The sequence below is a fragment of the Phocoena sinus genome, chromosome X (genome assembly GCF_008692025.1).
Source record: "Phocoena sinus isolate mPhoSin1 chromosome X, mPhoSin1.pri, whole genome shotgun sequence".
NCBI lineage: Eukaryota > Metazoa > Chordata > Mammalia > Artiodactyla > Phocoenidae > Phocoena > Phocoena sinus.
The window spans coordinates 42,116,618-42,256,709 of NC_045784.1; the positions used below are offsets into that span (position 1 = coordinate 42,116,618).

At 48.2% G+C, this 140,092-nt stretch overlaps 5 protein-coding genes across 22 annotated transcripts; 4 read left to right on the plus strand and 1 right to left on the minus strand.

Moving 5' to 3' along the window:
• Positions 1–6,177: 6,177 nt before the first annotated feature.
• NDUFB11 (NADH:ubiquinone oxidoreductase subunit B11) lies at positions 6,178–8,710 on the minus strand. Its single transcript, XM_032619570.1, has 3 exons — positions 8,183–8,710; positions 6,560–6,690; positions 6,178–6,405 (listed from the first exon to the last, which is right to left on the minus strand). The coding sequence occupies exons 1-3, from the start codon at positions 8,387–8,389 to the stop codon at positions 6,279–6,281; spliced, it is 465 nt and encodes a 154-aa protein (XP_032475461.1). The 5' UTR covers positions 8,390–8,710; the 3' UTR covers positions 6,178–6,278.
• A 142-nt stretch (positions 8,711–8,852) lies between these two features.
• On the plus strand, positions 8,853–39,293 carry RBM10 (RNA binding motif protein 10). Of its 8 annotated transcripts, none has more exons than XM_032619537.1 (24): positions 8,853–9,435; positions 11,321–11,462; positions 24,180–24,363; positions 25,828–26,058; positions 27,911–27,980; positions 29,848–29,921; positions 31,349–31,435; positions 33,502–33,562; positions 33,706–33,882; positions 34,266–34,423; positions 34,602–34,699; positions 34,786–34,873; positions 35,477–35,663; positions 35,767–35,909; positions 35,996–36,113; positions 36,198–36,289; positions 36,377–36,541; positions 37,524–37,673; positions 37,768–37,833; positions 37,909–38,097; positions 38,177–38,251; positions 38,541–38,647; positions 38,723–38,852; positions 38,947–39,293. In XM_032619537.1, exons 2-24 carry the CDS (start codon positions 11,446–11,448, stop codon positions 39,070–39,072), a joined length of 2,793 nt encoding a protein of 930 aa, XP_032475428.1. In that variant the 5' UTR covers positions 8,853–9,435; positions 11,321–11,445; the 3' UTR covers positions 39,073–39,293. The 8 variants fall into 8 exon arrangements, with proteins under 8 accessions (XP_032475428.1, XP_032475421.1, XP_032475423.1 ...); XM_032619530.1 differs by having other exon boundaries at positions 8,886–9,466; positions 34,266–34,426; XM_032619532.1 differs by having other exon boundaries at positions 8,886–9,466; positions 34,266–34,426; positions 35,549–35,663.
• Positions 39,294–44,852: 5,559 nt separating this feature from the next.
• Positions 44,853–67,623, plus strand: UBA1 (ubiquitin like modifier activating enzyme 1). 8 transcript variants are annotated; one of them, XM_032619523.1, is made up of 26 exons: positions 44,853–45,013; positions 53,254–53,370; positions 53,500–53,558; positions 53,659–53,827; positions 53,915–54,049; positions 55,007–55,113; positions 55,373–55,463; positions 55,576–55,708; positions 56,202–56,299; positions 56,394–56,540; positions 56,670–56,846; positions 56,972–57,076; positions 57,164–57,244; positions 57,611–57,766; positions 59,426–59,591; positions 59,733–59,929; positions 61,937–62,001; positions 62,243–62,438; positions 63,160–63,234; positions 63,354–63,543; positions 64,885–64,973; positions 65,261–65,353; positions 65,481–65,672; positions 66,849–66,950; positions 67,055–67,155; positions 67,292–67,623. In XM_032619523.1, the coding sequence occupies exons 2-26, from the start codon at positions 53,254–53,256 to the stop codon at positions 67,425–67,427; spliced, it is 3,177 nt and encodes a 1,058-aa protein (XP_032475414.1). In that variant the 5' UTR covers positions 44,853–45,013; the 3' UTR covers positions 67,428–67,623. The 8 variants fall into 8 exon arrangements, 7 of the variants coding, with proteins under 7 accessions (XP_032475414.1, XP_032475420.1, XP_032475418.1 ...); XM_032619527.1 differs by having other exon boundaries at positions 44,911–45,028; XM_032619526.1 differs by lacking the exon at positions 44,853–45,013 and adding an exon at positions 45,927–46,033.
• Positions 67,624–70,986: 3,363 nt separating this feature from the next.
• On the plus strand, positions 70,987–82,964 carry CDK16 (cyclin dependent kinase 16). Of its 4 annotated transcripts, none has more exons than XM_032619557.1 (16): positions 70,987–71,401; positions 76,274–76,481; positions 77,088–77,221; positions 77,323–77,448; positions 77,537–77,593; positions 77,693–77,807; positions 78,505–78,599; positions 78,698–78,760; positions 79,027–79,150; positions 79,353–79,473; positions 79,583–79,680; positions 79,766–79,871; positions 79,953–79,995; positions 80,147–80,237; positions 81,513–81,590; positions 81,682–82,964. In XM_032619557.1, the coding sequence occupies exons 2-16, from the start codon at positions 76,280–76,282 to the stop codon at positions 81,717–81,719; spliced, it is 1,491 nt and encodes a 496-aa protein (XP_032475448.1). In that variant the 5' UTR covers positions 70,987–71,401; positions 76,274–76,279; the 3' UTR covers positions 81,720–82,964. The 4 variants fall into 4 exon arrangements, with proteins under 4 accessions (XP_032475448.1, XP_032475446.1, XP_032475447.1 ...); XM_032619555.1 differs by having other exon boundaries at positions 81,992–82,146; XM_032619556.1 differs by lacking the exon at positions 70,987–71,401 and adding an exon at positions 71,423–71,845.
• A 2,606-nt stretch (positions 82,965–85,570) lies between these two features.
• Positions 85,571–101,934, plus strand: USP11 (ubiquitin specific peptidase 11). The gene is given in 22 exon segments (XM_032619539.1): positions 85,571–86,007; positions 86,009–86,169; positions 93,841–93,950; positions 94,124–94,254; positions 94,602–94,719; positions 94,858–95,003; positions 95,127–95,188; positions 95,313–95,412; positions 95,772–95,945; positions 96,028–96,186; positions 96,566–96,790; positions 96,933–97,016; positions 97,135–97,229; positions 97,967–98,173; positions 98,851–98,903; positions 99,091–99,333; positions 99,424–99,494; positions 99,648–99,760; positions 100,721–100,870; positions 100,959–101,074; positions 101,247–101,335; positions 101,409–101,934. Coding segments are annotated over 22 exon segments (3,006 nt in total). The 5' UTR covers positions 85,571–85,746; the 3' UTR covers positions 101,547–101,934.
• The last annotated feature ends 38,158 nt before the right edge of the window (positions 101,935–140,092 follow it).

The window sequence follows — 140,092 nt, forward strand, 5'->3', positions numbered from 1 at the left end:
CCATGGCCCCTACATTAATGTTAATGAGGATTCATTCATTCAACCAATATTTACAAACACCTAATCTGTGGCAGGCAGTGTTATAAGTACTCTCAGATTAATCCTCTCAAGATCCTTAGGAGGTAGTTAATGTCATTAGCCCGAGTTGATAGAGGAGGAAAATGGGAATATAAGGTCACACATTGGATGTGGAGAGGGCTGTGATTTGAACCCAGTCTGGCTCTAGAATCCATGCCCTTAACCCCTGTGACTGTCTTGCAATCATGGGTCTTGTTTCAAAGTTCTCTCTTCAGTTAGGCACTTCCCTTACGTCTTTCTTAAATGTCAGCTCAGTGAGGCCTTTTCCATGGCCATTCTAGCTAAAATTTACACACACACACACACACACACACACACACAAACACTCACTATACCCTTTCCTGCATCATTTTTCTCCTTAACATTTATCACTATATTATACATTTTATTTATTTATCTAGCAATTATTACCCCAAATTGTTATTTGTTCTTTACATTTAATATGTGTCCTGCACTAGAACTCAGCTGCAAAAGGGCAAGGATTTTCGCCTGTTTTATTTGCTGCTGTATCCCTTGTCACACAGTAGGCACTTGGTAAATATTTGTGGAATGAATGAATGAACCCTTCCTTTGTGGAATGAAAGAATGAATAAGTGAGTGAATGAACCCTGCCAATGATGGCTGATTCCAGGCTGCCTTGCTTGGATCCTGGTTGGCTCTGGATTCACCCCTCTGACTCCCATGCTTCTGACTGCAAGTGTATTGGCTCTGTTTACAAATGTTAACGTTTAAAATCAGAATTATACCAATTCAGATTAATTTCTATTGAGGAAGTTTGCCCTGGAGTTAATTCTGAGTCAATGTAAATTCTTGTTCAATGCCGTACAGTGGCGAAGTTAACCCAAAGCCAATTTTGTCCATTTTCACTTTTCTGAAATTGTTTTCAGTGGGATGAATCATTTTCGGGTTAATATTTACAGTGATAATTAGATCCACACATCAGTATTCTTATCTGTGTCATATTTCAGCAATAATAGCTTTGCCCCTGATATCTCCTTGCCCTCAGGCTGCTCTTTGAACAGCTCAGGCACATTCTTGCTTTGGGGACTGTACTGGTTGTTCCCTCTGCCAGAAATGCTCTTGCATCTGTAGTTCATCTCTTTCTTTCTTCACATGTTTTTCCTCAAAAAAAAAAATTGTCTTTCAATAAGTCCTAAGCAGACTACCCTATTCAAATACAATTTTCTCCCATCCTGCACTCCTGATCCCCCTTACTGCTGTTATTTATTTTTTATTGAGATATAATTGATTTACAGTGTTTCAGGTATACAGCAAAGTGATTCAGTTATATATATATATATACATATGTATACATATATATGTACGTATATATTTCAGATTCTTTTCCATTATAGGTTATTACAAGATATTGAATATAGTTCCCTGTGCTATACAGTAGGTCCTTGTTGTTTATCTATTTTATATATCGTAGTGCATATCTAATCCCAAACTCCTAATTTATCCCTCCCCCGCCTTTATTATTTTTTCTTTTTTGCGGTACGCGGGCCTCTCACTGTTGTGGCCTCTCACTTTGCGGAGCACAGGCTATGTCTGAATTGCAAAAAGCGGTAGCTCTCTTGATATCTTTTGAACGGAATGTTGCTGACAACAGGCAAAAGTGGAATTCAAGAGGGAATCTTATGCTAGAGAAAGAAACATTGTTGCAATAATTCAATTCTGTCTTCTTTTTTTCTTTTTTTTTTTTTTTTGCGGTATGCGGGCCTCTCACTGTTGTGGCCTCTCCCGTAGCGGAGCACAGGCTCCGGACGCGCAGGCTCAGCGGCCATGGCTCATGGGCCCAGCTGCTCCGCGGCATGTAGGATCTTCCCGGACCGGGGCATGAACCCGTGTCCCCTGCTTCGGCAGGTGGACTCTCAACCACTGCGCCACCAGGGAAGCCCCCCGCCTTTATTTTTAATTTAATGCATACTTATCACCTCCCAATACACAAATATAATGTAATTTATTGTCTTGTTTATTGTCTGTCTCCCTCTGCTAGAATAAAACTCCACAAGGGCAGGAAGTTTTGAATCTTTTGTTCCTGGCTGTATCCCCACTACCTATAATAGTGCCTGGCACCCAGTAGGCACTCAATAAATATTTGCTGAATGAATAGCTCCTGTTCTTCTGAGCTTTATTTGTGGCAAGTTTTCACCAAGTCTAATATTTCAAGATTGCAATTTGCAGGTTCATGTTTGGTTGAGAGCATTGGTTCTGTTTTCCCTTAACACATTTTAAAGTTCACGGTTTTAGCTGTTGTCAGTTTGTTCTGCAGTGATTATGTCTATCAGTAATAGTCATTGTGAATCCGGTAAGGTATTTTGTTTTTATTTCCTGGGTAATCCAGGAGAAAAACTGTACGCAATCCCCTTAGACAGTCCAGAATTGTTTGGGATGGGCTTTGCTAAGCTGGGTTTTCAGTCAGCTTCTGGTCAACTTTGTGTAGTGTGTAAAATCTAAACTCCTTCCAACAAGGACCTGCTGTCTAGCACAGGAAACTGTATTCAGTATCTTGTCGTAACGTATGATGGAAAAGAATCTGAAAATATATATAACTGAATCACTTTGCTGTACACCTGAAACTAACACAACATTGTAAATCAACTATACTTCAATTTTTTAAAAAAATCTAAACTCCTTCTAACCATGGCCCATGGGGCCCTACAGATCTGGCCCATGACCATCTCTATAACCTCGTTTCTAACCACTCTTTTGCTGGATGATTCCAGTGATTCTAGTAAGCACAGTATTCCAGCCACACTCGCTTTCTGGCAGAATTTATCTCATCTGTTGGTTTCCATGCTTGTTTATCCTCTGTCTCACCCACAGCCTTGAGGTAAAGTCCATGAGGACAGAGACTGTCTTAGTTTGGGTCCTTCCAGAAGCTGACCCTGAGACAAAGATTGAAGTCAAGTAGTTTATCTAGGATGTTTTTCCAGGAAGCACCTGTCAGGCAGTGGGGAAGTGAGGAAGTGAGACAAAGAAGGGAGGGCAGCCGATGAAGAGTGTTATTAAACAACTTAGTGCTGTGGGCAACGGAACTTGTTCCCACTGTGGAGTTCTGGAGGCCAGTGGAGAACACACAGCTTGGGGATGTCACATCTGAGGGGCAAGAGGGCAGGGGTACTTATCTACCAGCTCTTGTCGGTCATTGGCTGAGGGCTACTGCCAGGAGGTGTTCATTTCCTGGTCCCTATAGCCTGCCAGGCCCAGAGGCAGAATGGCCTTATGCAGCTTGAGAGAAGTCCTCCAGCCAAGAGATGCAGACCCTGGCAGTTGGCTGTTGGCCAGTGCACACCGGAGCAGTGAGGGAGCTGACAGTGTCTGCCACAGGGACTATGGATAGGGAACTGACAGTGTCTGCCACAGGGACTGTGACTGTCTTGTTCACTGGGCCTTGCACATAGTACGTGCTCTATTAGACTGAAAGGTGAAGCTGGTTCGTACCTGTTATTTTGCCAGAGCAAAGCTGGGTCCCATACATCAAGGTTCAAATATCCTTGGGGCCAAACAGTATGGTGAAAACATTGAGTGTAAAGTCTCTGACCACTCACACTGGCCTCCACTCCCACCCTGGGAAATTCCTGAGGACAGGGATCCTGGTATCTGTTGTGCCTGGCACTGTCAGGGTTTGACACATAGTAGGCACTCAACTTCCACCCCTTCATCCCAATGTGGTCCTTAAAATGTCAGTCAGTCACCAGAATGGCTACAATGAAAAAGATGGGGAGTGCTGAGTGATGCTGAGGATTCACCACTGGGGAAGTGTAGATTGGAGAATTGGCATGATTTACAAAGCTGATCGTATGTCTACTCCCATGATTTAGCAATTCCATTCTTAGGTATATGCCCAAGAGAAATGAGTGCATATATCCATCAAAAGATATATACAAGAATGTTCACAGAAGAATTATTCTTAATAGCCCCAAATAGAAAACTACCCAAATGCCCATCAACAGTGGAATAGATGAAGTGTGGTCTATTCATGGCAATGCAAGAGAATACAGCAGTGAGGATGGGCAAACTACTAGTTACATAACAACGTGGATCCATCTTGCAAACATCAATGAGATTGAACGTTGTTAGAAGTCCAGAGAGTGATTACCCTTGGGGGAGGGGGGTGGACTTGAAGGGAGCTTCTGGCGTTTGTTTCACATTCTCTTTCTTGACCTGGGTGCTGGTCATATGGGTGTGACTAGTTTGTAAAAAGTAAATGAGCTCTGTAAACTTATGGTGTGTACACTTTTCTGTATGTACATTTTAATTTAATGATTTAAGAAGAGGTGGCCAGTGTGGCTGGGGCCCATGAAGGAGAGGAAAGGTTGCTGTCAGAAAGGGGGCAAGGACATGAATTTTAGGATTTGGTCTAAGTGCAGCTTCTTGTTTGACCAGAATGGAGGTTTCTTGAGAGCTTGAGAGCTTGATGAGGAGGCGGGGTGGGGTGGGGGTCAGAGGGGGCGATCAGAAATGCTCTTCCTCAGGGGCTGTAAGCCTGAAGGGCATTGATGGTAGGGAATGGCACCTATACCAGAGGTAACAATACCAGTGTGTTGCAGCACATACTGTGCCAATCCCTGCTCTAAGTGAACAGATATACCCAAATACCTGCCCTCGTGGAGCTTACATCCTGGTGGGGGTTAGTGGGGGGACATATTCTCTGGGCCAAGGGTAGCTATGGCTGCAACAGGCTGAGGTTTATTATGGGGGTATTCCCCTCATATACTCAGGTACCTGGTGGCTGGGATAACACGCCCCTTTCACTTCCACAGTCCCCGTAACTGTCGGCTGGAGAGTGGAGAGTGCTCGCTTTACACATTAGTACTCTCTGCTTTGGAGCTGCCCTCGAGTTGGGAGACTGGCTCCACAAGGAAGCATTCAGGGAGTGACACTGCTCACTTCCAGGAAGGTTCACCTGGATATCACTCCCACCTTAGCCTCATACAAGTGAACTAGGACTCCTCCTGACTCAGAAGCTAGGGTTAGGGGCATCACCTGTAGTGGTGGGTCCATCAGGCCAGATGTTCTTCGGTAGCCAGTGACTGGGGGCTCCTGCCCTCTCCGACACCCCAGGCAGGGACATGCACAGAGATGGCAGCAATGAGCATGTGATATGGGAATCTCATAGTGTGAGCTGTGGAAGGGGGCCACAGAGATGCCAGGGGCACGAAGGGGAGCCCAGATGCCCAGACTTAATGGGGATCTAGGAGAGACTCCCTGGAAAGAAACAAAGAGCCAGAGCAAGTGTCCAACTCCATCTGCCAGATCCAGAGAGACGGAGACAGAGAGAGCCTGAGAATGAGCCCCTGACGCAAGGACATGGCCTATTCCCAGAGAAAAAGAATGGGGGATGGGGTGGAGAGAGTGGAGAGTGACTTCCTGCTTGAAAGAGAGACACAGAAAGACAGAGAGAGAGATAAGGGGGCAGGGAGAGAAACAGACACACATGCACACACACAGAGATGTGCATCTTGAGTTAGAGACCATCCAGATTGGGGCAGAGGGGAAGAGAGAGGCATCCACACTCACCAAGACACAAGACAGAGGCAGAAACCCCAGAGATGAGAGAAACAGAGAAGGCAGGGAGCGAGACAAACACTCATCCTCAGCAATAGAAAAGCCCTGCTCTGACCCACCACCCTCAATCCCTGGTCACCCTGGCCCTTCTTCCAACATAGGCGGTCCCAGTGCGGTAGCTTTTTTCTAAATACGGCTGCCGTCAATTTCTTCTCATATGCTACACCTTGATCCAGAGAAGGCCTGAGCCACCACATAAAAAGCCCAGGCTACTCTGCTGGAGAGAGAGGCCACATAGAAGACTCAAGTACCAAACATGGGAATACAGAAGTCATCTTGGATGTCCAGCCCCGTTGAGCCTCCAGGTGATTCCAGCCCAAGCCACCCAAGACCCCAAGAAGGACCATCTAGTTGAGCCTGGTCAACCACAGGACCATGAAAGGTAATAGTAAATTGTCATTTTAAGCCACTGAGTTTTAGGGTGTTTGTCACATGGCAACAGATAACCAGAATACCCAGAAAAGGCTTTTAAAGCCTGACATCCCACTCCCACATCCCCCTTACAACAAAAGCAACACCAGCCAGTCACAGTTTCAGTCCCTTTAATTAGGTGCTCTGAAGAGAGGGCAGAATGGCAGACAAGGGGTGGAGAAGGTGGTGCTTCTTAAGCCCCTTTCAGTAACCGGTCAGTCCTCATCCTCTGGCAGCTGGATCTTGCTGGGGTCGAAGCAGTTGGAGTCCATGATGGGGAGGCCATTGGCCTCTCGGTATTTTACAAGCCTCTCAGCTTCCCGGCGGGCCCACTCCTGCATCCTGGAGGCAGCAGCGTGAGGGTAGACGTGAGGGAGCTTCAATGGACACCAATCCCCATCTTAGCTCCCCAAGGACAGGATTTCTGGCAGTCTCCTTCAACCTCCACCCCTGCTTCTGCCCCGACCCGTCCTACTCCCTTTGACACCCCATGCACCTGTAGTCAGGCAGATAAGCCACAAAGGTGCTGCCAAGGACCAAGATGATGGAGAAGCCAAAGAAGAAGACGACCCGCATGTTCCAGAGGTCCACAGCAGGATCCCTGTCATAACCGTGGGAGTCTGGGTTCTATGGCAAAGAGAAGAAGAGGTCAATGAGGGCTTCCTGCTGCTCCACAAAGCCTTATGCTGGTGCTGCATAACCTGGTCTCCAATTTCACCTTGGATCAATCTCCCCTCCCTCCCTAAATTCCTCTCTATTCTTAGGACTTGTCAAGCTCCTTCCCACCACAGGGCCTTTGCACCTGCTGTTCCCTCTGCCTGGAAAGCCTTTCCCCCAGATCTAGTCATGGCTGGATCTGTCTCCTCATTCAAGGTTTTGGCTTCACCATCACTCCCCTTAGGAGGCACTCCCTAGTCACCTTATCTATTAAGTTGAACTATAGAAAACTGCCATTTTTACAGGTCAAAAATGGCTCAACCTATTAACTCCCTACCCCCAAGTCACTCTCCATCTCTTACCTTGCTTAACTTTCTAGCATTTACTAGTTTACCAAAGTAGCATATCCTCCAAATCCTCTGATCACATCATCTTATATTATTGATTACATACTCTTTATTACTGTTTTCTAACATTTTACATCTTTATTTTCAGTATTCTCCACTACCACGTAAGCTCTGTGAAAGCAGGGGCTTTATCTGATTTCCATACTGCTGAATCCCTAGCACCCTGAACTTAACCTGGCATTACAGCAGGCCCTCAATACATAGTTACAGAATGAATGAATAAATGAATAAGCATCCTATATATCACAGCCCCTCAACCAGAGATTAGTATTAATGAAGAACCTATTATATGCCAGGCCTTTTCACAAGCACAAACTGCACAATATCCCAGTGAAATGGAAAGTGGCAAGAATAATTAACACCTTATAATGGTGAGTACTTACTAAGTGCCACCTGCTGTTTTGAGCATTTTGATTCATTTAATTACACGAGGCAGGTGTACTGTAGTATTTTATTTTTTTAGAAGGTGTCCTAACACTTTCCCCATCTTACATAGAAATTGAGGCACCAAGGGGTTTAGCTACTTGCCCAAGGTCACTGCCTGTATTCCAACTTGGGCGTTCTGATTTCAGTCTCTGATATCGGTATAGCACAGCAGACCTGGCTCCACCACACATTCAGTTATGTGAGCTTGGACAAGTCACTTAACATCTTTATGCCTCAGCCTCCTCATCTGTAGAATGGGTACACTAATACTACCTACCTCGAAATAAGGTTGTTATGAGGATTGAGTTAATATACGTAAACTGTTTCAAACACCTGAGCAAGCACTATATCAGTGTTTAGTATTACTGTTGTTATATTGCTTCAAACGTGTTTTGAGCACTGTCCACTTCAGGGTTGGTATCTGTCTGCAAAATAAGGCCAATCTCGCCTCTGGCCCTGAACCCGAAGGTGATCGGGGACAAAGGAGGAAAACAAGCTAGGCAAAATTCCCAAATCTTCGAGGATTTCGCCAGCTGCGCAATCTTCAGCCGACTAAGAACGTCCTCTACGGCGCCCATCCGCCGGTCCCCGATTGACCCTTCCGGCGTCCCGTATCCCCTCCCTCTCACCTTCTCGTAGAGGTTTTCGTCCTCGGGATCCGGGTCCTCCTGCCAGCGTAAAGTCGGTTCCGGCGGCCGCTTTCCCGCCACAGCGGACGGGGCGATCACAGCTCTGGAGGAGCTGGATTCCCAGCGAACACGGGCAGCCGGGAGCCCTCGCCTCGCCGCCACCGCCAAAAGGCGGCGGCCGCACAAACCTAACATCCCGGCCACCATGGCAGACGTTCTGCAGTTTATCGGGGGCGGGGACGGAAATGTGACTGCGCAGCTGCAGCTGGTCCGAGCGCGAGAATTGTCGCTCCGCCCCTACCGCAATAGGTCCCGAGTCGAGATTTTGTTTTCAAAAGGGCGAGGCGTCCTCTTTCCCTCCCTCTGTCACGGCCCCACGGAAGCGACCATCTTCTTATCCTCTCAATCAGGCTATGGAACTTCTGACCGAAAGGCTGTGGAATTTCCTTGAAAATAAACCGGTAACACTCGTGTCAATTCCGTTCCCAACCAATCGCACGGAGAGCTCCCTTGCCCTCTGGCGAGGAGGGCGGAGCTTCCGTTGCTCTTTCATCTTAGAAGGAAGCCAACCTTTTTTTTTTTTTTTTGCAGTACGCGGCCCTCTCACTGTTGTGGCCTCTCCCGTTGCGGAGCACAGGCTCCGGACGCGCAGGCTCAGCGGCCACGGCTCACGGGCCCAGGCGCTCCGCGGCACGTAGCAGCTTCCCGGAGCGGGGCACGAACCCGCGTCCCCTGCATCGGCAGGCGGACTCCCAACCACTGCACCATCAGGGAAGCCCGGAAGCCAACCTTTCTTAAAAGCGCCTCGCCGGATTGGCCAATTGCTGCTCCTTTTCTCGACTTGTGGGAGTTTGCATGGGGAGCGGGGAAATGGCGTACACTTGCCAATCAGAGCAAGCCGGGGCTGGCCGACGGCGGACGGCGACCAATAGACTGGGCAGGCCAGAGCGCGCTCCCTTAGTAGGTGGATGGTGGTTGAAGCGCCGGCTCCCTTCTTGTCGTCGCCATTTTGTGCTGGTGATCGCGGCCGGCTGGGAGTAGGCGGCAGTGGGTTTCCAGGGGAGGGTAGCGCGCCTCGCGCTTCTCCCCTCCCTCCCATCTCCGCCCTTCCCCCCCTCCTCCGCCCTTCCGCCCCTAGCCTCGGACTTGGTAGCTGCGCGGACCGGCTCCGGCTGAGCTGCGAGAGTTGGAGGAGGTGGCGGCGGGCCGAGGTGATGTCCGAGAGCCCTCCCTTGACAGCCCGGGCCGAGAAGGTGAGCGTCGACGCTGGTCGTGGGGGCGGAGGTAAGGGGCCGGGGTGGGGGAGGGGGTGCGTAGAGGAGGCGGGAGGGCGGACTGCGGGCGGCGGGTCTGGGCTTCGCGAAGAACCGATCGATGCTTGCACGGTCTGAGCCGGGGAGGGGGTGTCTTTTTGTTTTTTGTTTTTCTCCTTTAGAGAGCAGAGGCGCGTGCGCGATTGGGACACTGGATGGGTGCACGCGGGTTGGGGGAAGGGAGGGACGAATGGGAGTGGGCTACTGTGGCTCACTGTGTCTGCGACGCCGAACTTTATCCGTGGGAGGCGGATGTCTGCGACTTTGCTTTTTATTCATAGAAGTGTGCTCTCTGCAATCCTGTGTGACTTTGGTACTTACCTACCCATGGGGAAGTGTTTTGTGGCTCTGGTCCTTATTCTTGGGTGGGGGAGGAGGGAGAACGTCGGTATGACTCGGGTCTCTATCCTCGGAGTGTGTGTCTGTAACCCTGGTCCTTATCCATGGGGAGGGGTCCTTATCCATAGAAAGTCTTCTTACGATTGGCCCTAATCCACTTACTGGGTGGGGGCGGGGAGTGCAAGGAACGTGTGTAAGACTTATTTCCCCGTCTTTTTTTTGGGGAGGGAGCTTCGTATCTATTACTCTGACGCTCATCCTGTGAAAGGGGGCCTCAGTGTGTGATTATGGCCCGTGTTGTTTGTGATTTCCTGTCTGTGATTTTGGCCCGTAGTTATTTGGGGCTCGAGTCTGTGACTTTGGTCCCTATCTGTTTTGGATACCAGTGTATGTATGACTCTGGCCCCTTTGCCAGATCTACTGAGGGTTTTGTCTCTGGCTCTCATCCACTGGGGCCCCTGGTTGTGATTCTCTTACCCATCTGGGAGCAGGTAACTCTGGTTCCCTGTGGCTTGAAGAGGAAGAGAAAATTGGTGTGAGTGTATACAAGGAGGAAAGGTGTGGTGGCAACCTAGTGTTGGGCAGGTGCTGTTAACGCCTGACTTTGCCTGATTCTTGTTTAGAGGGTGGGGCCTGAAGATTCTGGGATACTTCGTGGTGACCCCTGGCCCGGTCACATGGCTTTCAGGCCTTCCTTCGTTCTCACCGCAGCCCTGAGGGTTGCGGGAAGGGGCTGCCCTTCCATCCCAGCAGAGTAACAGTGGTTCAAAACAGGCTCCAAAAGGGCTCCTTTTTACCTCTGAATAACTTGGGCCCAGAGCCCTGGGGAGGGAGCCGCCTTGGGGGACCTGGCTGTGCATAAGAGACAGGGCTCAGGGCTGAGCCAGTTGCCCTGTGAGGGCCAAAACTGTGTTAGCCGGGAGCCTAGGGAGGCGGCAACTGTCTCATTGCCAAGTTACCCTTCACCCCCTGAGCCTTTCGTGGTCTCCTGCTGTCTCATAGTGGGCAGCCAGCATCTTCTTGGGAGGATGAAATGGCACCTGAGGGCTCATGGAAGAAGCCTGGTGGGTGCCTGGGACTCCCGTTGTGAAGTCTCGCCTCCATGCCTAATGTGCCTGATCTCAGACAAGTCATCCAGCACTTAGAGCCCCCTGGGCAGGTAGCTCCGGGCTTGACTTGTCTACCAGTCTCAGGTGGCAAAGCCCTGATCACAGAATTGGTGGCACCACCGGGTCTCTGCAAGATGCTGTCTGCTGAAGGCCATGCTGTTTCTAGGGCGGCCGGCTCTAGCCTCACGTTTGTAGGGAAACGAAGCAGCAGGCCAAATAGGGACTGCCTTCCTGCTCTGGTCCACAGGAGCTCTAGGAGTTGGGAAACAGCGTCGCTGGGCTCAGGGACAGCAGAAAGCCTTCGCAATAAGCGTTTCTCAAGGAGGCCCTCTCTGCCCCAACTGCCGTGACCCCTTTCTTCCTTCTGCTCTCTCCAGAGTCCCTGCAGGAGGCATCACCCAGGCTGGCAGATCATGGTGGCAGCAGTGGGGGTGGCTGGGAAGTGAAACGGAGCCAGCGGCTGAGGAGGGGCCCCAGCAGCCCCCGCAGGCCCTATCAGGACATGGAGTATGAAAGACGGTGAGTTACCTGCTCCCACCTTTGCCAAGAAATCTAGGCTTGTCCCTGTGTGAGAGTTGATCCAGGAAAGTGCTGGGAGGGGGCTTTTGTGCAGAAAAAAACAACAACAAAAAAAACAGCACAGCAGATAATTGGTTTCTTTTCAGCAGACATTTACCTTGGCACTTGTGAGCCAGGACCTGTGCTAGGCTCTGGGAGTGCATTGGTGAATTGAGACAAATAAGATTGTAGCCTTCTCCTTACTTAGGGTCTCACAAGGGAGACCACACAGTTTACAGATCATTACAAAACAGCTTGATAGGTGCCATGTTTGGTTGCAGAGTGGGAAGGGATCCAGAGAAAGGGAGGAATGGAGACTGATGCCTAGGTTTCCAGTTTGGATGACCCAGATAGGTATATGGTGCCATTCACCAAGGTGTGGACAGCCACTGCAGGAGGAGAGGCAGAGGTGCATGACAGATGGGCAGTGGGTGGGTTGTAAGTGCTGTGGATTCTCAGGAGAGAGGTGTAGGCTGTAGCTTTGGGTTTGAGGGATGAAGAGGAGTGGTGCCTTCAGAGTCAGGAATTTGCCCAGAAAATGTATGGGGCAAGCCAGGTCAGATAGTATTACTCAGCACTGCATTTTTAAGATTTAGGATTCAGGGACAGGGTGGGCTGAAGCTGCTGTGATACTTGTCTTGGAATGGGACACTCTTATACAGTTATTTTTAAACTCTGGTACGAACAAGAAACACTTGGGACACTTGGTGAAATACAGAGATCCTGGGCCATACCCTTACCGTACTGGTAAGGTAAGCAAGGTATCACCTTGCTTGATTCTAACGAAGGTGATTTATTCCTGACATTTAAAGATTGTATAGGAAAGTAGACCTAATTGTCCCAGAGAGCCTCTATTAAGAGTCAGTAGATTTATGAAAAGTCAGGGAGGAAATAATTTTTTTAATGTCTTACAAAGGGTTTCTGCTACCACCACCTTTTCAAAAATATAGAATTATAATATTTTGTTTTCTGAAAAGTGATGAGCCCAAACTTGAGGTGTGGTCATTCTCTAGTGTTATTCAGCCTTGACTTTATTTCAGAATGTCTTTTGAAAGGCATTCGATTTTGGATGGTATTCACTGGAAGAGATCTGTGGCAGTTTCTGAGTTTGAGTAGGTAAGATACTTGCCTGAGACTTTATTACCAAATAAAGCCACTAGCTTTCTTTTGGCTTTTAAAGGACCTCAAGTGCAGAGGTTTGAGTTAATCATACTTTTCCAGTTCAAGGTACATTTCTATCATAGGTTGGTACAAGACCTTCTCTTGCCATATTTATTTTTTCCTTTTTTATTTCCAATACCCATAGCTGTAGGCAGCTGCTCTGTTGTGTTTGAAACGTATCCTTCTAAAATATGTGGTGTTGTTTCGAGTGTGTGTGTTTTCAATTTACACAAATGGCAGAGTATTACAGTCTTCATTCTGTTTCCTGGACTTTGTATTACTCAGCCCTGCCTTCTTAAGATCTGTCTGTATTGCCATGTGTATGTTAGTGCTTTGCTTCTAGTTGGTCCCAGAGACACCATGGGGTGTGCCTACTGCCTTTTACTTAATGATTCCCTCAAGGATGGATACCTGTTTTTAATTTTGGTGTGCTGAAATTCATCACTTTTTGTCCTATAACCTTTCCTTTCAGAATCTTCTCTATTCCTATCTCTGGATCACAAAGATTGTTCTCACTCTATAGTTTTACCTTTTGCATTCACATCTTTAAATCCATCTAGAGGCCACTTTTGAATATGTTATAATGTAGGTTCTGGTTTTATTTTCCTCCATATAGTGGGCAGTTTTCCCAGTACAGCCCCCCAGATATTCCATTCTTGCTTTATTGATTTGCAGTACCTCATCTCATTTTAAGTTTCCTCATGTACATGGATCTGTCTTGAGTGATCTGATTTGTTTCATTGGTCTATTTGTTATTCTGGTGTAGAACCCTACTGTTTTTCTTACTGTGGCCTTATAGAATATCTTAATAGGTCCTACTTTGCTCTTATTTTTCAAAGTTGATTTAGTCATTTTGGAGCTTTATATAAAAAACTTATCAAGTCCTTCAAAAAGTTCAAGAATTTTGATTGAGATTGCACTGAATTTATATATTAATTTGGGGAGAATTGTCAGCTTTGTAAGTAGTCATCTCATCCTCTGAAACAGGTCACAAAGATCTATAAAATTCGTTTAAAGGACATAAAAATCTGAATAAACCAAAATACAGGTCTTTGGTATTCCTTTTTTTAAAATTGATGTATAGTTGGTGTATAATATTATGTAGGTTTCAGGTGTGCAGTATAGTGATACAGTTTTTAAAGATTATATATTCCATTCATAGTTATTATAAAATACTGGCTATATTCCCTACGTTGTACAATATATCCTTATAGCTTATTTATTTTATACATAGTAGTTTGTACCTCTTAATGCCCTACCCCTATCTTGTCCCTCCCCTCTTCCTTTTCCCCACTGGTAACCACTAGTTCTCTAATCTGTGAATTTGTTTCTGTTTTGTTATAGTCATTAGTTTGTTTTAAGTTTTAGATTCCACATATAAGTGATATACAGAATTTATCTTTCTCTGACTTACTTCATTTAGCATTAATACCCTCCAAGTCCATCCATGTTGCAAATGGCAAAATTTCATTCTTCTTTATGGCTGAGTGGTATTCCATTGTATATATGTACCACATGTTCTTTAGCCATTTATCTGTTGATGCACACTTAAGTTGCTTCCATATCTTGGCAGTTGTAAATAATGCTGCTGTGAACATTGGGGTACATGTATCTTTTTGAATTAGTGTTTGCATTTTTTTCAGATACAGACCCAGGAGTAGACTGTTTTTAGTTTTTTGAGATGCCTTCATACATACTGTTTTCCACAGTCGCTGCACCAGTTTACATTCCTACCAACAGTGTACGAGGGTCCCCTTTTCTCAACATCCTCACCAACATTTGTTGTCAGTGTTCTTTTTGATGATAGCCATTCTGACAGGTGTGAGGTGATACCTCATTGTGGTTTTAATTTGCATTTCTCTGATGATTAACGATGTTGAACATCTTTTCAGGTGCCTCTTGGCCATCTGTATGTCTTCTTTTGAAAAATGTCTATCAGGTCTTCTGTCCCTTTTTTTTTTTTTTTTTTTTCTTTTGTGGTACGCGGGCCTCTCACTGTTGTGGCCTCTCACGTTGCGGAGCACAGGCTATGTCTGAATTGCACAAAGCGGTAGCTCTCTTGATACCTTTTTAACGGAATGTTGCTGACAACAGGCAAAAGTGGAATTCAAGAGGGAATCTTATGCTGGAGAAAGAAACATTGTTGCAATAATTCAATTCTGTCTTCTTTTTTTTTTGCGGTACGCGGGCCTCTCACTGTTGTGGCCTCTCCCGTTGCGGGGCACGAACCCGTGTCCCCTGCATCGGCAGGTGGACTCTCAACCACTGCGCCACCAGGGAAGCCCCTTCTGTCCATTTTGAAGTTGGGTTTGTTTGTTTCTGTTTGTTTGTTTGATATTGAGTTGTATGAGCTGTTTATATATTTTGGATATTAACCCCTTATTGGTCATATCATTTGCAAATATTTTCTTCCATTCAGTCAGTAGTTTTGTTTTGTTGATAGTTTTCTTTGCTGTGCAAAAGCTTTTAAGTTTAATCTGGTCGTGTATTGTTTGTTAAAGTAATTCCTAGATGCTTCAGTAGTTTTTATTCGCATCTTGTCTTTTTATTTTCCAAGCTGGTATTTACTGGGGTAGAGGAAAGCTGTTGGTTTTTTTAAGTTATCTTATCTCTGCTGTGTTCCATTGTTATTTCTACTCATTCATTGTTGACTTTGATGGTCTTTCTAAGTAGTTAGCCATGTTGTATACAAACCAATCCTGGCTTTTCTTATTTCTTTTTCCTCACTTATAGCACTGACCATAACTTTTGATACCATGTTAAATAGTATCTGTGATGCTGATTAAGATTCATTTTAGTTAAGAGTCACAAGTATAGATTCATTTTGGTAGGTTGTAACTGAAAATCCAAAGAATAATGACTTAAACAATATAGTTTATTTTCTTTCCCATAAAGGACATCTGCAGACAGACAGTCAGTCCAGGCCTGATAGGCAGCCCCTTTTGCTTAGCCATCAAGTGTGATGTGTACTGCAGGCTTTTAGAATAGTCTTCAATAAATCAAGAAAATTCTCTAGTTTTAGTTTGCTAAGACTGAACAGAAATGAGTATTGAACTTCATAATTACATGCTTTTTTCCCTCCTTTTGTCCATCAACTTCATAAATTGCATTCAATTGCATCCTTGATATTATTGAGATATACCCTCTTTGATCATGGTATGTATGTGTATGTTTATAACTTCTCATTTTGAAAAAAACCTCAGATTTACAAAAAAAAATTGCAAGTACAACGAACTCCCTTAATCCTCTACCCAGAACACTAATTGTAAACATTTTGCCACATTCGCTATACCTACCTACAAGCCTACTCCTTCCTCCTTCCCCCTCTTTTTTCTCCCCTCTCCCTTTTCTCCCCTCCCCTCTCCCTTCCCCTCTTCCTTCTCCCTTCCCTCTACCCCTCCTCCACTTTCTATACATAACATTTTTTTCTGACTCATTTGAGTTAGTGGCAGACATGACCGGTAAGTACTACAGCATGTTCGTCCCGCTTTCTCTTTCATAATCACAGGATGCTTATCAATATCAAGAAATTTAACATTGATACAACACTTCTGTCTTAAAGTCTATATTGAGATGTCATCAGTTCTTCCAAAAATGTCTTTTATAGCTGTTTTTCCCTAATCCAGTATCCAATCCAAGATCACACATCACATTGAGCTACTTTGTTTTTTAGTCTCCTTTAATCTGGAATAGTTATTCAGTCTTTGTCTTTTATGAACTTGATGTTTAAAGAGTACATGTTGGTTGTTTTGTAGATGTTTCTCAATTTGTGTTTTTCTAATGTTTACTAATGAATTTTTGGAAGAAAAATTATTTAAATAATGTTGTGTATACTTTTAAAACACTGTTACATTTAATTAGATAATTGTTTTATTTAGGATATTTGCATCTGTGTCCATCAGTGATGGGGTCCTATAATTCCTTTTCTGGTATTTATCTGGCATTGAATCAAGGTGGCCTCATGACATGAATTGGGCATCTTTTGCTATTTCTCTGCTTATTGGAGGAACTCATATAAGACTTATCTCCCCCTTGAAAGTTTGGTAAAACTCACCTTTAAAGGGGCCTGGGTTTTTGATTATCATTTTGTCTACTTCTGCCAATTATGGCATTTTATGTTTTCCAGAAATATACTCATTTTGTGGAGATCCTCTTATATTACGATTCAGTCCAGCTTCCTAGAAATGTATTATGAATGGGGACTACCTTTGGAAGGTATTTAGTCAAAGTGCTCTGTGGCCAATGAAAAGTATCCCTTACTATCCAAATCTTTTCCTTTCCTGAGTTTAGACAGCAAGAGTTCAGTATCCAAATTTATTTGGTTTAGATGCTGGGTGTCAGTTAAGGATTTCATCTGAACATTTATTCAACTCTATTCAGTTTTTTTGGTTTTTATTTTGTTTTTTGTTCTTTTTTTTTTTTTGGCTGTGTTGGGTCTTTGTTGCTGTGCGGGGGCTTTCTCTAGTTGTGGCGAGCGGGGGCTACTCTTCGTTGCGGTGTGTGGGATTCTCATTGCAGTGGCTTCTCTCGTTGAGGAGCACCGGCTCTAGGTGCGCGGGCTTCAGTAGTTGTGGCACACGGGCTTAGTAGTTGTGGCGCATAGGCTTAGTTGCTCTGCGGCATGTGGGATCTTCCTGGACCAGGGCTCGAACCCGTGTCCCCTGCATTGACAGGCAGATTCTTTTTTTTTTTTTTTTTTAACATCTTTATTGGGGTATAATTGCTTTACAATGGTGTGTTAGTTTCTGATTTATAACAAAGTGAATCAGCTATACATATACATGTGCTCCCATGTGTCTTCCCTCTTGCGTCTCCCTCCCTCCCACTCTCCCCCTCCCACCCCTCCAGGCTGTCCCAAAGCCCCGAGCTTATATCCCTGTGCCTTGCGGCTGCTTCCCCCTAGCTATCTACCTTACTACGTTTGTTAGTGTGTATATGTCCATGACTCTCTCTCGCCCTGTCAAAACTCACCCTTCCCCCTCCCCATATCCTCAAGTCCGTTCTCCAGTAGGTCTGCGCCTCTATTCCTGACAGGCAGATTCTTAACCACTGCACCACCAGGGAAGTCCCCAAATCTGTTCAGTTCTTAGATTCTGATAACTAGAGTACAAATATTGAGGAATACCTACATTAAGCAACAATGAAAAACATTGTTCATATCAAAAACCTAAAAAATACTCATATCTCTCACACCAGCCACTTCTTGTCTAGGCATTTATCATTAAGGAAACAATTTGGGTTCTAAGCCAAGCTCACAAGGACAGAGACTTCATTTTGTTCACAGCAGTATCCTCAGCACCTAGAATAGCACCTGACACATAGCAAATGTTAAATTACTATTTGTTGAATGAATAAATGAATGAACAATTTTGAAAAATTGCAAACCAACTGAAATGTCTGGAAACATTTTATTTTTCCCATTTGTTAATTACCTTTTAGCTTTTGGGGGGGTTTCCAGTATTTTATTGTGAAATTTCAAGCATACAGCAAAGTTGAAAGAATTTTACAGTGAACACCTCTATATCCATCCACTGGATTCTACCATTAACATTTTATCATATTTGTTTTATCACATGTTTATTTGTTTATGGTATTTTTTATACTCTAGATATTTAAAATTTTTTATGAAGCCAGATTTATCTTTTTTTTAAATTTTATGACTTCTGGGTTTTGCCTTACTTATAAAGGTCTTCCCCATTTTTGAGGTAATCAGTTTTTTCTTACATTTTCTTTCTAATATTTTTAAGGTGTCTATTCTGGGACTTAAATTTTTGATCCATCTAGAATTTACTTGGTGTAAGAAATGAGGTAGATAAACAACTTTATTTTCTTAAAGGTCAACAAACTTTTTCTGTAAAGGACCTGATAGTAAATATTTTTTGGCATCGAAGACCATACAGTCTGTCACAACCGGTCTGCGGAAAGCAACCACAGACAATATGTAAATGAACGGGTATAGCTGTGTTCAAGAAAACTTTATTTAGGTGACTGATTTTGGCCCCCTGGCTGTGGTTTACCAATTCCTGAGCTAGACAGTTATCACAACTAATATTTATTGACTAATCCATTTTCTCCTTGTTCATTTGAATTGCAACCTTTGCCTGATTCTAAATTTCCATACGTGTGTTTGTGTACTATGAACTCTGATTTTACCGATCTGTCCATTTGTGTTTCAATTGCTCCACCTTTATAATATGTTTTAATATTTGGTGGGGTTCCTCTCTCCATCATTAGTCTTTTTTTAAACAGAATTTTCCTGACTCTTCTCTAAGTTGTTTCTTGTCCTTTGCTGTTATAAACAGTGTTGCATTGAGAATACTGTTTCTGTATATGTGCAAGTGTATCAGTACATTAAATTCCCAGAAGGAGAATTGGGGGTCAGAGAGTATATAGATTTTTAGTTTTGCCAGCTATTGACAAATTCTCCTCCATGAGGATCGTTCCATTTTCACTCCTACTACCAATATGAGAGTGCCTATTTCCCATACAGCCTTGCCAACAGTTTGTTGTCAAACATTTGGACTTCTGCAGATTTGTTGAGTTAAAAACATTCGATCACAGATCTTCCTTACAGAAGAATTCCAAATAATATATGTAGATACTCCCCACTCTAAGAAGTAGAGCTTAATTTTCCTCCTCTTGAGTGTGGGCTGATCTTAGTGACTCGCTTCTAAAGAATAGAGTGTAAGAGAAAAAGAAACTTTACAGCGGAGAAACCGGGCAGACCCCACCATAACCAGATGATCAAGTTCAGTGTCACCAGTGGTAAGTCACATTGATAGCATGCCCCTGAGATCTGATGTGATCAGAAGGGCACCTCTATTGTATTCTTCAAAAAACCATAACTGACCAGTATGCTTCAAAATTGTGTCAAGGTCATAAAAAAACAAGGCAAGACTGAGAAACTTTCACAGGCCAGAGGAGACTAAGGGGGCATGATGACTAAATGCAATGTGGTATCTTGGATTAGATCCTGGAACAGAAAGGGGATAGTAGTGGAAAAACTGGTGAAATGCTAATGAAGTCTACAGTTTAGTTAACTTTTTAGTTCTGGCAAATGTACCATGGTTCTCTTCACATTAGGAGAAACTGGGTGAAAAGTATATGAGAATTGTATTATCTTTGAACTTTTCTGTAAATCTAAAATTATCATTTCTTTTTTTTTTTTTTTGTGGTACGCGGGCCTCTCACTGTTGTGGCCTCTCCCATTGCGGAGCACAGGCTCCGGATGCGCAGGCTCAGCGGCCGTGGCTCACGGGCCCAGCCGCTCCGCGGCATGTGGGATCTTCCCAGACCGGGGCACGAACCCGTGTCCCCTGCATCGGCAGGCGGACTCTCAACCACTGTGCCACCAGGGAAGCCCAAAATTATCATTTCTTAAAAATAAGTTTGACTTTATCAAATTAGAAACTTTTATACATCAAAGAATGCTATTCAAAAGAATGAAAAAAAAAAAAGAAAAAAAAAAGAATGAAAAGACATCCCACAGAATGGGAGAATGTGTTTGCAAATCATATATCTGATAAGGGATTACACCCAGGATATATAAAGAACTCCTACAAGAGCAACAGAAAAACCTAATTCAAAAATGGGCAAAAGACTTGAATAGACATTTCTCCAAAGAAGATGTATAATTGGCCAATAAGCACATGAAAAATGCAAAATAACAAGTGTTAATGAGGATGTGGAGAAATTGGAAGCTTTGTGCATTGCTGGTAGGAATGTATAATGGTACAGCTGCTATGGAACACTGTTTGGCAGTTCCTCAAAAAATCAGTTACCATAGGATTCAGCAATTCCACTCCTGGGTGTGTACCCAAAAGAACTGAAAGCAGGGACTCAAACAGATACCTGTACACCAGTGTTCATAGCAGCATTATTCACAATATCCAAAACAACCAGTAGGTGGAAACAACCCAGGTGTCCATCAAGAGAGGTAGCATATACCATACATACATATATGGCCATAAAAAGAAATGAAATTCTGATGCATTCTACAACCTGAACCTTGAAAACATTCTGCTAAGTGAGATAAGCCAGACACAAAGGGACAAATGTTATATGAGTCCACTTATATGAGGTACCTAGAATAGGCAAACTCATAGAGACAGAAAGTAGAGTAGAGGGTGCCAGGTGGTGTGGGGAATTATTGTTTAATTAGAGTACAGAGTTTCTGTTTGGGGTGATGAAAAGGTTCTAGAAATAGATAGTGGTGATGACTGTACAACATTTTGAGTGTACTTTGTGCCACTGAGTTGTACACTTTAAAATGGTAAAGTCCTTGGGCCTCCCTGGTGGTGCAGTGGTTAAGAATCCGCCTGCCAATGCAAGGGACACGGGTTCGAGCTCTGGTCTGGGAAGATCCCACATGCCGCAGAGCAACTAAGCCTGTGCACCACAACTACTGAGCCTGCGCTCTAGAGCCCACGTGCCACATCTACTGAAGCCCACGCACTCTAGAGCCTGCGCTCCGCTACAAGAGAAGCCCGTGCACCGCAATGAAGAGTAGCTCCCACTCACCACAATAGAGAAAGCCCGCGTGCAGCAACGAAGACCCAACACAGCCAAAAATAGTAAATAAATAAAACAATTTATTTTAAAAAATGGTAAAGTTCTTGTTATATATATTTTATCACAGTAAAAATGATTTAGGAAAAATATACAAAAATAAATTTTAAGTGTTATAAAAATGACCTACCCAGTATAGTTTTAATTTTCATCTTTCATTATGAGTGAGATAGAGCATCTTTTCAAATATAAACCATCTGTACAGTTGACCCTTGAAAAACACAGGTTTGAACTGCATAGGTCCACTGATACACAGATTCTTTTCAATAGTAAATACTACAATGCTACAGGATCCATGGTTGGTTGAATCTGAGCATGTGGAGGAACCACAGATACAGAGGCCTGACTATATGTTATACTCGGATTTTCAACTGAGCAGAGGGTCAGTGCCCATAACCCCCGCATTGTTCAAAGGTCAGCTGTATTATTTTCTGTGAATTCAGTTCCCTTTTTCTTTATCCCTTATCTTTTCCCTGTTCATTGTTTGTCTTGACTTGGCTTGTGATGGTTTTTGTTTTTTCCAAGCAGAAATGTTTTATTTTTATGTAGTCAGATTTAATAGTCTTTTCTTCTGTGGCTTCTGGATTTGGGTCATAGTTTTCCCCATTTCAAGATTATCAAAAAACTATCTCGTGTTTTATTCTTCTTTTCCTCTATGGTTTCATTTCTTCCATTTAAATCTTTGACCCATTTCAAATGTATCCTGGCTTATATGTGTGAAGTATAGTCATAAGATCTTGCACATGTCTAGGTATTTAACCTTTTTGATGCAGTGATCCTTGGGATCTTCCTATTTCTAAACAGTGGCTCTCTGAATACAAGCACAATATTTATTTCTGTTTATTAATTTTGAACCCAGCATCTTTACTGATTTATCTTATTATTTATAATCATTTCTCAGTTGATTCTCTTAGGCTTAGGCAGATACATCCTCATATCATCTACAAGTAATGGTAATTTTACCTTTTCCTTTCCAGCTTTTAATCTTTTTTTTCCTTTGTTTAATTGTTTAATAGCGAGTATCTTAGAATAACGTTAATAATGGTGTGGATAATGGATATTCTAGTATCATTTCTGACCAGGATTGGGATCCTGCTAGTAGTAGTCTATGGTGATGTCCATTTTTGTCTTGTTTTAAGTAGATATGTATTGGTTGCTTTTAGAATACTTTTAGAGGGAGTTTCCTGGTGCTCCAGTGGTTCCTCAGTGCTCTTTAGAGTCATTATTTTATCAAAGAATAATTATTGGGCACCTGCTGAGTATTAGGCACTAAGCTAAGCTTTGGGGAATAGGGCAGTGAACCGAACAGGTGGTTCCCTCATCTCCCAAAACTCAGTCTAGTAATTTTTTTTTTTTTTTTTTGCGGTACGCGGGCCTATCACTGTTGTGGCCTCTCCCGTTGCGGAGCACAGGCTCTGGACGCGCAGGCTTAGCGGCCATGGCTCACGGGCCTAGCCGCTCCGCAGCACGCGGGATCTTCCCGGACCGGGGCATGAACTCGCATCCTCTGCATCAGCAGGCGGACTCTCAACCACTGCGCCACCAGGGAAGCCAGTCTAGTAATTTTTTAAATCATGGAAGAAATGCACATTAAATCAATGTTGAGATAATTATTTTACAGTTATTGCAGTAGGAGAAATTTTAACAAAACAGCTGCCAGGGGCTTCGCTGGTGGTGCAGTGGTTAAGAATCCGCCTGCCAATGCAGGGGACACGGGTTTGAGCCCTGGTCCAGGAAGATCCCACATGCTGCGGAGCAACTAAGCCCATGTGCCACAAATACTGAGCCTGTGCTCTAGAGCCCACGAGCCACGACTACCGAGCCCATATTGCTGAAGCCCGCATGCCTAGAGCCCGTGCTCCGCAACAAGAGAAGCCACCGCAATGAGAAGCCTGCGCACCACAACAGAGTAGCCCCTGCTCGCCGCAACCAGAGAAAAGCCCACGCGAAATAAATACATACATACATACATACATACAATGAGAAGCCCACGTACCGCAACGAAGAGTAGCCTCCGCTCGCCGCAACCAGAGAAAAGCTCACGCGAAATAAATACATACATACACACAATGAGAAGCCTACGTACCTCAACGAAGAGTAGCCTCCGCTCGCCGCAAGCAGAGAAAAGCCCACGCAAAATAAATAAATACATAACTACATACAATGAGAAGCCCGCGTACCACAACGAAGAGTAGCCTCTGCTCGCCGCAACCAGAGAAAAGCCCACGCGAAATAAATAAATACATACATACATACAATGAGAAGCCCGTGTACCACAACAAAGAGTAGCTTCCGCTTGCCGCAGCCAGAGAAAAGCCCACGCGAAATAAATAAATACATACATAGAATGAGAAGCCTGCATACCGCAACAAAGAGTAGCCTCCGCTCGCCGCAGCCAGAGAAAAGCCCGCACAAAATAAATACATACATATATACATACGTGCAAACAGACAGCTGCCAGGCTAGCAAGGTGACTGTGGAACAGGGGGGCAGGGTAGCGCAGTGCACGATGAGGTGGAAGGAAAGAGGTCAGCAGGGACCTCATCACGCAGGACCCTGCAGACTTTGTAGGACCTTGGTGAGCATTTTGGTGTTTTGTAAGGAGCAATATGGTTGGGCTTGATTGACTTTGCCTTGTGAAACCCTCACTCACATTTGGGGTATAGAGAGTAAACTAGGGGAGGCCTGGGTGGAGGTGAGGAGACCAGTCGGGGTTCCACATCTAAGAGCCCAGTGAGGGAATGGAGAGGTGGGGAAGGGAAGGAGAGAAGTGGGTTGAATTTGAGGGAGAGGTGGGAGTCAGTTGGCCCCACGGGGTCAGCATGTAGGGATCCCTGTCAGGGGGTGGGGCTGAGGGTCTAGGGGGAGGGGGTGGGTGGGGTCACTCTCACCTCTTGCACCTTTCAGAAAGGACTGCCCTCTCTTCCCTCCCCATCCTTCTTTCCCCAGAGGGGGTCGTGGAGACAGGACTGGCCGTTACGGAGCCGCCGATCGTTCACAGGATGATGGTGGGGAGAACCGCAGCCGGGATCACGACTACCGGGACATGGACTACCGCTCATATCCCCGCGAGTATGGCAGCCAGGAGGGCAAGCACGACTATGATGACTCGTCCGAAGAGCAGAGTGCAGAGGTGAGGGCAGGGGAGGGCCAGCTCCTGCAGGGCCTCTGTCTGGCTGTAGCACCGTGTGCAGGTAGCTCTCAGCTCCCATGCCTTCAGACTGTGCTCGGTGGCTTTGCCTCACCTGGAGGGTCTGTCCCCACTCCCCTCTCTGAGGGCTCCTCTCCCAAGTTGGGTCTCCCTAACTTCCACGTGCTTGGCTCTATACTTCTGAGGGCCCCTGGCCACCACCTGTCTCCCTTCTTCCCTGTTGTTCGGGGTTCACTGCAAGCCCTATACTGCCTGCTCCCAGCCAATTTGGGGACCCGGCATCTAGGGTTGGGAGGGCACTTGGATATCACCAAGCAAAGCAGCTCTGGGGGGCTGACCGTGGGCATTCCCAGTGGTGGCAGAGCCTCTAGACAGAAGGGGAAGTCCCCTCAGGCCTCTCCTTTGAGCTCAGAAGCTAGCCATTTCCATGTTGTATAGTTAGCCCTGGCCTGAGTGGGGAGGCATGATGTTCACCATCAGGGAGCCCCCATCTGACGGGAAGCAGCAGCCTTGCCTTATGGGAAGCCCAGGTTGAGGGGGCGTCAGGGCCCTGGTCCACACAAGCAGACAGCTCTCCTTTCCAGTGGGAAGCAGAGTGTGGGCTGCCGGCCACCCTCTGGGGGGTCCAATGGAAAGACCCCTGTGGTGGGCAACCAAGCTTCCTTGATGGCAGCTGTGAGCTGTGCCTGGATGTCTCCAGGGCACTGGCTGGGCCCTGGGTGGACCAGGAAGAGTGGAGTGCTGAGTTATCTGGCCTCCGTGAGGGCAGTAGGGTGTGGACCCAGGCCTGGCTTGCTTAGTCCTGAAAGGATGGTTTGGGCAACGCCCAGGAATCCAGTGACCACACCCTGTTAGGAGAGAGCCTGGTGGTGATGGAGGACTGGCCAGGCAGAGGATCAGGGACCGGAAGGCAGCGCTGTAGCCCTCACACCTTTGCCAGGCCCTGCTGGCTGGCTCTGGCTGAGGTCTTAAGCTATTCCTAAACCCACGACTTGGTGGCAGGGCCCAGGCTGGGAATCTTAAGCGAGGTGTGGCCTTCCATGGCACAGGGAAAAATTGTGCACATGCTAGCTGAGCTGGCGAGGGAGGAGGGGGGAGAAACAGAGCAGGGTTTAGTGTGCCAACCCCAAATGGTCTCTTCCCAAGGAGGTTTTAAATGGTGTCTGGTCACCTGTCTGTGGGAGTTCCTCTCCCACACCAATACCGCCACCGGCCTCTCCCCACTCCCCACCAAAGCAGCCCCCAAAAGCATCCTGGGGAGAATCTCCAACCCCAGAAGGGTTGCAGTCCAGGGCCTGCCCACATTGCCTGCCCCAAGCCTTTAGCCGGAGCCCGCCCACCCCTGGCTTTCAGAGCCTGCCTGCCTCGGAGAGCCAGCGGCCAGCTCCTAGGCCCACCCCAGACTGACTGCCCGTCTGGTGTCTCTCGTCTCATTCTGTTGGCCAGGATTCCTACGAGGCCTCCCCGGGCTCCGAGACTCAGCGTAGGCGGCGGCGGCGGCACAGGCACAGCCCCACCGGCCCACCAGGCTTCCCCCGAGACGGCGACTATCGGGACCAGGACTATCGGACCGAGCAAGGGGAGGAGGAGGAGGAGGAGGAGGAGGAGGAGGAGGAGGAGAAGGCCAGTAACATCGTCATGCTGAGGATGCTGCCACAGGCAGCCACTGAGGATGACGTACGTGCCCCCCGTGTCCCTGGGCAGGTGGCAGAGCAGGAGGCCAGGCTGGGTCTCCTCCAGGGCCCTCAGCTTCTCCCTTACCCACAACCTCAGCACTTTTCATGCCTTATCCCCACTAGCTTCTGTCCGCCAGCACTGATCCATCCCCCGGATAGGCCTTGTTGTCTCCTAGTCTGGAAGGGAGGAGCGTTGGATAGGCTGACTTGGCCCAGGGGCTGTGGTGGTGGGTGGGGGAGGGAACAGAGCATTCCTTCTGCACGTTCCACTGGCCATCCATCCATTCTGCAAATGTCCATCAAAGGCCAGATGCTCACCAGTCCCAGTGCCAGATATTTCTGGTGACAGAGATGTTGTGGAGACCCTGCGGCCTGGGGGGTGGGGTGGTTCCCCGTGGGATTTTCTGAGGTTTTATTCTCATTCCCCGCCCTCCACCCTCTTTTGCCAGCAGCATCAGATCTCCTCACTGGCACGACCACAGAGCCTTGGGTTCTCCTTTGACTTCATTGCTGCTGCAGCCTTCCCACCCTGTTTTCCTGTGTGACGTTCCCTCCGATCCTCCTCCCTTCTCGTGCAGACCTCTCCTAGAGAGCAGGAAAACCCCAAGTGGGCCACTAGAACAGCCTCCTCACTAGCCTCCCCAGTTCTCCGCCTCCTCCCCACTGCCCGTGAATTCTCTGCTCATCTCTCCTCTGAAACCTGCTGGCTGCCTATGTTGTCACAGAGAAAACCCCACCTGTGTGCTTGAGAGCTTTCAGGTCTGGCCCACCTCCACTGTTCAGGGTCAGACGGTAACTGAGTGCTGACATCTGTGGAGGATTTATCACAGGGTGGGCCACATGTCAGGTCTGATTTAATCTGCACAGCCACCCTGTAGGGAAGGTACTTTTGTATTTTCATTCTACGGATGAGGAAGCCAGGCCCCCAGCAGTGAAGCAGTTTGCCTCAGGTCCCACAGCCGGTGAGTGGCACAGCAGAGTTGGGGTCTGAACCTGGACAGCTGAACCCCAGAGCCCACATTCTAGCTGTTTCCTGAGCTCTCCCTGAGTGTTAGCAGTTCTGATCTGCTCCTCTGTGTCTTTCTTTTTCATCCTTGTATGTGTATGTTTAATTTCCCTCTGTTGTTGAACCTGATGAGGAAACAGGCCCAGAGGCATTAAGGCTGCTGCCCAAGAATGCCCAGCACAGGCTCCCAATCGCTTGCGAGAGGCACCACTGGCCTAGAGACTCTGCCTCGCCTGGTCCAAATCCCAAATTGCATCTGCAGCTTCCCTCTGGCTTAGGTCATCCAGGAAGCTTTCCAAATCCCACGGCCATGCCTTTTGGTTTCCACCCCAAGTTACTGCTCCATTTATGGTCTAGCACACATGTTTGGGGTTTGCTCAGACCCCAGTCCTTCCCAGTTTCGTACTTTTTGTCATGGGTCTCTCTTGATGCAAGCCGGAGGGCAGTGCCTTTGCAAAGGGCCAGAATTGCTTGCCAGCTTTCCTTGCTCTGTGGCTGCACCAAGCCTGTTGTCAGACCACCCCTGCCCACCATTCTTGAGCTGCTGGCTCGCTTGCTCTCTTGCTGTTCTCCATCCCTGAGGGTCATTATGCTGCCATGCTTCACCTTGCACCATGCCCCTTTTTTCATTTGACTCACTCTGCAAGTCTGGGGCTGAAAGCTGAGACTGGGTACTGGTGTGGGGCTGGGGCTGTGGTCACTTGGGGGAAAGCCCTGAGAGAGGGAGAGGAGACAGTGTGTGCACATCCCCTATGACCCTCTGGGGTCCTGGAGGCCTCCAGCCAGCCTCAGGTACCCAGTAGCCCCCTCGTGCTGAGCTTGCTCCAATCCGTATCTCCCCGTACAGATCCGTGGCCAGCTGCAGTCCCACGGCGTCCAAGCACGGGAGGTCCGGCTGATGCGGAACAAATCCTCAGGTGAGCTTTTGTTCTAGTACCTTCCTCTTCCACTGGCCAGCCTCAGCCTCCGAGTCTCCCTCCTGCCTCTGCCTTTTCCCTCACCCTCCCTACCCTGCCTTCCTGCCACAGCTGGGAATGGGCAGCTTGGGGGTACCCTCTTCTTCTCTCCCCCTCATCCCACTCTCCTCACAGCTCCGGCCAGTAGCCTCTTGTGCGAGGCTGTCAGGGAGGGGGTGCAGCTCTGAGATGAGCTGAGTGCTCCCCGGGGGCAGGGCCAGGGCCAGGCTCCGGGGAACCTCCTCTTTGGGACTCTGAGTATCTGAGATGGTAGCCCCGTCCCCCCAGTAGCCTCCCTTCCCTCCCCTTTCTTCTCCTTTCCCTGCCCCTTGTTCTCCCCCACATTTTTCTGGTAACAGCCTCTGACCAGAAAGAGGTCTGACACGGCCCCACCCATGTGTCCCAAGAGGGGAGGCAGGGGATGGCTCTTGTCCAAGGGTGTATCCCAAGGAGCAGCCAGGATCGCTGGCCTCGCTTGTTCTCTCCCTCCCTCTTTCAGGCTGCTTGGAGCTGGCCTGAGGTTAGTAGGGTGGTGGGGGGTTGTCTCTGCAGGACCTCTGGCCCAGGCTCCCCAGGGCAGGCACAGTGGGGCCTCGTTCTGCCTGGGCTTCTCTCTGCATCTCTCAGTCTCTCTCCTCCCCACGCCTCCATCTCTCCATCTCTCTCTCTCTCTCTCTCTCTCTCTCTCTCTCTCTCTCTCTCTCCATCTCTCTCTCTCTCTCTCTCTGTCTCTCTCTCTGTCTCTCTGTCTCTGTCTCTGTCTCTGTCTCTCTTTAATTATACCATTCCATCCTCCTGTGCATCCTAATAGTTATTCTTTCGGAGATCAAGCATGCCCCTCAAGTCCCGCCGTGTCTAAGCCCTCCCTGTGTGTGCACCTCCAAAGAAGGAGCTACTTTCCCCTGGTATCAAGCCCTGGATCCTTTTCCCAGCCCTGGCCAGGCCTGGAGTCTCTCTTCATAGCATGTAGGTCTTGCTCTGCTGTACCCCAGCCAAGCTGACAGGATTCTGGTCTCCCTGAGGCGCTGTCCCAGGTGCAGCCCTCTCTGTGGCCCTGGGCGCTTCTCCCAGGCACCTGCTGATTCTTTAAGATCTACCTGGACGATCCTGGCCCCCATTCTCCTGCTGTCTTGGAGGACTTGGACTGTAGGTGGCTGTAATCTTCCCAGCTTGGCCCTGAGGTGGCTCCCTGGTGAGGCCAACCTTCCCTGGACTGTGGTGAGGCTGAGGTGACCTTGTGTCCCTAACTCCCTCCGGTTCCTGTTGGGCCTAGAGCCTTCCCAGCCTCCCCGAGCAGCCTGGCCCAGCTTCTCTTTTGCTCCTTTGATTAAACACCTGTTACAGGACCCCTCCTGGGCTGCCCTGGCCTTGTGCTGGGCCCCACCATTTGGTTATTTATTCTGGCCCATGTGAAGCCAGCTGCCTACCCATCTGTCCTCCTTCCTTCTCTGGAGACGTCTCCTTGTACCCTTTCCCTCCCAGCTCCTTCTCTCCATCTCTGTCACCCCAGGCTGTCCGGGCAGGTGTGCCTGAGCCCCATCTCTGTGTCTTTCTTCCCAGCTGGCGTGTGTGTATCCCCTGCCCCCAACCCCTCTCCAGCTCTGTTTTCTTCCCTCCCGCTTCCCTCTTTCCTGCCCCTCCCGACCATCTACCTTGCCTCCCACACCCTGGTCTTTCTTTGCTTCTCTCTCTCCCTTTCTTCCTTTTTCCTCTCCCCACTTCCCTCTCTGCCCCCCAGTCCTCTCCCCTCGGGTCCCGCCCCCGGGAACGCCGTGTGTCCAAAGCTGTTGACTAACCCACTGCGTCTGTATCTGAATGCTGTCTCCAGGTCAGAGCCGGGGCTTCGCCTTCGTCGAGTTTAGTCACTTGCAGGACGCTACACGATGGATGGAAGCCAATCAGGTTGCTTTGCCGCACTTGAACCCCCCCCCCAAACAAATACTACTTTGTAATCGAGCGCTCCCCATCGCCTGATTCTTACGGACACAGTTCCCTGCCCTGTGGCCCTGTGTCCCATCCCCCCACCCCCCTCTCTCCCCCTTCCTGACCCTCACTATCTCCTCTTCCCATCTCTCGCTACCCACTGGGCTTCCCATCAGGAACCCACACTCACCACTGGCCCTTCCCACTGGCCAGGCACTAGCTCTGCCTCTCTTCCTCTCCTGGCTGAGCTTTCAGAGAAAGGGCTGCCTTGGGGGTGGGGTGGGGGTGGGGTTCTTCCACCTAAGTTCCCACTCCCCGGGGGACCGCCCTGCTCTGGGGTCAGGCAGAGCCAGGACTCTGTTCCACTCTTGGGCACCGCTGGAAGTCCAGCCATTGGGGAACTTAGCTGTTGGCACACTAACTAGCAAGTCCTGTTTTGCCAGCTCTGTCCCTGCATGTGAGTTTGGTCCTTTGATTTCCATGGGACAGGCCAGCACTGCTCTGTTGATCGAAAGTACCAGTCAGGAGTGATGGTTTCATTCACCAGGACTCACTTCGGTCACCCCACCCCTCCCACTGCACCTAGTCCCCACAGGAGTCACCACTTGCCCCACTCCGCTAGGGACAGGCCTGCCCTCTCAGCGAGGAGCCGTGCTGTCCGGAAGGGAGGGGAGCCTGCTCCCCCAGCCTGGCACGGGCTCCCAACCCAGCAGCTTTGGGACCTTCAGAGACCCAAAGCTTCTGCTCGCGCACCCAGAGCCCAGCTCACTGGTGTGGGGCACTGAAGGAAAGCCTCAGGGGAGGAAGGGGCGATGTGGTGGAAGGGAGGCTCAGCAGGGGCGGCCCTGGGGCCATCTCTGCCGGTCCACAGGCTAGTGCCATGGGCCCAGGACCCAGCCAGCCACGGGAAGACAGCCTCACAGCAGGACCGTCCATCTTTTAAATATGGCTCTTTCTTTTTCCCCTTCTCCAGCACTAGTGCGCGTGCGCTCTCTCTTTCTCTCTTTCTCTCCCCTCCTCTCCCTCCCCTCCCCTCCCCGTCCCCCCTCATCCCAAGTGTAGCCTGTGTAGTGCTGGCCCTGGGTGTGGCCTAGCAGTGTCAGGGCCGAGTGGGGGTTTCCCCCGCTGTCCGGCAAGCTTCGGGCAGCCGAGCACTGTGTGCCTGGTGGCGTGTGTTCACGTGTGCGTGCGCGTGCCCGGAAAGGCAGCAAACAGCTGCGCCCGAGGGCTGTGGCGCTTTCCCTCCCTCCTTCCCTTCCTTCTTCCCTCGTCAGTTCTCCGACCTCCCTCCGTTCCCTGTCCCTCATCCATCCAGCTGAAGGGCTCGCTCACTCTCTTCTCCTGTGCTGAGACGGTGCGTGGGGCACTGCTGCCTAGGCCTCACTGTGCTCTGCTTTTCCCCGCAGCACTCCCTCAACATCCTGGGCCAGAAGGTGTCCATGCACTACAGCGACCCCAAGCCCAAGATCAATGAGGACTGGCTGTGTAATAAGGTACAGGGGCGGTGGCAACGTCTCTGTCTCCCCGGGGCCTCTGAGTGGTGTGGGTGTGGAGGACTGGCTCAGCTCAAGCAGCGCTGCTCCTTGCCACCCACCCACCAGTTTGTACTGAGCTTTCACTTGGTGCCAGGCTCTGCCCTCATGCGGCACGATCTTGCCTGAAGCCCCAGTAGACTTGAAACAGATGTTTATGTAAGTGACTAGTGACAGTGGAGGCATAATGTGATCTATAAAATGTGGGCTTCAGAACCAGACTAGCTGAAGTTAGACTCTCCCAAATCTGCCTTGATTTTCGTCAGGGTATTTAACCTCTCTTTGCCTCACTCTCCCCATCTCTGTGATGCAAATACCAATGACCCCGCTCCCCAAAGGTGGTTGGGAGGATTGAAATGTGGTGATGAGAGGGTAACACTTGGAACGACACCTGGCCCGCCGTTAACAATGTTCAGTGTCAGCTCTTGTCCTGAAGGAACGTGTAGGGTGTTCTGAGAGCCTGTGTCAGGTGACCCAACCTCTGACCAAGCCATGTCCGCCTGAGACTTAGGGTACAAGCTGTAGCTCTTTGCAGTCATATTCTCTAAGAGGAGGCTGAGGCTCAGAGAGATGAAACCTTGAGTTGTGCCTTGCTCCTGATCGTGGGCCATGGATGCCACCGTGAGTTCAGATCTCCCCTGGGGCCAGCCTCACAAGCAGCCTTGGGACTCTGTAGCCTCACCTCCTGCAGCCGGCTGGCAGCCCTGAGACCTAAGGGGAGACCTGAGAGCTTGCGGAGGCCCTCTCCCCAAGAGGAACTCTGCCCAGTAAGGGGAGTGGTTCCTGCTTATTTCAAAACGAAAAAACTAATATCAGAAGGCGGGTGTCCAACCTCTCTGGAGAGGTAGGGACAGAGTGACGGGGGGACTCCATCCCTCCTGTATTTTCAGATACTCCTTGAAACTAGGGGATCTTTCTTTTCTCTCCTTTATCCACCACATGCTGTTGCTCTCCAGTCTTGTCACTTCCATCACAGAAATGCCATTCCCACTGCTCAGGCCAGTCCTCACCTCCTCCCCCACACAGTCGCCACAGGCCCCTCTCTGGTGTGCTGGCCTCTTGCCTCTTTCTCCCACTCCCTCACTGGTGACATTCCTCAAAACCACTTCTGACCACATCCCTCCTCCTCTGCTGAAAACCCCCACAACTCTGAGCTTGAGTGTGACTCCCCTCTGTGATCTAGTGTCACCTTCCCTGTCCAGCCTTTGCTTTTGCCTCTCTCCTCACCCTCCTACACAAAATCTCTTGCTGCCTCCGCCAGCAGTCGCTTCCCAGCAAAACCAAACCAAACTCTTGGACCTCCCAGATCAAACAGCCCTGCTGACTATACCCAGCTGAGTGATCTGGGCCTCTAGGCCCGCTCCCCTCCCAGAGCCCCTGGGGGGGACCATTTCCACAGACTCACCTGCTGCCCCTCTGTGCTACATCTGCTCCCCACTGTTAGGCCAGGAGGGCAGAGGCCGTATCCTGCACGGAGCCTGGCATGGGAGCAGTGCTTAGTACGTGACCATGGATCACAGATAGAAATGTGGTGAAAGCTGGGCATCTCCAGAGGCTGCAATATCCCAGGCAGATTTATTTCTCAAGAGCGGCAGGATCCAACCCAGTCCTCGAGATGAAGGAGGGGTGGGAGTCTGGCAAGAGAGGGGCTGATGGCTTTGAGGGATAGAAATAACGAAGGTTTCTGAATAGGGAAGTACATTTTGGGAGGAGGAACCTACCAAAGGGACTTTGGAGGTGGGGGCATTTCTGGGAGTTGGTACCTCGGAGCAGGTGGCACTTGGTAACAGAGGTAGGGGAGTTATGGATCCTGAGTTGCGGGGTTGGCACTGAGGACAAATTTGAGACCATGTAAAGGGAAGATTCACGGGACCGAGGAGGACAGCCAGAGCCCCAAAGCCCCCTGCCACCCCGACCCTGGGACCTTCCCGGGGCATGGCGGGTTCCCTGGGGGATCTCTGGATCCACGTTTGGAGGGTGCAGTGGAAAGCCCCACCCCCTCTGATAGCCTGGCCTGTGCCTCACAGTGTGGCGTCCAGAACTTCAAACGCCGTGAGAAGTGCTTCAAATGTGGTGTGCCCAAGTCAGGTATGGCCCTCCTACCTCCCTCTTTCCCGGGACGTTGCTGGGAAGAGGGAGAAGGGTGAGGGGCCAGTGCTCTGGGAGGAGGGAGACCAGCCTGGGAGCCCCTTCCCCTTTGTCATTGGCCTGTCTTCTGCCGCCCCTGACAGAGGCAGAGCAGAAGCTGCCCCTGGGCGCAAGGTTGGATCAGCAGACACTACCGCTGGGTGGTCGGGAGCTAAGCCAGGGCCTGCTGCCCCTGCCACAGCCCTACCAGGCCCAGGGAGTGCTGGCCTCCCAGGCCCTGTCACAGGGCTCGGAGCCGAGCTCAGAGAACGCCAACGACAGTGAGTCAGTTGTTCCTTCCTTCCTCCCTGCCCTAGGGTGTCTAGGCTGGGCTCTCCAAGGCCAGAGAGATGGTGGTGACCAGGACTTCATCCTCCCAGGGGCCTCTGCCTGGTGGGGGGTACACACATGTAATGTAGGGAGAGCAGAGGAAGAGCATTGCCAAACTCGACTTTAGGGGTGTGTTGAGAAGGTTCTCAGCAGGTGGGTGACTGAGCTGGGACTTGGACTGACAAGCAGAGTTTATCTGAGAGGAAGAGGTGAGGGGAAGCAGCGGGCGCAAGGACGCGGAGGCCAGGGGAGAGGGAGCAGAGGGGAGCCACCAGAGGGTAGGGCCAGAGCGGAATATCAGTGGTGCTTCCTAATGCTGGGCCCCTTCCTGCAGCCATCATTTTGCGCAACCTGAACCCACACAGCACCATGGACTCCATCCTGGGGGCCCTGGCACCCTACGCAGTGCTGTCCTCCTCCAACGTACGCGTCATCAAGGACAAGCAGACCCAACTGAACCGTGGCTTTGCCTTCATCCAGCTCTCCACCATCGTGGTGAGGGCGGCACAGGGGGGGGCCGGGCAGCCAGGATCCCGGCCCCCGGGGCAGGGAGGAGGGACCCTGACCCTAGCCCCCCACCGCGGCCCCAAGCCTGGAAATGGGGCAATGGAGCCGGGGACCTCCCCGGGCCTGACCCTTCTGCCCCTGCCCCCGCCACCTCCTCCCCCAGGAGGCAGCCCAGCTGCTGCAGATCCTGCAGGCCCTGCACCCGCCGCTCACCATCGACGGCAAGACCATCAACGTTGAGTTTGCCAAGGGTTCTAAGAGGTCAGGGCCCCACCTGTGTCCTTTCCCAGCTTGCTCCCCAGCTTGGGGCCTCCTGTCTCACTCCCAGTCTCTGACATCCTCCCCAGGGACATGGCCTCCAACGAAGGCAGTCGCATCAATGCTGCCTCTGTGGCCAGCACTGCCATTGCCGCGGCCCAGTGGGCCATCTCGCAGGTACTCAGAGACTCCCCTCCACCCCAGCATCCCTGTACCTGGGCCGCCTCCACCCTCCCGCTCCCTCTCTGCAAACAGGAGGGCTGGCTTGCTGTTTTGGCTTCCTGTGGCCCCGAAAACCTCTCACAGTGGTCGCCGGTGGGGGCTATGGGGTCCTCGCTGCAGCTCCCTTCCCAGGCACCTCCTCCCAGGCTTTCCTTTTCAGCGCCGTCGCGGCTGCTTTTCTGTTCTGTTTGGTAGTTGTATATCATCCTGAATTGTTACAACCTTTCTTGGTAAAAGGGAATTTATAAGTGGCTGCAAGAAAATTGGCAGATAACAATAAAGAAGGGGAGGATGGTATCTTCCTTGGTCTGACACCCAACACATATATCACGCGGCACATGTACCAGTGTCAGCCCTAGGAGCGTTTTGGCGCGTCTTTGTCCCAGTCTTGTTTTTGTCACCACCGTGCTCTGCTCTGGCCGGGTGGCCCTTGTTTGAGGGCTGCATGCTTTCTGTCAGCAGACACTTGCTTCACTTGTGGGCAGACGTCTCTTAGCTGGTCCCCCTCCCCTCTGTGCCCCCTCCTCTGCTAATGAACCCCTCCCACCTGCCCCTCAGGCCTCCCAGGGTGGGGAGGGTGCCTGGGCCACCCCCGAGGAGCCACCGGTCGACTACAGCTACTACCAACAGGAGGAGGGCTATGGCGGCAGCCAGGGCACAGAGTCCTCTCTCTATGCCCATGGCTACCTCAAGGGCACGAAGGGCCCCGGCATCACTGGAACCAAAGGGGACCCAGCCGGAGCAGGTTAGCCTCAGCATCTCTCCCTGAGCCCATGGTGGGGACTGGCAAGCATAGGGTCCTGGGCCCTGCCATTCACGTTCTCCTTTTTCCCTGTCCCCTTTTACAGGTCCCGAGGCCTCCCTGGAGCCTGGGGCAGACTCTGTGTCCCTGCAGGCTTTCTCCCGCACCCAGCCTGGTGCCACCCCTGGTGTCTACCAGCAGTCAGCAGCTGAAGCAAGCGGCAGCCAGGGCACTGCTGCCAACAGCCAGGTGAGGAAAATCAAGGGGAGGTCCTGGGGGCCATGGGGGCACTGGTAGACACTGAGCCCTGTTCCCCTGTCTTGCCCCGTGACTAGTCATACACCATCATGTCACCCGCTGTGCTCAAATCTGAGCTCCAGAGCCCCACCCATCCCAGCTCTTCCCTGCCACCAGCCACGAGTCCCTCTGCCCAGGAGTCCTACAGCCAGTACCGTGAGTAGCCATGGCCTACGGTGAGGGGTGGGGAATTCCTTAACAAAGCAGAGAGGAGTGCGACCCCCTCTTCTCACTCTCCAGCTGTTCCCGACGTCTCCACCTACCAGTACGACGAGACATCTGGCTACTACTATGACCCCCAGACTGGCCTCTACTACGACCCCAACTCTCAGGTGATAGGGCAGTCTGGGGAGTGGGCAGGGTCTGCAGTCCCCTCTTCGAGGTCTTCCCTCACACCCCTTCTCCCCCACCTCCCCCAGTACTACTACAATGCTCAGAGCCAGCAGTACCTGTACTGGGATGGGGAAAGGCGGACCTATGTTCCTGCCCTGGAGCAGTCAGCTGATGGGCATAAGGAAACGGGAGCGCCCTCAAAGGAGGGCAAAGAGAAGAAGGAAAAGCACAAGACCAAGACGGCCCAACAGGTGAACACTGGGAGTCCAGCAGTCACTGGCTGGCTGTCAGGTGTCTTCTGATGAATGCCATTCTGTCATCTGTTATCCTCCACTGCCAAGGGAGGGGATGGCGGTGGATGTGCACGTGGGCAGTAGTTGTGCCCAGGAGAGACCAGGCTCCCGGTCCAGCTCTGCTCTTTGCTGCGTGACCTTGAGCCAGGGCCGTCTCCCTACCAGGTACATGCCCACCTCCCTGAGGTGGCCAGTGCCATCCAAGTGTACCCTGTCTGCTTTCCCATCCCCTGGTGGGAACCTTTGTGCTGTTGGTGGCAATGTGGGCTGGTGTGGGCACGCCTGAAGCCAGGCTAGCCCTGCCTGTGGAAACAAATGCGCATGCATGCTCCTTTGGGCCCAGAACCCCACCTAAGGGTGTGTCCGTGTCTGTCTGTGTATATATATCCCAGAGAACTTCTCGCGGGCCCATCAGGGGGTGGGCAGGAAGACAACCATCGCAGTGTTCTGTGGTGGTGGGCAGTTGGCGGGAACCTCAGTGTCTTGTCTGTGGAGGAAGAATATGACAGTCTGGGTGCAACACTTAGAAGCAAGAACTACGTGTTCCTTTGGCAGCCTGGTAAATTCTAAAAATGGTGTTGTGCCTGGGGGTCGGGGTTGGGCAACGACATGGAACGTGGCATAGTATCACACGTGTAAATTAAAATTATACACAGAGCAAGCCATTCTATGCATTTTAGAACGATAAAATGAAAACACACGGCAAACCTAATAGCGTGGGTGCCCATGAGGAGAATGGGGGCACAGCTGGGGAGGGGCTTGCTGAGGAGCACTGATGACAGGACGACAGAGAAATGGGGACTTTCACTTCCGCATCTCTCACCTTCTGCTTGAGGCTGCAGGGCAGGAAGGGGCGGGCTGCTGCAAGGGCAGAGGTTGGAGTTGGTGACCCCAGCAGTCGGAGGATTCCTAAGAGCCTCACCCCCACCCTCGCCCCTAGATTGCCAAGGACATGGAACGCTGGGCCCGCAGCCTCAACAAGCAAAAAGAAAACTTCAAAAACAGCTTCCAGCCCATCAGTTCCCTACGAGACGATGAAAGGCGGGAGTCGGCCACCGCAGATGCTGGCTACGCCATCCTCGAGAAGAAGGTGTGTGTGGCTGTCCATCCGCGCCCTGCCCCCTAGTCTTGTCATTCCTTTGGTCCTTCCGTGGAATCTGAATTTCTGTGTTCCTCCACCCCAGGGAGCACTAGCTGAGAGACAGCACACCAGCATGGACCTCCCAAAACTGGCCAGTGATGACCGCCCAGTGAGTGCCCAGGGCAGAAAGAAGGGCAGGGCTCTGAGCTAGCCAGACCATACCTCTCTCCCTCACCTTTTGCAGAGCCCACCGAGGGGGCTGGTGGCAGCCTACAGCGGGGAGAGTGACAGTGAGGAGGAACAAGAGCGTGGGGGCCCGGAGCGGGAGGAGAAGCTCACTGACTGGCAGAAGCTGGCCTGTCTGCTCTGCCGGCGCCAGTTCCCCAGCAAGGAGGCGCTCATCCGCCACCAGCAGCTCTCCGGGCTTCACAAGGTGACTGAGGGAGGCTTGGCTGGGAACCCTGTCCTGGCCCGGCCCAGCCGCTTCACTCCTCCTCCTGTCCTCCTTGCAGCAAAACCTTGAGATTCACCGGCGAGCCCACCTGTCAGAAAATGAGCTGGAGGCACTTGAGAAGAACGACATGGAGGTGAGGTGTGACCCACTCCTGGGCTCCATCCCTCGGTCCCTTACCAAGCGCTCCATCCATGTAGGCAGCTGGCGCTCAGGTTCCTCAGCTAGACACAGCCTGGCTGCCATCAGCCACTTCACGTCCTTTCCCTGCAAGGCTTCTTCCCGATTCCCCCCATGCTGGCTGCTGGCATTCACAGGACCACAGATCTGTTCGCTAGATCTAGCTCCCTGTGGGGGCCCCCCAGCTGTGCCCATGTTTCCTGCAAATAGCGATCAGCTCCTTCATTCTCACACACACTCTTCAGCAAATGAAGTACCGGGACCGCGCAGCTGAACGCAGAGAGAAGTATGGCATCCCTGAGCCGCCGGAGCCCAAGAGGAGGAAATATAGCGGCATGTCTGCGGCCTCTGTGTGAGTGCCCGGGGCCAGGTCGGGGGCCTGGGGCCGGCAGGCCAGTCGCTCACACTGTGCCACTGTCTCCTGCAGGGACTTTGAGCAGCCCACGCGGGATGGGCTGGGCAGTGACAACATTGGCAGTCGCATGCTCCAGGCTATGGGCTGGAAAGAGGGCAGTGGCCTGGGCCGCAAGAAACAGGGCATTGTGACTCCCATTGAGGTGAGTCTGCGGGGATCCCATCCCCATCCTCCAGTACTCTCTGCTGTAGCCCTGGCCCCCGCCCAACCTGACAGAGTCTGCCTCCCTCACACAGGCCCAGACACGGGTGCGGGGCTCCGGCTTGGGTGCCCGAGGCAGCTCCTATGGGGTCACCTCAACCGAGTCATACAAGGAGACGCTGCACAAGACAATGGTGACCCGCTTCAACGAGGCCCAGTGAGCAGCTGCAAGACCTACTTATACTTATGTTGGGTGTCCAGCCTGGAGCAGGGGAGGATGAAATGTTGGGTGGTCAGAACAGGGGCCCTGCACCTGTTGACTGGCCCAACTCCGCAGCCAGAGAGGCCCTGACCAAGTCAGACTTTTGAGTTGGTGACTTTTATTGGAAAACTGGGCTGGGTTCATGTCTTTCTTTTTGTAATAAAAGCTGAAAAGTCCGCAGCTTGCATGTCTCTTTCTCATGTCCCAGAGTGGTTTGTGGCCCACACAGATACAGGGACATAAACACAGATGGACAAGATCTTGGTCACAGCCCCTCACCATTATCAGGTCCAGCAGGTACTCGGGTCCAGCAGGTCATGCTGTACCAGGAAACCAAGCACCACCAGGGCACCGTCAGACTTGAAGACCCTCTGGGTCACAGCCAGGACTAGGAACCCCCCATCCCCTGGCCTTGCCACCCTGCAGCTGCACTTGCTGTATGGCTGCAAGGCTAAACTGTACTTGGGTCTGGGGACAATGCCTGAGGGCATCTCTGAGTGAACAACGATAGGCACTCTGGCGCCAGTGGGCCCTGTGCCCTCAACAGGCTGATGACCCCAGAGGTGTGGAGATAAGAGAATCAGCCTGCCAGTCCCAGGGATGCCCCACCAGTTGGGTCCACCCTCGTCCTCATCCGCTCCACGGCTTTTACCACAGCACCCTATCCCTCCAGTCCCACTAACCAGTCTCCACCCTGTGATTCACAAGTATGCGTGTGCTCTCAGCACAGGTCTGAGTACAGTGGAACACGAAGCTGGGGCTGCCCTCTCCGGGCCTTGTGGGGGCTGGGCTGTGAAACGGGGCCAGGAACCGCCCCTCCCCAAAACATACATGCTTTTAAGACAAGAAGGTGGAAGGGAGGTAGTGTAGGAAGAGCAAGCGGTTTAAAGCCCCTCCTTCCTCACTTAGTAGTCTGTATTATGACATCACCCTACACAAGTTGTAAGGAGAGGGATGAAAAAGCGAGGCTGGTGTAATCTTGATCCCCAAAACAGATGAGATAATTCAAGAAGAGAACATTTCAACATTTCACTTACACCTGTATATTAAAAATCCTTAATAAAGTCTTAGCTACGGCTTCCCTGGTGGCGCAGTGGTTAAGAATCCGCCTGCCAATGCAGGGGACACGGTTTCGAGCCCTGATCCGGGAAGATCCCACATGCCGCGGAGCAGGTAAGCCCGTGCACTACAACTACTGAGCCTGCGCTCTAGAGCCTGTAAGCCACAACTACTGAGCCCATATGCCACAACTGCTGAAGCCCGCATGCCTAGAGCCCATGCTCCGCAGCAAGAGAAGCCACCACAATGAGAAGCCCACTCAAGGAAGAGTAGCCCCCGCTTGCCGCAGCTAGAGAAATCCTGCACACAGCAACGAAGACCCAACGCGGCCAAAAAGAAAGAAAGAAATTTATTTTTTAAAAATGTTAGCTAAATGAATCCAATATTATATTTAGCAAATATGTTTTGATCAAATAGTTTATCTCAGGAGTGCAAAATTGAGTCAACATTAGAGAAACTATATATGTAGTGCTCTACATTAACAGACCAAAAGTAAACAAACGTAATAATCTCAACCACAGAAAGCATTTGATAAGGTTCAAGAATCAATAAATCCATACTTACAGAAATTAATGGATAGAAGAATAAATACATGGAGGAGAAGAGAAATATCTCCTATACAGTAGAATGTCAACTAATAATCACGGCACAATGATGATGTTCTGTTAATGTTAATGAAATCTCTGGGTGCTAAAGCTAGCGGTTACACTTTGATGTAAACAGGATATTTACACAGATTCAAAGTATCTCTCCATGAGATATATGTTAGTTAATTCCAAAGGGGGAAAACAGTATCTTTACAGTAGAGAAACCTGGCAGATACCATCTTAATGAGGGGAACAAAGTGAACATTATCAGTATTAAAATCCTGAGCCATCTGATAGGACAAAATGAGGAGACAGCATCACTTTTGTGATATTCCCAGGCAATATGCAGAACACGAATCTAACCACAAGGAAACATCAGACAAAGCCAAACTGAGGGACAGTCTACAAAATTCCCGGCTTATAATCTTCAAAAGTGTCAATGTCATGAAGGTCAAGGGAGCACTGAAAAACCGTTCCAGATTGAAGGAGACATCCCATTTGAATGTTCAAATGTTACCTCCTGGCTACCCCATTTAAAGTTCCAAACTCTGCCCTGCCATACTCCCTATGCCCCTTTCCTTGCATTCTTTTTCTCCATGACATTTCTCAATTTCTAACATACTATAAGTTTTCTTACTTTTCTATAGTCTCCTTCACTAGAATGAAAACATCACGAGGGAAGGGACTTTTGTCTGCCTTGCTCACCACTGTGTCCCCGATGCCTCGAACAGGGTTTGGCACATACCAGACCATGGAAGCATGAATAAATACACACACCACAACTGTTCAAATCATTCTCATTCTCAAGACTCCATTTTTTAAAAAAAAATGGCTAATACATAAAGAGTCCTTAGGGACCTCCCTGGTGGCACAGTGGTTAAGAATCCACCTGCCAATGCAGGGGACATGGGTTCGAGCCCTGGTCCGGGAAGATCCCACATGCAGCAGAGCAACTAAGCCCATGCGCCACAACTACTGAAGCCCGCGGTGCCTAGAGCCTGTGCTCTGCAACAAGAGAAGCCTCTGCAATTAGAAGCCCCTGCAATTAGAAGCCCGCACACTGCAACGAAGAGTAGCCCCTAGAGAAAGCCCGCACACAGCAACGAAGACCCAATGCAGCCAAAAATAAATAAATAAATAAATTTATAAAACAAATAAAAATAACGAGTCCCTAAAAATCCATAAGAGGTACAACAACCCAATAGAAAATGGATAAAGGAAACAGAAAATTCCCAGAAAACAAGAACTGCAAATACCTTTAAATCTATGAAAAGATGCCCAAGTTCACACCTAATAAGAGAAATACACATTATAATCACACCCGATTGGCAAACATCCAAAGGCTTGACAATCTGCTCAGTGAGGCTGTGAACCAGCTGCACTCTCATACGTGGCTGGGGGCAATGCGAATTGTACAACTCTCACCCCCACTTCCCCTTTTTCCCTGCTTTCTTACCTCCACAGGCTTTTGTTCAAGCTGTTCCCTCCGACTGGGATGCCCTTCCCTCTCACTTGGGAAAGTCTAAAGTCCAAATCCTGCCTCAATTACTCCTACTGATCCTTTTGAGGGCAATCAATTCTTCAGAGAAGTCGGCCACACCCACGGCTTCAGTTGCCACCTCTGATGGCCCCTAAATCCATCCACAGAAACTCAGATCTAGTCCCCAAACTGTTCATTCAACCAACACATACCAGACCATGGATATCTAACAGGCATCAAAAATGTAACACATCTGGGGACTTCCCTGGTGGCGCAGTGGTTAAGAATCCGCCTGCCAATGCAGGGGACACACGTTCGCGCCCCGGTCCGGGAAGATCCCACGTGCGGCGGAGTGGCTGGGCCTGTGGGCCGTGGCTGCTGAGCTTGCACGTCCGGAGCCTGTGCTCCGTAGCGGGAGGGGCCACAACAGTAAGAGGCCTGCGTACCGCAAAAAAAAAAAAAAAAGAATCCGCCTGCCAGTGCAGGGAACACGGGTTCGATCACTGGTCCGGGAAGATCCCACATGCCGCGGAGCAACTAAGTCCGTGCGCCACAACTACTGAGCCTGTGCTCTAGGGCCCACGAGCCACAACTACTGAGCCCGCACACCTAAAGCCCCTGCTCCACAGCAAGAGAAGCCACTGCAATGAGAAGCCCGCGCACCACAACAAAGAGTAGCCCCCGCTTCCCCAAACCAGAGAAAGCCCACGTGCAGCAACGAACACCCAACACAGCCATAAATAAATAAATAAATAATGTAACGTCTGAAAACCAACTCCTGATTTTGCCCCATGCCTGCTGCTAATGGAGTATTTCCCCTGTCAATGACAACTCCATCCTTCCAGCTCAGGCTAGAAACCCTTGGGTCAGCCAGGACTCCTCTCTATTTTTCATGCGCTGTATCCGATTTCTCAGCAAATCCTGGTGTCTTTACCTTCAAAATCAATTCAAAATAGAACCCCACACACTTCCTCTTTCACCACCTTGGTCTGACCCTCTCTCATCACTACCTGGACTCTTGCAGTAGCCTTTCCACTGGCTTTTCTGCTTCCTCTCCCCCACCCTACCCCCCCACACACAGTTTGTTCTCTCTCCACAGAGAGCAGCCGGATTCTAAAATATAATTTAAATAATGTGACTCCCCTACTTAAAATCCTTTTATGGCTCCCCATGGATCTTAGAATAAAAACCAAACATCTCAGCCTGGCTTACAATGCCCTGCTTGATATGGCCTCGAATCTCATCTGCCAGTGCTCTCCCTTCCTCACTCCTCTCCAACTACACAGACATCTGTGCTCTTCCCAAACATTTCAAGAACTTCCAGCCTCAAGGCTTTGCCCCTGATGTTCCCTCTGTCTGATGCTTTCCCTCCATGTTACACGTGGTTTGCTTCCTCACTTTTCACAGGCCACCTCCTCAGGGAGTCATTCCCTGACTACTTCACATGGGGTATCAGGGGAGGTCTCCCTGAGGTGAGGCAAACAATAAATCAGAAGGAAAAGATCTGATGGAAGAGCGTTCTTAACTATTGCCAGAGCAGTAGTCTCCTTGCTATGTTCTTTGCTATGTTCCCAGTGCCCTGCACTTAGTAAGCATTCAGTAAATCTTTTTCAAATGAGCAAATGTGGAGGATTTGAGGACAGGATATGTGATACAGAATTTGGGATAAGGTGATAAAGGCATTTTGTGTTAAATACCTTTGCTGTAACATCACCTTCTCAGGGAGGCCTTCCTTGACCACACTATCTAAAAATGCAACCGGTCCCCCACAGATTTCCCTTTACCTTGTTCTATTTTTCTCCACAGCATTTAGCAGTTATCACATATATACGACATATTTACATATATATTTAATTGTATATTCACATATTAATATAGGCTATACACAATGTATTTAATATGACATTTATTATATACAGATGTAACTTTTTTTTTTTTTTGCCACAGCACATGGCTTGTGGGATCTTAGTTCCCCGACCAGGGATTGAACCCCGGCCCTTGGCAGCGAAAGCGTGGAGTCCTAACCACTGGACCGCCAGGGAATTCCCTACAGATGTAAATTATTTACATATTGACACTGGCTATCATGTTATGTAAACTGTGTAATATTAACATGTACATTTTATTAGACACAATTTATATTATATTCACATGTATCTAATATAATTTTTACTTATTTGTTACATTTATGGTCTTGTCTCTCGCTAGTCTGTCAGCTCCGTGAGGGCAAGGAAGAATCCCTGGCACCTGGCCCACAGCTCGAGCTCCAAAATGTCAAATGAATGAACTCCTTTGGCCACCTGAGCCTCAGCTTTCCCCTCTGTAGGATGGGTGTGCCTTTCCACCTGGAGGTACCCCCATGTTCCGATCCCTTTTCCTACACCTCCCCCCCTCCAGAGGGCTGCTCCCGGAACTCCACAGCCCAGGTTTACATTTTCCCATACCCTGGGCGTTCATGCCCACCACGTGCACTAGGCGCCGGCCCGACCGGACTACCACCCCCAGCATGCCTCGCGCGTTCGTGAAGTACCACCACAACCCATAGGGGTATCTGGGTCTGACAAGGGCCCTGACGGCGCAGGAGCAAGGGCGCGCGCCCCTCTAGCTAAGCATCTGTGGTACGTTCCAAACAGGGGGCCCTCCAAGGCTCCGCGCTTCCGAGCCCCGCGGAAACTCTGGCTCTTCTTGTACAACGGAGGTGGTTTGCTCTTCCGTTGCCCCGTGGCTTCGGCTCATCTCCAGCAGGAAGGCGAGGCTTCCGCCCGGCGCAGGGGGTGAGGTGGAGCACGGTACCCCCAACCCCCTGGACAGCATTTGAGGGAGGGGGCTCAATTTCGGGGATCCCCGAATGGGCATATTTAGAGGCTCTGAGCCCGGTGTGGCATTTAGAGGTGGCTGTTTTTGAGGGGACCCTTAGCAAGTGGCGTTTAGGGACTCCGGGGTGGGACTTGGGAGTCTGTTTTAAGGAGCGTCCCTCGGAGGCAGGGTTTATACCCCTTGGAGACAGGGTTTAGGGGGATGTTTGGGGAGACCCTTAGGGTTCGTGTATGAATACTCTGTCCACGAGGCAGGATTTGGTGTGCTTCCCCAAGGTAGAGGCAAAGTTTGAGGTTCCTGAACTCAGGGCGGAATTTTGGGGGGCTTGTTTCAGGAAAGGTCCTGGTGACGGTGGGAACGTTTGGGACCGACATGGCATGTGGACCTATCGAATGGCCTTTTTGACCTCTGGTTCTGTTATGATGTCTCACCGCGGAGAGACTAGACACATCTGGGCCCACAAGTTTTTTTAGGAACAGGAACACCCAGCCCAGGCTGTGGAAGTAACACCGGAACCTAGTGTGCTAGGTTCTTCCCGAGGGGACAGTGTGCCACGGGGCCTTCATGGACCGTGGCTCTATTCGTCATTCATAAGGAGGTGGGCTGTTGTGGAAGACCTTTTCTTTTGCGGTACGCGGGCCTCTCACCGCTGTGGCCTCTCCCGTTGCGGAGCACAGGCTCCGGACGCGCAGGCTCAGCGGCCATGGCTCACGGGCCCAGCCGCTCCGCGGCATGTGGGATCCTCCCGGACCGGGGCACGAAGCCGTGTCCCCTGCATCGGCAGGTGGACTCCCAACCACCGCGCCACCAGGGAAGCCCTGTGGAAGACCATTTTTGCCTTTTTCGCACCTAGTCCATTGGAAGTGTCAGCATATGAATTATTCACGAGGGGGTGGATCAGCGTGCTGAAGGGGTGTGCTGAAAGGGGCGTTCTGCAGTCTGCCGGGCAAATTAGATCTCATTTATTAAGCGTAAAGGTGAGTAGCACCCCGAGTTTTCTGTGGCTTTTCTAGGGGCATTGTGCATAATTCATGAGGGGCGTAGCTTTTACGGCTTCATCTGCATGATCTGCTGTTAGCTTTCCCTTAGAGGTTTCAGGATTTAAATTTTGCGTCTCAGCGAAGGGACGAGGCCTCGCTCATTGTTCATCCCTTACGGCCCAGCAATCCCAGATTATCAGCAAAGGCTCTAGATTTAAGTCCCATCGATCCTTGCCAGCTGTGTGATCTTTGGCAAATTTTTCTGTGAGCCTGAAAAAATGAGTAAGAGCATAATGGTGATCAGATTAGTTTACACTCATTTAGCACTTTATTAGCCTGTTTAATCTCCACAACAATTCTAGGTGGTAGGTTATTATTGTCCCATCTTATAGATGAGGAAACTGGGACACCGGGAGACTAAGTAATTTGCCTAAGGTTACTCAGTCAGTGAGTCTGATTCTACAGTCCAGAGTCTGTAGTCTTTTTTTTTTTTTAATTTATTTTATTTATTTATTTTTGGCTGCTTTGTGTCTCCGTTGCTGTGCGCGGGCTTTCTCTAGTTGCGGAGAGCGGGGGCCACTCTTCACTGCGGTGCGCAGGCTTCTCTTTGCGGTGGCTTCTCTCGTTGCGGAGTACGGGCTCTAGAGCGCAGGCTCGGCAGTCGTGGCGCACGGGCTTAGTTGCTCCGCGGCATGTGGGATCTTCCCGGACCAGGGCTTGAACCCGTGTCCCCTGCACTGGCAGGCGGATTCCCAACCACTGTGCCACCAGGGAAGCCCCAGAGTCTGTAGTCTTAATCAAATGTCATAATGTCTCTCTCCCACCCACCCAATTCAATGGTACTACTACTACTACTGTTAGTCATGTAGCACTGCCTGCCAGGCACTGTTCTGAGACCTTTCTACATATTTATTCATTTAAGCTTCATCACAAGGTAGGTTACTATTGTTCTCATTTTATGGGTGGGGAAACAGTGGCCCAGAGAAGTGAAGAAGTGCCTGGTCCCAAGTCACACAGCTAGTCATCGGTGGATGGAAATGATTTTTGTGAGGGTTTAAGAACTCTAAGGAGGTCACCTTTGAGCTGAGACCTGAAGGACAAGAAGGAACCGATTTCCTGCTCTGCATTCCTGAGACCAGTGGTGCAGTGCATGGAAAGGACGCACAACAGGAACCACCACATAGTGGGCAATCAGTTAATGTGATCTATTATTATTATTATTTGACAGAATCGTACTGGGTGCTTATCGTGTGCCTGGGGCTTTGGTATACAGTCGTATCTCTGGTGACCTGGTAGTGTCTCCTACCTATTTAATGGACATTGGTGGCCTTAGCACTCTGTTTTCCAGTGTAATTCTGGAAGGGTGTTTCAAGGCACTATTTTTTAGATAATGTCCCAAGTTGGGGGTTTCTCTAGTGGCTGGGTACACCCTCACCCATAAGTAATTTTATATTAATATAAAATATATTTACATATCACCTTTAAATTAATATATAATACTTAAAAAATTTAGCATTGCCCTGTGCCAGCACTGCTCTGAGCTCATTCCATAGTTCATATTCTCTGGTTTTCACAGTGACACATTTTGCCTTTACGATGTAGATGGGTTCTACTACTATCCCCATTTTACAGTTGTAGAAACTGAGGCACCTGCCAGCGGTATGTGGTAAACCTGGATTTGGTTGGACCAAGGCAGCCCCGGTGCAGTTAGTTAAGGGTGGGGAGGAGGCAGCTGCACTTCTCCTGGGTTTCCCCTGTGGTTCTGCAGCACCTTTCATCATTCATGAACGGGAAGGGGTGACCAAGTTGCCTTGCCTGGAGTACCATAATCCCTACTTGCTGGAGAGGGCTGTCTTGAGTGTATCTGTCCATTCAGTCTCATGCATAATTCATGAGTAACTGGGTGGGACCTTTCTTGACCTCTCTGAGCTTCCAGGTTGGGCGCTGCAGCATCACCATTCATTATTCATGAGCTGGGGGAGTGTGTTTTCCTTGTGTTAGCCCTATTACCCTGCTTACTGGGTATTAGATGCAGTAAGGGGCAGACCTGTCTCTTTTGTTCTTGCCCACCGGGCCTCATGCATTACTCATGATAAGATGTGGCCTCGGTCTCCTTGGCTTCCAGGCTGCAGCAAGATCATTCATTATTCATGAGCATTGGGGTGTGACTTCCATGTTTTAACATTGGCTTTCTGGTTGCAGGGTGTTAGTCAACCAGCCACCCGGCCTCGTGCATAATTCACGATCAGGAAGTGTGGACTTGATGTCCTTTCTTGGTTTCCATGGTAGCCTGGCTGTAACAATGTATTCATTATTCACCTTCCATGGGCGTGCCCTCTATGTCGTTTTACCTGTTTTCCTAGTTACTGCCATGGTAACCACCAGGTGGAGCTATTCGCCTTCGAAGGAGTCACAAACAGGCAGGGGCCGTCATGCATGATTCATAAACGGGCGCGGCCTGCCTGCATCCGGGTTTCTGGAGGTGGGGCCCAAGGTTTTGTTCCGGCCCCGGGCTCGACGGCCGCCATCTTGTGTCGGCGGCAGCTGAGGGTAAGGAGGTCCCAGGGACGAGCACAACCACTACGGCCTGAGGAGGAGAAGGCAGCGACGGCGATTCTAGGCGGCCCAGGCGGCAGGGAGGAGGAGGAGGAGAAGGAGGAGGGTGGCGGCCGGGCTTGGCTTCGGCTCCTAGAGGAGTTGGCGGCGGCACGACCCGGGGAACCGGCATTGGTAACAAATGGCCTTTCTCAGTTCCTTGGCCGGGGCAGGGGCTTCGCGAAGCATTTGAGGGTCTTGGGTCGGCGCAGGGCCAAGCTGACGTTGGGGCGGGCGGTGATGACTCGGACGCAGGATCGTTGGAGAGAAGGGGGGGTAGATCTTGGGGCGGGGCCGACATTTCCCATCCGGGACCAGCCCAGTCCCTCGGGCTCCAAAATCTGACCTTAGAGTCAGACCCCCAGAATCTGCTTTTAGAGACTCAGGCCAACATTCCTAGTCAGTGACCTGACCCCATCCTGAGCCTTGCATCGCAGATCGGAACTTCCCCCAATCAGCAGTAGAGACTTACGGGATCGACATTCCTGGTCAAAGCCTCCTACCAGTGTATGTCATTAAAGACCTTCCACAGAACCTCTCTTCATTCACTCCTAGTTCCTCAGTATTTGCCCTCGCAGCTTTCAAGAGGGGCCAGACCTCAGGGAGGGTCCATTTGGCTTCATTTCTAAAAGAGTCTTTCCTAGCATCTTCCTTCAGAACCTGCCCCCCCAACACACACACACACACACACACACACACACACACACACACACACTCCCCCCCCCACCCTCTGCCCTCAGCTTTGAAGGAGTCTAGACCCTGTGAAAGGCCATTTGCGCCTGGCCTCCATGTCAGAGAGCGCTCCCCCACATCTCAGAGGTCTCCCAACCCACCTTGGCCCAGCATCTTCCCTCCAAAACCTCTCCGGGCCAGCATTTCTATTCAGAGGTTTCCACATAGCACTCACCTTTAAAGACTGCTTTAATTCCTAGAATCTGCCCTTAGAGACTTCCTTTACTTTAAGAGAATGCACCCTTTTTTATGGTCCCAGTATTCTCTTCAGAGAGTACCTCTTGCGGGCCTCAGCATCTCCCCCATCAGACACTCATAACCCCCAGTATCTTCCCTCAGAGCCTCCCAGGGGACCAGACACCAGGGAGGAACTGTTTGGACATACAATCCTCCATCAGAGATCTCTCTGCCAGCATCTGCCCTTGCAGACCCTGTTGGCTCCTAGCCCCTTCCATCAGAGTCTTGCCTCAAATCCCACGCTTCACTCAGCCTCTGCCTTCAAAAGCCAACCGGGGTTCCAGCTTCTCTCATAGACCCCTTAACCTCACATCAGGCCTAAGAATCTGCCCTCAGAGCCTTTCAGGATTCCAGCATCCTCAGTTAGGCTTTCAGCTTCGTAGGACCCCAACATCATTGTCAGTTGTCCCTTCCCACAACGGGTCCAATTCTCCATCAGAGTAGGATCTACTCTCTGAGCCTCCATGGGGTCCCACATAATTGGTCAGAGAAACCCAACCCCACCTGGGGACCTAGCCAGTATCTGCTTACTGAAGTTTTTAGGGCCAGAATTGTCTGGGCTCAGCCTCCCCTTTCCACTCCTCAGAGCAGCTGCAGTACCTAGCACGTACCAATCAGAGATCAACACAAGACCTTTGTACTCCATTAGAAATCCCTCCACGACCCCACCCCGGGCCTCAGCATCCACCCTCATAGCCTCCTGGGACTCTGACATCAATGTCAGAGACACCTTTTCCCTGCAAGTCCCAGTTATTTTTGGTCAAAGATTTCCCTCTGCCACCAGTGAAGACCTCCCAGGGCCCCAGCATCCCCCTGATGGAGAATACCCCCACCCGCAGACCCCAGCGTCTTCCCACAGCCTCCTTGGACTGCAGAGTCCCCCACCCATTCCCTGTGCAGCCGCTGGGGCCTCAGGTGCAACTTCCTGGCCCTTTCGTAAAAACTCCTTTTCCAAGGACCCAGATATGAGTCTTAACAACCTTGCCCAGCACCACCCCTCCTGCCCCCCAGGACTTCTAACATCCCCTTTCCCATCTCCCTCTGAGCCTCCAAGGGCTCAGACAACCGTCTCCTGACTCTTTTATATTCCCAGGGACCTCTCAGTTAATCCCTCCTAGGAGGCTTGACAGGCCCCAGCATCCTGTGCCCTAGCTTCTCTCTATCCTGATAACTTGACCCTGTGTCTGCCCTCTCTCAGACCTGCTCCAGGACTCCTACCTCAAACCTCCGTCTCTGGTTTGGGTGGTAGACAATGCTCAGGCTTCAAAATCAGCAGATTGGAGACCTCAGGCAGGTTCTGAAACTCTCTAAGCCTCATTTCAGCTTTGCTGAACAATTGATAGTATATGTGTTCTAATTGGGGCCTGAGCATGTGTTGAGAGAGAAAGGTTTCGAATTTATGCTGGGGGTGGAGGATCTTAGCTCCTCTCTGGGGTTTCTGCCCCAGACCCCTTCTGCTTGCCTTGAGACTGGCCTGTTCCAAATCTCTGCGATTGAATCCACTCTCAGACCATCAACCAAAACCTGCTTAGACCCTTGTTGCCAGCATTAGGGGTCCAGATGTCAAAGGTCCAGATAGCAGAGATCTCTCTGGCCCTGGATCATCTCTGATTTCGCAAGTGGGAAGATGGTGTGTCCCAAACAACCAAATCAGTGACAAGGCAAGGCGATAACTAAGTAGTGGAGGCCTCTGCAGGTGCCCAGGGAGGAGCTTATGTCCTTAAGCCTCTGAGTTCTGACCACAGACCTTGACTCTTTTAACCTCCCTAGCAGCCCTTTGAGGATATTTCTGTTTGCCCCTGCTTTGGGGGAAGAAAAGGGGGGCTCAGAGGAAATGAGATACCTATCACGCGTCAGGAAGTCAGTAAATGGAAAAATATGATTTGCCTCGGTCTCCCTACTAACTCACCACGCCTCTTCTACCCAAGTTGGTTCTTAGCGTTCCCAGCAGTTCAGCTAGATGACTTGGACCTAGCCAGCCTCCTGGGTCCCCCTGCCTCACCCCTCATCTCTTAGCCCTGTGGGCTGGGCCCTGAGCTGGGTCCTGACTCTGTTCCCCCAGGAGGCATTGGCAAACAGTCCAGCACCAGCTGCATGACTGGGCAAGTGACTGGAGTTCTCTTAGCCTTTGTTTTCTTACTTGTGACATGGGTATAAGGTTATCTGGTTCATGGGCATTGTTAGGATTATACAAAGCCCTTTACTCTGAGATTGACAGGCAGTAAGCTCTTGGTAGATGGTAGAGAGCTCCTGTCGTCTTGCTTAGTGCTAGCATGTGACAAGCGCCAAGATGGAATCTTAGGTACAGTGGGGGTACTTGGTGTGATTGGGTGTCAGAAAAGGCTCAGTGTAGGAGAACAGAGGCTCAGAGGAGCATTCGGGGTGGGGGGGAGTGATTGGGGGTCCTGTTGTCTCCAGCGTCTGGATCCAGTCACACACACACACACACACACACACACCACCAATTTCACTTCCACAGCAGCCTGCATTGTTCTGTCTCTGGGACCTAGTCCTCATGAGCTCAGGTTTTTCCATTTGTCTGGCAAGGACACTCGGCCCTTCCTTGCAGGGTCAGGACTGTTGAGGGGATGAAACGCCATAACATCAGGAAGCAGCCTGGGCCTCAGGGTCAGCAGATCCCCGGGTGGTTCCAGCTTGGCCACTCTCTTTGTGGGAACCTAGGTCAAGTCACCAAACTTCCCTGAGTGAGTTTCTTTTCCTCCAATGTGAGTTGCGAGTGTTACTGATAGTAGTCCAAACCCCACAGGGGTGCCCTGAGGACAGAGTGAGGCACAGATCATAAAGTGATCTGTGTTTGACATTTGGCCCAGGGAGGACTCCTAATGACTATTCGTTTATCATTATTGTTGATCTGTTTTAGGGACTCCACACTCAGACAAGGCTTGGGAAGTGTGTGTTTTCTCTCTCCCTGCGACCTCTTTTATTGGCTCTGGGTGTTTTCCCCTCCCAGAGCTGGGGGTGGTGGGAAGCAGATTGGACTTTGTGAAACTCTCCTCTGTGAGCCCCTCTGGGAACTGAGTTCTCAGCACAATATCTCTTGCCATCATGCCACCCTGATGGATGTCCAAGCCGCGTTTCCCTCTCAAACCCCTGTCACTAGGGTTAAGGGAGAGGAGAAGGGTTGCTTGCTATTGCCTACCTGCTCTGTACCAGGCTCTTTGGTCTGTGTTATATCTCGTCACATCAACGGCTCCATGGGGTAGGTAGGTGCTCTTCTCACCCCTGTTTTACAGGCGAGGGAACCGAGCCCATAGGGGTTAAATGATGACTGTCAAGGAGTGCCAGGGTCTGACCTGAAGCTACATCCTTTCTCTGACTTCCCGACAAGTACATTCTTGTCACTCCTTTCCCCCCACAGTATTGGAGTCTCTCCCTCATTATGCTGGGCTGGGGAGAAAGGCGAATGGCCTAGTGGTTAGCAGCATGGATTGCAAGCCAGACCACCTGGGTTCAGATCTTAGCTCTGATAGCTGTGTGACCCTGGGCAAGTCACCTCACCTCTCTGTACCTGTCTCCTCTTCTGTAAAATGGGGATATTAGCCCTTACGTCTTCCCTTTCCCCACAATCACCACTAACCAACAGGAACACCCACATGCCCTAGGCTCATCTCTGATCTCTTTTTTCCTTCCAGATGTCCAGCTCGCCGCTGTCCAAGAAACGTTGCGTGTCCGGGCCTGATCCAAAGCCGGGTTCTAACTGTTCCCCTGCCCACTCCGTGTTGTCCAAAGTGCCCTCGGTGCCAACCAACGTGAGTGTCTTCTTCCTGGAGACTGGCAGGCGGGGTGGTGGGTGGGAAAGTCTTCTGTATCGCTGTCCCATCTGTCCCTCCCCTCCTCCTGCATGTCTCCCTGAACCTGTTCTTCCCCTCCATCTCTAGGGAATGGCGAAGAACGGCAGTGAAGCAGACATAGATGAGGGACTTTACTCCCGGCAGCTGTAAGTGGGGCCGAGGTCGGACTGTGAGGTGGGAGGGGGCACTGAGTGGAGAGGGTCAGAAGGGCCTGGCCCTGACCTGAGACGCCCCCTAAACTGGCAGGTATGTGTTAGGCCATGAGGCAATGAAGCGGCTCCAGACGTCCAGCGTACTGGTATCAGGCCTGCGGGGCCTGGGCGTGGAGATTGCCAAGAACATCATCCTTGGTGGGGTCAAGGCTGTCACCCTGCATGACCAAGGCACTGCCCAGTGGGCCGACCTCTCCTCGCAGGTACCTCTTCCCATCGCCCTTCTCTGCTGAGACCCCATCCCCCAGGCTACACAGCCAGTTCATTTCTTTCCTCATTCCCCTTTGCAGTTCTACCTGCGGGAGGAGGACATTGGGAAAAACCGGGCTGAGGTTTCCCAGCCCCACCTGGCTGAGCTCAACAGCTACGTGCCTGTCAGCGCCTATACTGGACCCCTCGTAGAGGACTTCCTCAGTGGCTTCCAGGTACCTTGGGCCACCGCCCGACCTCCTGCCCAGTTCTCTCAGAGCCCACCTCTGGTTTATTCATATGATCAATATTTAATGGACTAGCCCGGGTGCCAGGTTTCATGCTGAGGCTGCAGCTAGGGGATGCGAGCAGGCTTTAGATGCTGGACCTGCCTCTTCAGGGGGAAGATGTGAGCCAGCAGACAGGACAGCATAGTGCACAGACTGGAGCCAAACCGCCTTGGCACAAGTCTCTCATTGTACTAGTGTGACCTTGGGCAGGTCACTGAGTCTCCTGTGCCTGCCTTTTGTCTGTTTGTAGACATGGGAATGGTAATAATGCCGACTTCATAAAGATTTTGTGAGGGCTAAGCACTTAGAATAGCAGCTGGTTTTTTTATTAAATAAAAACCCTGGGCTGGAAAGAGGAGCTGTGGGAGCTGAGATTGTGCCCTGGGGTGTCCCAGCAAGCCAGGACACTGCTGCCGAACCCTGATGTAGCTATGGGAGCTCACCCTGATGGAATGGGTGGGCATTCAGGCAGAGAGCTAAGTCCCAAGGATCATGGCTGAGCAGGTGTTGTCCTGAGAATTGGGAGCAAGTGGGTGTGGTAGGAGTGAGCTCAGACTTTGGCTGAGGATGAAGTTTTACTTCTGTGTCTCGCAGGGCATGGCAGGGTTGTAGGCAGGCAGCAGTGGGTGTTGGCAAATGAAGGAATCAGCTGTTGCCCAAACTCTGTCCTCCCAGCTGCCTCTTTACCTTGCCTGCCATAGTTTAGGGATTCACATTTCCCTTCACTGAGTTTCGCCTGGGCTGAATCTGATACATGGTAGATACTTTGTATTTGTGATAGAGAGCTGAACCAGCAAAGCCTTAAGGACTCCCTGAGGCCTCGCACCAGCCTTCCTCCACCATCTCCCCCTTTCCCCTTTCCCCTGGTGCTGGGCCCTCGCCTGAGCTGCCATCTCTCCACAGGTGGTGGTCCTCACCAACACCCCCCTGGAGGACCAGCTGCGGGTGGGTGAGTTCTGTCACAGCTTTGGCATCAAGCTGGTGGTGGCAGACACACGGGGCCTGTTTGGGTGAGTGCCCCCACCCTTTTCCCCTGACCCCTGCCATGCCCAGGAAAAGACCCCCAACCTCTGACTGCCCTCAGCCCCCCTCAGCCCCTTGGGTTTTGGATGTTGTGTCTTTACCTCACCCCATGTAGCATGAGTGCCATCTGATTCCCAGCAGTGATGGGCTGAATTTGCTCAGCAAGTACTTGCTGCATCTGGAGGGACACGTGGGGTCCCTGAGCGCATGGGACTCGAGCATCAGCCCTGTTGCCTCCCTCTACAGGCAGCTCTTCTGTGACTTTGGAGAGAAAATGATCCTCACAGATTCCAATGGGGAGCAGCCGCTCAGTGCTATGGTTTCTATGGTCACCAAGGTGAGGAGGGCAGCCTCAGGGGTCCTGGTTCTGGCAGGCAGATGGGTGGCAGGCCTTCCTGTCTGCTCCCGGTACCCTGGGCCTGCCTCTGAGGTACTCCTCCTTTAACCAGGACAACCCCGGTGTGGTTACCTGTCTGGATGAGGCCCGGCATGGCTTTGAGAGTGGCGACTTTGTCTCCTTTTCGGAAGTACAGGGCATGGTTGAACTCAATGGAAGTCAGCCCATGGAAATCAAAGTCCTGGGTGAGCTAGGGCCATGGGGAATCATGGGAGATAGGAGGTGTTTCCCTGGACTCTGCATGAGGGGAGACACATCCTGGGTGTCTGAGATGAACCAGAGACAGAGTCCCGTGGGGTCCACCCAGAGCTGGGGACATGGGGGAGAAGTGCTGTCTCGTGTTTGAGCTGTTCCTAGAAGAGGCTCCTGGTACCTACATTGAGGGGGAAAAGGTCTCTGGTGTTTGAACAAAGCAGATCAGAGGATCCACTCATGTCTGACTGGATTCGGACAGGGAGCAGAGAATGTCTTCTAGTGTGGATAGTGTAGACTTGGGGTCAGGGACACAGGGTCCCATGGGCTCTGAGCTGGGCGAGAGGGTAGATAGTTTCTGAAGTTCGAGTGGAATCGATTACTCCTGATGTCTGGGCTGGGTCAGGGATGGATTTTTCCTCATCCTGTGGGTGTTGTGAGTTTTAGGAAGGGTGGGTAGCCTGACATTTTCCCTGTCTACCCTAGGTCCTTACACCTTTAGCATCTGTGACACCTCCAACTTCTCTGATTATATCCGTGGAGGCATCGTCAGCCAGGTCAAAGTACCCAAGAAGATCAGCTTTGTGAGTGTGGGGAGTAGTGGGCTCTGGGGGTGGTGCCAGGCATTTCCAGGTTCTCCATTCTTCTCTTCTGGTTCTGATGCTCTGCCCCCCACAGAAATCCTTGCTGGCCTCCCTGGCAGAGCCTGACTTTGTGATGACGGACTTCGCCAAGTTTTCCCACCCCGCCCAGCTGCACATTGGGTTCCAGGCCCTGCACCATTTCTGTGCTCAGCATGGCCGGCCCCCTCGGCCCCGCAATGAGGTGGGTAGGTGGGTGAGCCAGCCAGGGCAGATGACCTTGGCATCGAAGGCCCACAGTGCCTCTCTGCCTAGCCCCCCACCCCCCACAGTGGCCTCACAGGCATGCTCTTGGTTCCTTCTGCCCCACCAGGAGGATGCCACAGAGCTGGTGACCTTGGCCCAGGCTGTGAATGCTCGAGCCCTGCCAGCGGTGCAGCAGGACAGCCTGGATGAGGACCTCATCCGAAAGCTGGCATATGTGGCTGCTGGGGATCTGGCACCGATAAATGCCTTCATCGGGGGTCTAGCTGCCCAGGAGGTCATGAAGGTCAGCACAGATGGAGAAGGACAGGGTTGGGTTGGGCCAGACACCTCCCTGATTCCATCGCTTGTCCTTCTGTGTCAGGCCCCAGTTAACCACTGACCACTTCCCCTGTCCTGCCCAATCCCCAGGCTTGCTCCGGGAAGTTTATGCCCATCATGCAGTGGCTGTACTTTGATGCACTGGAGTGTCTCCCCGAGGACAAAGAGGCCCTCACGGAGGACAAGTGCCTCCCGGTATGTGAGTGGGGCCCTGGGGGAGATGTCATTGGGGGCATTTCTGGTGAGGCCTTTCTCTGACCCTTCTCCCTCTGCATTCCTCAGCGCCAGAACCGTTATGATGGGCAGGTAGCTGTATTTGGCTCACACCTGCAAGAGAAGTTGGGCAAGCAGAAGTACTTCCTGGTGAGTGATCCACTGGGACAGACACTTTCTTCATCTCCTGTGGCCTCTGGCTACCTCTTAAGGGGTCTCCTTCTGCCTCCTGAGGGCGGGTCTTTGGTTCTTATATCTCTACCGCATGACTTTTGCCATTTTCTTTTATCTTGAGGGAAAGCCTGGTGTGTCCTTCTGTTTCCACCATCTTGTGCCTCCTCCCTCAGATGCCTGGGTTATTTCTCATAGCCCTGGCACTTGAGGATGTGGCACTAGACCCACCTCTCCCCTCTCTTGCTATCTTCAAGGGGAGTGAGAGTGAGGAGTGATGAGTGACTTCACACTGACCTGCATCACCCTGACTAGCCTCTTTCTCTCTTCTTGGCTGTCTTCTAGGTGGGCGCAGGGGCCATTGGCTGTGAACTGCTCAAGAACTTTGCCATGATTGGGCTGGGCTGTGGGGAGGGCGGAGAAATTGTCATCACAGACATGGACACCATTGAGAAGTCAAATCTGAACAGACAGTTTCTGTTCCGGCCCTGGGACGTCACGGTGAGAGTGGTGGGGGTAGGAGGTGGGACTTTGTCATCTTGTTTTCCTCTTTTGTTCTCATTCTTGGAAAAGGGGCTTTACCACCTTTTTCTTTCCTTCACCTTCTCTCTGTCACTCGTTCAACAAACATTGAGTACCCTTCCATCGAATCTCCCGTTTTTTATCTCCTTTTTTTTTTCTTTTTCCTTCTTATGAGTGCTGGTTGGGACAGTGTGTTGGGGGTCCCAAGTTCAATGATTCACTAGTCCCCTAGGACTCAGCAGTACTCAGCATGTAGTTGTACTCACAGTTAACGATTTCTTCCGGCAAAAGGATGCGTAACAAAATCAGCAAAGGGAAGTGGCTCATGGGGTGAAGTCTGGGGGAGACCAGGCACAAGTTTCCAAGACTCCTCTCCCAGTGGAGTCGCACAGGACATGCGTAATTCCCCTAGTAGCGAGTTGCAACAACACGTGAAATGTTGCCAACCAGGGAAGCCCGTTAGAGACACAGTACCCAGGGTTTTTACTGTGGTCTGGTCACATAGGCACCTTCTGCTGGTAATGTCCCCAAATTCCAGACTCCCAGAAGGAGAGCAGGAGTTCAGCATAAACCACAGGGTTTGCATAAGCAGTCTAGGCACAGTGAGAAGCCCTTACCAGGTACTGAATGGCAAGAACCCTCCAGAAATCCAGGTTCCCAGACTGCAGCCAAGGGCCAACCTGGCCAGCAGGCCTCTTTCCTAGGAGAGTACTTGTGCTAGGTTCACTCTTCTCTGCACAGATAGAAGCTGGGTTATATGGTGATCTAGTTAGGAAGCCTTCTGTAGGGGACAGTGTCATTGTTGCCTGGCCAGGATCGATTCCCCTTTTGTTCATTCATTTATTCACCAAGTAGTTATTGAGTAAGTTCTGTTCTAGGTACACCAAGGAAACAAAGATTTTAGTGGACGGGGACAGACAGTAAACAGTAAGCACAGTACAATAGCGAAGTTTATAGTTAACGTCCATAAGTGCTGTGCAGAGGAAACAACAAAAACAAGATGAGGGAAGTGGGCAGGCCAGGGAGATCGGTTTGCAGTTTTGATTACAGTGGTTAAGGAAGGGCTCATTTCTGCCGACTTGGAGGGCATGAGGGAATAGAGTCCCTTCTTCTGGGGAAGAGTGCTCCAGGCCAAGATCCTGAGGTGGGAGGGTAATAGGAGATGAGCTAGAGGAAACGGGGGCCAACTCATTTTGCCTTCAGTGGAGGTGGGAGCCAAGGGAGGGTTTTCAGCAGAGGAGGGACGTGACCTGATTTGGACTTTGAAAGGATCCTCCTTGTCTGTGTGCTAAGATTCTGTTTTGTTTGGGGGAATGTTCCCCAGCCCTGGGTGCCGTTAACTGCAAGAACAATAGAAGTTGGGTAGGCAGAAGAACAAATGGCTGGCCTATTGTCTCCAGCCTGTGTCTGTGCACTGCTTCCCTTTTCACTGAGCCCCTGCCATATCCGTCACAGCCCTAGCCATGTGGTACTGTCACGGACTGTCTCCTGCCAAACCAGGGAGCCTCCTGAACTCAGGGCTTGGTTCTTCCCAGCATTAAATAAACCAGCCTTCAGGAGGACAGCTCTGTGGAGGTTCGCTGGTGCATGCATGAATAACTGAGTTCTGTTCCCCCATTCCTACCCGTGTCCCCCCAGAAGTTAAAGTCTGACACAGCTGCTGCAGCTGTGCGCCAGATGAATCCGCACATCCGAGTGACAAGCCACCAGAACCGTGTAGGCCCTGACACCGAGCGCATCTATGATGACGATTTCTTCCAAAACCTGGATGGTGTGGCCAACGCCCTGGATAATGTGGATGCCCGTGAGTTTGGAGGCGGGTGAGGAGGTCAGGGGCCAAGTTGTGTGTGTGTGTGTGTATGTATCTTGGAGGTGCCTGTCTTCCATTCTCCTGTTGTCCATTTCCTGGCACTCACCTTTTGTTGTGACCCCCCCCGCCCCCCAGGCATGTACATGGACCGCCGCTGCGTGTACTACCGTAAGCCACTGCTGGAGTCAGGCACACTGGGCACCAAGGGCAATGTGCAGGTGGTGATCCCCTTCCTGACAGAATCATACAGCTCCAGCCAGGACCCGCCTGAAAAGTCCATCCCCATCTGCACACTGAAGAACTTCCCCAATGCCATCGAGCACACCCTGCAGGTGATCAGCATGGGGGGGGAGAGGGCAGGGGTCAGGCACCCGGCCTCGCGTCCACTGGCCCCTGTGCTTTTTCTTTAAACCTTCCTCTCTTACTTTCTATCTTGCAACCTTGGTTTCTAGAATGATTCATTCTTTTTTTTTTTAACTTTTTTTTTTTTTGTGGTACGGGGGCCTCTCACTGTTGTGGCCTTTCCCATCGCAGAGCACAGGCTCTGGACGCGCAGCCTCAGCGGCCACGGCTCACGGGCCCAGCCGCTCCGTGGCATGTGGGATCTTCCCGGACCGGGGCACGAACCCGTGTCCCCTGCATTGGCAGGTGGACTCTCAACCACTGTGCCACCAGGGAAGCCATTTTTTAACTTTTGTTTTGAAAACTTTTCAGCGTTTAGACAGATACAGAGAATAGTGTGGGGAACACTCAAATACTCTTAGATTTAACATTTGTTAACGTTTTGCCACATTCTCTTCATAGATTCATGTGGCTTTTTCTTCTTTTGGTGAAGTATATTGTGGCCATCACAATGCTTCACTCCCTCTACTTCTTCGAAGGGAGGATGTATTCGCACATAACAGGGTCTCAACTTCAGCACTGGTGACAGTTGGGGCCCGATATCTCTTTGTCATGGGGGCATCCTGAGCACTGTAGGATGTTTAGCAGAATCCCTGGCTCCTACCCACTAGATGCCAGTAGCACCCCCTTCCATTTGTGGCAACTAAAAATGTCTTCAGACATTGCTGGATGTCCCCTGGGGGCAAAATCTCTCCCAGGTGAGAACTGCCCCCAGGTAAGAATTGCCGTGTCTAACCAAAACACCACCTTCATGCTGAACAAAGTTAATGGTAATTCTTACTGTCTCTCCTAGTTACTTATTTGTCTCTAATACTCAGTCCATATTCAGGTTTCCCCTGCTGTTGCTCAAAGTGGGTTTAATAGCTGGTTTTCCAGGTTGGTTTTGTTTGCGTGATGCATATACATACAGAATACAGAGCAGTCAGTGCACATATTATCTGGCTGAGTTTTTTACAAAGCGAACATATCTAGGTTGTCCAGCACCTAGGCCTACAGACCAGAACCTAAGGATAACCACTGTGTTATCAGATGATTCTTAGTACATTCTTTGAGAGCAAACCATTCAGAACGTTTAGTAAAAGTATGGGGGGGTGGGAACAAAATAGGGAGGGGGGGAAAAAAACAGTTCCCTCTATCACTTTCCCTTCTGCCCCTGCAGTTCCAGACTGGGTGTCTTTGTATTTGTGCACCCACCACAGACTCACTAGGCCATGAGTGACCTTGGACTTAGCCTCTCCATGCCTGTGATGAAATGGAGGTGACAGTAGTATATACTTCATGGGGTTGTAAAGCATTTAGCATTCACTATGTATCTGGTGCTGTTTTAAATAAACTTTAAATATGTACATACTTGGCAACCCGTGAGGTACATACTACTGTTACAGTATCTGTTTTGGAAAGGAGGGCACAGAGTTAAGTGTCACTGTGTGTCCCTGAAGTTGCAAAGCTAGATACTGTGTAGCGGAGCTGGTTTTGATCTCTGACATCTATATCCTCCAGACTCCCTCACCAGTGACAGCACTTACTGTTCTAGGAATTCTCAGAGGGCAGAGCCTCTGTCCAGTTTGCTGCTGAGTCCTCGGGGCCTGTATAGGACCGTAATTTTAAATATGTAATGTAATTTAAAAATACACGTAACTCAATTGTTTCTTTTTTATTGAGGCATGACATACCTCACGTAAGGTACACAGAACTAAATTTTTTTCACGCATTCACTAGTGTAACTGCTGTCCAGATCAAGTTCATTGGTTTTTCAAATTGAGGTGCTGGTGCGGGGGTGGAGTGGGGAAGGTTGGGAACAGTGATTGCGGGGCTTACCTTCTGCCAGAGCAGCTTTGTTCATCCTGTTTGATTTGTTCACTGATGGTCTTTCTAATGCCTCCAGAAGCCCATTTTGTCAACCATCGCCCCCTGTAATCTGTTTGCTCTGTCTGCAGTGGGCTAGAGATGAGTTTGAAGGCCTCTTCAAGCAGCCGGCAGAAAACGTCAACCAGTACCTCACGTAAGTAACCAAATGCCCCCTCACCCCACCCACTACCCTCCAGCCAGAGCATCCTGTCTGCTTTCCTCACCAGTGTGACACCCAGTACCAGGCACACTTCTCAAGTGGGTCAGTGAATGTTGGGGCCTCATTCCACTGGGGGTCAGGACTAGCTTTCCATGGAGAAAGTGGGGTTGCCCTGGAGCCCACGCTTGGGGCCGCTGTGTAATCCTGCCCTTTTGACCCCTCCAATTCCTGATAGAGACCCCAAGTTTGTGGAGCGGACCCTGCGGCTGGCGGGCACCCAACCCCTGGAGGTGCTGGAGGCCGTGCAGCGCAGCCTGGTGCTGCAGCGGCCATGTACCTGGGCCGACTGTGTGGCCTGGGCCTGCCACCACTGGCACACCCAGTACTCTAACAACATCCGGCAGCTGCTGCACAACTTCCCTCCCGACCAGGTAACGCCCACTTGCCAGGTCCATTTGGCGGGATGCGTTTCCCAGAAACAGGAGCCTGCTGTGCGTTCTCCGTGTGGCTCCTCTCGGTCATTAGTCCAGCTGTGGCAGATGCCCCAAGCATGGGGGTCTCACACGAATGATTAAACTCGACCTGTTTTTGCTGTCCCCTTTCCTTTGAGCAAGAGACTTCATTTCTGTTTCCCTTACCTGTGGTGTGGGCTGACTCACCCACCTCCCAGGACTGGAAGGATCATAGTGGAGAGATTTTGGAGTTAAGAGCTCAGGAATCAGTGGGGGTTCAAATCCCAGCTCCATTTTCATTTGGGCAAGTCACATACCTTCTCTCTGTACTTCAGTTTCCTCATCAGTAGAGATAACAGTAATCTACCTCATGAGGGTTTTTGTGAGGATTTATTAACATTAGCTTAGTACAGTGCCTAGCAATTCATAAGGGTTTGTTAAATGGCTGTGTGGCTAGCACAGAGTGAGTGCCAGGAGTTTTTTTTCAGTGAGGTGCCCCTGTTTCATTCAGCTTGGCATCAGCACTTCCATCTACAGGACCCTGCAGTCTGGGTTGTTCATGATCTATTCTAGCCCCCTGCGCGTGCCCAGCCAGGAATAGTGAGTCAGGGCACATCCAGGCCCAAGGTGGGAAGTTAGGATTGTTAGAGAGGACTCCAGTCTCAGGTCCTGCTCCTCAAAATTCTCTCTACTTCCTTAGCTCACAAGCTCGGGAGCTCCATTCTGGTCTGGGCCCAAACGCTGTCCACACCCGCTCACCTTTGATGTCAACAATGTAAGTCTCCTCCTTGGGGTCTCCTAGGGTCAGGTGGAGGGTGCGTGGGTGGGAAGGAGGCCGAGACTCCCCAGGTGAGGGTGGACGTGCTCACCCTTCTGGGCCCTGCCTTCTCCCAGCCTCTGCATCTGGACTACGTGATGGCTGCTGCCAACCTGTTTGCCCAGACCTATGGGCTGACAGGCTCTCAGGACCGAGATGCTGTGGCAGCGCTCCTACAGTTTGTGCAGGTCCCCGAGTTTACCCCCAAGTCCGGCGTCAAGATCCATGTCTCTGACCAGGAGCTACAGAGCGCCAATGCCTCTGTTGGTGAGGATGTTTGGCCAGTCGGCCAGGAGTCACCACCCCCACTTGTCCCCTGCCCAGTCCAGCCTTCTCTGCCCCTGGCACTGCTCTGCAACCCCTGGCCTAAGGCTTCCCCACACCTTCCTTTGAGCCTCCCTTGCTCTGAAATGAGGGTCGGTTGGGTTAAATTCTATCCCTCCTGCCTCCTCCTCCCCACTCCCTGGCCCTCAGGAGAACTAGCTGTTTGTTTCTCTTGCTCTGTGTGTGTTTCCCTTGGAAAGAACAACTTTTCTCTGTTTCTTCTTGATCGGTTTATCTGGAGGGTGTGATTTCCACCAATGGTCTTGCTCCCTTGGTATCTGCCCCATCTTCCCACCGCCATGTTCCTCTGTGTGCATCTTTGCCATGGTATTGCTCTCCACAGTTTTCCTCATCTCCCTCTCCATATCTCTGCCCCAGTTCCCCATCTCTCTCCATCTCTTTCCCCCAGCTCATGCTGTATATCAGGGGTAAGGGCCAAACAGTGACTCTTCTAGGCTTTGTAGGCCATCTAGTGTCTGCAGTTAATCACCTCTGCAGTTGAAGCACAAAAGCAGCCATACACAACATACAAATGAACGAATGTGGCTGTTTTTATTTTCTCCCATGTCCCCATCTTCCTCCCCAAATATATATCTGTCATGTTCCTCTCTGTGTATTTCCTCCATCTTGTTCCTCATATACATGCATACATATGTATCTATGTGTAATATATATAAAACATATGCAAGGTGTATGTAAAATGTATATAAACGTGTGCGTGTGTATACACACACACACACACAGCATATATAGGGTATATATAAGATGTATCTATCATGTGTATAAATTTTTTTCTCACCTATCTCATCCTCTGTATATGCCCCTATTCTCCACTCTTCATATACTCTGTCCCCCAGTATCTTAACCTCAATATCCACATCTGCATATTTCTCCCAACTTCCCCTCTATGTATCTTCCCCTGCCTTTTTCCCCTGTATCCTCTTATGTCTCCCCACCTCTCTCTGCATCATTCTTCCTGAGATCTACAGCTCTCCCATCCTGATCTGTCCATCCCCACTTTCTCCTAATGTCTTCATTTTCAGTTCCGTAGAGTCTCTAGAGATACCTCTCTCTTGATATACCTGCCCCCTGCCCCCTGTCTTATTCAGGCTTGTACTCTGTTGTCCTGCTCTCTCTCTCCCCATTGCTCCTCCTCCCTCCCAGGATGTCTTTCCTTTTCAAATCCTTTATCTACCTAAACTTTTGCCCCACCTGAGCTCCTGTTTCTACCTTAGACCCTGGCCTGGGGTCTAAAGGGTTGACGGTGTTCCTCTCTCCCTGCAGATGACAGTCGTCTGGAGGAGCTCAAGGCCATACTGCCCAGTCCAGAAAAGCTCCCTGGGTTCAAGATGTACCCCATTGACTTCGAGAAGGTGCTGGGTGGGGGCCCTGGGCAGGCAGTGGGGATGGGCTAAGCACAGATGGGCAGGACAGAACAGGTTCTGGGGATCTAGAGGCAGCCCCAGGCCTTTGTGGGATTGGATCGCAGGCCTGCTATGGGGCCCTGAACGAATAGATGTTCCCAGCCATGCCTTTGTGATCTGAGAGCCCAGCAGGTAATTGCAGTGGAGGATACTTGTGTCTCCGGAGGCCAGGAATCCTCTTCCTCCTCTGATCCTCTCCTTATTGTCTCCCCACCTTAACCTCTCACTCATAAAAGGATGATGACAGCAACTTCCATATGGATTTCATTGTGGCTGCATCCAACCTCCGGGCAGAGAACTATGACATTCCCCCTGCAGACCGGCACAAGGTGAGGCAAATCTAGACTTGACGTTTCACCCCCTCCCAGGCTGCAGTTGCCCACATTCTATCCCTTCTGTAGAATATGAGCTTCTTCTACCCTTAACTTCCTTCCTTGATCCTTTCCTTCCTCACAGAGCAAGCTGATTGCAGGAAAGATCATCCCGGCCATTGCCACGACCACAGCAGCCGTGGTTGGCCTTGTGTGTCTAGAGCTGTACAAGGTGGTGCAGGGGCACCGACAGCTTGACTCCTATAAGAATGGTTTCCTCAATTTGGCCCTGCCTTTCTTTGGCTTCTCCGAACCCCTTGCAGCACCCCGTCATCAGGTGAGGGCCTGCATCAGGGGAAGTGGATTTGTGGGTGGGTGTTTCTCTGTAGAGCTGGCTCTAGTTTGCTTCATAGCCTGTCACCAGGAGAGGGTTTCGGTCAGTGTGTACCTGTTCCTTTTGTGTACCCCCTTGTTCATTTATTCACTTATCATATATATATATATATATATATATATATATATATATATATAGTTGTTGTTTTTTTTTTTTTTTTGTGGTACGCGGGCCTCTCACTGTTGTGGCCTCTCCCGTTGCGGAGCACAGGCTCCGGGCGTGCAGGCCCAGCGGCCATGGCTCACAGACCAAGCCGCTCCGCGGCATGTGGGATCTTCCCGGACCGGGGCACGAACCCGTGTCCCTTGCATTGGCAGGCGGACTCTCAACCACTGCGCCGCCAGGGAAGCCCCATATTTTTTTTTTAGTATTTTCTATGTGCTAAGTACCGGTCTGATTCTGCTTGTGGAAGACCTCAGAAAAGATATTTGAATAGTAGATTATGATTAATAACTGCACAATAGTAGCACCCAAAATTTATTGGGTGCTTAGTATGTGAAGTGCTTTTGCTTGCTTCTTCATTCACTCAGATATTTACTGAGCACCTACTGCATGCTAGGTACTCTTACAGGTGCTAAGGTTATATTCCTGAAATAGAGTAACACAATAAATGATTTTGGAACCCCAAAAAAAGAATAGGATAAAGAGAACTTGAGAGTACCAGGTGGTGAGGGGATGGGTTTGGGATTTTAGCTGTGGGATAATCAGGAGTGGCCTTACGGAGAAGATGACATGTGAGTCCAGACTTGGAGGAGGTGAGGAGACAGGCCATGAAGGATTTGCCGGGAAGGCATTCCAGACAGAGGGGCCAGTCTCTGCGGGGGTATTGAGGTAGGAGTGTGCCTGGGATGTTTGAGGAAGAAGTCGTTAGAACAGAGTGAGTGAGAGGATGAGGAGATAGGAAATGAGAAGAGAATAGGATTCCAATGACTTAAGGCCTTATCTCCATTATCATAAGGGTTTCATTCTTTACTCAAGGCAAGACAAAAGCCATGAGAAAGTTTTGGACAGAAGAGGCTTGTGATCTGACTTAGCATGTCTGCATGAGTGGAGGGGGAGACTGATGGGGCTGCGCCCTCTGGTGGCCCCCATCCCATTGGCCTGCTCCTTGTCCCACAGTACTATAACCAAGAGTGGACATTGTGGGATCGCTTTGAGGTACAGGGGCTGCAGTCTAATGGTGAGGAGATGACCCTCAAACAGTTCCTTGACTACTTCAAGGTGAGACCCCTTTCTCTCTCTCACCCCACTTGGGGCGGAGTGTGCAGGTGACTGGCTGGCCTGTCCACCCCCGTGACACTGCTGTCCTCCCCCTTCTCCTCCAGACAGAGCATAAGCTGGAGATCACCATGCTGTCCCAGGGTGTGTCTATGCTCTACTCCTTCTTCATGCCGGCCGCCAAGCTCAAGGAACGGTTGGATCAGCCGTGAGTTGGGTAGTGGGGACCCTCAACTTGTAGCTGTCCCACTCCTGCTCACTGCCCTTCACCTCCTCTGCCCTCAGCTACCTGCCCCTCTTCACTTACTTTTTGCCTCCCTGACCCTCTGCTCCCCCGCCCCCAGGATGACAGAGATCGTAAGCCGTGTGTCGAAGCGAAAGCTGGGCCGCCATGTGCGGGCCCTGGTGCTTGAGCTGTGCTGCAACGACGAGAGTGGCGAGGACGTTGAGGTCCCATATGTACGATACACCATCCGCTGACCCCTATCCTCTCCTACAGACTGACCCCAGGCCCCCTCTCCAGACCCTTCCAGCCCAGGGCTCCCATTTGGCCTCTGTCATCGGCCCAGCTATCCAAGCCTGGTGTTCCCTCCTCGTCCCTCTACCTGAACCCCTCTTGCCGCTGCTTCCTACCTTGTTTGGAACCTGAATCCTAATAAAGCGTTGTAAACCCAGATGTGACATAGCTGCTGGTTCCAGGGAAAGAAGGGACTTTCTGGAGCTGTCTGGTTCAGAAAGTAACCAAAAGGGCTCAGCCTCACCCCAGCTGCCAGCTTCCTGGGCAGAGAAAATGTGGGAACTGTCATGTCTTCCTCCTGCCCTTCCTGCTTAGGAAGAAATGGAGGCAGTAGTGAAGCTGTGGAGAGCAGGTACCTAGGTCCTTGTGACTTCACTGGAGGTGGGTTCAAATTCACTTTCTCCATCTCTAGCTCCTAACTCCCTGCCATATTGATTTTGAGAGGTAGTTAAGAGCAGTGTTTGAGCAAGTCCTTTAACTTCTCTAACCTTGTCCCCCCTCTGTGAAGGGAAAAGTTATGGCAGCCAGTTGGCCAGGGCTTGGTCACTGTGGCATATGTCCTTGGGGCACATCTCTTCCCACCTGGACCGAAGCACTCAGACCCTGGACAGGCCTTTAGCATCATGGTTCCCAGTCCTAGGAATGCCTGTGGTGTCCTTAGTTCAACTTCCCTGCTGCAGAGGGGCCTCAACAGCTCTGCTGGACTGAGGAATGCCAGTGTTTGTGCACACTTTGCAGTTCTGATGAAAATATTTGGCTGAGAACATCTGTAAAGGAAAAGCCTCTTTCCTGTCCCTCGGGCCTGGTCTGCTTGTCCTGAGGCCTCCCACCTGTGAGAAGAGAGCGGCTGTGGGTTGTTGACTGGTTGGAGCAGACAGTAGGAGGCTCACCACAAGCCCCACCAGGACTGCAGAACTGCCCGCACTCCGTCTTTAGTCTCAGCTGAGCACTTCAGACAGTTGAAAGCACCAATCAGACTGGCCACCTGGTGCCTGAGGGTGCCACTCATAACCTCTGTCCTTCACCCAGCCAGACTCCAACTTTTTCCATTTAGAAACAGACCCCTCATTCCTTTACTCTAACTCAAGTACTGGGAATCACACAAACTGGCCTTACCCTGACCTGTCACCCATCACAGCCTGTTCCCACATGTGCTGCCTCCTGGGCCAGCTCCAGACTCCAGGCACAGCATATGCCCTTGCCCCACCTCCCTCTGGTTACTTTTTTTTTTTTTTTTTTGACCACATTGGGTCTTAGTTGCTGCGTGCAGTCTAGTTGGCGGCGAGCGGGGGCTTCTCTTGTTGCGGAGCACAGGCTCCAGGCACGCAGGCTTCAGTAGTTGTGGTGCACAGGCTCAATAGTTGTGGCTCTAGAGTGCAGGCTCAGTAGTTGTGGCGCACGGGCTTAGTTGCTCTGCGGCATGTGGGATCTTCCTGGACCAGGGCTCGAACCCGTGTCCCCTGCGTTGGCAGGTGGATTCTTAACCACTGAGCCACCAGGGAAGTCCCTTTCTGGTTACTTGTTTTTTCTTGGCCTATTCTGTTTGGGTGACCTCATCCTTCCATACTTCCTTTCATTCTCTGCCAGGACATTAGGGACTGAAGTGCTTTATCTCTGGCATCCATTTAGTGGTGATGCTAGCTATCTAGGTCAAGTGGAGAGGTTTTCCCGCCACAGGTACTTTTTCCATTATTGCTGCTCTAGAGTACCCCCAAACTCTGCATGTCTGTCCACTGTTTCCACCATTTCCACCTCAGCATCTGAGGCTTGCACACAAACTTGATTTCTCTGCTTCTACTATCCTGGGGCCTTCATGGGTACTCTAGACCTTGTTCACTGTATCCCCCCACCCCCCCACCATTATACCTCCTGACTCCAGACATCGCTGTCCCCTTCTTCACCACCACAGCTGGATCCCCTTGCTACCTAATTTGCACAAGGTTTGAGAACAGCTTCTTCATCAAGAACCCATGTTTTCTGGTTGCATTTTAGTTCCCCACACATGCCATTTCACTTCTCTATCATTTTTGTCTACCATTATAACACCAGGTCTCAGTGGGCAAGGGCTGGGTCACTGCACTGAGCCCCCTGCACCCAGCAGGCACAAAGGACAGGGTGGGACAAGGTTGCTTCCTCTTGTCTCTGCCTAGAACTATTTACCATCAGGCATTCAACAAACATTTGTTGACTGCTTACTGTGTGTCAGGCTCTATTGTAGGTGTTGGAGACAGCAATAGATAAAAAAGATCCGTGTCCTGGGGTGGGTTGTGTGTGTGTGTGTATGCGCGTGTGCACATACTTATGTTTTGCTAGGGCAAGACCTAGAATAGACAATAAACACAGTAAGTAAGTTGTATGTTAGAAGTTGATCAGTGCAGTTCAGAAGATCTGTAGAGCCAGGTCTGGGGAATGATGCTGGGGTGCAGGTAGGCAGTTTTAAATAGGGGAGTCAGGGAAGGCTTCATGAAGAAGGTGACATTGAAACAAGGACTTGGAAAAAGATGAGGCAAGTGGATATCTGGGGAAAGAGCATTCCAGGCAAAGGGAACAGCAAGTGCAAAGTCCCTGAGGCTGGACTGTGCCTGCTTCATTCAGGAACAGCTAGGATACTAGTACGACTGGAGCCGAGTGAGAAGGCTAACAGATGAGGTCTGGGAAGTGATGGACGCGATCATCTATCCCGAGGTGGACTTTTGTCTTTGTGAAATATTTCCACTCCCGACATGCTCCGGTAAATCCTCGTTAATATGAACTGGTGTGACCAAGGGTACCATAAGGGGAAGCCCAGAAGAGATGGGGAAGTTGGCTTTGGACTGGGGTGCCGTGTAAAGATGTTCCAGATGGCCTGCCGGACGGAGTCTGCTGCCATTTAAACTGGGCTTGGTGATAGTGTAGGAGTTTTGCAGGCAGAGAGGGGTGAGGGATTAGGTTGGTTTGTCAGTGCTTGACACACAACAGGCGCCCAATAAATAAAATGAAAAACCGGAGAGCCCAGGAGATGGGGCAGGGGGAACCACGGGCGGGGCTCCGGCGGGCCAGAAGAGGTAGTTGAGAGGTGGCAGTAAAACCCAATTTAGGGTACAAATCCTCGCGTGAGGCGGAAAAGAGCCCCCTTTCCAACCCAAAGTCCCAAGCATGCGTAGTAATGCACTCGCCCCTGTAAAGGTCCATCTTTCCCTTCAGCCTAGGCTCCACCCCGTGAGCTTCGCTGATGGAGATGGGAGGGGTTAAAGGCGGGACGAAATTCGATTGAAAGACCTTTTGACCAATCACCTTGCGAGGCATTCGACCCATGGTTGAGAACAAAAAGGAGGCCCCGCCCCCTCGACGGTGAAGCCAATGAAAACCTGGCAGAGGCGCGGCCGGGGCAGCGAAATCACGCCTCTCCAGCCAGGCCACGCCCTTTATTCTTGCTCTGCCTCACCCCAGGGAGCAAATCCGATTGGATGGGCGACAATCTCAAAGGGCGGGGCCGCATACATTCACAGTGGGAATGAGCTCGCGTTTGGGGAGGAGCAGCTGGGCGGGGCTAGACTCTGTCCTATCTAAGGTGGTAGAGGCCAGTGATTCTCCAGGCCGCTTCTCCTAGAAAAGTCATCTTCTCGCGAACCTTTAAAGTCCCTGCCTCCGGAGGCACCTCAAGGGACTAGGACTGACTGCCTTATCTTTTTCCTCCTTCCAAAAGTCCCGTTTGCTATCATGGGGATGTACCAAGTGAGACGGAGTAGGGGGACCGAGTGGTGACCGGCACGCTGGTCACTGTCTGCTGCCCACTTCAGCGTTAGCAAACTTCTAGCAAGATCGGAACTGAGTACTAAACAACCTCTACACTTCCCCCCTGGCGCCATTCCAGGGCCGGCGCCACATTCCCCAGTGGGCGCGCAATGGCCGCGCCCCCTCCCGCTGCGGACGGGTCTTTTGGTACATCCAGTCCGAGGTGAGTCCCTTCCCTACCACTTCACCCTTTCCAGCGCGTGCGTGCGCATGCGCGGAGCGCGGCGCGCGCAGCGGTTGGGCCGTTGGGTGTTCGGCTCTGAGATCTGCCGCGTCTCCGCGAGCAGTCGGCTCTGAACCGCAAGCCGCCGTGAGCTCTCGGATTCTAGTCGGCGCCAGCGAGCCCAGGGGCATCGCCCGCAGCGGCCAAGCTCATGGCCGGCTGAGCGGGACGCCGCCTCCGCCTCAGCCACCGCCGCCGCCGCCGCCGCCTCCTCCTCCTCAGCCGGCGGCGGCCCGGGCCCAGCAGCCATGGCCGAAGACTACTGGGACGGGCGCCTGCGGCGAACAGGAGGAGAAGGAGGTCGCGCGGCCTCAGCCCGGGCCGCCGCCCCAGGCGCCGCCGCGCCGGTCCCGCGGCGTTGAGGTTGCTCGCGCGCCCCCGCCGGTGAGCGCGTCCACGAGGCGTGGGGTGGGGGCTGCCCTTCCTCCTACAGAACCAACCCAGACCCCGGGCGTTGCCGGGCTGCACTGCTGGCATGTGCCCCCTCCCCCAGCGAGTTTCCCAGAATGCGCCGGGCCGGGGGTCATTTGGGGCCTCCCTGACCTTGGCCCCGCCCTGGGCCTGGTCTGGGAACTGGGGATGGGAAGTACTGTGGGTGCTAATGGGGAGCAGGGTAATCGAAGGACCAGAGGGTGTGTAAATGGGTGGCAGAGTGGTGAAAGACTCGAGGTTTGCTAACGGGGGCCTGAGCTGTGGAGGGGTCGGAGCATGTGGTAATAAGTCTTACCGCTTTGTAAGGTTTTGAGGCCCAGTGTGTGCTAACGGAGGGGCGGTGCAGGGCGATGGAGGGACCTGAGGATGTATAACAAGGGAGAGGACGTTGGAGGAGTGCTGAGATATGCAAATGGGGTTATTGCTGTAGAAAGGCCCCGTGTGTGTTACTGGGGGATACGGTGGTAGAGGTACCAGAGGGTGTGCCAGTAGGATCGGGGTTCTTAGGCCCTGTGTGTGGTAAGGGGGGGGTGGTCAGGATGGTGTTAATACTGTGTATTTGTCCATGACGGTCTGCGAGGTGTGAGGGTGCAGAGTGTGCTCATGGAGGACAGGGTAGTGGAAGAACTCCAGTGTTGAGAGGGTACTAATGGGGGTCATAGCTCTCGAGGGTATGTGCATATGATAATAAAGGTCTGGGTAGTATGAGGCCCAGTATGTGCTAATGGGGGCAGAGTAGTGGAAGACCTGAGCCTGTGCTAATGGGTATCAGAGTTGTGGATATATGTGTGTGTGGGTTGGGGGTGAGGGAAGTATCTAAGCACTGTAAGAGGTTCAGTGTATTAAGGATCAAGATGGTGTGAGATCAGTGTGTGTGGGTCCATGAGGTCAAGGGATGTGAGACTCTAGGACACCCTAAGAAGGAGCAGGGTAATATATGAAGTTCTAGTGACTATTAATGTGGATTTAGAGTCATGGAGGCGCTTAAATGTGTGCCAATGGGGGGGAGAATCAGAGCAGTATGAGTTCTGGAATATGCTAATGAGCGTCTGAACATTCTGAAGACAGTGTGTTCTTGGGGGACTGAGGTGCGTTGAGGTTCCAGGGAGTGCTAATGGAGGGTAGAGCTGTGGAGGGGATCTTGTGCACAATAAGGAAGATCAGGGCTGTGAAGTGGTCCAGTTGTCAACCGACAGGGGTTATAGCTATGGAGGAGTTGAAACAAAGAGAAATAAAGGACAGGAACGTGTGACGGTCCAGGGGTGCTAAAGTGGATTAGCACCATGGAGGGCTGAAGTGTGTTAATGGGGTTCTGGGCTGAATGAAGATCTGTGTGCATTAATGAGGGTCAGGCCATTATAGAACAGCGTGTTTGTGTGTCCCTGGGGACTAGGGCTGAGTACAGGTTCAGGGTGTGGTAATGGGGAGGCACTGTGAGGCCCGGTGTGTGCTAATAGGGGTCAGGGTGAAGTGAAGGTCCAGCCTGTGCTGATGGGATATGGGGGGAAAGGGTAGTGGGAGGACCAGAATATGTGTTAGTGATGATCATAGCTGTGGAGGGATCTGAGTGTGGGCTAAAACAGGTCAGGGATCTGCAAGATTCACTTTGTGTTCATGGGATTCAGGGTAGTGTGAAGGCCCAGTGAGTGCTAATGTGGGTTACCAACCTCTACTGCTGTAGAGGGTCCCAAGTGCATGTTAATAGGGGTCAGAATCATGTTGGGGGAACAGTGAGTGCTGTGGAGAAGAAAACAGGCAGCATGTGGTGCTAAGAGTTAACTTAGAGGGGCCAGTGGTGTGCTAACAGAGCTTAGTGCTCTGTTGAGGCTTTGTGTGCCGATGGGGGTTAGAGATAAATAGGGAAATTGCATTGCCGATGGCAGTTACAATGCAGAGAAGCCTTCTTGAGGGTCCAGTGTGTACTGAAGAAAGCAGGACACTGTGAGAGTCCAGTGTGTGCTTATGAGATGTGCCTGAACAGAATGAGGATGGTATGTTCCTATGGGAGTTAGTAGAGTGTGATGACTGTGTCCTCAGTGGTTGGTGTGATGTGAGGTGGTGAGTATCCTTGGGTGTGGAAGTATTCTGAGGATGGAAGCATCTCCTCAGCGGGTCAAGACGGACATGTGCCCTTCTCAGAGTGGGGTTGTGTATCCAGTTTCTTGCTCCTTCAGTATTCTAAAACCTAAAAATCTCAGAAAACTGAAATGATATTTAAAAGTTTTACTGCAGATTAATGTTCAAGTGTCTCTGTTCACAGGGCCCTGTCCAGGGTCCCCCTGCTGGGGGCGTTGCATGATACACAGATTTTGTACCCTGTCTTCCTAAAATCCCCCCAAAACTGAACTCTGGAATATGTCCAGCCCTTGGGGTTACCGCTTAGAGGTCATGGACCCATGGCTCCTTCGGGTTCCTTCCTCATCCTCCGTCCAGCTCTACTTACAGTCCCCCCAGCTCCCCCATTCCCTGCCACAACAGGCAAAGCGGCTGGGTATCCATGCCATATGGACGTATGGAAAACAGTCTTTGGGGGCTGGCCATGCTTCACCTTCCTCAGCCTCAGGTCCAGTGTTCAGCCTCTTGGGTCAGGATATTTTTTGTTATTGTTATCTTGGGTTCTTTGGATGGACTTCATCCTCTTTACTGGATCTTTCTGCTAGGCTGGGCCCTCTACCCCTTCTGGGGGTGATGAGCTCAGGCAGGCAGAAGTGGGGTATGGGGATCGCTAGGGTAAGCACCTGATTTCAGGGTAACAGATGACCCACTTCTCTCTCTTTCGAATCCAGCCCCAGCCTCATCGTCAACCTTCTATCTAGCTCCACTTCCCTTGGGCCCAGGGCCATCTTAGGCCCTGCTGTGAGTCCAGATGGTTCCTGGGCCAGGTCTTTCCCCCTCCTTGCTGGCCCAGAGCCCAGGAGGAAGCAGAAGAAGTCTGGCCTAAGCCTTTTGGTGGCCCCGTTCCCTCTAGCAGCCCCATCTTCTTGCTGATACCAGTGTCCCTGGGTCACCTTGTCTGGGGTTGTTCATGAGTAGCAGGGACTCACCCTGCTCACCCTGACAGATGTTGGTCCTAGGCCCTTAGCCCCCTGCTTCATTAATTTCTGCCATAAGCACTTTTTGAGCATCCACTCTGTGTCAGTCACTGTTCCAGGTCCTCAGGATATAGCCATGACCTAAACAGACGTAAATCTACCCTGGCGGAGCTGATCTTCTAGTTATGGTGGTGAGGAGACAGACAGTAAAGAATAAAGAAACCAGTAACTAGATGGTGTCATTTCTGAGGAGGTGATAAGTGCTGGGGGGGTAATTGGCAAGGTGAGGGGGCTCAGAATGGTTGCGATTTTAAATAGGGTTATTCATGGTTATCTGTGAAAAAGGTGATATTTGAGCAATGGCCTGAAGGGGATGAGGGAGTGAGCTATTTTGAAATCTAGGGGAAGGGTCTTCTAAGTACCAGGAACAGCCACTGCAAAGGCCCTGAGTTGGGACTTTTGGGTGCGGTTGCAGAACAGCAATTAGCAACGAGGGGGCGGTGAGGCCAGAGAGGTAATGGTGTGAATGGGGGCCTTGTGGGCCACATTAAGGACTGAGACGTTTATTTGGGGTGATAAGGGACATGTGGTATGTTCTCAAGTAGAGGAGAAATGTGACCTGGCTTGCAAAAATCTGGTAAAATCTGGGTTCAACCTGATGGAACCAGGACAGCTGGTAGACTTAGATCCCCCCGCAACCCCACCCAGTGGTTGGGTCTGGGCAGGACTCTCCCTCCCTCTCCCTGCACCCCTCACCTGGGTAGCCCACTGGGGTAATCCTTTAGCCACCTTGACCATGGCTGCTGGGGGAGGCAAGAGGGTCCTTGTGGTCGTGGGGAGCGTTCCGCCTTGGCAGTTGGGGGTGATGTGGGCTGGTGCCAGCAGAACATGCCATTCTGTGGGCATGCCCGGGGCCATGTCAGTGGTTCCGGTGTCCTGGGCTAGCCCCCCGCTACACCAATGGCTAGGTCCATCAGTGCTGCTGCACCCGAGAATGCCTGCTGTGGAGCCTCTGCTTCCACAGTGAGGGTGCCCCTATAGAGGCCAACACGCCACCAGTTGGGCCCTTTCCCTCAGCCAGCCACCCAAGCCTCAGTACCCAGGTGGGCTCCTTAGGAGCAGGGTGCCCTGGGGCTGGTCATCGTAGGTGGCAGGCACTGACAAGGGTCTCCATCCATGCCAGGTTTCTAGGAATCCTGAGTGGTCCCAGGACTCCACAGTGGTTGGGTGGGCACTGACACAGGTTCATGTCAGTGCACCTCACTGGGTTGTCATGGGTTTTAGGGGGCCCATGGGTGTCAGGCAAATGTTAATGTGGGACCCATTCGCATCCATACCCCCTGCGCAGGTCGCCATGGATCGGATGAAGAAGATCAAACGGCAGCTGTCAATGACACTCCGAGGGGGCCGAGGTGTAGATAAGACCAATGGTGCCCCTGAACAGATAGGCCTGGATGAGAGTGGCGGTGGCGGCGGCAGTGACCTTGGAGAGGGCCCCACACGTGTTGCCCCTGGTGAACCTCGCTCTGGACGGGGCCCACTCAGCTCTGCACCAGGTGGGTCCACTGACCATTCCCACTCCCAGACTGGTCCCAGGGGTGCTGCCTTCCAACTGAGTTCCTCTTAAACTTGCGTTATTTTCATTTTCCTTTCTCCATTTTTTCCCTCATCTCTGCCATCCTCTCTCAACACCCTCTCTCTATTGTCCATCTGTGTCCCTTTCCTTGGCTTTGTGCCCAGGCCTCAGCGGGGAGGAAGGGTGCCCCGCCTGCCACAGCTGCCCCAAGCCTCCCTCTGCCCTTCTCCTGCGCTCTGTGACAGCCCCCTCAGGCCTCCTGGCACCTGCCTGCCCTGGGCCTGCCTTCCCAGGGCATTTGGCTACTTCTGCTGCTGCCTGCCCACTGGCTCTGGGCCAGCTGCAGTTTCAGCTCGCCGCTGACGCGGGGTGCTCCACTAGGTGACTATTGCCCTCCCAGTTCAACCTGTCTTGACCTGTGTGAACCTCCCTGGGCCTTCCCACCCTCTCCGTGAGGGACTCCAGGCTGCTCTGGGGGCCATGTGCACACGTGTGTGATGAGGGAATGTGTTACGGGAGGGTGGGGGGATTTGTCCTGGGGCTTCTGAGCCCACCCGGCCTGCCCTCCCCCTGTCGCCACTACCAGAGATTGTACACGAGGACTTGAAGATGGGGTCTGACGGGGAAAGTGACCAGGCTTCAGCCACGTCCTCGGATGAGGTGCAGTCACCAGTGAGGGTGCGCATGCGCAACCATCCCCCACGCAAGATCTCCACTGAGGTGCTGAACCCCCTGTCCGGGCAGTGGCGGGGCTGGAAAAGAGGGTCGGACCTGGGGAGTTGGAGCTCATGGTCCTGTTTCTCCCCTATCTTGCCTGCCAGGACATCAACAAGCGCCTATCACTACCAGCCGACATCCGGCTGCCCGAGGGCTACCTTGAGAAGCTGACCCTCAATAGCCCCATCTTCGACAAGCCCCTCAGCCGCCGCCTCCGCCGTGTCAGCCTGGTGAGCGTCTTCTCTTCCTGTCTCCTCCTCTTCCTCCTCCCAGTCCCTTCCCCTGAGCTTACTTCAGCCTGCCTCCTTTGCCCCACAGTCTGAGATTGGCTTTGGGAAACTGGAGACCTACATCAAGCTGGACAAGCTGGGAGAGGTGAGAGACAGCCAGGAGGCCCATGGTAGGGCTGGGGGGTCCGTGGGAACTCCCTGCAGCTTCATAGCTCGTCTCCTGTCACTCTTACTCACATTCCAGGGTACCTATGCCACCGTCTACAAAGGCAAAAGCAAGCTCACAGACAACCTCGTGGCACTCAAGGAGATCAGACTGGAACACGAAGAGGGGGCACCCTGCACCGCCATCCGGGAAGGTACAGGCCCCATCTGATCTGCCCCAGGCTTCCCGGGCTCTCCCCATGGTGTGTGCGTGCACACACACACACACACACACACACACACACACACTCATAGTGAGGACAGGGACTAGGGGTTCTGGGACTTCCCTCCTCACGTTCTGGGCTTCATGAGAAAGTGCCCATCAGCCACATATCCAGATAATAAATCAGGGTAACCAGGAATCTTCCTGTGTGGAGAAGACGTAGGTGAATTGTAAAGCAGGGTGCTTGCTTTGGTTCTGAGAATATCCCTGAAAGTGCTCACCAGTTTACTTGACACAATAGTTTCTAGTCAGAATTTCACATGGAATGAATCTGAATTGCATAGTAATTGAGTGTGCAAACTCATTTTCACACGATGCTGCAGATCTGTGTACTGAGGATTGGAGCAAGGGCGCTTTCCAGAAACCAAAAACTGGTTGTGAAAATCTAGTGTCACATAAGCCTGGGGCTGCAATCCCAGGTTCTTGCTCTATACTCTTCTCTGAGCCTTAGTTTCCACATCTGGAACTTGGGGACACACCTTCTTCCTGGTATCAGGTGGGTTAGAGCCGGTGGCTGTGAGCCACCACCCCAAGCCATCTGGGCTCGACCCGGTCTAGTCCTCCTCCTTGCCTCTGTTCTGAGGGTGGGCCCTGACTCTTCCCCTGTCCCACCCCCCTGCTTCCTGCAGTGTCCCTGCTCAAGGACCTCAAACACGCCAACATCGTCACGCTACACGACATTATTCACACGGAGAAGTCCCTCACCCTTGTCTTTGAGTACCTGGTAAGGTTGGGTGCCAGTGGGTCCTGGGAGGAGGTGGGGAGATGGCCAGGAGCCACAGGATGTGACCCTCTTTCCTCTACCTGCTCTTCTTTCCTCAGGACAAGGACCTGAAGCAGTACCTGGATGACTGTGGGAACGTCATCAACATGCACAATGTGAAAGTGGGTGTGGGGCAGGAAGCAGGGGCATAAGGGGGCCCCCCACTCACCCACTCCACCCCACAAATCTCCCAGAAACAGACTTTTCCTGTTTGGCTTTTTTGCCAAAAAAAAAAGCTGGGAGCCCTTGGAGGGCATTGGGACCCTATCCTCTTTTGTGAGACAAGGCTCTGGGCTCAGTGCCTGTCTTTGGGAGGGGGAGCAGTGCCTGCTGGGGGTCAGGCTGCTGGATACTCTTTGACCTCTGCCTGCCGTTCCTGGGTCCCCAGCTGTTCCTGTTCCAGCTGCTCCGTGGCCTGGCCTACTGCCACCGGCAGAAGGTGCTACACCGAGACCTCAAGCCCCAGAACCTGCTCATCAATGAGAGAGGAGAGCTCAAGCTGGCCGACTTTGGTACCCCTGGCCTCTGCCTTCTTCCCAGTGATCCCCCAGCCTTACTCTCCCAGCCTCCCCCTTCCCCACAACCACCTAGTCTCAGTCCCTCCCCTTCAGCCCCTCCAGGCTTTGCTTAGGATGCCCTCAGTCCTAACTGCATTCTCCCCAGTACTGCCCACAACCTCCTCAATCCCAGCTGCCCCTTCTCTCCACCTACCAGGCCTGGCCCGGGCCAAGTCAATTCCAACGAAGACCTACTCCAATGAGGTGGTAACACTGTGGTACCGGCCCCCCGACATCCTGCTCGGGTCCACGGACTACTCCACTCAGATTGACATGTGGTGAGGACAGGTCGAAGTGTGGCAGGGGCCATGCGGTGAAGGGGGGTGGCTTGGTCACAACAGCCAACCGGCCAACTGCCTACATATTCACTGTGCCCTCCCTGCCCAGGGGTGTGGGCTGCATCTTCTATGAGATGGCCACAGGCCGGCCCCTCTTCCCGGGCTCCACGGTGGAGGAACAGCTGCACTTCATCTTCCGCATCTTGGGTGAGGAGGCATGAGCCCTAGGAGCTGTGGGGACATGCAGGGAGGCCCTGTGAGATGTTTAGGATAACTCCACTTCCCCCGCCAGGAACCCCAACTGAGGAGACATGGCCGGGCATCCTGTCCAATGAAGAGTTCAAGACATACAACTACCCCAAGTACCGAGCCGAGGCCCTTTTGAGCCATGCACCCCGGTGAGGCTGGTGGGTAGGTGGGTGTTAGGGACCAGAGTACCCAAACTGAGTTTAAAACAGGTCCCCTTGTCCTTGTGGTAGACTTGACAGCGACGGGGCTGACCTCCTCACCAAGCTGCTGCAGGTGAGACGATCTTCCTGGGCCAGCCTTGGGGCCTAGCGGATTCCAGGTGTGGGGAAACAGGGAGCTACAGGGGCAGGATCTGGGGCGGGGAGGAAGAGAAGCCTACTTGTTGAAAGTGTCAATACTCCCCCATCCCAACACACACACTCAGTTTGAAGGTCGCAATCGGATCTCCGCAGAAGATGCCATGAAACATCCATTCTTCCTCAGTCTGGGGGAACGGATCCACAAGCTTCCTGACAGTGAGTGGAGCTGGGGAATGGACCGGCTGGTGGGGGGCTTTGGGGAACAGGACTGCTGCAGATAGCTGGGCAGGTTGTGTTGGGCTCTGGCTCTGCCACCTTGGATGGGGTGGGGTGGGGTGTGGGGGGGTATGCCCTTGTTCACGTGTGTGATGTGTTGTTCATTACAGAAGAGTTTTTTAGTTTTCAGTCCCTGGAAATTTTCAAACGTACATAAAAACCGATGGAACATCACTTTACCTTTTTAAAAAAAGTAAATGTTGTGAAATAGATACTGAGAAATGACAGATCATAAGCATATAGCACAATGAATTTTTACAAACTAAACACCCGTGTAACCAGCATACAGGTCGAGAAATAGGATGTGAGAAGCTCCCCTGAAGTGCCCTCTTTTCTCCTGGCATCCCCTGTAAGAGTTGCCACTAGCTTGACTTCTAAAGCATAGATATGCTTTCCCTGTCCTTGTACCCTACAGAAATGGAGGCACATGGTGTGTTCCATTATGTCTGACTTTTTAAAACTTTTTAATATGGATGTTTTAAAGTTAGATATATTTATATATTAGACCAAATAATATGATGAGTCCCCAGGTACTCCAACAAGTGATCAACTCATGGCCAGTCAGGTTTTATCTATAATCACTGATTATTTTGAATCAAGTCCCAGATACATCATTCATCTATAAACAGTTTCAGCATGTATCTCTAAAATATTTTCTTAAGCGTAACAGTAATACCATTATCATGCTAACGTTTGATTGGATTAATCTCAATCAAATCCTAAACACCGGGCTTCCCTGGTGGCGCAGTGGTTGAGAGTCCGCCTGCCGATGCAGGGGACGTGGGTTCGTGCCCCGGTCCGGGAAGATCCCATATGCCGCGGAGCAGCTGGGCCCGTGAGCCATGGCCGCTGAGCCTGCGCGTCCAGAGCCTGTGCTCCGCAATGGGAGAGGCCACAACAGTGAGAGGCCCACGTACCGCAAAAAAAAAAAAAAAAAAGAAAAATCCCAAACACCATCGTCTAGACTTTACAGGTGGTAATCGCAGTATCACTGTCGCACTTGACAAAGTTAATGATTTCTTGGTGTCATGTAATAGTCTATATTCCATTTTCCCTGGTTGTAGCTGGTTTGTGTGTGGGATTATTTGATGGATGAAAGTCAAGGCTCTCAAAGAAAAGGCAACTTTTTCTAATTTCCCTGACGGGGCCACATGGGAGGTGGTCCTAGGTGGCCTCATGGGTCATGCCCCACTCCTGTCTCTCCTCCACCCACAGCTACTTCCATATTTGCACTAAAGGAGATCCAGCTACAAAAGGAGGCCAGCATTCGGTCTTCGTCAATGCCTGACTCAGGTAAGTGTACTTGTGGCCCTCACCCTCTTCCCTGCCCTGTCCACCTACCTGCTTGCTCACCAACAGCCATCTGCTCTGCTTTCCCTTGCAGGCAGGCCAGCTTTCCGAGTGGTGGACACCGAGTTCTAAGCCACAGACCGAGGCCCCAGCAGGCAGCAGCTGGAGGGATGCCATACCCCTCACAGGGCAGCCCCCAACTGCATCATCCTCCCTGCTTGCTGCCTGCCTACCTGCCTGACTCATGCTCGCCTGCCCACATGTCCCCTGCTGCCTGTCTGAACACCCGACCATTGGCCTGTCGGCCCACCCATTGGCCTGTCTGCTGGGTGCTAACAAAGTTCTCATCGTTCCTTCGCCTGATCTGTCTGTCTGTGTGTCTCTCTCTCTTTCTGTCTCGGTAGTTGCCGGCGGACAGCATGGCCGTGCCAGCCTCCCACACTGAGGCCAGGCCTATACCCCTCCCCATCATGCCCCACCCCCTGCAGGACCACTACCCCACCGCAAGCCAGGGGTCTGGAGCTAGCCCAGGCTGGGGATCTCGACTCAGACAAGACACGGTGATGCCTTGGGTCTGAGGCTCCCCTGTCTGCTTTCCTGCCTGCCCCACCTGCCTCATGTTGTGTGGGCCTTTTTCTTTTTGTTTGTTTCATTCATTGTTGTTTTTTAATTATTTTAAATGAGGTTTTCATTTTTTAAATGCAATATCTCTGTATACAGGCTGGCTGGGCCCCACCCACTGTGTGGCCCTCCCACAGTATTTTGTGCAATGAAGCCCCGCTCCCAGCCTTTCCATGGCAGGGACACAACCCCTATTCAAAACCCTGACCATCACCAGACCCTGGGGTCAGCTAAGGGAAAGCATGCCTCGACCACTCGCCTTCCGACCCCCACCTGCCATCCCCAGCTGCAGGGGGACTTGGGGACTACTGGAGACTCTGGGAGATGGATGAGGTGGGGGGCCCCCACTCTTTCCCTCCTGCAGTCCCATAGCAGGGGCCTCCTTCTCAGGGTCTCCCTAGCCCAGCCCTCCTGCCCCCATCCCACTCGGTGCTGTTGAGTAGGGGCCCTGCCAGGAACTGACCAACTCAGCGAGGAGCCATAGTGTGTATATGTACACAGGCAGGGACAGAGGGGCACATGGTGGGGGGGGGGGTGCCCAGGCGTTACCCCCTAACCCCTGGGGAAGATGAGGCAGGGCAGGGACAGTTTCTGGGGTCAGTCTCCAGATGGGTGGTTACCTCCCCTTCACTCTAAACCCTGGGGCCCTCAAATGGGATGGGAGGGCAGGGGCCTTCCTAGGGCGGTTTGGGAGGGGTGGGTTCCTGAATGCACCATAATCGCTGTATGAAATATTAAAAAGTCTAAAGTGAAAAACCTGATTGCAAATCCCTGTGGGGGTGGGCTCAACCCAGGGTGAGTACTGGGGCCTTGGAGAATTCATACCTGGTCCCCATCGTCTAGAAGAGCACTGGGAGTGGGCCAGGGACATGTCAGGACTATGAAAAAGGCATCTGAGGGGTTGCACACAACAGTGGAACATCGAGTTGAAGCAGGCAGGGCAGGCTGTATAGAGCATAGGCTAAGGAGAGAGGAATCAGATTTACCTGAGAATATGCGGGAGCCAGATAGAGGGTAGACTGGTGGGTGTAGAGAGGCTGTTTGAAAGACACTTGGAAGGCCCAATAAAATGAGTTGGGGAGATGAGGCAGAGAGGCCCAGTATGACCAAGACATGTCTGGCTGGGAGCATGGGAAAGGCCAGTTGGAGAGGGAATATGAGAGGAGGGTAGATTTTGAACCACTGAGTAGATAGGGGAATGCTTTTAATACATGGATCAAATTCAGGAGTAGGGCCATTGATGGAATTGGATGTTTAGATTACTGGTGTCTAGGAAGTAATGGAAACCATGGACATGTATGAGATGACCCTGGGGAGGATGCAGTGGTTTGTGAGAGGCTAGAGGTCAAGAGACACAGCCTGGGACTTGGTCTCAAGTCGAGGCTTTGATTTCCTCTGTCCTGGGAGTTCTAGCCCCTGTCCACCATCTTGGGCAAAGCCTAGGATAGACTTCCAGGCAGAAGAGGTGGGGTGGGCAGGGCCAGGCAAATGCTACAGGAGATGCAAGCTTAAGTGACTGGTTACTGAAGTCCAGCGGTGGCAGTGGCCGACGGACCTCTACTGTGTCCCTGTAAGCACTTTGGTGATAGCTTGCAGCCTTATAGTTCCATGATGGATGCCATGTCCCCAAAGATGGGAAAGCAAGCAGGGAAAACATCACCCTCCCTACCTGACCGCATCCTTGTAACAGGGCTGAAACTTCCACAAGCTTGTCAGCGGACTTATGCCATCATTTGGCTAGAATCAGTTGACATGGCCACCTCTGGCAGCAAGGGAGGTGGGGAAAACGAAGACCTTGCAAAAGGGGACAAGATTGCCAGGCCGGACTAGAATTCATCCAACTGCTCTGGGGAGTGGTAGGGTACCTGGTGTGGGCAGATGTTGGTTTCTGGAAAACGGAGAAATCAAGTTTAGGCCTAGGGAGGGAGGCCTCTTGTTGGACTGTAGGAAGGACGGGCTACCAATTAAATGGGGAGGGGGAGTTTGCAGAGGGGCAATAAGAGTCAATTCAGAGAATCTGACAAGCTTCAGCTGGGCCTGAAGAGCAGCTATCTGCCATGTGCCAGACGTAACTCGAATGCCACTTCGGGGATCCCCAGGTGAAAGGGCTGCTCGCTTTCCTCCCTCAAAGTTTGCACAACTGAGTTGTGACCCCCTCACCTGTGTCAGGTCTGAGCTGGAGACTGGAATCACAGTAATATACAATCCCTGCCCTGCAGAAGTTAACCGAAAACAGGTAAATCATAAGATCATGTGTATGGGTGGTAGTGGGATTTGAAATTGTGCAGGGAAAGGGTATTCTGCTGAACCTGTGTGTGCCTGGGCCTAGAGGTGTGGAAAGGCAAGGTGTGTTTTTGCCTGTGGGTATGGGTGGTGATAGTGAAGGAAATTACTGAAACAGACCCAGAATCATGAGCCTGTCTTGGGGAGTTTGTGATATGGTCAAGTGGGGACAGCCAATAGGCAGGTAGATGTAGAGAGCCAAAGAGGGAAATTTTAGTTATCACCAACATGTAGGGCTGGGAGCCCTAGCAGAGAAAAGGCTGGCAGAGTCTAGTGCACTGGTTCTCAGCAGGAGATAATCTCCCCCACCCCCAGAGGACATCTGGCAGCATCTGGAGACACTTTTGGTTGTGCCAACTGGTGGATGCTAGCGGGTAGAGGCCAGGGATGCAGCTAAACATCCTACAATGCTTCCTACAACAGAGAAATGTCAATAGTGCCTAAGTTGAAAAAACCCTGGCATGGTGGACTGGTTCTCAAACTTCTGGTCTCAGGATCCCTTTATATTCTTAAGAATTGAGGACATCCAAAGAGCTTTTGCTTATGTCATGCAGCCTCTGGAAAATTCCACCGCATGTGCAAGAGAGAATGACCATGAAAAAGTACTGTTGTGAATAGTTTTGACTTTGTGAACCCCCTGAAAGGGTTTCCTGAACCGGTAGAAAGCCTAGGACCACAGTTTGAGAATCTCTGGCCTGGTGTTTTAAGGTGCCAACTCTGGAACTGGAATTCCTGAGTTCGAACCACAGCTCCACTACTTACTAGGTGGGGCAAAGTGAATTAACGTTTCTGTGCTCAGCATCCCCATTGTTGCCCATAGGCAACCTGCTGCCTAAGACTACTATTTACGTGCAATAAAACACCTAAACAGGGTCAACTATTATTAGTACTGCAACTCCAACAAATATACCTGGCCTGGGGCTGACTTGCCTTCAACACGTTTATCAAGAGTATTTAAATCTAGTTCACGCAGGGAAGAGGCCCGAAGGGCTGGGCGGCGCCCTGGAAGTGGTGACCTCTTTTGCATTAGGTTTTGATGGAGGAGAAGGGAAGGGTAGTGCAATGAAATAAGGGTATTCTGGTCAGGCTAGCAAAAACGCCGCTCCCAGGATGGGGGCCCGCGGTCCGCAGCAGAGCATGGGACCGAGAAGACCTGGAACCTTTGTGTTCCCCTGAGCGCTCCCCAATACATGTCCTCGTCCACCCCGGGGACCTCTACCTGCACCTTCCACAGAACCGTTTGCCCCGACTCAACATGGCGTTAGAATCCCACAAGACACCTTTGTCTTCAGTTCCCAACTGGAGGCTTTACCCCGCCTATTCGTCGCAGAGATCACCGCCCAAGGTCCGATGCCCGCCTAGCCCCTCGAAGCGTCCGAGCGGGGTCTCCCTTTTCAAAATGGCAGTAGCCCCCCGGCTGTTTGGGGGGCTCTGTTTCCGTTTCCGGGGACAGAAGCCGGAAGTAGCATTTGTGGGGACTTTTCCTATCCCCAGCTGCGATGACTGTGAGAGGAGGGCGAACGGCCATGGCGGCGGTGGCAGAGAGTCCGGCGGCTGCGGCTGCGGCCGAGGACCGAGAGCCACAGCGTAAAGCGGTGCCGGGCCTGGAGAGCCAGCGGCGCCAGATCGAGAACGGCGAGAATGGGCGAGGGCATCCGCTGCGGGCGGGCGAAAGCTGGTGAGGCGGAGCTGCGAACGGAGCCTCGGCTAGGGGGGACGATGGGGGCGTTGGGGAAGGTGGGGGACGGGGCGGCGAACATCCGCAGTAGAGGTGCCGTGGGGCGGGGAGTGGCCTGTGAGACTGAGAACAAGAGATGCGGGGAAGTGCCTTGTCTGTGAAGGAGGCGGGGCCGGGCCTGTGTGGTGGAGCCTGCGGCCTGAGAACCGGAGGCGGTTTGTTGTGGAGAGGCAGGGGCGCGGATATATATTTTTTTAAACATCTTTATTGGATTAAAATTGCTTTACAAGGGTGTGTTAGTTTCTGCTGTATTACAAAGTGCATCACCTATACGTATACATATATCCCCATATCTCTTCCCTCTTGCGTCACCCTCCCACGCTCCCTATCCCACCCCTCTAGGTGAACACAAAGCACCGAGCTGATCTCCCTGTGCCATGCGGCTGCTTCCCACTAGCTATCTATTTTACGTTTGGTAGCGTATATATGTCCATGCCACTCTCCCACTTCGTCCCAGCTTACTCTTCTCCCTCCCCGTGTCCTCAAGTCCATTCTCTACGTCTGCGTCTTTATTCCTGTCCTGCCCCTAGGTTCTTCATGACCACTTTTTTGTTTATTTTTTGGATTCCATATATATGTGTTAGCATACGGTGTTTGTTTTTCTCTTTCTGGCTTCACTGTGTATGACAGACTCTAGGTCCATCCACCTCACTACAGATAACTCAGTTTCATTTTTTTTTTTAATTTTATTTATTTATTTATTTTTGCTGTGTTGGGTCTTCGTCTCCGTGCAAGGGCTTTCTCTAGTTGCGGCAAGTGGGGGCCACTCTTCATCGCGGTGCGCGGGCCTCTCACTGTTGCGGCCTCTGTTGCGGAGCACAGGCTCCAGACGCGCAGGCTCAGTAGTTGTGGCTCACGGGCCTAGTTGTTCCGCAGCATGTGGGATCTTCCCAGACCAGGGCTCGAACCCATGTCCCCTGCATCAGCAGGCAGATTCTCAACCACTGCCCCACCAGGGAAGCCCAGTTTCATTTCTTTTTATGGCTGAGTAATATTCCATTGTATATATGTGCCACATCTTCTTTATCCATTCATCTGTCGATGGACACTTAGGTTGCTTCCATGTCCTAGCTATTGTAAGTAGAGCTGCAGTGAACATTGGGGCGCATGTGCTTTTTTGAATTATGGCTTTCTCTGGGTATATGCCCAGTAGTGGGATTGCTGGGTTGTATGGTAGTTCTATTTTTAGTTTTTTAAGGAACCTCCATACTGTTCTCCATAGTGGCTGTATCAATTTACATTCAGGGGGGCGGATCTTGAGAAGAAAGGGCCACGGCGGCGGGGTCAGGCTCGCGTGGTGGAACTAAGAACCTGGGAAGGAGGTTTTCTCAGCAACAGAGCGGGGCAGCGTGGTCTGCGCGACGGAACGTAGCATTTGAGGGCGGCCCGCGGTGCTCTGCCGCGCCTGACAACGGAGGCGAGGCGGGTGATGTCAGGCGGAAGAGCGAAATCGGAGCCGAAAGGCTGAGGGGGGAGGGGAGTCGGAGCCTGCGTGATGGAGGGAGCTGGAGCCTGGGAACGAGGCTTGTGACGTAGGCCGAGGGGCGTGTCCTGGGGCAGAGGAAAGACTGCAGAGGGGAGGTGGTGCCTTGTGAAGCAGAAAATGGCGCCTGCGAATGAGCAAAGTTTGTGACGCGGCGAGGTTTTTGCCTCTGGCCGAGCCCTTCTTCCCAGGACGGGAGAAAGTGCAGGTGATTGGCACGGGAGGGGCCTTCGATGTTACATTTGTTTTCTGTTTTGTAATGCTTTGTTTTTGTAATCAGGAACAAATAGCTTTTTAAAATGTCAACGCGTATCTTGATAAATCGGCTTGTTTAATTGATTTCTTTGCTAACCAGTGCTTGAAATGTACTGTTCCTGGGTTCATTTTATTTCTCGCCGAGTTGTATCTCGTTTTTTAAGTTGTGAAATACGTAAGACCTGTAAAGATTATATGAAACGTTTACGTAGCCCAGGTTGATGGACATTCTATAAAAATAAACGGCCTGTGCTCTTCAAAAATTTCAAGGTCGTGAGAGACAAAGGATGAAGAACTGTTCCAGACTGAAGAAATTAACGGGATTTAACGAGTCATGATAACTAAATGCAAAGTGTGATCCTGGGTTGGATCCCGGAGCAGAAAAAATAAATTATTTAAAAATAAGTTTTTTCTCATAAAATGAATTTTCTCTCTTTTACTGTAAAAGATATGAATGGGGAAATTGGTAAAATTTTACTAAGGTCTGAAGATTAGCTATTAGTACTGCTAATTCCTTGCTTTTGATAATTGTATTTTGAGTATGAAAGGGAATATCTTTGTTTTTAGGAAATACATGCCGAAATATTTAGGGGTAAAGAACCATCGTATAAGCAAGCTTACTCTGAAATCGTTGAAAGAATGGCATATATAAAAACGTATTTAAAGGAATAATCGAGCAAATGGGTAAAATTTTAAATTTGGAGAATCTGGATGAAGGGCACGCGGGAATTCTTTGTATTATTTTTGCGATTTTTCTGAGTCTATTTCAAAGTAAAAAATTTAAAGAATAATAAAAAAATTTGTGAATTAATCACCTAGGTTAAGATTCAGACCGTTACCTTAAGAAATCCTTCTGTGCCCCTTCCAGATGAAGATCCCCCTCCCTGCCAGGGGAAGTTATTACCCTGAATTTTTAATTTCGTTAACATTTCCCCACCATTGTATGCATCCCTGAATAGTATTTGTGGTCTAAGCTTTCATTTTATTGAGGATATATATGAAATCAGACTGGATGCACATGGTGTGCCCTTTGCATCATGTCAGGTGGGTACTCTGTATTCACGTGACGTCATTGGTGATGTTAGCCTTGATCACTTGGTGAAGGTATCTGCTGGGTTTCTCCACTGTGCAGGTACTGTTTTCCTCTTTCCGTACACAGTAATTCTTTTTAAAAATAATTTATGTCCATCCTTTCCTCAAAATGTTTTAACAGTCTTCCCATTTTATTCAATGTAACTGCTAAAATTCTTACAATGACTTGCAAGGCTCTAGGATTGCGAGGCTGGTCCCTGGCTCTGATCTTCTCCCATGCTCTTCTGATTTCCCTCCCCCTCACTTTCCCCATCCGGCCATGTTGGACTCTTGCTGTTCCTCGAACGCCTCAAGCATGCTCTCACCTGAGAGCCTTTAGGAGTGAGGTTTGCTCATTTTACAGAGTTATTTAATCACAGTACTAGCGAAATATATATTCCTGTTACTGGAGAGACAAGTTGAGATTCCCCAAATCGGAAATATGGAACTGAGCAGTTTGTTTTACCATTACACTATAGCTCTCCAGCAAGGCAAAACCTCAATCCATCCTGAGAATAAACAATAACAGGAACGTTTTTATAGCCCATTTGGAGGTGTTCGGAAGGGCGGGGGGGGGACTTTGGTTTCTGCCCCATCCTACCTTTACAGCCTTGTGACAATACCCTTTAAAATTATCCCACCAGTACCAGGTTTCCTCTTGGGGTGTTGAAAATGTTTTGGAAGTAGATAGAGGTTGTGGTTGCACAATGCTGAATGTACTAAATGCCATTGAATTGTTCACTTTTTAAATGGTTAATTTTATGTCATGTGAATAAAAAATTATGCTCTGTCAATAAAAAAAATTTATCCCATCGATGTTGGTTCAGTGAAACCAGTTTATCTCTGCTTTTGTGGATAATATGCAGCATTTTTCCTTAGCTCCATTTTTTAATGCTTATCTAGAGCAGAGCACCTCAAGATTCTTTAATTTGCTGTCTATTTTATAGGGGTTTGCTGCAGTGGTCAGGAAATTTGTGCTTATAAAGCATTTCAAAGTCATGGACTAACCCCAAATCATATACCTAATATCCATATTAATATTTGCACCTTCTATCTTTTGTCAGCTGGCATATTTGGGCGGGCGCATTTAATTAATTTGGCCATCTAAATTGATTTAATTTCTAGGAGAAGCTTAAATTTTAAGAGAAAATTCAAATCTGTGATAGTTTAGCCTCCTTGGCAAATTTTCGAGGATGAACCATCTAAAACAAATCTGGGATAGCTGGAGTCTCTAGGTCTGTGCAGGGTGGGGATAGTTTCCTAACAGAGGTAAGCAAGCATGAGGTTCTCTTTGCTCAGGTTAAGGAAGGTGGGTGGCTGGGTTCAGTATTGCAGAATCGACTGTGATGTGTGAAGGGGAAGCAACGTCTCACTGGAGCTTAAGAGACTAGCCTAGAAATGTTGAGGGTTTTCTGTCAATGGAGAAGTCTGCACAGCATGGGGAACCGTTACCCTTAATGAAGACCCTAGAACTAAACCGACTGAAATTTTCACACGTTTGGTTGGCGATTGCTGCTATAGCTCTTACAAAAGGTAAATATGCTTTGGCCACTGGATCTAATGAAAGACTGAAAAAAACAATAGGCCTCTGACAATTCCCCTCTAATTGAGTCGGCACCCTTAGTACCTGTTCAGACTTTTTGTGAACCAAAAAGGGAAAGGAGTTTGTGAGTCTAGCATCCTGGAGGGGGGATCTTTTGGTAGACAGTTACTGTACTAGTCTTTGTTGCTTGAACATTATGCTTTTTAGCTTGAAAAGTATGCAGTTATTGAAAGATATTTATATTAGTATATCTAATTATATATAATTAATAACTAATCTAGGAAGATAAACTTTCTTTTTGGTTTGTCATTTTTAAAAATATCAAGTTTGAAAAATGAAAGCTTTTCTGAAATTTTCAAGTTAATTAAAATTGGGGGAATTTTGGATAAACCTAATGATGCTATTGTCATTCCTTTTATAGGGCAAAGGAGCAGATCTTTGTGGTATCTCCCAGAGATAGTTTAGACAGAAAAGAACATCTTAACAGTGTTGTTATTCTGACTTTGGCCTGAATTTGTGAAAGACAAAGGAAGAATAGTTGTTTTTTAACAAGATATAAATTGAAGTAAAGACAAGAAATATTTATAGTCAACCTCGTAAAACACAGTAATAAATAACAAAGATTTTTAGGAGCTTAACTTTTTTTTAAAGAAAGAATTATTTTTAAAAAATGAGCTAAGGAGATGTCAGAAGGTACCAAGAGTTAACAGTAATTTGGTGACAGAAAAAGGAACTTCCAGTCTGGGCATAAATTAATGTAGTCATTTTACAGAAAAATGCCCAAATTCTAATTTTTCTCCTTTGGTACATTATTCATGTAACAATTTATAGAAAGGATTTATTTATATGCCTGCCTTATTTATGTATGTAGGCTTATACAGATATGTAAATAATAAATTTAGAACAATGTAATAGCACATTTACCATCTGAATAAGCTAACAACCTTTTAATAAAACAAGTAGGAAACCATCTCTTAGTTTACATCCATATTTCTATTTCTCTGTAATTATTATACCTAGTGTAATGATTAACCAGAATAACCAATATTTTCTCCAGACACAAGAGAAATCTAGAGGACAGACAATATTTTTAGTAATTTCTTTCCATAAGCACATATTTCATATCATTTTAACAAATTTGAGGAAACACAAACATAAGTGACTTTAGGAAGATCCATTTTATTTCTGTATACTAGCAACAAGACGTTAGAAAGTTAAAATTTGAAAGATACCATTTACAGTAGCAACCAAAAAAGTTGAAGTGTAGGAGTAAATAACAATGTGATGCTTTTTCATTAGACAATGACAACTCTGTCATGACTGCCACCTGAGCTGACAGATTATGAGCCATCCCAATTCAGAGATGTTAAAAAAGTTTTTGTGTCTTTGAATTGAAAAAACATGCTAGTGATACTTTGTGAAAATTTATGTAAAACTTCAGTCTTCTATGACGGCTTTAGAAATCCAGGTTGTAGCCAGGTCTGGAGGTTTTGCTTACCACTCTAAAAAGTGATTTTAATGTTAATCTTCCTTAAAAATCTGCTTTTAAAAAAACCCATTGAGCTGTGGCTCCTTTTGCTTCGAAGGTCCCATTAACAATAAACTAGCTTTACTGAGTAACCTCATAGACCATCAATGGAGGCAATTAAAACCTTGAAGGGGAGGTGAAGGTACAAGTGGCAGAGGGTAAGGTCCGCGATGGGGTTTTCTAGATGAGTGATGGGAAGTGTCTGTGGCTTGAGCCAGTGGAGTGGGGAGGGTGTGTGTTCCTGGCATGAATGAAGTACGGGGTCTGTGGGGGTCACTGCAACCCCCAAAATAAATAAATGAATAAAAACCCACAGAAAAGTTTGCCTATTTGGGCAACATGTGACTATTCCAGGGTTTTTCTATCTCCCCATCCCCCTACCTTTCTGATCCTTTTTTAAACAAAGAAAAGTTGCCATTTTAAGGAATCCAATTTATAGAGTTAAATCGCTGGAAAACTGTTACGTATTTTTTATCAGTTTTGTAATTTTTTTAAAAAAGTGTTTATTTGAGGCTGTTAAATACTTGGGACAGCCTTTTATGTGTCAACAATTCCATAGCAGGGACTTCCCTGGCGGTCCAGTGATTAAGATTCCGCACTTCCACTGCAGCGGGCAAGGTTCGATCCCTGGTCTGGGAACTAGGATCTTGCATGCCACGGGTGGGCGCAGCCAAAAAAAAAAAGAAAAAAAAAATTCCATAGCAGAGCAGGTTTGTGTTGGAGTTGGAGGGGGGAACGAGGATTACGTGTACATGAACTTTTTTGTCTAAGCCCTGGGATCGGAACAGTAACAGCTAATGTTCATTTAGCACTTATTATATGTCAAGTATTTTGCAGACTTCAGAATTTCTCATGACATTTTACAAAGGCAGATTTCAACAGTCCTAAATGTTTATCCTAGTAGTGCATATAAAAGTCTCCTTTAAAAGAGAATAGGTCAAACTGCACTTAAAGGTGGTTCAGGTGGTAAATTTTATGTTTTTAACCACAGTTTTACATAAAGAGTGAGCTAGTCACCATACACTTAGAAATTTACTCTAAAGCCAAAATAAATCCTAAATAAGAAATTATTTTTAAGATGGCAGTATACAGTTTTTGAAGGAAAACTTTATGATTCTTTTAGCAGTTGAAATTCTTTTTGATTTCTGAGCGGGTTTTCAGAATTTAACAATCCATTTCTTAGCTGAAGATTTTTGTATCCTTTACAAACACTGCACATTTAACAAATGGCTAAGTCTTACAACATTAGCTGCAAATAAGTTATTTTGAACCTAATTTGACTGTGTTACCCCACAGACTAATACAAGTGAATTATTGTTTATTCCATAATAAAATCTCCTGTTTTCTGGCACCATGGGTATGGGTATGGGTTTTGTTTTGTTTTGTTTTTTTGCCGTTATTGAGCACACTTTCTGTTTTTAATCATCAAATCTCTTTTAGTATCCTAAGAAGTTAAGCATTCTATCCAAATCTGGATTTCACTGAATACATTTTGCTTCTAATTTATTTTTATATGATGCTGAAAATTTTTTTAAATGTTGAATTATGGGAAGAATTTCTTTTTTTAATCGGAAATATAGTTGGCGTATAGCGCTGTATTAGTTTCAGGTGTTCATGAAACTTGTCATCTTGACTTGTAACATGTTGATACTTTTAGTCTAATAACCGTGTGAAGTGGTACCACTAACCCCCAGATAGCCGTGTGACACCCCTGTCACCTGTCTGGTCCAGGTTCCTCGTGGAGCAGCACTGGTACAAGCAGTGGGAAGTATACGTGCAGGGAGGAGACCAGGACCCCAGCACCTTCCCTGGTTGCATCAACAATGCTGAGCTCTTTGAAGGTACCAGGCTTCTGCCTCCCAACATCAGCCAAGCCTGGACTTCTTGTCATCTTTGTCCCCGCAAATGATCATGAGCCCCTTTTCTGTGCTAGGTCATTGGTGAGATGGCCAGAGTGACTCATCACTTTCCTTCCCTGATTGTTCCTCTGCCACCTCCCCCCGCCCTCCTGCAGACCAGGTAAACTGGCGCCTCAAGAAGGGACTGGTGGAAGGTGAGGACTATGTGCTGCTCCCAGCGGCTGCTTGGCATTACCTGGTCAACTGGTATGGTCTAGAGCATGGCCAGCCTCCCATTGAACGCAAGGTATAGTGGGTGGGGAGGGTGCTGGGGGGTGGCTTTTATAGGGCGGGGAGCGTAGGAGGAAGGCCTCCATAGGCCCAGGATGTGTGTCCAGACCTGTGTGTTCACGTATGCTGTATCCATACACCTGGGTCTGCCCTCTCCTCCTCTCCCAGGTCATTAGACGGTATCTTGCTGTGTCCCCTGCATCTGCTCGCCTGTGTGTGCTCCCCTCACAGAGCCTCGTACATGTGTCTATGCCATGTGTGTTTGTCTGTGTGGATGTTCCTCTGATCTCAAAGGTCGTCGTTCCTGTGTCCATATGTGTGTTGGGTGGGTACACCTGTGTGTGCATCCTTCCCTCCTTCCAGGTCGTGGAGCTGTCCAGCATCCAGAAAGTTGAAGTGTACCCAGTAGAACTGCTGCTCCTTCAGCACAGTGATATGGACACAGCTCACACTGCTCAGTTCAGCCACACAGATTCTGTTGGTGAGTCTAAGGGTCGCAGAATGGGTTGGCATTCCCAGCCACGGTCACAGCTCGGTGACCTAAGGAATCTGATGCCAAGATGGGTGGATCCTCCAGGGTCCCAGGAAGACCTTGAATGTGCTCCATCACCCTCCACAGACCTAGTTCTGCGCACCGCTCAAGAGCAGTTTCTGGTGAGCCCCCAGGAAGAGACACGGCTGTGGATCAAGAACGCGGAGGGCTCTTTTGAGAGGTTGTGCAACACACGTGTCACAGTGCTTGACGCCGCTCTCAAGACTGGGCAGGTAAGGGTGGGGAGGGCTTCTTGGCCCACCACCCGTGCTCAGGTTGGGGGAAGTGAGGGCTAGGTGTCCATGGGCCCTCCATGAATGCCTTTCCTGATCTTTACTCCTCTTCCTCCAACCCAGGTGGTCATCATGGAGACCCGAAACAAGGATGGCACTTGGCCCAGCGCACAGCTGCCCGCCATGTGAGCCCTTGGGGTTTCCAGTCCAGAGTGGGATCCCACAGTAGGCAGAACAACTGAGCCCAAGAGCACATTCCACCCACAAGTAGTAGGTCCTCAGCTGATAAGAGTTTCTCATCCGTCCCAGGAGCAGCGCGTCGGAGGAGGATGAGGACTTCCAGGGCCAGCCGGGCATCTGTGGTCTCACCAATCTGGGCAACACGTGCTTCATGAACTCGGCCCTGCAGGTTGAGCCATTAGGTCTAGGTCTGGCACTGCGCAGGGATGGATTTGAGCGTTGGAGACTGGGGACAGAGCTAGGGGGGTACTGCAGGGCAAGGGGTCAGTTGGAAGCTGGGGCCCCACAGTCTGGCTCGACATGCCCACGTTACTTTCTGAAACGTTAATGCCTCTTCCTTCCACTTGCTCCCTGCTTTCCCTTGTCTTCTCTCCTTCGTCACCACATTCTTCCTTCTCCTGAAATTCTTCTCTCCCCTACTCCCCTGCCCCTTCTCTTTCTTTCCCCTTCCTCCTGTCTCCCTTTCCTCTGTCCCCACATTGGTTACCTCTCTCGCCTCTTCATGCACCTGGCCCCTGCCTTCTGCAGTGCCTCAGCAACGTGCCACAGCTCACCAACTACTTCCTCAAAAACCGCTACCTGGAGGAGCTCAACTTCTGCAACCCACTGGGCATGAAGGGGGAGATCGCAGAGGCCTATGCGGACCTGGTGAAGCAGGCGTGGTCCGGCCACCACCGCTCCATCGTGCCCCACGTGTTCAAGGTGTGGCTCAGCCCTGGCCGATTCCTCTGTGCCCCCATCCCCCAACTCCCTCACGCTCTGACGGCCCTGCCCATCTTCTCAGACCAAGGTCGGCCACTTTGCGTCCCAGTTTCTGGGCTACCAGCAGCATGACTCACAGGAGCTGCTGTCGTTCCTCCTGGATGGGCTGCACGAGGACCTCAATCGTGTTAAGAAGAAGGAATATGTGGAACTGTGCGATGCTGCTGGGAGGCCAGATCAGGTGGGCGCTCCTGGAAGACCCCCATCCTGAGAGCCTCATTAAAGCCACTAGGGCCCTGCCTCAGGAATTTTCTGGCCTCCTTGGAGTATCCCGCACACCACCATTTTCTATTAAGCTCCTCTTCCCTGACCTCAGTCCCAACCTTGGCTCCAATGCCACATCTGCACTCACGCCCAACCCAGAGTTAACCCCCACCTGGTCTCCTGCCCCAAATAACCCCCGGCCCCGACAGTGAACGCAGTCTCCAGATAGCCCTCACTGTAACTCTGCCTCTGGACTTTACCGGTGGCCGTAACCTTAACTTTAATCCCATGCACATCCACCCCATGGTTTTCCCCGGCCCCGGGCAAGCCTCACCACCCACCATGACACTCAACAGGAGGTTGCTCAGGAGGCCTGGCAGAACCACAAACGGCGGAACGATTCTGTGATTGTGGACACTTTCCATGGCCTCTTCAAGTCCACGGTGGTGTGCCCTGATTGTGGCAACGTGTCTGTGACCTTCGACCCCTTCTGCTACCTCAGTGTCCCATTGCCTATGACCCACAAGAGGGTCATGGAGGTCTTCTTTGTCTCCATGGACCCCCGCCGCAAGCCAGAGCAGGTATGGGGGGAATGGGGACAGGGGACGTAATGAGGAACATGTAGTCAGAGTTCGTTTGATTACTCTTGTCGTACCTCAGGGTTTCCTTCACTAACTCACCACACATCCTTCTGCTCTTTTGTGGATACCGTTCCTCCCTCAGCACCGGCTCGTGGTCCCCAAGAAAGGCAAGATCTCGGATCTGTGTGTGGCTCTGGCCAAACACACTGGTGTCTCGCCAGAAAGGGTGAGGCTCTGCAGATAGAAGGAGGGTGGAATTCAGGGGCAGGGGGGCAGAGAGAGGCAGAAGGGCCTGGGGGAGACCTGGCAGACTGACCGGTCCCCTCTCTGCATCCCATTCTCAGATGATGGTGGCCGATGTCTTCAGTCACCGCTTCTACAAGATCTACCAGCTGGAGGAGTCTCTGAGCAGCATCTTGGACCGAGATGATATCTTCATGTGAGTGAGAGGACGAGGGGAGATGAGGGCTTCTCAGGAACCTCCTCCGTTAACCACCTTCCCTCTCCCTTCCTCGGCCTGATTCACAGGGCACCTGCGCAGCTCGGGGCTTCGGCCATGTGCCTTAGTGGGGCAGGGGGCTAGGGGCTGTCAGTGAGTGGGGCGCCACATCCTTATACAGGGTGTCCTTGGGTGTTTTCCTCCTTGTTATGTGAGGGAGGCTCCTGTTTCTTTATTTTAGTCAGCACTTAACTAGTACCTTGTATGTACCCGATGCTGATCTGCACTCCTTACTCACATTGCATGCCTCAAAAACCCAAGTGGTTTTTGAAATGGGGAACACTAAGATGCTTTCTGAACATGAGAACATTCAGAGCAAGTTTGAAATCTTTGGGTAACTAAAATAGAAGGTGCTTTATGAGTAGAAAAATTTTTGTACACCAAGCAGTTTAGTTTTCCAAAAAGAAAATGGTTTTAGATCCCTGTGTCACAAAAAATTTTTGTCAACTCCCTCAGTGCGCTGATAACACCGAAGTACTTTATCTAACATCACATAAACAAAGGGCTGTGTAAATCATCCAACAGTTTGTAAAATACAGAACCCTGGGTAACTCTTCGGACCCTTTTAAAAATATTTTCAGGCTGTGAGTGGTGAGTGGCTGGAGCTACTGGGGTAGAATCCTCGAATCCCTCTTGGGTGTTCTGATCAGGCGTGACCTGATGTCCATCCCCCACAGATACGAGGTGTCAGGCAGGGCTGCTATTGGCGAGAACTCCAGAGAGGACGTTGTGCTTCCTATCTACCTGCGGGAGCGCACCCCAGCCCGGGACTACAACAATTCTTACTATGGCCTGATGCTCTTTGGGCACCCGCTCCTGGTGTCGGTGCCCCGGGACCGGCTCTCCTGGGACGCCCTGTATCACATCCTGCTGTACCGCCTCTCGTGAGTCTGCTGTTTGGGGTCAGGCAGGGAGGTGGGGTCAGAACTCAGATCCGGGCGTCTAGCTGCTTAGTTGCCACCTCCCGTCTGCATCCAGAAGACAGCTCAAACTTAACATGGCCAGAGAGGAACTTGTAGGCTTTTTTCTTTCTCTAAATTTCTGACTTTGCACCACTTCTCCTAGGTGCTGGGGATACACAGAGGTGAACAAGACAGACAAAATGCAGACTTCATCTTGTACTTAGTTGTCTCTTCCTTGGAGAGGCTTGGTTGTTTGTGTTTTTACTGATAGATTTTCATTGTGCTTAAAATCCAGAGTCCTTACCAAGGCAAACAACAGTGCGTTATCTGGCTTCACCTCTCTCTCATGTTGCACTTACAAGTGCTTCTCAGAGGCCTTCCCTGATGGAAATTTACAGCTGATTGTGTGCCTGTTTACCAGTGGCTTATCATACTTAAGATCCACGCTCCTTAACTGTGGCACACAAGATCCTACATTGTCAGGCTGCCTCTTCCAGTGTCCCTCTGACATCTCCTGAGACCTTCCGGGCTCCTTCTTAAGAACTGTCTGTATGTGTGGGTTTACCAGTGGCTTCCCATCATAAGCAAAGTAGGATTCTGGGCTCTGTCCTCCCTGCTCTCGGGTCCCTCCTTGAGAGTCTCCTCTGCTCTGTTGGCAGACGCTATGTGACCAGACCCAGCTCGGATGACGAGGATGATGGGGATGAGAAAGGTGAGGAGGAGAAAGGAGAGAGGATCGGCAAGGATGAGGGTCTGTACAAGCAGTCCCATGGCCTGAGGGAGGGTCAGGGGGTTTGGGGTCGGTCTGGCCCACACAGGGTCCACATGGATGTGTATTGCAGCTCAACCCCCTGGGGCTCACACATTTCCACCTCTGACATCCTCTCCTGTCCCAGCAGACCTGGAGGATAAGGACAACCTCCCTAAGCCTGGACATGTGGCTGGGGGCAGCTCCCAAGACCCTGGGACGGAGCAGGCTGGGCCCAGCTCTGGAGTCGCGGGCGGGAGCCGGGCCCCCGTGGACAACTCCCCTGGACCATCCCACTGGCCCCAGAGAGCACGGCGCAAGCACCTCTTCACCCTGCAGACAGTGAATTCCAATGGGACCAGCGACCGCTCGACCTTCAACGAGGATACCCATGGTGTCTCCTTCAGCTGTGAGCCAGGGTTGGGGAGGCGGGAGGGGGGTTTGCTTGGCAGCAGGGCCCATGACCACCTCCCCTCGCCCCCAGCCCAGCCGTACATTGCCATCGACTGGGAGCCAGAGATGAAGAAGCGTTACTATGACGAGGTGGAGGCTGAGGTAAACGAGATCCTGGGGATGGGAGGCACTTTCACCTTGCGCTACACACAAAGTCCGTGCTCTTAACCACTCGGCGTGTGTCTTCCACCCTGACTCCTTTTTATCCCCCACAACCCCCATCCTCATACCTGGCTGTCCATTCCCCCAACCTAGGGCTACGTGAAGCATGACTGTGTTGGGTACGTGCTGAAGAAGGCTCCGGTGCGGCTGCAGGAGTGCATCGAGCTCTTCACCACCACTGAGACCCTGGAGAAGGAAAACCCCTGGTGAGGGCCCAGAACAGGGCCTCTGGGGGTGCAGTTGGGTGGGACCACCTCCTCCAGTCCGTCACCACTAAATACACCTCCTTCCCCCTCCCCCTCACTCGAAACCTTCCTGCCACTCTGGCCACCAACACCCCAAGCCTATTCCTACCTCACAGCCTTTGCCTGGGCTGTTCCTTCTCCCAGGGTCATTCTTCCTCTAGTTATCTACAGGATTTGACCTCCATTTTGCTCAGGTCTCTGAGCAAATGTTAGCTCATCAGAGAGACCGTCTCTTACTCTTCTGTTAAAAGCTGCTCCTCTCCCAGCCATCAGCTCCCTCCATTCCCTCTTTCTAGCTCTGTAACGCCACTTGATGTCACCTCCTAGATCCCCTTTTGCATCGTTTTTTTTGTATTTTCTGTTAGAGTGAACCCCTTAAGGGGGAAGACTTTTTAAGTTCACTGTGTGTCTCTTCTCACTGATTATAATGGTGTGGGCTGTGCAGTAGATACTCATTAGATCCTTGCAGAATAAACAAAACAGAAAAAGAGAACCAAAAAAGACAAAACCAGTCTCAAAAATAAGAGCGGCATCTCCATGGAGCAGAAAGGGAATAGAAATACAAAGTAGTGCCAAAGGACTCAACGGTAGACCGTCAGTAAATACCTGGCGAGTGAGTCAGTGAATAAAATAGAAGAGAGAAAACTGGAGTGAGAGAGGCAGGCTCTAAAAGAAGACTAGTGTCTCACAGACTGGAAGCCAAACAAAAACACACGCCAGTACAAAAGTGTATACAGTGGGGAGTTGGTAAGTACTTGGCAGGATTTTAACGTGTCAAGAGAGCAAACTAGAGTAACAGGCAGGCTAGGAGTAAGAGCAGCATCTCTGGACGAGACGTGGCCCACGAAGGCCGCACGGCACAAAGAGCATGCGGTAGGTGCTCAGAAAGTGTATGTGTCCTGACTCGGGCTCCATCTCTAGGTACTGCCCCAATTGCAAGCAGCACCAGCTGGCCACCAAGAAGCTGGACCTGTGGATGCTGCCGGAGACGCTCATCATCCACCTGAAGCGCTTTTCCTACACCAAGTTCTCCCGCGAGAAGCTGGATACCCTTGTGGAGTTTCCTATCCGGTCCGGGGCCCGGGGAGGCTGGCTGTGGGGGGAAGGCAGGCAATGGGGAAGGGGGCGCCAGCAGTGTTAACCCTCTTCCCACCCACAGGGACCTGGACTTCTCCAAGTTTGTCATCAAGCCGCAGAACGAGTCGGCCCCAGAGCTGTACAAATATGATCTCATCGCAGTTTCCAACCATTACGGGGGCCTGCGGGATGGACACTGTATGTGCCAGGCTGTGGCAGGGCCGTGTGCTGGGGGGTCAGGATGTCCCCAGTGGGTGTCCCCAGATGTGTGAATGGGTGGCGAGGTCGTTAGGATGGGAGGAGTGAGAGCGGACGTGGACGCCTCTTAGGGGCAGGAGGGTGGGTGAGGACAGCTTCCCTTCTTTTATAGACACGACATTTGCCTGCAACAAGGACAGCGGTCAGTGGCACTACTTCGATGACAACAGTGTCTCACCTGTGACTGAGAATCAGATTGAGGTGTGATTTCCATCCTCCCTTCTCCCGACACCCTCCTCCCCGATCCACGCTGACTCCTGTCCTCTCCTTGCAGTCCAAGGCAGCCTATGTCCTATTCTACCAACGCCAGGATGTGGCACGTCGCCTGCAACCCCAGCCCAGCTTATCTGACCCCCCAGCGTCCCCAGCCTGTGGTACCCCAGCCAACTCTGAGTTCATGGATATAAATTGAGGGCCCCTGGCCCTGCCACAGGGAAGGTAGCCATCTCTGCTCTCTTCCTTCCCAGCTCCACCCCTGTCCTCTTACCTGTGTTAGGTGCCCCATGCCAGACGCCACAGCTTAGTCGTGGCTACTGTTCTCCTGTGCTGCTATATTGCTTTCTCCTGGGGAAGAAGAGGTCATGTCTCCTTCCAGCAGTGTGTTCCCTACCTGTGTTTGCCCCTTAGAGCATTAACCCTCCCTTCTATTCTCTATTTATGGTTGTCCCCTTCCCTCTTGTCCTCAACGTGGGGTGAACTGAGGGGTTGGTGGTGGGATGCACCTGAACACAGAGTGTATTTTCTTATTGAGACTCTGTACTTTCTGCTGTGTACATATAAACATGCCAGTGTGTTCCTTGGCAGTGTGGGTTTTTTTCTTTTAACATACTTACCAAGCACCAGTTTTATGCCTGTGTGCTTACTGAATGCCAGGTGTGTGATGGCTGCTGCTCTGAGTGCACCATCTCTGTGCCAGGTACTATTCTAAGTGCTTCTGAAGCACCATCTGCGCATCAGACACGATTCTCAGCACCAACTGCATGCCCAGTGTTTCCCAAAGCGTTTTGGAAATATCGACTCATAATCCTCAACAACAGTCTCACGCAGGAGTTGTCATCGCCAATTTCAGATGGGGAAACAGATACAGAGGTCAAGTAATTGCTCGAGCTAGGTCCAGAGGTCAGTACACCTTATCAGTTACACGGCAGTAGTCCTGGAGGGGACGTTTGACCTCCCTGGACCCAGGATGGAAATCTTTGTGGACATGACCTGCACTACAGGTGATGTGGGAAAGGTGTGCCTGGAACAGACAGGCATCCGTGTGGGCAAATGGGTGGTTTCCGGACATAAAAGATACTAACCAGACCACCTCGCAGGCCCCCAGTAGTGTCCTCTGAGGAGTGGGTACATCTGGCCCAAGCCATACAAACTGACAGGACAGGTGTGCTGTGTTTGTGTTGCCCCTATGCTTAGCTTCCCGCCATGACTGCGGCTACCCCACCAGGCAGGGTCCCTTCAGCCTCATGCCACAGAAGAGTGAGGTGGTGCGCCTAGCACAGAATGGGTGCAGCATAGTGTGTCTGCGCATAAGATGCCACCTAAGCACTGCACAGCCCCCACCTGAGCCCTCCCGTAGGCACCAGCTGTCACCTCTGAGAAACAGGGCTCTTGTGGGGACAACCTTGGGGCAGCGTGGAGTGGACAGGTGTGCAGTATCTGGATGTAGACAAGCACCCCAACCCTTCACACTGAGGAAGGGAATCCTGATCAGGACGGCTGAGAGACCATTCCCATGGGAAGGGTCTCCTCATTCCCCTCAGCCTGCTGCCTTTGCACTGGACCTGGCAGGCTCCCCCCGCCCCCACCTCCAGCTTTATCACCCACAAATCTCCGGTCATGCTGTTGACACAGGCAAGAATCGAGGTCGTTGCTGTGAGGAGCTCAGCTCAAACTGACTTAAGCGAAAAGCACAGAAATACTAGTTAAAGGTATGACTGGATCCAGGAACTCATAAGCTGTTGTTTAATCCTCACGAAGACTATATGGTTTAAGCACTGTTACCCCATTTTGCAGATGAGGAATCAGGCGTAAAGAGCTGGTTCAAAATGAGACCTCAGAAAAAAAAAAAAAAAATGAGACCTCAGGGCTTCCCTGGTGGTGCAGTGGTTGAGAGTCCACCTGCCGATGCAGGGGACGCGGGTTCGTGCCCCGGTCCGGGAAGATCCCACATGCCGCGGAGCGGCTGGGCCCGTGAGCCATGGCCGCTGAGCCTGCGCGTCCGGAGCCTGTGCTCTGCAACGGGAGAGGCCACAACGGTGAGAGGCCCGCATACCGCAAAAAAAAAAAAAAAAAAAAAAAAAAAAAGACCTCATTAGCTATGAGTAATCAATCAGTCCTGGACAAAAATCCACCTACAATGAATTCACTCAAAATAACTTCCCGGGTTTAACCAAAGACGTTTCGAAAAGACTACATGCCTAAGAATCAGGAGAAGTAAGAGGCAACAGACACAGTTACACAGAGACACCTCATATTAGAATCCTCAGACATCAATGTAAAACAGTTATGCTTACTCTGGCCATGGAAATAGAGACGATTACATATGAACAAGAAATTTAAAACTTTTAAAAATGAAAATGAGAAAGAACCAAGCAGAAGTAATAGATCTGAGATAGATAATAACAGTTTGAGAAGTCGATGGATGAGTTTAGCAACATATTAGACATAGCCGAGGAGGGACTCTGTGAATTGGATACAGTTTATAAAGTGTACTAAGTAGTGCACTTCTAGAAGATTTTAAGTTAGACTAATACTACATTTCGATAAATTAAGGGTATAAAAACTAAAGAATAGAAAAAGTATAAATTTCAAACAAGAGGAAGGGAAATAGATGAATAATCCAAAAGAAGGCAAGAAGAAAGGAACATGGAACAAGGTGGATGGATAGCACATATGCAACCACTTGCAAATAGTCTGCTCTGACCTCTCCAGTTCAAGGAAGGGGACTGGGAACTAGGCTGCTGCTTCCAGACCGCAACTGCCACTGTCCCAGGGAGAAGGTGGGGCGAGAGTGAGTAAGAATGCCACAGAACTTTCCCACGACTTTGAAGAAGTCTTTTTCTTGATTGGGTACTTGCTCTGTTGCTATAAACCTGTGACTGTTTCCAGAGCACTGACACAATTGGTTCTGACAATTCAGCTTGCTTGCTTTTTTCTTTTTTTTTTTTTCGGTATGCGGGCCTCTCACTGTTGTGGCCTCTCCCGTTGTGGAGCACAGGTTCCGGACGCGCAGGCTCAGCGGCCATGGCTCACGGGCCCAGCCGCTCCGCGGCATGTGGGATCCTCCCGGACCGGGGCACGAACCCGTGTCCCCTGCATCGGCAGGCCGACTCTCAACCACTGCGCCACCAGGGAAGCCCTTCTTTTCTTATTTTTTTTTTTTTCCTTCTTTTCTTTTTAAATTTAATTTTATGTTTTCGTTGGGGCACACAAGCTTGGAGCTTCCTAGTCTGCAATTATGCTGATGTCACTCCCTTTGTGTATTATGTGTTTTTCTTTAAAAAGGAAATTTATTGATAGAAATCTCATATTTTTTCATTAGATTACACATCATTTATTACTTGTTTTTTATTTTTTAAAATTAATTTGTTTACTTATTTTAATTTTTATTGACTGTGTTGGGTCTTCATTGCTGGGCGTGGGCTTTCTCTAGTTGCAGCGAGCGGGGACTAACTACTCTTCACTGTGGTGCGCGGGCTTCTCATTGCGGTGGCTTCTCTTGTTGTGGAGCATGGGCTCTAGGCTCGCGGGCTTCACTAGTTGCAGCACACAGGCTCCGTAGTTGTGGCTCACGGGCTCTAGAGCACAGGCTCAGTAGTTGTGGTGCACAGGCTTAGTTGCTCTGTGGCATGTGGGATCTTCCCGGACCAGGGATCGAACCCATGTTCCCTGCATTGGCAGGCGGATTCTTAACCACTGCGCCACCAGGGAAGTCCCTGAATTAGGTATTTTAAAATGATTCCACTTTATCTCTTTTGTTTGCCTATTAGCTCTTACTCTTAGTTTTATTTACTGATTGCTTTAGGGTTTATATTATACATCTTTAACTTATCAAAGTCTACCTTCAAGTGATATATACTACTTCACATATAGTATAAAAACTCCACAATAGTGTGCTTCCATTTCCCCCTGCTCAGCCTTTATGCTATTGTTATCATGCATTTTACTTTAACATATGTTATATAGATCCCAAAATACACTGTTATTTTTATTTTTTTAAAAAATATTTATTGTTTTTTACATCTTTATTGGAGTATAATTGCTTTACAATGGTGTGTTAGTTTCTGCTTTATAACAAAGTGAATCAGTTATACATATACATATTTGGTTGCACCGGGTCTTAGTTGCGGCATGGGGGCTCCTTAGTGTGGCATGCGAACTTTTAGTTGCAGCATGCATGTGGGATCTAGTTCCCTGGTCAGGGATCGAACCCGGGCCCCCTGCATTGGGAGTGTGGAGTCTTAACCACTGTGCCACCAGGGAAGTCCCTGTTATTTTTATTTAAGCAGTCAATTACTTCAAAGAGATTTAAATAATAAGAAAAGGAATCATATATGTTTACCCACATAGTTGCCACTTCCAGTGCTCTTCATTCCTTTGTGTAGGTCCTGATTTCCATCTGGTATCATTTGCCTTCTTTCTTTAACATTTTTTGTAGCGCAGGTCTGCTGGTGATGAATTCTCTGTTTTTGTATGTCTGAAAAAGTCTGTATTTCACCTTATTTTTTGAAAGATATTTTCTTGGGTCTAGAATGTTAGGTCAACTGTTTCTATTTCTTTCAGTACTTTAAAGACATTCCTCCACTATCTTCTTCCTTACATTGTTTCCTATGAGAAATCTGCTCTCATCCTTATCTTCGTCCCCCTGTGCATAGTCTTTTTTTCCCTCTGGCTGCTTTGAAGATTTTCTCTTCAGCACTGGTTTTGAAAAAATTGATTATGATATGCCTTGGTGTAGTTTCTTTTTTTTCTTCTTCCAGTTTTATCGAGATATAATTGACATACAGCACGGTGTAAGTTTAAGGTGTGCAACATAATGATTTGACTTACATACATTATGAAATGGTTACCACAATGTTTAGTGAATATCCATCATCTCATATAGATACAAGATTAAAGAAATAGAAAAAAAAATGTTTTTCCCTGTGATGAGAACTCTTAGGATTTACCATCTTAACAACTTTCATATATAACATACAGCAGTGTTAATTATATGATGTTGTGTATTACATTCCTAGTAGTTATCTTAGAACTGGAAGTTTGTACCTTTTGACTGCCTTCATCCAGTTATCTTCCCCACAATCTCTGCCTCTGGGAACCACAAATCTGACCTCTTTTTCTATAAGTTTGTCTGTTTTTGAAGTATAATTGACCTTCAACACTATGTTACTTCCTAGTACACAGCATAGAGATTCAATTTTTCTATATATTTCAAAATGTTCACCAAGATAAGTCTAGTTACTGTCGCCATACAAAGATATTACATAATTATTGACTATATTCCCCACACTGTACATTTCATACCCATGACTCACTTATTTTGTAACTGAAAGTATGTACCTGTTAAACTCCCTCACCTATTTCTCTCCTCCTCACCTCCCTTCCTCCCTGGCAACCACCTGTTTGTTCTCTGTTTATGTTTAGTTATGTTTGTTCATTTGTTTTTTAGATTCCACATATAAGTGAAATCTTACAGTATTTGTCTTCGTCTGACTTATTTCACTTAGCATAATGCCCTCTAAGTCCATTCATGTCGTCACAAACGGCAAGATTTCATTCTTTTTTAAGGCTGAGTAATATTCCACTGTGTATATATATACCACATCTTTATCCATTCCTCTTTTGATGGGCACTTAGGTTGCTTCCATATCTTGGCTATTGTAAATAATGCTGCAGTGACCATAAGAGTACACATATCTTTTCAAATTAGTGTTTTCATTTTCTTTGGATAAACACCCAGGAGTGGAATTGCTGGATCATATGGTAGTTGTATTTTTTATTTTTTTAGGAATCTCCATACTGTTTTCCATACTAGCTGCACCAATTTGTATTCCCACCAACAGTGCACAAAGGTTTCCTTTTCTCCACATCCTCACCAACACTCGGTATTTGTTGTCTTTTTGGTAATAGTCATTCTGACATGTATGAGGTGATATCTCATTGCGATTTTGATTTGCATCCTCCTGATGATTAGTAATGTTGAACATCGTTCATGTATGTGCCTGCTGGCCATGTATATGTTTTCCTTGAAAAAATGTCTATTCAGGTCCTCTGCCCATTTTTTAAATCAGGTTGTTTGTTTTTTTTAACGTTGAGTTGTATGAGTTCTTTATATATTTTGGATAGTAACCCCTTACCAGATATATTGTTTGCAAATATCTTCTCCCATTCAGTAGGCAGCTTTTTGTTTTGTTGATAGTTTCTTGCCTTGGTGTCGTTTCCTCATGTTTCTTGTGCTTGGGGTTCCTTGAGCTTCTTGGATCTGCAGGTTTCTAGTGTTCATCAGATTTGGAAAAATTTTGGCAAGTGTTTCTTTGTATGTTTTTTTTTTTTTTTCTGAAGCTCCCTTCTCTCTTCTTCTTTATGGACTCCAATTACTCATATATTAGCCTGCTTGAAGTTGTCTCACAGCTCACTGATGCTCTTTTCATTTTTTTTGATTCTTTTTTCCTATGTACTTCATTTTCAATAGTTTCTATTACTGTGACTTCAAATTGACTAGTTATTTTCTTCTTCAATGTCTAATGTGCTGTTAATCCTATCTGGTGTATTTTTCAACTGGGGCATTGTAGCTGTTCAATTTGGGTCTTCTTTATATCTTCAATGTCTCTACTTAACTTTGAACATATGGCATACAATAATAGCAATAACTGTGTTAATGTCCTTTTCTGCTAATTCTAATGTCTGTATCAGTTCTGAATCAGCTTTGATTGATTATCCTCCTTATTATGGGTCATGTTTCCCTGAAAAGGCATTTCTGATACTCTTTGGTTGGATCTCAGACATGGTAAATTTTATCTTACTAGTAGCTGGATATTTTTGTATTCCTACAAATCTCCTAGAGCTTTGTTCTTGGATGCATCTAATTTTCTTAGAAATAGTTTCATCCTTTCAAGTCTTGCTTTTATGATGTTAGGCAGTGCCAAAGAAGTGTTTAATCTGGGGTTAATTATTCCCCACCACTGAGGCAAGATCTTCCTGAGTCCTCTATCCAACGACCTGAGAATTACGAGTGTTTCCAGTCTTCCTGGTTGGATCAGCCACTGGAACCACCCTGTGTGAACGCCAGACCTTGTTCCCTATAACCCTTTTGAATGGCTCTTTCCCCGGTCTTGGGCAGTTTCCTTACACAGATGCACTGCTTGATACTCTGTTGATTGCTCCAGGAAGACCCTCTGCAGATCACCAGAGTTCTCTCTGCAGCTCTCTCCTCTCTGGTACTCTGTCCTAAGGACTCCAGCTGTCCTGGTCTCCACAGACTCTCAGCTGTGTCTCTTCAACTCAAGGGCTCTGCCAGGCTCTGCCTGGGTTCCCCTGCCTGAGCAGTGGCCTGGACAATCCCTCCAGGCAGTAAGCTGGGGAATTCACCTCATCTGCTTCCTGTTTCTCAGGGGTCGCTGTCCTTCATTTACATTGTCCATTGTTTTAAAAACTGTTGTTTCACATATTTTGTCTAGTTGTATTGTTGTTTCAGGCAAGAAGGTGAGTCTTGTCTCTGTTGCTTCATCTTGGGTGGAAGCAGAAGTGCTCTCCCACAACTTTGTAAAACTTGCTGTTTAGCTGTTCTTTTCCTCACTTCTTGAGATGAAGTCTTAGTTCATTAATTATTCTAACTTTTTGCCTTGAGGTGTTTGTACTCCTAGATAATAAAAAACAGAAATATGGATTGTAAAAACCCCATGTAAATAGATTTATTACTTTTGACACTGTTGGATTCTTTAAATTCTTTAAATAAAAAAAGTAACACATTTGTGAAATGCTTACAGTTTTTTGGTGCCATCATAGACCTCACCTTGAAAAAAAGTTTCCTTAACAACTGGAAAAAATGTATATAAACATGGGTATCTCTATATTTTAAAAACTTACTGTACCTTTAAAAAATTGTACACTCTTTCTGTGTGGAAAGGAGATAGCAGAGAGAGCAATCTGGAAGTTAAAAAAGAAATATGGAAGGTAGAAGAAAGCAAGGAGAAGAGGGAATAGAAAAGTAGGAAAAATTAGTAGCACATGGATGAGGTTTACAGAAATGGCATGTAACCCTCACTGTTTCTAGATCTTCAGTTATAGTTTCCATAGACTGCAATGCATGGCCGGTCATGGTCCACTTGCATTCACCAGCCACCCCACTGAGCGGACCACTGCCTGTGTTAGCTACTCTATAAAATGGTAAAAACAGTATGTAAAAACACTGCAGAAGAAGACTTAATTGTGAATATAGTTTTTTGGTATGTTTAACAATGGACGATGTCTGAAGTCAGGGTTCCAAGGGAGCATCCTCTTTTTCTTCTATTGCCGTGTAAGATCCCTGTCCTATTCTCTGAGCAGCTCTAAAATCTTGTTTCTTTCCAGTCTAGATCCTAACAAAATCTTGGATTTGGTTTGCTCTAGCAGTTACAGTCACTGAGGCGCTTTTCTCTCTCTCCTTCCCTCAGTTAATAAGTTTCCTGTGCCCAGTTGGAAATGGGGCAGGTTGGAGAGGACCTTTCCTCTTTCCAAATGGAGACTGTGCTGAAAGCAGCAGATTTTGTGTCCATTTGGTATCACTGCTGCCTCTTCCCAAGCTCCTGTCCCTGTCATCAGCTGACCCTTTCTTTCTGTGATGTATGAATAGGGCTGTGAATTTCAGTGAAGGTAAAATATGTGTTTTCAAACAAAATCTGTTTTTGAATCTATCCTGGGGGCAAAAATACTTTCATAATTATTAAATACCGTGTGCTGGTCTAATGTCATAAAAACAACAATATGTATAGGACTTCAGAAATTACAAAAACCTTCCAGATACATTCTCATTTGCCCTCTGTGTAACACTGTGGGACGTGGTATTATCATTGCCATGTTGCAGATGATGGAGCTGCCGCTGAGGCAGGTAGGCATTTTGCCCTTGCCCAAGGTCATATAGCAAATAAGCGGTATCTTTTAGCCAAGTCTTAGCTCTACAGCCCCGCTCTTTCTACTACTTTATTCCTTCTAACATGTGCCGAAAAGCATTGTTATTTGTTTAAAGAAAAATAAAGTACTTTCACTCCTCCTAATGAATTTTTAAAAATATTTATTTATTTATTTGGCTGTACCGGGTCTTAGTTGCGGCAGGCGGGATCTTCATTGCAGCATCCTTGTTGCAGCATGCAGGATCCTTAGTTGTGGCATGCAAACTCCTAGTTGTGGCATGCGGGATCTAGTTCCCTGACCAGGGATCGAACCACCCAGGCCCCCTGCATTGGGAGCATGGAGTCTTAAACACTGGACCACCAGGGAAGTCCCCTCCTAATGAATTTGAACATGTGTAAGCTTTTTAAAACATAGAAATGTGTTGGGAATTCCCTGGTGGTCCAGTGGTTAGGACTCCATGCTTCCACTGCGGGGGCATGGGTTCCATCCCTGGTTGGGGAACTAAGATCCCTGCAAGCCGCACGGCATGGCAAAAAAAAAAAAAAGGAAATGTATTCCTATAATTTGAAAGAATGAGCCATGTTAGTAAGCCAGCTCTTTAGAGAGCAGTTAATTATTTTAGACCATCTCATTCCCTAGCTTTATCTCTTTGTGCCCTGCCATGGTGGGGTTAATGCCATCCTGGTTAGTGAAGGGCTCTCCATCATAGGGTGGGCAAGGGAGGATGTCTCAGGTTCAGGGGATTTGCTACTTTTTTAATGGTTCTGGCATAAGGTTTGAAAGTGAGCAGTTTAACAAAGCTGACTTTCTCTAGGCATCTCCCGCCCCCCCCGCCCCCGTCCCCGATTTCAGCTATTTTTGGTAGCTCTTTGTTTTAACCCAGTATCAAAAAAAGAAGAGGGTGGTTATTTTGTTGCTCAAGCAGAGACTGAACATCACCTGTTTTGACTGCTACAGTGTAATTGACTGCTACAGTGTAATTCATCCATGTCTCCATCCCTATGTTTGGCATGTTCTGAGGACTCCCATCATGGAACCACACAGGGCTGCTTCTCCATTTTTACAGGATACAGAAATATTGGAAGCTTCAAATTGTGCTGTTGTATTCAGGTGAAGTAATTTTATTCACAGGAATATAACTTAAAGATTATTTTGTGTTTTCGGAGGATGGAGCGTTTATAATAACCATAATCCAAAGCTTACATCTTTTCTGATGCTAAAACTCAGCAGAAAACTCCAAAAGAAATTGTTTTGTTAGAGATAGGACAGGGAACTGCCCAAGGGAGTTAGACATATCAAGTAGGCTACTTTTATTGAATGTATTGAATTAGATGACAAGGAAATGTATTAAGTGCATATATATTACCTGTCACTGACTACATCTGAAGCCCTGAATCTCTTAGCAAAGAGATCTGAGCATGCAGGGAAAGTGAGTGCTGAACCCAAGCTGGTGTGTTTGTGGTGGTGTGTGTTCTGAGGCCTTTTTAAAATTTTTATTTACTTTTTCTTAGTTTCATTGAGATATAATTTACATAGAACATTGTATTAGTTTTAGGTGTACAACACGATGATTTGATATACACATATATTATGAAATGATCACCAGTTAACACCTCTCACCTCACATACTGAGATCTTTTTTATTGAGTTATAATTAACATACAATATTATATTAGTTTCAGGTGTACAACATAGTGATTTGACATTTTATACATTATGAAATGACGACCACAATAAGTCCAGTTACCACCCATTACCATACAAAGCTGTTACAATACTGTTGACTATATTCCCTATGTGTACCTTATATACCTGTGAGTTATTTACCTTATAGCTGGAAGTTTGTACCTCTTTATCCTCTTCACCTATTTCATCTGTACTCCCAACCCTTCCTCTGTGGCAACCACCAGTTTGTTCTGAGATCTTTCTGAAGACAGAATAGATATCTTTAATTTCTTATTGCAATGCTGGGATGTTTCTTATTTTTCCCATGGTATCCTTCTAACACCCCTCCTTATCCCCTCCCCCACTTTTCCTCCAACACTTTCCTAAAGCAGAATTTGTGGAAAACCTATTCTGTTTTACTTATTTATTTAATTTATTTTTGGCTGCATTGGGTCTTCGTTGCTGCGAGCGGACTTTCTCTAGTTGCCGTGAGTGGGGGCTACTCTTGGTTGTGGTGCGCGGGCTTCTCATTGCGGTGGCTTCTCTTGTTGTGGAGCATGGGCTCTTAGGCGCGTGAGCTTCAGTAGTTGCAGCACGCGGGCTCAGTAGTTGTGGCTCACGGGCTCTAGAGTGCAGGCTCAGTAGTTGTGGTGCACGGGCTTAGTTGCTCTGCAACATGTGAGATCTTCCTGGACCAGGGCTCGAACCCGTGTCCCCTGCATTGGCAGGCGGATTCTTAACCATTGAGTCACCAGGGAAGCCCCCTATCCTGTTTTTAAGTTAGAATTTTATAAGCCAGCCCCTTAGGTGATAGCATTCCCAAAAAATCAGGAGTTATGTGTCTATTTTGGAAGTACAATTTTTAAAACTGCAGCGATCACTTATTACTTTCACTGAAAGCATAGAATCAAAATGTGATATTTGCACTTTTAAAGCATTTTTAGATGATAAAATTAGAGATAAAGGCATAATTCACATTCCAGAGCTCGGTAATGTCTTCACAATAGTGCTTTCTGTATGATAGACATCAGTCTCCAATGTCAAAGGGGACCTCCTTCACCAGAAGTTAGCATTTTCTGGGGGTCTCTTCCATGCCATCTTACTCTAGGGACAAGGAGTGCACTTGGGGTCTAGTCAGAAGCCTGCTCCTAATTCCCATCTCAGGCTTCGACCTCGTTTTCTACAGCTGCAACCATGGTATGTTGGGTGAGGCTCTGGATACAGAACTCTTGCGGCTCTTGAGTTTCCATGGTTCCAAGAGCACAGATGAAATAACAGCATAACCTAAATTTTGTTGGAATACGTTGCTTGACTGTGTTTAGCCTGTGTGCGTGTGTGCACACACTCACACACATGTCTGAGTATTCTAGGAATAATATAATTATAGTGGATGCATTCCTGAGCAATGATGAGCAATAATGGGGAACAGTATGGCTGACTGTCTCTATGATAACCTCAGTTAACTATGTGTATGCATATTTTGGTAATTTGTATTTTATTTAATTTATTTATTATTTATTTATTTATTTGGCTGCACTGGGTCTTAGTTGCGGCAGGCGGAATCTTCGTTGCCACATGCACGATCTTTAGTTGCTGCATGTGGGATCCTTAGTTGCGGTATGCGAACTCCTAGTTGCGGCATATGGGATCTAGTTCCCTGACCAGGGATCGAACCCGGGCCCCCTGCTTTGGGAGCGCGGAATCTTAGCCACTGGGCCACCAGGGAAGGCCGGTAATTTGTATTTTAAAGTATAGATAATTTTATGTTCATGATCGTGCATTTGTGACCATCAGTTACTTGTGATCGCAGCGATTATTGGCCATTATTTCTGCTGTGAAATTGTAAGAGCTGTGGAGGAGGTGGGTAGAGGAGACACAGGGAGAGAGATGACTCATTTTAACCTTTTCTGGAGCAAACAGGTGATCACATCAGAAAAAGATGCTTTTTAATATTTATTTCCCCTTCCCCCCACCCCCAAACACCTTTATCAGTGATGTATGACTGCCTTCCTGTGTTGACTTTGTTCTTCAACCACTGCCTTCAAGCTGGTGCTTCTTTTCAAGTGCCTTGTAGACTTGAGAGCACTTTGCATTTAAGTGAGTCTGAGGCAATCTTTTCAGCAGAGATGCTCAGTTATCATATGCTTCCTGGGGACAACTCTTGGAGGTCCTCATTTGCTAAAGTCTCATCATGAGAATTTAAGGACTGCTACAGAGCATCTTCGTTAGACTTATTAAGCCACATGGCTGAGGGAATTCCCTGGCGGTGCAGTGGTTAGGACTCCGTGCTTCCACTGCAGGGGGCACAGGTTCCATCCCTGGTCAGGGAACTAAGATCCCACATGCAGCACATGTGGCCAGAAAAAAAAAAAAAAAAAAAAAAGAGAAGGGTTCACAGAAGGCAGGAGTCCCTCTGTGATCCATGTTGGTCCTAGGAAGCATGGTTTTATTTTGTTTCTGTGTTGCTGAGGACCAGGAGTTGAGTGGCCTGAACTGTTGTCACAGAGGTGATGGTTTCTTAGAGGTTCTTTTCATATAACACCTGAACAACCATGAAGAAAATGCTAATTAGCTGCTCTCCAAAAATATTTTCAAAAAATGATGCTTTGCCAAGGCATGGAAACAACACAAGTGCCCATCAATAGACGATTGGTTTAAGATGTGGTGTATATATATATATATATATATATATATATATACACAATGGAATATTACTCAGCCATAAAAAGAATGAAATAATGCCATTTGTAGCAACATGGATGGACCTAGAGAATATCATACTAAGTGAAGAAAGACAGAGAGAGAAAAATATTATATGATATCATTTAGGGACTTCCTAAAAAAGAAAAAAATATTTTAAAAAACCCAAAAGAAACAGAAACAGACTCACAGACATAGAAAACAAACTTATGGTTACCAAAGGGGAAAGTGAGGGAGAGGAAGGATAAATTAGGAGTTTGGGATTAGCAGATACAAACTACTATACGTAAAATAGATAAGCAACAAGGATTTACTGTATAGCACAGGGAACTATATTCAAAATATTGTAATAACCTATAATGGAAAATAAAAATAATCTGAAAAAAAATATAACTGAATCACTTTGCCATATACTAGAAACTAATACAATATTGCAAACCAACTATACTTCAATTTTTAAAAATGCTGCTTTGGGTTTGAATGCCCCATCATACATTTCTTTTCATCGAGAAACTCTAGGCTTTTTCATTTTATTTATTTATTTATTTTTTGCGGTACGCGGGCCTCTCACTGCTGTGGCCTCTCCCGTTGCGGAGAACAGGCTCCGGACGCACAGGCTCAGTGGCCATGGCTCACGGGCCCAGGCGCTCTGCGGCATGTGGGATCTTCCTGGACCGGGGCACGAACCCGCGTCCCCTGCATCGGCAGGAGGACTCTCAACCACTGCGCCACCAGCGAAGCCCAGGCTTTTCCATTTTAAACCTCCCATATTTCCCAAAGCGAGACAACCAGTCTTCATTCGTCTCAAAGGCTAGCAGAGCTTTTCCTCACAGAGAGCTATGGACGCTGAAGGGTTCAAAAGCAATTATAACATATTCAAGGCTCTCTTCCTTATGGTTCCAGCAAATATTTCTGCCATATGTCAGCCTGCTTTTTCTGTCACTGCTGAAATTCTGACACCATGCTCATGGTCAAAGCCACTCCTGTGGCTATTCGAATTTACTTCCTGCTTTTCTCATTCTCTTTCTGTTTTTCATGTTGCTATCAAACTCACCTAGTTATTCACAGTAATTCTCTTAGTGAGAATCAATTAGAGGTTTTGATTCTCAAGACATATAACCTGATTTTTCTGCTTGTTCTGACATATTTTTCCTTGTCCTTGTTACTGTACTTAGACCCAGAGAAGTAACATTTTCTTCTGCATTTGTAAAAATCTCTACTTTTTCCCCCAAAGATATTTCACCATAGTTGACTGTTTTAACTGATAACATGTAGCATGTACCATGCACTCCTTTCCTTAGTCCTTGAAAATAATTTTCAGCTTTTGTTCTGCGATATCGTTATTCCCAGATACTTTTTTGGCAGTACATACAATGCAGTAACTTGCTACTCTTTTAAAGGCCACAGTAATTTTTTTTTCTTTTTTATCTTTTTTTTTTTTTTTTTTTTGCAGTATGTGGGCCTTCTCACTGTTGTGGCCTCTCCCGTTGCGGAGCACAGGCTCCGGACATGCAGGCTCGGCGGCCATGGCTCATGGGCCCAGCCGCTCCACGGCATGTGGGATCTTCCCGGACCGGGGCACAAACCCGTGTCCCCTGCATCGGCAGGCGGACTCTCAACCACTGCACCACCAGGGAAGCCCCTTTTTTCTTTTTTATACAGCAGGTTCTTATTAGTTATCTGTTTTATACATATTAGTGTATATATGTCAATTGCAATCTCCCAATTCATCCCACCACCACCCCCTCCCCCTGCTTTCCCCCCTTGGTGTCCATACGTTTGTGCTCTACATCTGTGTCTCTATTTCTGCCTTGCAAACCGGTTCATCTGTACATTTTTCTAGATTCCACAAATGTGCGTTAATATACAATATTTGTTTTTCTCTTTCTGACTTACTTCACTCTGTATGACAGACTCTAGGTCCATCCATATCTCTACAAATGACCCAGTTTCGTTCCTTTTTATGGCTGAGTAATATTCCGTTGTATATATGTACCACATCTTCTTTATCCATTTGTCTGTCGATGAGGTTGCTTCCATGAGCGGGCTCTTGTAAATAGTGCTGCAAGGGCCACAGTAATTTTAAAAATCCCAAACTTTCTTTTTACCACCTAAAAAATTCTAATGCACCCAACAAGGATTTTGAAATGGCCTGGCAACAGTTCGTGATACACAAAGGATATCTCTGTTTCTTAGCAAAGCGATAGAACATAAACACCTGCAACTCAACAGACTTGTGAGATACTTTCTTAATTGTGAAATAACGTCTAAATTATATTGATTTAGTGTTATTTTTTGCATTCAAATTCTCTGAAAAATTAATAATCCAAGTGTGGTATAAAGGGTACCATTTTATTAATTAGATTAGTGGGCTGCCAGAGTCGAATATTCCCCACTTTACCAAACACATGGGCTTCCTGTAGAATTCTACTAGACCAAGACAGGCCTTTCCTCTGAGCAATAGTGATAAAGTTGTCTAAATATGTGAACTGCAATGTTTTTGTTTTCTTCAAGTAAAAAGTTGAAAGATGTGTTGGAGGATTTTGCGAGCAGACCTTTTGTTTCTTAATGACTATTCTGCCTCACAGAGAGACTGAGTGACTTGGCTGCTCTCAGAGGTGGCAGAGGCCCACGTGGGGGGTTACAGCCCTCATTTGCTGGGCTTGGGGCAAATATTCAATGAATATTCTTTAGTAATGAGTGTTAGTACAGTTCCAACATTTTTATACATTTTAAGGTTGACCCTTTGAACATTTGGATTTCATAGAATATATTAAAATGGTTTAAAACTCTATGGAGGTGGGCGTCCCTGGTGGCGCAGTGGTTGAGAGTCCACCTGCCGATGCAGGGGACACGGGTTCGTGCCCCGGTCTGGGAAGATCCCACATGCCGCGGAGCAGCTAGGCCCGTGAGCCATGGCCGCTGAGCCTGCGCGTCCAGAGCCTGTGCTCCGCAACGGGAGAGGCCACAACAGTGAGAGGCCCGCGTACCGCAAAAAAAAAAAAAACTCTATCTATGGAGGGACTTTCCTGTTGGCACAGTGGTTAAGACTTTGTGCTCCCAACGCAGGGGGCCTGGGTTCGATCCCTGGTCAGGGAACTAGATCCCACATGCATGCCACAACCAAGAGTTCGCATGGCACAAATAAGGAGCTGGCGAACTGCAACTAAGGAGCCCTCGAGCCACAACTAAGGAGCCTGCCTGCTGCAACTAAGACCTGGTGCAACCAAATAAATAAATAAATATTAAAATAAAACTCTATGGAGTAAATATCTACCCCTTCCCCCATTTTTGACACTATAGCGAGATATTTTGAATTGCAAAGTGCCCTTCTTTTTACTTATAACATTTTATAATTATGTAACAATGGGAAAGTGTTCAGATTAAGTCCTTCCTTTTATGTTTTTATGTTGTGTGAACACTATGAAATAAATCGATTTCTGTTGCCATCACCATAGGTTTTTCTTATCACATGTGGTTTTTCCAGTTACTAAGCACATAGCATAATTTAAACCATTCAAGCGCTGGAGTCAAGAGAACTGGTCTGAGTTCCAGCTTACTAAGCAGGTGATGCTCAAAACACAGCCATGGGCAAAGGGACACAGAAGTCCATTCTCTGAAGTTGGTGTGTGATGTGTTAATTTATAGCCTAATTCTCCTGTTGACTTCTCAATTCACTGCATCATAAAGCTTTTAGCTGCAGCTAAAAAAGAAATCCAGAGACTGATACTTTCCTCATAATTTCCAGAGTTTTAACATGCAGGGTATATATAAAAAGTATACATATTTGGATTTCATATTATATCTGTTCCATATGACACATATAACATACATATGTGACACATATACATAGAAAACATATTCATATGATAAAACTGTGGTACAGACTTCAGTAATTCATGTACAACCATCACTACTTTTGCCATATCCATATACCAAATGAACGTTATTACCTAATATGTTTTTTTAATCTTTATTGAAGTATAGTTAATTTACAATGTTGAGTTAGTTTCTGGTGTACAGTAAAGTGATTTAGTTTCATATATATATATTCTTTTCATGTTCTTTTCCATTATGGTTTATTACAGGATATTGAATATACTTCCCTGTGCTATATAGTAGGACCTTGTTGGTTATCTATTTTATATATAGTAGTGTGTATCTGCTAATCCCAAACTCCTAATTTATCCCTCCCCCACCCTTTTTCCCCTTTGGTAGCCATAAGTTTGTTTTCTATGTCTGTGAGTCTGTTTCTGTTTTGTAAATAAGTTCGTGTCATATTTTAGATTCCACATATAAGCGATATCATAAGATATTTGTCTTTCTCTGGCTAACTTCACTTAGTATGATAATCTCTAGGCCCATCCATGTTGCTGCCAATGGCATTATTTCATTCTTTTTTATGGCTGAGTAGTGTTCCATTGTATATATGTACCACATCTTCTTTATCCATTCATCTGTCAAGGGAATTTAAATTGCTTCCATGTCTTGGCTATTGTAAATAGTGCTGCTATGAACATTGGGATGCATGTATCTTTTGAATTATATGCCCAGGAACGGGATTGTCAGATCACATGGCAACTCTGTTTTTAGTTTTTTGAGGAACCTCCATACTGTTTTCCATAGTGGCTGCACCAATTTACATTCCCACCACCAGTGTAGGAGCCCTAATATGTTTCTTTAAATTGATGCACATTTCAAAATTTAAATAAAATGATGCTCAGTCCTAAGTGCAGGGTGCATTTATCCCTGGTGGTAATTATGGACACAGCACTAAATAACAGAGAATCACAAGTGAGAGAGATGACCCGTTCCCCAGGTTCTTTCAGCCTCGGTAGGCATCACAGTTAGAAAGTCTCAGTTTGGAACTTTTGACAAAAGAAGTACATCTTTTTTTTTTTTTGCGTTACGCGGGCCTCTCACTGTTGCGGAGCACAGGCTCCGGACGCGCAGGCTCAGCCGCTCCACGGCATGTGGGATCTTCCCAGACCGGGGCACGAACCCGTGTCCCCTGCATCGGCAGGCAGACTCTCAACCACTGCGCCACCAGGGAAGCCCAAGAAGTACATCTTTTGACAACAGAAGAATAAGTCTCAGACCCAGAGCCTCCACCGAACAGTAGTTTTTAGCTAAAATTCAGTAATGCTATTTTGTTTTCATTGTAGTGACCCCAGTATATAAAAAGGGGGGAAAAAGCAATAATATAGAAAAAAAGTTTTGTGATCACATTCTCCTTTATTTATTTTATTATGGACAGGCTGTGCAGCCTGCAGGATCTTAGTTCCCCGACCAAGTACTGAACCCAGCCCCCGCAGTGAAGGCGCTGAGTCCTAATCACTGGACTGCCAGGGAATTCCCAATATTCTCCTTTAAGAACATAAATTGTTAAAGTTAATTTTATTTAAAAAGACATAAGTGAACATGTGAGAATTTACCATGTTAGTACTACTTTAATTTAATCTAAGCAATTCATAATTACTATAGGGATTTTTCAAATAGCCATGCTGGAACTTAGAAAAGAAATAGGAACACCAGGTAAAGAAGCCAGGTCTTTCTAGTATTTTGCTTTTTCCTCAAATATTGAGACTATTTTACATAACTAATTATAAGTTGCTATATAACTATGGTTATGGCAATTATAAGTTTGATTAATGTGTAGGATCAAAAACTGCAAATACAATAAGCTTTTGGTTCTCTTGCTAATTCTCCTTCACAAACCGAGATATACATCTGAATATGCAACAGGCACGGATTGGGTGACAGCCTCAGAAGAGAGATTGGGAGCAAGAGGGCAGCCAGGCACAAAGGAGAAGCCATTCCAAACTGGGAGCACCAGCCTGCAGGCAAACGGAGCCCTTCATGCATGCGTGCTGTGAGGAGACTGTGATCTATATACACAGTCATTGCATGACAGCAACTGCCAGGGCTACCTACTGGCGGTGGTGACATTCCAGAGTGCTCCATGCAGTCTCACTTGTGGGGCATGCATTTTCCATAAGAGTGAGAAACTTCATCTATTTGCCTGCTTTCAGATGGTGTTTAACTCTCTGCTTTAACTTTTGAAAGGGGAAAAGAATCGCTAACAAAAGTGTAAGAACATATTGTTGTAGTTGTCCGATGTTTGCTCCAGCAACTATAGCTTGTGAAAGGGGCCCAACTCCATGGAAGAAAGGGACATTGTAAGTCCCAACTCCATGACTGAGACTTTGGGCAAGTTGCTTTACATTTGGGTGTCTCCATTTCCTGACCTGTAAGATGGGTACAATAATACATACCCATCTGACTTAGGCTGTTGTTGACCTAATTAATCTCCAAATACCCTTTTCACTGTGAAATGTCTGTGATCTGTGTCCTAAGCTTACACAGATGAACTGATTTCCTTTCATTGGGGTATTTCTCTAGGAAAGTGGTTATGGTTTCTTGTCTTCCCTTTTGGAATCTCTTAAGTAACACTCCACATCTAAGCTCCTGGTGGTGATTCCTGACACACACAGCAGTGAGTGGTAGCTTGCAGTGAGCAGCGGCTGGGAGCGAGACTATAGTTCTCTGACCAGGAATCAAACCCTGGTTGCCTGGGTGGAAACCAGGAATCTTAACTGCTAGACCACAGGGCCAGCAGCCAGAATCTAAATCCCCAGTCCCTGTCTACCTTTAAAGGAGGGATCTGACAAGGAGACAAGGTATAGAGGAAAGTAAACTGCTTATTAGGAAAGAAGAGTACATGCAGAAAGATGCATGGGTGAACTCAACGAGAGAGTCCTGAGAGTCGCACCTTTGGGAAGTTTAAATCCTTTATAAGGGGGCAGTCTTCTGGGTCTTTGTCTTCTTCTTGACCAGTCGTATTTCTTCGACTCCATGGCTTATTTGTCTCAGGACCCTCCCCTGGGTGCGAATGCACCCCTCAGTCAAGATGGTGTTGGTATCATTCCATTGCAAAGGCGTCTGGGAGGGAAAATAGCAAGACTCATTATGGTCTGGCATCCCCTGCCTTTTTGACCCCATGGAGGCTTCCTGCATATGTGTAGTGTTTCCCTTGCCCCAAGGATGAGAAGTGTATGACCTCTTGATCTTTTAACAAGGTTTAGTCCCTCTCTGGTCCTGCCATAGAAGTGTCCAATGTCCGGCTATTTGCCCTATTCCTGTTGTTGTTTCTTACATCGAAGTGCAGATCTTGAAATGCAGACAGGAGTCTGGTAGTGAATGTCCGGCCTGGAGCCCATCTTTTTCTCACCCCAGGAAGTATGAACAGGAGGCCAGTTGTAAACTTCTAGCCTGGAGCCCATCTATCTCCTGCCGCAGTGGGTTCACAATGACTAATGTCCTGCCGAGTTCCACAGTCCACACAGGTGGCATCCAGGCGATGTGACTCTGGGAGGTGATGTGGGAAACTGTAAGATAAGGTGACACCGGGAAGATATTTTATCAAAACGCCAAAGTGTGAGAAAGCATATCCTCCTTCACATTTCAACACATTTATGTCACTTGGGCGACAGCTCTTAAGCAGCAGTGCACTGGCAGCTGCTAAGCTGGCTTGTCACATGTCCACGGATTCAGCCGGAAAAGAGACAATGAAACCAAACTCACTCAGGCAGTGTAGTCCTTACAGAGACAGCAAAAGTAAGACCAGCGTGATGTCAGCTCCCATGTCCTTAGTCCCACAGTTTGACACTGAACCAGAAGGGCCAGATGATAGACCGTGGGTCGCTCTGTTATTGAAGAACCAACTTTAAACCACAGCCAAGCAATTTTGTAGACTTTACACAGAAGCCTGCAGCTGTACCCTAAGTGTGATCAAGGTGGGAATTCCAGCTGCACCAGAGCCAGGGAGGCGGATGGAAAATTGCCTCTTGGCGGCTCCTCCTCAGGCTGCTTGTCTTGTTATGTCCCAGGGAAAATCCCAGGACATTCTGCCAAGACTCATTTCGGACTTCAGCCAAACCTTGGCCCATGTGGGCTCCATGGAGATGTGCAAGGTCACCGCCACGGCAGAGCCATTCCCCTACACCTGCACTGCCTGACCTTTCATGGATCCAGCTAGCTAAGAATTCTTTTAATTTTATTTTTTCTATTTTTTGGCTGCACTGTGGCGTGGCCTGCGGGATCTTAGTTCTCCGACCAGGTATGGAACCTGCGCCCTTTGCAATGGAAGCGCAGCATCTTAACCATTGGACCACCAGGGAAGTCCCTAAGAATTATTTTTAGAAGCACAGACCATCCCATCAGATGCCCCATCAGTCATTGTACTGATAGGGGCTTGGACAAAAACCCTTTATTTTGAGTGAAATCAGATGAGAGTGGCTGTGGCTACGACTCCCAGTAGAACAATCACACCTGCCTGGAGGACAGACTGCAGCCAGGATCTTGATCCAGAGCCAAGCCAGCCAAATATGTCATTTAATCCAGATGTAGCAAGAGGTGTTGGCAACTGCACACACCCTGACTTAGTGGCCAGCAGGAAGTCCAGGGTGATGGGATTGTCCATCCCCAGTCATGCTAGAGAGTGTAGACTGGTTCATGTGTGGCAGGCAATATAGGCTTGATGTCCATGTCAGAAGTGGTACCCTACTGGACCATAAACTGTAGCAGAAGTGTATCATTTATTACGACAGGAGTAAACCAGTTTTATGTCCCTTACGATAGAAACTCAACTGAATTAAACAGTTCCTACATCAGCCAGCTCAGCCCCCTGCCACAGCCTGCTCAGGGGGAACTAGATTCTACTAATAGGTTTGTAGCGACCTCAGCAGCAGCATTTTGTTGCCTTGGGGTCTAGGACAAGGTTACCACAGCATTCTGAAATGATAGGACAGGTCAGGGGTCCTGCAGGCAAGAGCCAAGAGAACCTAATGGTCCCCCGCACCCATGCCAACACCTGGGTCTAAGGTGTTCCTTTCCCACCAGCCCAGGTTGTCACTCTCCTTTTGTGGTCACGTGATGGGTACCCCCAGTCTCAGAAGCGCCCACATCTTCTAATCTCCCCATGTCTTCCCCACACTGTGGGTCTAGGCTCATTCTAAGATGATCCAGTGGTTTCCTTCTTTGTATACCTTGTGCCCTCCTAGATCATCTTCCGCCTCCAGACGTGTGCACCCCTCCAGGACCAACTTAGAAATTGTCACCTCATACCTATGATCATCATTAACCCGGAGTGAAGAGAAACACCAAGTTAGTGGCTCCAACCTCCCATCTCTTCTGGGCCACTTGCCAAGTCCCGGCTTCCTGCAGGTCGGTGTGGAAGGGAACAGGCAGAGTGAAAAGGACTACTTGGGTGGTTTGGGCCTCTGGGCCCCTTTCCCTTCCCCCGAACTTCATAATTAAAACATTTTCTCCAAATGGGAAGTTCTCTTGTGGAGAATTGCCACATCTAGAGCTCATACTGCCTGTTTTTTGGGTTTTTAAAAAAATTTTTTGCCGCGCAGCACGGCTTGCAGGATCTTAGTTCCCTGACCAGGGGAAGCAGGGAGTCCTAACCACTGGACAGTCAGGAAGTTCCCGATACTGCCTGTTTTAAATGTATGCGCCACTGGAAACTGAGCCCTGCTGGCCCACTTATCTTTTTTTAAATTAATTTTTATTGGAGTAGAGTTGATTTACAGTGTTGTGTTAGTTTCTGCTGTACAGCAAAGTGAATCAGTTATACATATACATATATCCACTCTTTTTTTTTTTTGGCCGCGTCAGGTCTTATTTTCGGCCCATGGGATCTTTCACTGAGGTGTGTGGGCTCTTCGTTGCAGCACGCGGGCTTCTCTCTAGTTGTGGCACGTGGGCTCCAGAGCAGGCAGTCTCAGTAGTTGTGGCACGCAGGCTCTCTATTGTGGTGCACAGGCTCAGTAGTTGTGGCACACGGGCTTAGTTGACCCACGGCATGTGGGATCTTAGTTCCCTGACCAGGGATCGAACTCACATCCCCTGCACTGGGAGGTGGATTCTTAACCACTGGACCACCAGGGAAGTCCCTACCCACGCTTTATTAGATTCTATTCCCATATAGGTCATTACAGAGTATTAAGTAGAGTTCCCTGCACTATTATACAGTAGGTTCTTATTCGTTATCTATTTTATATATAGTAGTGTGTATATGTCAATCTCAATCTCCCAATTTATCTCTACCCCTGCCTTCCCCTTTGGTAACCATAAGTTTCTTTTCTACATCTGTGACTGTATTTCTGTTTTGTAAATAGGTTCATTTGTATCATTTTTGAAGATTCCACATATAAGCGATATCGTATGATATTTGTCTTTGTCTGACTTACTTCACTCAGTATGACAGTCTCTAAGTCTATCCATGTTGCTGCAAATGGCATTATTTCGTTCTTTTTTATGGCTGAGTAATATTCTATTGTATATATGTACCACATTTTTTAAAATTAAATGAGTCTTTTTATTTAGACTCATTTATTTTATTTTATTTATATTTTCACTCTTTTTAAACATCTTTATTGGAGTATAACTGCTTTACAATGTTGTGTTAATTTCTGCTGTATAACAAAGTGAATCAGTTATACATATACATATATCGTCATATCTTCTCCCTCTTGCACTTCCCTCCCACCCTCCTTATCCCACCCCTCTAGGTGGTCACAAAGCACCGAGCTGATCTCCCTGTGCGATGTGGCTGCTTCCCACTAGCTATCTGTTTTACATTTGGTGGTGTATATAACTCAATGCTACTCTCTCACTTCGTCCCAGCTTATCCTTCCCCCTCGCCAGATCCTCAAGTCCATTCTCTACCTCTACATCTTTATTCCTGTCCTGCCCCTAGGTTCATGAGAACAATTTTTCTTTTTTAGATTCCATATACATGTGTTAGCATACGCTATTTGTTCTTCTTTTCCTGACTTACTTCACTCTGTATGACAACCTCTAGGTCCATCCACCTCACTGCAAATAACTCAATTTCTTTTTATGGCTGAGTAATATTCCATTGTATATATGTGCCACATCTTCTTTATCCTTTCATCTGTCGATGGACACTTAGGTTGCTTCCATGTCCTGGCTATTGTAAAGAGTGCTGCAATGAATATTGTGGTACATGACTCTTTTTGAATTATGGTTTTCTAAGTCTATATGCCCTGTAGTGGTATTGCTGTGTTGTATGGTAGTCCTATTTTTAGTTTTTTAAGGAACCTCCATACTGTTCTCCCTAGTGGCTGTATCAATTTGCATTCCCACTAACAGTGCAAGAGAGTTCCCCTTTCTCCACACCCTCTCCAGCATTTATTGTTTGTAGATTTTTGATGATGGCCATTCTGACTGGTGTGAGGTGATACCTCATTGTAGTTTTGATTTGCATATCTCTAATGATTAGTGATGTTGAGCATCTTTTCATGTGTTTGTTGGCAATCTTTATATCTTCTTTGGAGAAATGTCTATTTAAGTCTTCCACCCATTTTTGGATTGGGTTGTTTGTTTTTTTGGTATTGAGCTGCATGGGCTGCTTGTATATTTTGGAGATTAATCCTTTGTCAGTTGCTTCGTTTGCAAATATTTTCTCCCATTCTGAGGGTTGTCTTTGGGTCTTGTTTATGGTTTCCTTTGCTGTGCAAAAACTTTTAAGTTTCATTAGGTCCCATTTGTATATTTTTGTTTTTATTTCCATTTTTCTAGGAGGTGGGCCAGAAAGGACCTTGCTGTGATTTATGTCATAGACTGTTCTGCCTATGTTTTCCTCTAAGAGTTTTACAGTGTCTGGCCTTACATGTAGGTCTTTAATCCATTTTGAGTTTATTTTTGTATACAGTGTTAGGGAGTATTCTAATTTCATTCTTTCACATGTAGCTATCCAGTTTTCCGAGCACCACTTATTGAAGAGGCTGTCTTTTTTCCATGGTATATTCTTGCCTCCTTTATCAAAGATAAGGTGACCATAGGTGTGTGGGTTTATCTCTGGGTTTCTATCCTGTTCCATTGATCTATATTTCTGTTTTTGTGCCAGTACCGTATTGTCTTGATTACTGTAGCTTTGTAGTATAGTCTGAAGTCACGGGGCCTGATTCCTCCAGCTCCGTTTTCTTTTCTCAAGACTGCTTTGGCTATTCGGGGTCTTTTGTGTTTCCATACAAATTGTGAAATTTTTTGTTCTAGTTCTGTGAAAAATGCCAGTGGTAGTTTGATAGGGATTGCATTGAATCTGTAGATTGCTTTGGGTAGTAGAGTCATTTTCACAATGTTGATTCTTCCAATCCAAGAACACGGTATATCTCTCCATCTGTTTGTATCGTCTTCAATTTCTTTCATCAGTGTCTTATAGTTTTCTGCATACAGGTCTTCTGTCTCCTTGGGTAGGTTTATTCCTAGGTATTTTATTCTTTTTGTTGCAGTGGTAATTGGAAGTGTTTCCTTAATTTCTCTTTCAGATTTTTCATCATTAGTGTATAGGAATGCAAGTGATTTCTGTGCATTAATTTTGTATCCTGCAACTTTACCAAATTCATTGATTAGCTCTAGTAGTTTTCTGGTAGAGTCTTTAGGATTCTCTATGTATAGTATCGTGTCATCAGCAAACAGTGACAGTTTTACTTCTTCTTTTCCAATTTGGATTCCTTTTATTTCCTTTTCTTCTCTGATTGCTGTGGCTAAAACTTCCAAAAGTATGTTGAATAACAGTGGTGAGAGTGGGTAACCTTGTCTTGTTCCTGATCTTAAAGGAAATGGTTTCAGATTTTCATCATTGAGAATGGTGTTGGCTGTGGGTTTTTCATATAAGGCCTTTATTATGTTGAGGTAGGTTCCCTCTATGCCTGCTTTCTAGAGAGTTTTTATCATAAATGGGTGTTGAATTTTGTCAAAAGCTTTTTCTGCATCTATTGAGATTATCATATAGTTTTTATCCTTCAATTTGTTAATATGGTTTATCACATTGATTGATTTGTGTATATTGAAGACTCCTTGCATTCCTGGGATAAACCCCACTTGATCATGGTGTATGATCCTTTTAATGTGCTGTTGGATTCTGTTTGCTAGTATTTTGTTGAGGAGTTTTGCATCTATGTTCATCAGTGATATTGGCCGGTAGTTTTCTTTTGTTGTGACATCTTTGTCTGGTTTTGGTATCAGAGGGATGTTGGCCTGGTAGAAGGAGTTTGGGAGTGTGTCTCTCTCTGCTATATTTTGGAAGAGTTTGAGAAGGATAGGTGTTAGCTCTTCTCTAAATGTTTGATAGAATTCGCCTGTGAAGCCATCTGGTCCTGGGCTTTTGTTTGTTGGAAGATTTATAATCACAGTTTCAATTTCATTGCTTGTGATTCGTCTGTTCTTATTTTCTATTTCTTCCTGATTCAGTCTCGGCAGGTTGTACATTTCTAAGAATTTGTCCATTTCTTCCAGGTTGTCCATTTTATTGGCATAGAGTTGCTTGTAGTAATCTCTCATGATCCTTTGAATTTCTGCAATGTCAGTTGTTACTTCTCCATTTTCATTTCTAATTTTGATTTGAGTCTTCCCCCTTTTTTTCTTGATGAGTTTGGCTAATGGTTTATCAATTTTGTTTATCTTCTCATGGACCAGCTTTCAGTTTTATTGATCATAGCTATTGTTTCCTTCATTTCTTTTTCATTTATTTCTGGTCTGATCTTCATAATTTTTTTCCTTCTGCTAACTTTGGTTTTTTTTTGGTTCTTCATCCTCTAATTGCTTTAGGTGGAAGGTTAGGTTGTTTACTTGAGATGTTTCCTGTTTCTTGAGGTAGGATTGTATTGCTATAAACTTCCCTCTTAGAACTGCCTTTGCTGCATCCCATAGGTTTTGGGTCATCGTGTCTCCATTGTCATTTGTTTCTAGGTATTTTTTGATTTCCTCTTTGATTTCTTCAGTGATCACTTCGTTATTAAGTAGTGTATTGTTTAGCCTCCATGTGTTTGTATTTCTTACATATCTTTTCCTGTAATTGATATCTAGTCTCATAGTGTTGTAGTCGGAAAAGATACTGGATGCAATTTCAATTTACCTATATTTAACAAGGCTTGGTTTGTGACCCAAGATATGATGTCCCCTGGAGAATGTTCCATGAGCACTTGAGAAAAATGTGTATTCTGTTGTTTTTGGATGGAATGTCCTATAAATATCAATTAAGTCTATATTGTTTTTTTTTTAAACATCTTTATTGGGGTATAATTGCTTTACAATGGTGTGTTAGTTTCTGCTTTATAACAAAGTGAATCAGCTATACATATACATATGTTCCCATATGTCTTCCCTCTTGCGTCTCCCTCCCTCCCACTCCCCCTCCCACCCCTCCAGGCTGTCACAAAGCACCGAGCTAATATCCCTGTGCCTTGCAGCTGCTTCCCCCCAGCTATCTACCTTACTACGTTTGTTAGTGTGTATATGTCCATGACTCTCTCTCGCCCTGTCAAAACTCACCCTTCCCCCTCCCCATATCCTCAAGTCTGTTCTCCAGTAGGTCTATGTCTTTATTCCTGTCTTACCCCTAGATTCTTCATGACATTTTTTCCCCTTAAATTCCATATATATGTGTTAGCATACGGTATTTGTCTTTTTCTTTCTGACTTACTTCACTCTGTATGACAGACTCTAGGTCTATCCATCTCATTACAAATAGCTCAATTTCATTTCTTTTTAAGGCTGAGTAATATTCCATTGTGTATATGTGCCACATCTTCTTTATCCATTCATCCGATGATGGGCGCTTAGGTTGCTTCCATCTCCAGGCTATTGTAAATAGAGCTGCAATGAACATTTTGGTACATGACTCTTTTTGAATTTTGGTTTTCTCAGGGTATATGCCCAGTAGTGGGATTGCTGGGTCATATGGTAATTCAATTTGTAGTTTTTTAAGGAACCTCCATACTGTTCTCCATAGTGGCTGAACCAATTCACATTCCCACCAGCAGTGCAAGAGTGTCCCCTTTTCTCCACACCCTCTCCAGCATTTATTGTTTCTAGATTTTTTGATGATGGCCATTCTGACTGGAATGAGATGATATCTCATTGTAGTTTTGATTTGCATTTCTCTAATGATTAATGATGTTGAGCATTCTTTCATGTGTTTGTTGGCATTCTGTATATCTTCTTTGGAGAAATGTCTATTTAGGTCTTCTGCCCATTTTTGGATGGGGTTGTTTGTTTTTTTGTTATTGAGCTGCACGAGCTGCTTGTAAATTTTGGAGATTAATCCTTTGTCAGTTGCTTTATTTGCAAATGTTTTCTCCCATTCTGAGGGTTGTCTTTTGGTCTTGATTATGGTTTCCTTTGCTGTGCAAAAGCTTTGAAGTTTCATTAGGTCCCATTTGTTTATTTTTGTTTTTATTTCCATTACTCTAGGAGGTGGGTCAGAAAGGATCTTGCTGTGATTTATGTCATAGAGTGTTCTTCCTATGTTTTCCTCTAAGAGTTTGATAGTTTCTGGCCTTACATTTAGGTCTTTAATCCATTTTGAGCTTATTTTTGTGTATGGTGTTAGGGAGTGATCTAATCTCATACTTTTACATGTACCTGTCCAGTTTTCCCAGCACCATTTATTGAAGAGGCTGTCCTTTCTCCACTGTACATTCCTGCCTCCTTTATCAAAGATAAGGTGTCCATATGTGCGTGGGTTTATCTCTGGGCTTTCTATCCTGTTCCACTGATCTATCTTCTGTTTTTGTGCCAGTACCATACTGTCTTGATTACTGTTGCTTTGTAGTATAGTCTGAAGTCAGGGAGCCTGATCCCTCCAGCTCCTTTTTTCGTTCTCAAGATTGCTTTGGCTATTCGGGGTCTTTTGTGTTTCCATACAAATTGCGAAATTTTTTTTTCTAGTTCTGTGAAAAATGCCAGTGGTAGTTTGATAGGGATTGCATTGAATCTGTAGATTGCTTTGGGTAGTAGAGTCATTTTCACAATGTTGATTCTTCCCATCCAAGAACATGGTATATCTCTCCATCTATTTGTATCATCTTTAATTTCTTTCATCAGTGTCTTATAGTTTTCTGCATACAGGTCTTTTGTCTCCTTAGGTAGGTTTATTCCTAGATATTTTATTCTTTTTGTTGCAGTGGTAAATGGGAGTGTTTTCTTGATTTCACTTTCAGATTTTTCATCATTAGTATATAGGAATGCCAGAGATTTCTGTGCATTAGTTTTGTATCCTGCTACTTTACCAAATTCATTGATTAGCTCTAGTAGTTTTCTGGTAGCATCTTTAGGATTCTCTATGTATAGTATCATGTCATCTGCAAACAGTGACAGCTTCACTTCTTCTTTTCCGATTTGGATTCCTTTTATTTCCTTTTCTTCTCTGATTGCTGTGGCTAAAACTTCCAAAACTATGTTGAATAATAGTGGTGAGAGTGGGCAACCTTGTCTTGTTCCTGATCTTAGTGGAAATGCTTTCAGTTTTTCACCATTGAGGATGATGTTTGCTGTGGGCTTGTCATATATGGCCTTTATTATGTTGAGGAAAGTTCCCTCTATGCCTACTTTCTGGAGGGTTTTTATCATAAATGGGTGTTGAATTTTGCCGAAAGCTTTCTCTGCATCTATAGAGATGATCATATGGTTTTTCTCCTTCAATTTGTTAATATGGTTTATCACATTGATAGATTTGCGTATATTGAAGAATCCTTGCATTCCTGGAATAAACCCCACTTGATCATGGTGTTTGATCCTTTTAATGTGCTGTTGGATTCTGTTTGCTAGTATTTTGTTGAGGATTTTTGCATCTATGTTCATCAGTGATATTGGCCTGTAGTTTTCTTTCTTTGTGACATCCTTGTCTGGTTTTGGTATCAAGGTGATGGTGGCCTCGTAGAAGGAATTTGGGAGTGTTCCTCCCTCTGCTATATTTTGGAAGAGTTTGAGAAGGATAGGTGTTAGCTCTTCTCTAAACGTTTGATAGAATTCACCTGTGAAGCCATCTGGTCCTGGGCTTTTGTTTCTTGGAAGATTTTTAATCACAGTTTCAATTTCAGTGCTTGTTATTGGTCTGTTCATATTTTCTATTTCTTCCTGATTCAGTCTTGGCAGGTCGCGCATTTCTAAGAATTTGTCCATTTCTTCCAGATTGTCCATTTTATTGGCGTAGAGTTGTTTGTAGTAATCGCTCATGTTTTTTTTATTTCTGCGGTGTCAGTTGTTACTTCTCCTTTTTCATTTCTAATTCTATTGATTTGAGTCTTCTCCCTTTTTTACTTGATGAGTCTGGCTAGTGGTTTATCTATTTTGTTTATCTTCTCAAAGAACCAGCTTTTAGTTTTATTGATCTTTGCTATCGTTTCCTTCATTCCTTTTTCATTTATTTCTGATCTGATTTTTATGATTTCTTTCCTTCTGCTAGCTTTGGGGTTTTATTGTTCTTCTTTCTCTAATTGCTTGAGGTGCAAGGTTAGGTTGTTTATTCGAGATGTTTCCTGCTTCTTAAGGTGGGCTTGTATTGCTATAAACTTCCCCCTTAGAACTGCTTTTGCTGCATCCCATAGGTTTTGGGTCATTGTGTCTCCATTGTCATTTGTTTCTAGGTATTTTTTTATTTCCTCTTTGATTTCTTCAGTGATCACTTCATTATTAAGTAGTGTATTGTTTAGCCTCCATGTGTTTGTATTTTTTACAGATCTTTTCCTGTAACTGATATCTAGTCTCATGGCGTTGTGGTCAGAAAAGATACTTGATACAATTTCAGTTTTCTTAAATTTACCAAGGCTTGATTTGTGACCCAAGATATGATCTATCCTGGAGAATGTTCCATGAGCACTTGAGAAAAATGTGTATTCTGTTGTTTTTGGATGGAGTGTCCTATAAATATCAATTAAGTCCATCTTGTTTAATGTATCATTTAAAGCTTGTGTTTCCTTATTTATTTTCATTTTGGATGATCTGTCCATGGGTGAAAGTGGGGTGTTGAAGTCCCCTACTATGAATGTGTTACTATCGATCTCCCCTTTTATGGCTGTTAGTATTTGCCTTATGTATTGAGGTGCTCCTATGTTGGGTGCATAAATATTTACAATTGTTATATCTTCTTGTTGGATCGATCCCTTGATCATTACGTAGTGTCCTTCTTTGTCCCTTTTAATAGTCCTTATTTTAAAGTCTATTTTGTCTGATATGAGAATTGCTACTCCAGCTTTCTTTTGGTTTCCATTTGCATGGAATATCTTTTTCCATCCCCTTACTTTCAGTCTGTATGTGTCTCTAGGTCTGAAGTGGGTCTCTTGTAGACAGCATATATAAGGGTCTTGTTTTTGTATCCATTCAGCCAATCTGTGTCTTTTGGTGGGAGCATTTAGTCCATTTACCTTTAAGGTAATTATCGATTAGTATGTTCCTATTCCCATTTTCTATATTGTTTTGGGTTCGTTATTATAGGTCGTTTCCTTCTCTTGTGTTTCTTGTCTAGAGAAGTTCCTTTAGCATTTGTTGTAAAGCTGGTTTGGTGGTGCTGAACTCTCTCAGGTTTTGCTTGTCTGTAAAGGTTTTAATTTCTCCATCAAAGCTGAATGAGATCCTTGCTGGGTAGAGTAGTCTTGGTTCCAGGTTTTTCTCCTTCATCACTTTCAGTATGTCCTGCCACTCCCTTCTGGCTTGTAGGGTTTCTGCTGAGAGATCAACTGTTAACCTTATGGGGATTCCCTTGTGTGTTATTTGTTGTGTTTCCCTTGCTGCTTTTTTTTTTTTGGGCGGTGCGCGGGCCTCTCACTGTTGTGGCCTCTCCCGTTGCGGAGCACAGGCTCTGGACGCACAGGCTCAGCGGCCATGGCTCACGGGCCCAGCTGCTCCACGGCATATGGGATCTTCCCGGGCCGGGGCACGAACCCGTGTCCGCTGCATCGCAGGCGGACTCTCAACAACTGTGCCACCAGGGAAACCCTCCCTTGCTGCTTTTAATATGCTTTCTTTGTATTTAATTTTTGACAGTTTGATTAATATGTGTCTTGGCGTATTTCTCCTTGTATTTATCCTGTATGGGACTCTCTGTGCTTCCTAGACTTGATTAACTATTTCCTTTCCCATATTAGGGAAGTTTTCAACTATAATCTCTTCAAATATTTTCTCAGTCCCTTTCTTTTTTTCTTCTTCTTCTGGAACCCCTGTAATTCGAATGTTGGTGCGTTTAATGTTGTCCCAGAGGTCTCTGAGACTGTCCTCAGTTATTTTCATTCTTTTTTCTTTATTCTTCTCTGCAGTAGTTATTTCCACTATTTTATCTTCCAGGTCACTTATCCGTTCTTCTGCCTCAGTTATTCTGCTATTGATCCCATCTAGAGTACTTTTAATTTCATTTATTGCGTTGTTCATCGTTGCTTGTTTCATCTTTATTTCTTTAGGTCCTTGTTAACTGTTTCTTGCATTTTGTCCATTCTACTTCCAAGATTTCGGATCATCCTTACTATCATTATTCTGAATTCTTTTTCAGGTAGATTGCCTATTTCCTCTTCATTTGTTAGGTCTGGTGGGTTTTTATCTTGCTCCTTCATCTGCTGTGTGTTTTTCTGTCTTCTCATTTTGCTTATCTTACTGTGTTTGGGGTCTCCTTTTTGCAGGCTGCACGTTCGTAGTTCCCGTTGTTTTTAATGTCTGTCTCCAGTGGCTAAGGTTGTTTCAGTGGGTTGTGTAGGCTTCCTGGTGGAGGGGACTAGTGCCTGTGTTGTGCTGGATGAGGCTGGATCTTGTCTCTCTAGTGGGCAGGTTCACGTCTGGTGGTGTTTTTTGGGGTGTCTGTAGCCTTATTATGATTTTAGGCAGCCTCTCTGCTAATGGGTGGGGTTGTGTTCCTGTTTTGCTAGTTGTTTGGCATAGGTTGTCCAGCACTGTGGCTTGCTGGTCGTTGAGTGAAGCTGGGTGCTGGTGTTAAGATGGAGGTCTCTGGGAGATTTCCACCGTTTAATATTATGTGGAGCTGGGAGGTCTCTTGTTGACCAGTGTCCTGAAGTTGGCTCTCCTACCTCAGAGGCAGAGCCCTGACTCCTGGGCTGGAGCACCAAGAGCCTTTCATCCACACGGCTCAGAATAAAAGGGAGAAAAAGTAGAGAGAATTAGTAGAAGTATGAGGAAAGAAAGAAGGAAAGGAGGAAAGGAAGGAAGGAAGAAAGCAAAGAAGGAAAGAAAGGAGGGAGGGAGGGAGGGAGGGAGGAAGGAAGGCAGGAAGGAGGGAAAGAAGGAAAAAAGACAGAAAGAAAGAAGATACAGTAAAAATAAAATAAAGTATAATATAGTTATTGAATTAAAAAATATTTAAAAGAAAAAAAGGAACGGATAGAACCTTAGGACAAATGTTGGAAGCAAAGCTATACAGAGAAAATCTTACACAGAAGCATACACATACACGTTCACAAAAAGAGGTAAAGGGGGAAAAATCATAAATCTTGCTCTCAGAGACCACCTCCTCAATTTGGGGTGATTCGTTGTCTAAAGGAGGGAAGGAAGGAAGGAAAGAAAGAAAGAAAGAACGAAGGTAAAGTATAATAAAGTTATTACAATTAAAATTAATTATTAAGAAAAAAATTTTTTTAAAAAAACCATGGACGGATAGAGCCCTAGGACAAATGGTGGAAGCAAGAGTATACAGACAAGATCTCACACAGAAACATACACGTACACATTCACAAAAAGAGGAAAAGGGGAAAAAATCATAGATCTCGCTCCTAAATTCCACCTCTTCAATTTGGGATCATTCCTTGTCTATTCAGGTATTCCACAGATGCAGGGTATATCAAGTTGATTGTGGAGCTTTAATCCGCTGCTTCTGTGGCTGCTGGGAGAGATTTCCCTTTCTCTTCTTTGTTCTCCCAGCTCACAGGAGCTCAGCTTTGGATTTGGCCCTGCCTCTGTGTGTAGGTCGCTGGAGGGCGTCTGTTTTTTGCTCAGACAGGACGGGGTTAAAGGAGCCGCTGATTTGGGGGCCCCGGCTCACTCAGGCCGGGGGTTGGGGGATGGGGGGAGGGGCACTGCGTGCGGGGCGGGCCTGCGGCAGCAGAGGCAGCGTGACGTTGCGGCAGAGGCCGGCGTGACGTTGCACCAGCCTGAGGCCCGCCGTGCGTACTCCAGAGGAAGTTGTCCCTGGATCCCGGGAACCTGGCATTGGCGGGCTGCACAGGCTCCGCGGAAGAGGGGTGTGGGGAGTGACCTGTGCTCGCACACAGGCCCCTTGGTGGCGGCAGCAGCAGCCTTAGCGTCTCCCGCCCGTCTCTGGGGTCCGCGGTTTTAGCCGCGGCTCGCGCCCGTCTCTGGGGTTTGCGCTTTCAGCCGCGGCTCGCGCCCGTCTCTGGGGTTCGCACTTTTAGCCGCGGCTCGCGCCCGTCTCTGGAGTTCCTTTAAGCAGCGCTCTTAAACCCCTCTCCTCGCGCACCAGGAAGAAAGAGGGAAGAAAAAGTCTCTTGCCTCTTCGGCAGGTGCAGGCTTTTCCCCGAACTCCCTCCCGGCTAGTCGTGGTGCACTAACCCCTTCAGGCTATGTTCAAGCTGCCAATCCCAGTCCTCTCCCTGCGCTCCGTCCAAAACCGAAACCCGAGCCTCAGCTCGCAGCCCCGCCCGCCCCGGCGGGTGAGCAGACAAGCCTCTCGGGTTGGTGAGTGCTGGTCGGCACCGATCGTCTGTGCAGGAATCTCCCCGCTTTGCCATCCGCACCCGTCGCTGTGCACTACTCCGCGGTCTCGAAGCTCCCCCCTCCGCCTCCCGCAGTCTCTGCCCGCGGAGGGGCTTCCTAGTGTGTGGAAACTTTTCCTCCTTCACAGCTCCCTCCCACTGGTGCAGGTGCCGTCCTTATTCTTTTGTCTCTGTTTTTTCTTTTGCCCTACCCAGGTACGTGGGGAGTTTCTTGCCTTTTGGGAGGTCTGAGGTCTTCTGCCAGCCTTCAGTAGGTGTTCTGTAGGAGTTGTTCCACGTGTAGATGTATTTCTGGTGTATCCATGGGGAGGAAGGCGATCTCCGCGTCTTACTCTTCCGCCATCTTCAAGGTCCCCCCTATATTGTTTAATGTATCATTTAAAGCTTGTGTTTCCTTATTTATTTTCATATTGGATGATCATGTCCATTGATGAAAGTGGGGTGTTAAAGTCCCCTACTATGAATGTGTTACTGTTGAGTTCCCCTTTTATGGCTGTTAGCATTTGCCTTATGTATTGAGGTGCTCCTATGTTGGGTGCATAAATATTTACAATTGTTATATCTTCTTCTTGGATCGATCCCTTGATCATTATGTAGTGTCCTTCTTTGTCTCTTCTAATAGTCTTTATTTTAAAGTCTATTTTGTCTGATATGAGAATTGCTACTTCAGCTTTCTTTTGGTTTCCATCTGCATGGACTATCTTTCAGTCTGTATGTGTCTCTAGGTCTGAAGTGGGTCTCTTGTAGACAGCATATATACAGGTCTTGTTTTTGTATCCATTCAGCCAGTCTATGTCTTCTGGTTGGAGCATTTAATCCATTTACCTTTAAGGTAATTATCGATATGTATGTTCCTATTACCATTTTCTTAACTGTTTTGGGTTTGTTATTGTAGGTCTTTTCCTTCTCTTGTGTTTCCTGGGTAGAGAAGTTCCTTTAGCATTTGTTGTAAAGCTGGTTTGGTGATGCTGAATTCTCTTAGCTTTTGCTTGTCTGTAAAGGTTTTAATTTCTCTGTTGAATCTGAATGAGATCCTTGCCAGGTAGAGTAATCTTGGTTGTAGGTTTTTCCCTTTCATCACTTTAAATATGTCCTGCCACTCCCTTCTGGCTTGCAGAGTTTCTGCTGAAAGATCAGCTGTTAACCTCATGGGGATTCCCTTGTATGTTATTTGTTACTTTTCCCTTGCTGCTTTTAATCTTTTTTCTTTGTATTTAATTTTTGATAGTTTGATTAATATGTGTCAGCATGTTTCTCCTTGGATTTATCCTGTATGGGACTCTCTGTATTTCCTGGGCTTGATTGACTATTTCCTTTCCCATATTAGGGACGTTTTCAACTGTAATCTCTTCAAATATTTTCTCAGTCCCTTTCTTTTTCTCTTCTTCTGGGACCCCTATAATTCGAATGTTGGTGTGTTTAATATTGTCCCAAAGGTCTCTAAGACTGTCCTCAATTCTTTTCATTCTTTTTTCTTTATTCTGCTCTGCAGTAGTTTATTTCCATTATTTTATCTTCCAGGTCACCTATCCATTCTTCTGCCTCAGTTATTCTGCTATTGATTCCTTCTAGATTATTTTTAATTTCATTTATTGTATTGTTCATCATTGTTTGTTTGCTCTTTAGTTCTTTTAGGCCTTTGTTAAACATTTCTTGTATTTTCTCCATTCTATTTCCAAGATTTTGGATCATCTTTACTGTCATTACTCTGAATTCCTTTTCAGGTAGACTGCCTATTTTCTCTTCATTTGTTTCGTCTGGTGAGTTTTTACCTTGCTCCTTCATCTGCTGTGTATTTCTCTGTCTTCTCATTTTGCTTAACTAACTGTGTTTGGGGTCTCCTTTTCGCAGGCTGCTGGTTTGTATCTCCCATTGTTTTTGGTGTCTGCCCCCAGTAGGTAAGGCTGCTTTAGTGGGTTGTGTAAGCTTCCTGGTGGAGGAGACTGGTGCCTGTGTACTGATGGATGAGGCTGGATCTTATCTTTCTGGCGGGCAGGGCCACATCGTGTGGTGTGTTTTGGGCTGTCTGTGAACTTATTATGATTTTAAGTAGACTCTCTGCTAATGGGTGGGGTTGTGTTCCTGTCTTGTTAGTTTTTTGGCGTGGAGTGTCCAGCACTGGAGCTTGCTGGTCATTGAGTGGAGCTAGGTCTTAGCGTTGAGATGGAGATCTCTGCTCTCGACAATTGATATTACGTGGGGCAGGGAGGTCTCTGGTGGTCCAATGTCCTGAACTTGGCTCTCCCACCTCAGAGGTTTAGGCCTGACACCAGGCCAGAGCACCAAGACCCTGTCAGCCACATGGCTGCCAAATCAACTAGCCCTGAAAATGCATGGCACTGGAGCGTGGGGTCCATATCCGCCATTGCTGGCAGTCGGAGAGCACGAGAGAGGGTCAGGAGTGGCAATGCAGTGTCCTAAGGCGCTTTTATATTTCTTAAGACTTTACTGTTGTCATTTTCTATATTTTATTGAACTTGTTATATATTCAGTGCTTTTCAATTCATTGCAGTCATTATTTCTTCTATTGCTCAAACTGTTCAGTTTAGAAGGAGCCAGTTGGAACTCTTTCACGTTGGCTTCTGTCTTTTTTCTTTTATTATTGAAATTTTCAAATAGATTTAAAGTAGAAGATAGTAAAAACACACACACACACACAAAAACCGTGCATGGCTCTATTCCTAAGCTTCAACAATTAATACCATTCTGCCAGTTTTGTTTGATCTTTTCTCCTCACCCACATTTTTCACTGGGGCATATTCAAGCAATCCCAGCCATCCTGGCATTACACAGATAAATACCTCATTCTGTATCCCTAACTCATAGGTACATTATATAAGGAACCACTAGGCCATTATATTTACTTAATAAGATTAACAATACTTCTTTATATTATCTAATACTCAGTCCATATTCAAATTTCCATGATTGTCTTTAAAATGTCTATTTACAGTAGCTTTGTTAAATCTATATCCAAAGGTCATTTATTGCTACTGGATATTTTTCTCTTGAATCTCCCTTCCTGTAAATCCTCTATACACCCCTCCCCCCCAATTTTAAATACCATTGATTTATTGGAGAAACTAAATCATTTGTCTGATTGACAAATGGATTTAGATGATTGCTTCTTTTTGATTTATTTTTAATACCTTTTATTTTATTGTTTATTTATTTTGTCTGTGTTGGGCTTTCGTTGCTGTGGGTGGACTTTCTCCAGTTGCGGCAAGCGGGGGCTGCTCTTTGTTGTGGTGCGTGGGCTTCTCATTGCGGTGGCTTCTCTAGTTGCAGAGCACGGGCTCTAAGTTTGCGGGCTTCAGTAGTTGTGGCTCACGGGCTCTAGAGTGCAGGCTCAGTAGTTGTGGTGCACGGGCTTAGTTGCTCCGCTGCATGTGAGATCTTCCTGGACCAGGGCTCGAACCCGTGTCCCCTGCTTTGGCAGGTGGACTCTCAACCACTGCGCCACCAGGCAAGTCCTGATGATTGCTTCTTTAAGGGGGTTTTTATTGTGTTTTCCCCTCCCCATGTTTCCTGTTCACTGGCATTTAGAGCTAGAGGCTTGAGTAGATTCAGTTTAATTATTTTTTAAGGGAAAGAATCATTTCATGCAGTGTTATGCACTTTCTTTTGCATTTCATCTTGTTTGATTTTATCTTTTTAACTGATGCTGGGATTGATTTGTGTTTGCAGGTGATCTCAGCCTGATCCCTCCATTGTGGCATTTCCTACTAGCCTTTCTCCTGTTGACTTTAGCAGCCACTGAAGATAATTGTCTAAATTCATTATTTCAGTAGTGGTTGGAAAGTAGTGGTCTAATTCTAGCAATCATTCTGCATTCGTTAGCTGGGATTATTTTATAAAGGAGACCTTTTCCTTACCAGCTACTATTTTCACCCTGAAATATGTTTCATGAAAAGAAAGTCAGGATTTACAAACAGAAATAGTC

Bases quoted from the DNA above. Each gene is read 5' to 3' on its own strand.
- NDUFB11 (XM_032619570.1), bottom strand. From the start codon at position 8,389: ATGGTGGCCGGGATGTTAGGTTTGTGCGGCCGCCGCCTTTTGGCGGTG. The intron at 6,691-8,182 runs GTGAGAGGGAGG...TCTTTGCCATAG, and splicing joins ACGAAAACCTCTACGAGAAG to AACCCAGACTCCCACGGTTA. The intron at 6,406-6,559 runs GTGCATGGGGTG...TGCTGCCTCCAG, and splicing joins GCTTATCTGCCTGACTACAG to GATGCAGGAGTGGGCCCGCC.
- RBM10 (XM_032619530.1), top strand. From the start codon at position 9,151: ATGGTGGTTGAAGCGCCGGCTCCCTTCTTGTCGTCGCCATTTTGTGCT. The intron at 33,883-34,265 runs GTGAGTCAGTTG...CCCTTCCTGCAG, and splicing joins CTCAGAGAACGCCAACGACA to CCATCATTTTGCGCAACCTG. The intron at 37,674-37,767 runs GTGTGTGTGGCT...CCTCCACCCCAG, and splicing joins ACGCCATCCTCGAGAAGAAG to GGAGCACTAGCTGAGAGACA.
- UBA1 (XM_032619522.1), top strand. From the start codon at position 48,473: ATGATTCATAAACGGGCGCGGCCTGCCTGCATCCGGGTTTCTGGAGGT. The intron at 56,300-56,393 runs GTGAGTGTGGGG...TGCCCCCCACAG, and splicing joins TACCCAAGAAGATCAGCTTT to AAATCCTTGCTGGCCTCCCT. The intron at 65,354-65,480 runs GTGAGGCAAATC...CCTTCCTCACAG, and splicing joins CCCCTGCAGACCGGCACAAG to AGCAAGCTGATTGCAGGAAA.
- CDK16 (XM_032619555.1), top strand. From the start codon at position 76,280: ATGGATCGGATGAAGAAGATCAAACGGCAGCTGTCAATGACACTCCGA. The intron at 79,474-79,582 runs GTGAGGACAGGT...CTCCCTGCCCAG, and splicing joins TCCACTCAGATTGACATGTG to GGGTGTGGGCTGCATCTTCT. The intron at 79,681-79,765 runs GTGAGGAGGCAT...TTCCCCCGCCAG, and splicing joins CTTCATCTTCCGCATCTTGG to GAACCCCAACTGAGGAGACA.